Source organism: Rhinopithecus roxellana, chromosome 3 (assembly GCF_007565055.1).
Source record: "Rhinopithecus roxellana isolate Shanxi Qingling chromosome 3, ASM756505v1, whole genome shotgun sequence".
Lineage (NCBI taxonomy): Eukaryota > Metazoa > Chordata > Mammalia > Primates > Cercopithecidae > Rhinopithecus > Rhinopithecus roxellana.
The window spans coordinates 140,658,093-140,802,271 of record NC_044551.1 but is presented as its reverse complement, the minus strand read 5'-3'; the positions used below and the strand labels follow the sequence as shown (position 1 = coordinate 140,802,271).

The 144,179-nt window shown below is 34.5% G+C and overlaps 1 pseudogene; it reads right to left on the bottom strand.

Moving 5' to 3' along the window:
* Nucleotides 1-34,361: 34,361 nt before the first annotated feature.
* On the bottom strand, nt 34,362-121,831 carry LOC104663597 (annotated as a pseudogene).
* Between the last annotated feature and the right edge of the window lie 22,348 nt (nt 121,832-144,179).

Here is a 144,179-nt window from a genome sequence, read left to right as displayed (position 1 = left end):
GGGAGATGGAATGAGACTTTATCTAAAATAAATAAATAGATAAATAAATAAATAAATAAATAAATAAATAAATAAATAAAATAAAAATCCAAAACACTACTGTGTCTATTTGTTCTAACATGTCCAGAGGCAGAGACACTGATGATGGAAAGGTGCTCATCTCTGTTTCCCCCAACTTGACACTAACTGCCTGCAGAAAAGTAAGTGGTGGGCATTGTTCAAATAAAAGTAAGTTGATTGAAAAACCTGTAGCTCTCAGAGGCAAAAGATTACAGTTAAAGCATAAAATTATGTATATCAGGAGAGAATTTTCCTCATGAAATTAAAGCATTCAAAAGTGCCCACATATACTGGACTATTTAGAAAACTACATGCATGTTTACAGGCAAGAGACACATTCTGAAAAGGACTAAGAACATTTCTATCTGATCTCTAGACTCAGTGCTAGCAGGAAGTGAACAGTCAGTGAATGAAATATAAAATAATTACAGGGGTTTCACAGCAGATCTGAGCAGGCAGAGCAGAGAATCAGTAAACTCAAAGACAGCACAACTGCAATTAACTAGTCTAAGAAACAAGAAAAGAAATGAAGAAAAATGAACAGATACTAAGGAAAAACGACATTCTCACATATACAGAAGAGTCGTTTGTTAGCAACAGACCTAAGAAATGCTAAAGGAATCCCTTACACTTGAAATAAAAGGACATCAGGTAGAAGTGAAAATCATACAAAGGAATAAGAAAAGGTGAAGGTGACTATGCTGGTAAATACAAAGGCCACTATTTTTGTGATTTTAATTTGTAACTCCCCTTTTTATTTTCTACATGATTTAAAAAGCAAATGAACAAAAATAGTTATAAATCTATCCTGTCAAATAATGTATACAGAAGTAATTTGTGACATAAGAAAGATAAAGGGGAGAAGCAATTCTACAGGAATAGAAATTTGTATATCATTGAAGGTAAATTGGCTTTAGTGAAAACTAGATTGTTATACATTCAGTATGTTAATTTTAATTCCTGTTAGCCACTAAGAAAATATCTATTTATTATCTATCTTGCTATCTATCTAGCCATAGATACTTACATACATGTCTACAAATGTTACATATATATTATCTTCTCATTTCCTTTTTTGTGTGTATACTATACACATAACTGTATATAACATATTTTTTCTTTTGTGTTTATATAAGTACCTGTATAATGAAGAATGAATAAACATTGTGTGTGTGTGTATGTGTAATATGTATGGACAATTACATACACACAAAATGAAAGATGAAGGGACTCGAAAACAGTATACTACAAAAACAACAATATCAACTAAACATGAAAGAAAGCTGTAGTGGAATCACTGAGAAATGAAAAGGCAGAAGGCATTGAAAATAAGTAATAAAATATCTGAAGTAAATCCTTCCTTATAAGTTATTACTTTAAGTGTAAATAGCACAAACTCTCTACTAAAATTGCTGAGATTATCAAAATGGATTGGGCGCAGTGGCTCACACCTGTAATCCCAGCACTTTGGGAGGCCAAGATGGGTGGATCATGAGGTCAGAAGTTCAAGACCAGCTTGGTCAAGATGGTGAAACCCCATCTCTATTAAAAACTACAAAAATTAGCTGGGCGTGGTGGCAGGTGCCTGTAATCCCAGCTACTTGGAAGGCTGAGGCAGGAGAATCACTTGAACCTGGGCAACAGAGGTTGCAGTGAGCCTAGATCATGCCACTGCACTCCAGCCTGGGCGACAGAGTAAGACTCCATCTCAAAAAACAAACGGAAACAGTGATCCAATTTGTATATTCTTTACAGAGATTTACTTTAGATCTAGTGACACAAATAGGCTAAAAGTGAACGAATGGAAAAATATGTTTCATAATCAAGAAGAGTTGGGATGGCAAAAATAATAATGTACAACATAGAATTTAAGCCCAAATCCTTTACAAGAAACAAAGTAAATTAAAGGGCCAACTAATTAAAACAACGATTTTTCGTATATACACCAAATAACAGAGCCCCGAAATATGCAAAGCAAACACAATAACAGTCGGAGACTTCAATAACCCATTTTCAATAGAGACTACAACATTTAGACAGAAGGTCAATAAGAAAATAAAGAACTTAGCCGGGCGCGGTGGCTCAAGCCTGTAATCCCAGCACTTTGGGAGGCCGAGACGGGCGGATCACGAGGTCAGGAGATCGAGACCATCCTGGCTAACATGATGAAACCCCGTCTCTACTAAAAAATACAAAAAACTAGCCGGGCGAGGTGGCGGGCGCCTGTAGTCCCAGCTAGCTACTCGGAGGCTGAGGCAGGAGAATGGCGTAAACCCGGGAGGTGGAGCTTGCAGTGAGCTGAGATCCGGCCACTGCACTCCAGCCCGGGCGACAGAGCAAGACTCCGTCTCAAAAAAAAAAAAGAAAATAAAGAACTTGAGCAACAATACGAACTACCTAGATCTAACAGACATAAGGAGAATACTCTACCCAACCATAGCAGAAAACACATTCTTCCCAACTGTTCATGGAACATTATCTAAGACAGACTGTATGTTAGTCCACAAAACAAGACTTATTAAATTTAAAAATATTGAAATTATACAAAGTGTCTTCTCCAAGCACAATTGACTAAAGCTAGAAATTAATATTTGAAAACAGCAAAACTCACAAATGGGAGTAAAATAACACAGCACTAAAACAATGGGTTAAGGAAAAAATGTCAAAGGGAGTTAGAAAGCACTTTAAGCAAAATAGAAAGAAACCAACAAACCGAAAACACACCAAAACTTATTGATAGCAACAGGAGACAGACAAATTCCCAGGCAGACAGGGACAGGTCCCCAGTGAAACCCGACCTTAAAGCCAAAGACAGCTTGAAGCCTGAAAACCGATCTGCTAGTTCCCGGTAGAGTCCACGACCAGAGTGAGAACTTCCTCTATGCCTTTTAGCCAATTGAATGGTGCTTTCTTCGGGCCCGCCCCTGGACCTTTCAGCAAGTACTTCCCCATTCTGGACCTTAAAAACCCCAGACTCAGCCTCACAGATGGTTACTTGCTTTTGGGCCCCCTCTCACACAGAGGACTACCCACTCTCAGGTCCTTTGTTGGCTGAAAGCTTTCCTTCTGTTAATAAAATTCTTCTCCTTCCTAGTTACTCTCCACTGTACAACTACCTTATTCCTCTTGGTGGAGAAACAAGAACCCAGAACTTACCAAATGGCAAGTGCCAAAAGAGCTGTAACACACCCCAGTTCACTGAGCTGTGGGCAGCGAGAATGAGGTAGAGCTGCAACATTTCTTGAGGGCTCAGACCACAGAACTTCCCAGGAGGGAGCTGTACACCCCTTTGGGGCTCCGCAGTTGCTGGCATCTCCGAGTTTTCTGGCGCCACCACATTCCCCTCGCCCAGATGCCAGTGTCCAAGCATGCCTGGTCCAGCCACAGGCTGAGCGTGGATCCTACTGAAGGTGTGGGAGCCAGGCCAGGGCACAAACTGAGTGCAGCCTACTGGACCAAGCAGTGGAGTGAGCCCAGCAGTCCCGAGTGAGGCACAGACAGAGGTCACGGTGGCCGCAGAGATTTCCAGCTGGTGAAGCAGCACCGAAGAAATCCTGTAACACTGTAACCCCCCCTCCTACTCACTGAACAAAGCGGGATAAAAAAAGATGCTTGAGAAAAGAAGATCCCTCCTGCACACCAAACTACAAAAGCTACAAAATTACGAGATGCTTTGAAAGCAGTGTTAGGAAGTAATCGTAAATGCCTGCATTAAAAATGAGGAAAGATCTCAAATGAATAACCTAACTCTACAATTTAAGGAACTAGTGGGGGAAAAGTAACAGACTAAACCTAAAGGTAGCAGAAGGTAATAAAGTTTAGAGAAAGCTGACAAAATAGAGAACAGAAAAAAAAAAAAAATAGAATCAAGAAAAACAAAAGTTGTTTCCTTGAAAAGATCAACAAAATGTATAAGCCTTTAGCTAAACTGACAAAGAAAATAAAGAAAAAGAATTAAAATCTGAAATAAAGGTGGATATGTTACTACTGACCTTACAGTAATAAAAAATACTATAAAGGAACACTATGAAAAAAATGTATGCCATAAAATAGATATCCTAGATGAAATTAACAATTTTCTAGGAACACACAAACTATCAAAAGTGACTCAAGAAGAAATACAATATCTGAACAAATCTATAACATGTAAATAGATTAAATCAATTAAAAAATAGAAAGGAAAGTCCAGGATGGACCAGCAGGCTTAACTGGTGATTTCTAACAAATATCTAAAGAAAATTTAACCAAAATTTTAAAATAATTTCCAAAAAGAGGAGGGAACATTTTCTAGCTAATTCTTTGAGGCTAGATATCTAAGCTAACAATAGCAAAAGAAAATAAAATTACAGATCCATATCTCTTATAAACATAAATTCAAATGTCCTCAACAAAATACTAACAAATAAAATCAAAGAACATATTTAAAATATTATACAATATAACCAAGCAGGTAGTACCAGGAATGCAAGGGTGTTTCAACCTAAGAGAATCAAACTGTGTAATATAGGTGCACTAAGAGGACATAAGGGGAAAAACACGTGATCATATCAATTGAAGTGAAAAATTATTTGGCAGAACCTAACATCTTATCATGTAAAAAAGGCTCAGACAACAAGGAATAGAAGGAGGCTTTCTAAATATGAAGTACTTTCAATAAAAACCCCAGCTAACATCTTGCTCACTAGTGAATACTGAAAGCTTTCTTTTTAAGATCAGGAAAAGGACAAGGATGCCTACTAGTCAACATTTTACTGGAAGTTCTATCCAGAGAAATTAGACAATAAAGAGAAATTTAAAAACATCCAAATTAGATAGGATGATATAAAACCATCTCTCTTTGCAGGAGATATGATGCTGTTTGGGATGGTTAGTTTTACTGTGTACCAACTTGACTAGCCAATAGTACCCAATTATTTAATCAAACACTAGGTTTTGCTGTAAAGGTCTATTTCTTAATAATGGTGTATAATTTTTATTGCATTTTAATGATCCTCCAAAAGATAATATAAACAAAGTATATGCAATCAAATGTGGTTAATATCTATAACCATTTGATTTAGAGCCTGTGCACCCATATAGTCTGAATAACGAGGATTTAGATGACATCCATGGAAACCTGAAAAGGTTTTGAGAATTTTGTACCAGCAGAAACACTGCCAACTTGGGCTGACAGGAACCGAAATGGGACAAAATGAAGTTATAATGACTCTGAGGATAGAGACATGGATGCAAAGGCCAGAGGGCAAAGCAAGGATTCCAGAAGTCAGGGCTGAAGAATTCTGTGAGAGGCAAGGGCTGAGAAAGCCTATGCGTGCAAGATGCCAGGGCTGTCATCCAGGAGAACCAAAACAGCAGAGCCACCACCCTGGAAGACTGAGAGAGGCCACTATCCTGGGAGGATAAGAGGGCAGAACACTGAGCCACAGGGAATTCCCCTCAAATTTTAGAGGCTAATAGATATGGCCCTGTTGGGTTGTAAACTTGCTTTAGACCAGTAACACCTTTATTCCTTCCACTTTCTCCCCTTCAGAATGGAAATGTCTGTCCTGTGCCTGCCCCACTGTTGTACTTTAGAAGCATATAACTTGTTTTCTAGCATCACAAGTCTGTCAGTAGAGAGGAATTTTGTCCCAGGATGTACCATATTCAGAGTCTCAGCCACACTTGATGTAGATGATTTAAATGATGAAATATGGGGATTTTCCTGACTTGATATTTAGATATTTGGGTTTTAGAGTTGACCCTGGAGTTGTTTATACATTTTTGTCATGTTGGGATGGAGTGAATGCATTTTGTATATGGACTGGATGTGAATTTTGGGGGTCCAAAGGACAGACTCTACTAAACCAAATAGTGTCTTCCCCCAAGTTTGTGTTTACTCAGAATGTTAGAGTGTGATCTTATTTAGAAATATAACCTTTGAAGATGTAATTTGTTAATATAAGGTCATCCTGAATTAGCATGGCCTTAATCCAATGGCCATTATCCTTATAAGAATAAATGAATACAGAAGGGAATACAGGCATTCAAAGTTGGAAGCAGGGATTGGAATTATGCTGTCAAAAACTAAGACATACCAATAATGTCTAGCAACTACCAGAGGCAAGCAAGAGGCATGGGGAAATCCTTTCCAATGCCTTGAGAAGACATGGCCTTGTGGAGACTGGTTTTAGGCTTCTAGTCTCAAGAACTCTGATGCAATAATTTTGTTGCTTTAAGTCATTCAGTTTGTGGTGCTTTGTTATGACAGCCTTAGGAAAATAATATGTTACATATAGAAAATCCTAAACAATTCACAAAACTACTAGATTTAGGAAATTAATTCAGCAAAGTTACTGAGTATGTGATCAAGAAACAAAAATCAGTTGTGTTTGTATCATCATCAATGAACTATGTGAAAAGGAAAATAAGAAAACAATATCATTGACAATAATCAAAAGAATTTTTATTCAAAAAAATGAAATAACTAGGAATAAATATAACCAAAATGGTGAAAGACTTGTACAATGTAAATTACAAAATATTGCTGAAAGAAATAAATAGAAATATATTCTGTTTATGAAATAGAAGATGTAATATTTTTAAGATATCAATAGTATCCAAAATGATTTACAAATTCCATGCAATTTCTATAAAAACTCCTATGACCTTTTTGTAGAAATTGACACGTTAATCTTCAAAATCTTATGGAATTGCAAAGAGCTTTGAATAGCCAAAACAATCTTGGAAAAAAGAATGAAGTTAGAGTACTCCCACTTTTCAATTTCCAAACTTACTACAAAGTTCAGTGAATAAAATAATATGGTAATGAATGAGGATAGGCATATCCACTCAATATATTATATAATGAATTTTACTTTAACTTTATTTAATAATATTTCCTGTAAATATTTCAGCATACTATCATCAAAATAATATACTAACCTGATAATATAGTTTGCTCTATCTAGCTTTATTCTCTTTGTTTTAGTTTCACTCATTTATTTCATTAATTACCATCAACACAATTTCTAAGTATTGAATTTACTTGCCTTGTCTCACTAACGTAATAATTGATGTGATAGACTCCAGCACCAGGAAGGTTGAGCTAATACCATATTGCCCAAGTTATATGCTTGTTCAACCAACCTTATTTTGTTGTTATTGTTATTTTTGTTCTGCTTTGTTTTATTTTAGGCTTTTAGCAGACTGAAGCCATGATTTTTAGTTTCTGTCTCTAGTGATAAACAGAAAGAGACTTTACCAGAAACAAAAACTCAGAAACTTTTCTCTCACTGAGAGGGACACTCACAGAGGGACACCCCTCTGGCTTGGCCTAAAGCCCTGAGTAAACAAGCTCTTACCATGAAGGATGCTCCAAAGACTTACAGGTCAACTCCCAGGAGTTGAAAGCAAAGCTCAGATATATTTTGGGCAAGTTAATATTTTTAGTAACTTTTCCTGCACAGCCTTAGTGTCTTATGTAGAAGAAACATTCGGTAATGCCATTCATTGCTCAACTCTTTTCTAGTATCTGATTGTTTAGAAAAGTATTGCAAGCTCGGTGCAGTAGCTCTGAACTGTAATCCCAGCACTGTTGGAGGCTGAAGCAAGAGGACTGTGTAAGCCCAGAAATTTGAGGTTGCAATGAGCTATGTCCCTGCCACTGCATTCCAGCCTGAGTGACAGAGAGAGACCCTGTTTCCAAAAAAGAAAAGAAAAAGAAAAACTTTGTAAATTAAGCTATAGAATACTTCATGCAATTTATGAAAAGATTAACGTTTAAGACATTTATTACAACACAAATTATTTTTATATAAATGTACATAATTCAAATTATATATAAAGCAAATTAAAAGTTTTATATAATATATATGTATACTATAAACTTTTAATTATCAACCTAGGACATAATCTAAATTGTTGAGAGCTAGGTAGAAATTTGAATATCATGGGAAAGTTTTTTATCTCTCTAGACATTTTTCTTACTAATAAATGAGAGCTAGAAAAGATATAGTTTCATGCTTGTCTGCTTCCCACAGTGCAGTGCTCCTTATAACAGTAGCATTTTGTAGACAGTGGTTCAGCTTAGATTTCACTGGAGAAGGAAAATTAAGGACCTTGTCTAACTTGTGTATATTGGTGTATTGGAAAATGAAGAAATGTAGTTACAACTTCACACTACATTGCTCAATTGTTCAAGGACTGTGGAATTGGAAAAACAAAATTGACTTCCAGAAAATTTTACAAAAATAAGGATGATTAAAAGCAAACTTGGATATCTCTTTTCAAAATTCAAAAACTGTGTTATTTGTTACAGATTTCAGGTGTCATGCCTGCTATTGCTCTTTTAATGTAGGTAAAAATAGTGTTGCCTTTCAGTCTTATGGAAAAAATGTATTTAACAAAAAATAATGGGAACTATCCTCAGGCAAACAAAGTGCTGGTCTTTACATTTTCTTTCCAAATAGAAAAAATATTAAAATATGTTTTACTTGTCAAAATATCTTATAATAAAATATAAATAGCCTTGTACCTATGCTAGTTGTCCTTGATATAAGTCAACTCACAGGTGAGTATATCAGAATGTCTTTATTCGTCCAGAATGGAGATGCTGTCGGTATTGATGCAACCTGTTTGATGTGTCATAGAAGAGAAAAAAAAAAAAAAAAAAAAAAAAAAAACTTTCCATGACTGTTCTGTATCAGCAGTTAAGAGATCAGTCATTTCCTCTAAGGACAATTTTTGTCCTTAAATAAACATTTTAAAGCATCACTTTTAAAAAATCCATACTGCAGACAAACAAAATATTAAGCACTTAACAGTTTGTGTTACTATTTGTCTTAATAATTTAATAATTATTAAATAAATAATAAATAAGTGCAATTTGTTTCCTTTTGAGCTACAGAAATTTCATCAAATGGCTCCAAAGACTAATTTAAACAGAGGTTTTATTTTTTTTCTTCTAAATAGTATCTATTTTACACATAATATTTTATTTTTATTTATTAATTTAAGGGAAGTGTGTAAATTTAGCCACTACTTACCAATGAGTTAAATTTACTTAAAAACATTTAAAAAGTAATTCTCAATTTTTAAATTTCATTTATTTATTTTTACTTTTTGTATGTAGAAAAGCAATTTATTCCATTTTGAGCACTTACACATTTAGTCATGGAAAGTAACAGGCTTGCTGGTGAAACAGGTCACACCCAAAATGGAGATGGCATCGAACTAGTAGCCAAGGACTAGCTCCTAACAAAAAGCAGTTTTTATCAAGGATTAATTTAAAAACAAATACCAGTTATTGATTTACTCTTCCCAACCTGACAGTCTACCTGTGGTATAACTGTCAGGTAAAATCATACATCCCTACAAGTTCGTGTTCCTAAGTTGTTTTTAAAATAAACAAACAAACATCATTTCATAGAAAGGAAAAAAAAAAAACAGCTCAAGACAAACACTAACAAGCAAAAATGTATAGGGGAAGAGAAATGTGTAGTTTTGAATTAACAGAAGAAAACAAGAGGAAACTGGTCTGCATACGAAAATGTACATCCTGGAAATTCAGGTGTGAAGATTTCAGAGCAGGAATCTATTTGACTTGAATCTCCCCTATTTCCTTAATAGAAATGATAAATTGCAGTATTTATATTTCATGGCTCAGAGACCTATCTCCTTTGTCTCTATTCCTTACTCACTTGAGCCTTTACTAAAATCACTCTGAAAAACTTGAGGACAGTGCATAAGAAGAAAAGCAATCACACATAACATTCCCCTTTCTGCAACTGAAGTCGTTTCTTTGGTTTCCTTTATCCTTAACAGTTTTTCTTATCCTTTAGACCTAAATAAGTTTCTGAGTTCCTTTTATTTTCTTCTTGTGATCATGAGAAACAGAATATATTTTAAAATAGTCCCAAGGGTCATCTGTACCTTTTTAAGCTAAGTTTCCCTTTCTGTAACTTTATAGAAAGAGGAATTTTATGGGTTTGTTACTAGAAAATTACTGAAGAAAATTAAAATGTAAGTATGTGATTTTGGTGCATCAGGTGTCTCCTAGTTAATATATTTAGAACATACTCATTATTTGGGCTAATAGCATTTTTGGTGGTACCTGTTATACAGGGATAGTGTGTTTTTAAACCACTGTTAAATCAATCGCAGGGTTGAGCAAAAAATAAAGAGGAGCCTATAATCACAAGAAGTACAGACATATCTAGGACCCTTATTCTTCTGAATCTATGCTTCCTTCAAGGTCTTCATCACTATAAATGCTCTATACTATTTGCCACACTACTTGCAGGACATTGTCTTGTGATACACGACAAATCATCAAAGTTCATTGGGATTCCATGAGAAATCAGGTATCTTGGAAATGAAATGACCATGAATAAACAACAATTCTGGTAGCCCATTTTCTGAATCTTACGAGGATTATTCCTCCTCAATTATAGTTAAGTCTCAGGCATTCGGTCTGTAATCAGTACCACTGGAAGCCAACAGCGTCATATTCTGAGGCGACCACTGAACCTGGAATAGCGCAATCCTTTTGTGATTCAAAGGAATGCGACTTAAGTTTCTCAATTTACATGTAATTTCATTGTAAGGAAAATGAAGAAAAAATATTATTTAAAAACATTTAGACACTTCAGTGTTTGCCATGATATACACTTTAGAATTCAGCAGGGGTTCGAATTTTAATAGGAACATTGAAATAATTTTGAGACTCTGAGCATAGCCTCAGATCTATCCATATACATATTTACGACATGATTAAAAGGAAGATGAAGAGTTGAATCTTAGGGATCAATCAACTATTGCCAGGTTAAAAAATTATTTTCATTTTATTTTATTTTATTATTATTATACTTTAAGTTCTAGGGTACATGTGCATAATGTGCAGGTTTGTTACATATATATACTTGTGCCATGTTGGTGTGTTGCACCCATCAACTCGTCAGCACCCATCAACTCGTCATTTACATCAGGTAAAACTCCCAATGCAATCCCTCCCCCGTCCCCCCTCCCCATGATAGGCCCCGGTGTGTGATGTTCCCCTTCCCGAGTCCCAGTGATCTCATTGTTCAGTTCCCACCTATGAGTGAGAACATGCAGTGTTTGCTTTTCTGTTCTTGCGATAGTTTGCTGAGAATGATGGTTTCCAGCTTCATCCATGTCCCTACAAAGGACACGAACTCATCCTTTTTTATGGCTGCATAGTATTCCATGGTGTATATGTGCCAATTTTCTTAATCCAGTCTGTCACAGATGGACATTTGGGTTGATTCCAAGTCTTTGCTATTGTGAATAGTTCCGCAATAAACATACGTGTGCATGTGTCTTTATAGCAGCATGATTTATAATCCTTTGGCTATATACCCAGTAATGGGATGGCTGGGTCATATATATGGTACTTCTAGTTCTAGATCCTTGAGGAATCGCCATACTGTTTTCCATAATGGTTGAACTAGTTTACAATCCCACCAACAGTGTAAACGTGTTCCTATTTCTCCACATCTTCTCCAGCACCTGTTGTTTCCTTCTTAATGATTGCCATTCTAACTGGTGTGAGATGGTATCTCATTGTGGTTTTGATTTGCATTTATCTGATGGCCAGTGATGATGAGCATGAAGTCAATATAGTATCTCTCAGCTCAGAGATTTACCGACTGTGTAGAAAATGAAGACAGAAAATATGGGAGGTAGAAGGATTATAAACAATAATGATATAGTTAATGATGAGCTAATATGTATTAAAAGCTTTTGATTTTGCATGGCATTTAAACAGACACCACCCTCCTGTTTCTCCACAGTAAACTTCTTAGGTTTGTGTCTCATCAAACACACATTTTATGAGAAAATGTTTTAAATATTCATATTTTACTGATTTGTAGTGAGGATCAGAGATTAAATGACTATGTTAAGGTCAGAAGCAATGTACCAGGATTTAAACTTAAGTACTCATCTCAAAACTTGCCTTTTTTTATTAAACAAAACTGCCTTTATCATATTTCAGGGTCACCAAATCAATACCATTCCTCAAAAGAGAAAATTGAGACTAGCCTGCAGGTCTCCAACATTCATGCCAGGCAAATATTTATTTCAATATTATCCAGCTTATTACAACATATTATTTATCTTGAAAAATAAGCTGAAAATGAGCATAAAATGAGAATTTAACATACAAATGGTGTATTCTGTGAATTAGAACTTCCGACATTGAGGACATTTAAAATAAGTTATATACAACTGAAAATACTGAAACAGTTTTACTTATCCTTTAAACCTAAAAAAAAAACCTTTCTCAGTTTCTTTTAATTTCTTCTTGTGATCACGACAAACAGAATATATTTTTAAAATTGTATTAAGGGTCATTTGCACCTTTTTAAGCTAAGTGATGTTATTTTTATCTTTCTACGTGACAAAGCAAAATTAATCCTTCCTAATTTTTCAAGAAGCTGCCATGTGCCAGAGAATGTTCCTATTGTAATATCCATAACACTCGAAAAGACATTCAGAATGTTATTCATCAGCCAATTCAATGTTCTTGGATTCTAACATTCCATTTTAATTTAATATGAATGATGGTTTCTCAGCTTGGTCAGCAAGGACATTTTATATAATCAGTTAGCAACGTAGGAAAAGATATGACACTAGGTTATGCCTTCATTGTTACTGACTGCATAAGCACTTTAGGTATTTAACTAACAATTTCTCCACTTGATGTAGAACAACTATAAAGTTAACACGGTGGGAATATTTAGCAATCTGTTTAATTATTTTTTGAAACAAAATTAGAAATCTAATATAGATATAGAAATATCTTTCTGATATTTCTTTTTTTTTTTTTGAGACGGAGTCTGGCTCTGTCGCCCAGGCTGGAGTGCAGTGGCCAGATCTCAGCTCACTGCAAGCTCCGCCTCCCGGGTTCACGCCATTCTCCTGCCTCAGCCTCCCAAGTAGCTGGGACTATAGGCGCCTGCCACCACGCCCGGCTAGTTTTTTGTATTTTAGAAGAGACGGGGTTTCACCGTGTTGGCCAGGATGGTCTCGATCTACTGACCTCGTGATCCGCCCGTCTCGGCCTCCCAAAGTGCTGGGATTACAGGCGTGAGCCACCGCGTCCGGCCCTGATATTTCTTTAAAAACATACTCTCATATTTGAGTAATTTAATCTCTCATACAATTCTGACTTGCAAATTTCCACTTAACTTATTTGTAAAGTAATAAACAACAATTTGGCATGTAAGTTGTGATGACTGACAACCAAATGATCAAATTGATTCTAGGTGAAATTCCTAATGTGCCTATTTATGGTTCTGGGACTTGACTACTGGTCTAATGTCATCAAATTTGTAGCATGCTGGTCAGTGGAACTGGGAAGCTGAAAAACCATTCAGATATTCACTTCTTATATGAAACTATGTCTAAATAGTTTATCTAATCCTTATTTATTTTCTAATTCAAAGGACTACATTTATATATAAGATTTTCCCCACTTAGGTAATATAATGTGAGTTCATTACAATAACAACTGTTACCATGCTGAAGGTAATAAACTAAGACCTCAAAGGGACTAGGATTTTGTCTCTCTATGAAGTGATAAAGGAATCATAATACAGCAGCTTAATTCTAAGGTTCTATTATTGTTGAAAGTGTTTGATATTTTTAATTTCTTGAGGGAATTAGAAAAATACACCTAAATCCTACAGTTTTAAATTTGAAGACACTTGGATTTAACATTTACTGAACTCCTAATTTACAAAGAAATGCAATGTCCTATAAGACACTGTAGTGGATACATAACAATGTACCCATTGCACCTGTCCTGCCATAATAAATCTAGTGGACAAGATCGGATGGAAACAGTTCCTGAAACTCAAACACTAAGGAGTTAGTTCCATAGATGTGGATGTGGTAGATTGACAAATGGGCAGAATTACTTATTCCCTTCTATCCAGGTCCATTGACAATGTGATGTTTTTTAGCTTCTCTCGATAACAAGTAAAATTTATTTCTCCACCCCTCAAATGTGCATTGGCCTAGTGATAGCTTTGGCCAATAGAACGTGGCAGAAGCAAAGTCGTGTTATCCTTTCACTTTCTTTTTAAAACCTGGCAATGCAATCATGTGAACAAGACTAGGCCAGTTTTCTGAAAAATGAGCTACCACATAAAAGAAAATCAAAGCAGCCAATACCAAGTAGATTCTCAGAAGCAGACCCAATTAATTTATCATCAGCTTACAGTAAATACATGCAAGAGAAGGCCCAGGTATAAACAAAAAAATCAGACAACTGGAACACATTAAAAGCAATAACAAATGGTCATTGTTTTAAGCCACTAGGTTGTGGAGTGGCTTGTTAGGCAATGACAGCAAGCTATTGTAGAGATCAGTAAAATCTCCTTAAATGTGTCAGACTGTACATTTATAGGTAGATGCACAGAGGTGAAAAAGATGCATCAGAAGGAGAAGTTCACTTTTGATTAAATACTATGGAATATGTGTCTAGAAATAAAATAGCATGAACTTCATTTTGTATTATCTGTTGATGTTTTTAATAGACTATTTTTTAGGGTTTAGATTTACACTGAGAAAACAGTTCCGAGTTCCCATATATTCCACACCCATTTCCCTCATTTTAAAAATCTTATGTTAGTATGTTATAATTAATGAAACAATATTGATACATTATCATTAACTAAAGTTTATACTTTATTCACATTTTCTTAGTTTAGTCTTAAGTCCTTTTTCTGTCTCTCAATTACATCCAAGATACTACATTTTATTTGGTCATCTGGTCTCCTTAGGTTTGTCTTGGTTGTGGTAGTATTTCAGACTTCCTTGCTTGTGATGACTTTGACTGTGTCTAGGAATACTGGGTGTGTATTTTGCAGGGTATCTGTATTTTGGAATTTGTCAAAGATTTTGCATCATAGTTTACTGTGGTTATGGGTTTGGGGGCAGAATATCACAGAAGTGTCATTTCTTTATATTGTACCTACTTACAAGCATGATATCAGGGTATTGAAATAATTTTTCATGGTTGATATTGACCTTAGTCACCTGCATGAGGTAGTGTTTGTCAAGTTTTCCACTGCAAAGTATTTCTCTTCTCCCTTCCCAAACTGTCATTCTCAGAAAGAAATCACTAAGCATAGTCTACCCTGAAGGGGTGAAGGCTTATGCTCCCCAACTTTAGGGCAGGGCATATAAATATATTAGGGATTCTTCTTCATGAGATATTTGTCTCTTCTCCCATTATTTATTTATTCAGGCTTTTATTTATATCAGTATGAATTTGTGGATATTTATCTTATAATTCGGATTAAAAACCATAATATTTATTTTGTTACTCAAATGTTTTCTGCTTTGGCCATTGGGAGATCTTTCTCCTGGCTCCTATTTTCCTTTACTACCTCCTCATTAAGGTAACTTGGTTTTGTTGAGGGGGACTTCCTTATTTTCTTTCATAACAAGATGCTGAAGTCTCATCTTGCATATTTTCTTTTTTGCCTTAGTCTTGGCATCAGCCATTTTTCCAAGGAAACTTTTATTATAGAATGTTATTAGAAGCTGAGATCTGAGTGCTGAATATGCTTGTGGCTACTCGGATGCCCTTGCTTCTAGGTTTTCTTTACTACCAGAGCAAGAAAACATCATATAGACAGACAGATAGGATAGATAGATAGATAGATAGATAGATAGATAGATAGATAGATAGATAGACCAATAAATAGATGATAGACAGACCTATATTTATAGATGTATAAATAGTTCTATGAGTAACTGTCTGCACCTACATTTTATGAAACATGAGTCCACACTGATGTCTCCAGGTCTACTGCATTACCACATAGATCATTTTAGATCCTTCCCCCTGCTTACATGTAAACCCTAACTCCAACAGAAGTCTGTTGGCAAAAGCATACCATGCATATATTGGCTCATTTCCAGTAAACATGTATGGCAGATACAGAATCATTAACCTGTATTCCCATGGAATAAATTTATCAGTTAAAGCAGTGATTATTCTACATGACAGTAAGGGTCCTTCGCAGGAAATCCCTAAAGATGATGTATTTGTCCATTAATGCCCTGCTATAAAGAAATACTTGAGACTGGATAATTTTGAAGAAAATAAGTTTAATTGGCTGACAGCTCTGCAGGCTGTAAAGGAAGCATGGCTGGGGAGGCCTCAGGACACTTACAATCATGGTGGAAGATTAAGAGGAAGCAAGCACATCTTCACATGGTGAAAGGACAGAGAGCGAGTGAAGGGTGAAGTGTCACACCCTTTAAACCATCAGATCTCATGAGAACTCCTCACTATCAGGAGAACAGCAAGGGGGAATATCACCCCCAGTATCCAATCATCTACCACCAGGTACCTCCCCCAATATTGGAAATTACTATTCAACATGAAATTTCGGTGGGGACGCAGAGTGAAACCATATCATATGATTATGAAAATATCTTAATTCTAATATTATTTTAGGATTTATTAGGCATACTTTAGATCTATGATTTTTTACATTGAGTCACTAAAATATTATGCTTTTACAAAGTCTAATATCCTGAAATAAAATTGGAATAAGTTAAATAATTTATTTAATCTATGTTGCATATATATGCATATATATATACACCTATATATATATATACACCTATATATGCCTAGGTATTATATAATATATTATTATTATTATTATTATTTTTGAGATGGAGTCTTGTTCTGTCACCCAGACTGGAGTTCAGTGGTGCAATCTCGGCTCACCACAATCTCCACCTCTGGGTTTAAGCAATTCTCCTGCCTCAGCCTCCTGAGTAGCTGGGACTACAGGTGCGAGCTGCTGAGCCTAGCTAATTTTTGTATTTTTTTTTTTTTTTTTTTTTTTTTTGTAGAGATGGGGTTTCACCATGTTGGCCAGGCTGGTCTTGAACTCCTGGCCTCAGGTGATCTGCCTGCATCATCCTCCCAAAGTGCTGGGATTTCAGACGTGAGCCACCACACCCGACCTAAAATATATTATATAATAATAATAATAAATCATTATTATTATTTATTAGTCTAAGAATTATCAGTCTAAGAAATATATATATTATATATATATATAATATATATAAATATATAATTTAAGAAACTATGTCTCTGCTCTCACAGAAATCTTAAGTAGCAAATCCAATACTTTAGCTAACACTAAAGTTTACCAAGGTCTACTTCTGTCCAAAGACTTTTCAGATACGTTCCAGCATCTCCAAGGTCAGCACCTTTGTGCAAGCAATATATATATAGCCAAATTATACATCACATTCTCCCTGCCCCATCCTAGTACTCTGTAACAGGAACTAATATGAGTAGTTAACTAATCTTGGTCCATTTGAACCTCCTGGGAAAACTAAGCCTTGTTTTATACGGTTCAAAAGTCTTTAAATTTCAGTCACAATATGTTATCATTAACAATTATCTTAATTATATGCCTGATTTATGTAACATCTAAAAATCAGTGACCCCAATTTAAGAAGCTGTGTCTCTGCTCTCACAGAAATCTTAAGTAGCAAATCCAACACTTTAGCTAACACTAATGTTTACCAAAGTTTACCTCTGTTTAAAGACTTTCTAGGTTTGTTCCACCATCTCCAAGGCCAACGCCTTTGTGCAAGCAATCTTCTTTCCTCATTTGAACCAACTGCTACAATGGCCTCAAAACTGATTTTCCAATTCCCACTTTGATATTAGAAACTATTTTCCACACAGCAGAAAACATAGTTATTTAGAAACAATAGAAATTACATTTCTACCACATTAGGTACCTTTTGTTGTTTCTCATTATACTTAGAATAAAATTCAGACTTTCAGTCATCAGTTAAGAGGTACTACATCAACACATCCCAGCTGTTCTCCATGCCACAGTGAAGTTTCAAGAAAGAGTACTTCATTTTTGTTTCTTGAAAATATCCCCGGTTTTGTTTCTTGTTTTTCTCACTCTGTCGCCCAGGCTGGAGTGCAGTGGCCAGTTCTCCGCTCACTGCAAGCTCCGCCTCCCGGATTTACGCCATTCTCCTGCCTCAGCCTCCAGAGGAGCTGGGACTACAGGCGCCCGCCACCAAGTCCTGCTATTTTTTTGTACTTTTAGTAGAGGCGGGGTTTCACTGTGTTAGCAAGGATAGTCTCGATCTCCTGACCTTGCGATCTGTCCACCTCAGCCTCCCAAAGTGCTGGGATTACAGGCGTGAATCACCAGCAAGGCTCGAAAATACCTTTTTTATAGTTGTTCACTTGACTACTCCTTACTGTTCTTTAGCTCATGCCCTGACTCTTTGAGGTGAGTGCTATGATCCCTTCCTCTATGCAAACCTCTCTTCTCTGGTCCTCTCTATCAAATTTGAAAGTGTCTTGTTTGCTAAATAGTACATTCTAATTTTTTTTTTTTAATCCCCTTCTGGTAGATTGTAACCTGCATGAGAAGTTCAGGTCATCATTGTGCATGCCTAGATTAAATCTAGGTCAGTGACTATCGTACACCTGTCACAGATTTGCTATCAAAGATATATAACTGAACTACAAAATAAATACAATAACATTGTTCCAAAGCATTTAATTTGGGGCTAATATAAAGCACATTTGGGTCAATTTTCAACATTTTCTAGCTTTTTCTGCGAGTTTAAATATAGCTTTAAATATAGCTGAAATTAATAAAGGGTTACTATTGTTGAGCAAAGGATTAAAAATTGAAGTAACTTGGTGTAAAACACTTTAAATTTTGCCAAAGTGATTGTATAGTGAACTGAAGAAACTGACTGTAAAGTTATTTTTATTTGGGAAATAATTCAGCAACTTTAGTAAAATCATAAAGGCCTTTACTCTAAAGCAAAGAAAAAGTTACTTTTAAACAAAATTAACGATCCCCGATACAAGGATCCCAATTATTTATTTAATTACACCAAACTCTTAATAAATATAACACATAAGAAAATCACTTATTTAAATATCTGAAATGAAGTTTAATTTTTAAACTTGGTTTTATTTAATGAAAGTACACAGAGCAATTCTGTGTAATGCATGTTATAATAAATTATATTTGTATAGTTAATTCCACGTGTGATTTTTCTTGTTATAAATACTAGGAAAATGTTCCATAAAATTTTTATTTTTTAATGTATGACTTTCCTTGTTCATTTGTTTATGACGCGTTCTTTTTTGCTGTTGTCATTTATGTTTGTTACGTAGACAGATTTGAGACTTTTAAATTAAGTCAAATCTGCTATTTTTAGATGTACAGAGGTATTCAATAATATAATAACTACTACAATCACGATACTGAATATTTTCAAAACCTCAAAAAGTTGCCTAAAGTCCCTCTGTAGGTAATTTTCTCTCCTTACGTGCAGACCCTGTAAATCAGTAATCGTTTCTTTCTTTACAGTTTTTCCTTTCACAGAATGTCATGTATATAGAATTTTATTTTTAGCCTTTTCAACCTGGTTTTGTTCAAATTGCTTAATACTTTGAGATTCATTCACATTGTTGCATTTAACAGAAGTGTGTTCCTTCTACCGCTTAGTAGTATCCTATTGCATGGATACATTGCAGTTTGTGTAATTCAGTCACCAGTTGATGGATATTTGAGTGCTCTCTAGTTTTGGTGATTACGGATAATTCTGCTATATACATCAATGCAGAGGTCCTTTTGAGAACATATGCTATTTATTCAAGAGTAGAATTGCTAGTAAGAATATGTTTAACTTTGAAAGAAATTCTCAAACTGTTTTCCAAAGTGAAAGTATTCTTTTAACTTATCACCATCAATGTATAAGCTTTCCATTTGCTCTGCAGCCTTAAAAGCATTTAAAATAGAGTTTATGCAGTTGTTATCTTTACATTAGTAGGTGTGTGGTTGGCATTTATTGTAATTTAATTTGCATTTTCATAAGGACTAATAATGCTGAACAGTTTTTCATACGTTTTTTTGCCATTATTTCTCACCTTTGGTGCATTGTTCATTTTAATAAGTTGCCCAATTTAAAATATGGATGATGTGTCTTCTTATAATTAAATTATTAGGGTTCTTTAAATGATCCTCATAAAGATCCTTTACCAGACAAGTGTTTTGAAATATCTTTGAGGTTTGTAGTTATTGTTTCAATTTCTTAATCTTTTAAATAGCTGAACCTTTTAAAGTCCAATTTTATTTCTTTTTCGTATCTTTTTATGTACTGTATAAGACATCTTTGTCAAACTCAAGATTGTAAGAACGTTCTATTTACTTCCAGATGTTTCATTTTCTTAACTCTTACACTTACAGCTATGAACCATATCAAGGTAATTTTTTGTATATCGTCAAGTAAAGGTGGAGAATTTCTTTTTTATTGAAATACGGATGTCTAGTTGCTTCAACATCATTTATTTAAAAGACACATCTTTTTCCATTTAATTATCGTGATATGTATGTTAAAAATTACATAAATGTGGGTCAGCTTTTGTAATCTCTATTCTGATCCAATTGTCTGTAGGGCTCATGGTTCTCTTCTTTTTTATTGTTTTGGTTTTGATTCACCTTTTTATTTTTAAATTTGATGAATATATAATATTTTCATATACTTATGGAGTATACGTAATATTCTGATACAAAGAAACAATGTGTAGTGATCAAAACAGGATAATTGGGATATCCGTCACCTTAAGTATTTGTCATTTATTCGTGTTAGAAACATTCCAACTCTACCTCTCTAGTTATTTTGAAATATATAAATAAATTATTGTTATTTATAGTTATCCTAGTGTGCTATGAAACATGAGTTTTTATTTCTTCTACCTTACTGTATTTTTGTATGCATTAACCAATGCCTATTTATTATCCCCTCCTTCCTTATCTTTCCAGCCTCTGGTAGCCATCATTCTACTCTCTACCTCCGTGAGATCAATTTTTTAAGCTCCCACATATGAGTGAGAATATGTGATATTTGCATTTCTGTGCCTGGCTTATTTCACTTAACACAATTTCCTTCAGTTCAATCCATGTTGTTGCAAATGACAGCATTTCATTCTTGCTTATGACTGAATGACACTCCATTGTGTAGACATACCACATTTTCTTTCTTCATTCCTTGATGGACCCTTAGGCTGATTCTATATCTTGGCTGCTGTGACTCATGTTGCAATAAACATGGGAATCCAGACAGCTCTTCAATATACTGATTTCCTTTTTTGTTTTAATATACACAACAGTATGATTGCTGGATCATATGGTACTTTTATTTTTGGTTTCTTTAGGCACCTCTATATTTTCCAGAGGGGCTGTACTAATTTACATTCCCACTGACTGTGTATGAACATTCTCCTTTCTTCACATCCTTGCCAGTATCCATTGTTTTAAAGCAAAGTCATTTTAACTGAGGTAAGATGATATCTCATTGTGGTTTTGACCCTCACTTCTCTGATGATTAGTGATGTTGGCAATTTTCACATATACCTGTTGGTCTTTTGTCGTTTTTTGAGAAATGTCTGTTCAGGTCTTTTGAGAAATGTCTATTCAGGTCTTTTGTCCATTTTTAAATCAGATTTTTTAATTAAATTATTGAAATAGTAATAACACATTAATATGTATTCATACATTCTAGCCATTAATCCCTTGCCAGATGGGTAGTTTGCAAACATTTTCTCCCATTCTGTGGGATGTCTTTTAACTTCTTTGAGTATTTTCTTTGTTGTACAGCTTTTTAGCTTAATATGGTCCCATTTATTCATTTTTACTTTGGGCACCTGTGCTTTTGAAGTCTTACTTAAAAAATCTTTGCCCAGATCAATGCCCTGGAACATTTCCCCAATGTTTTCTTCTAGTAGTTTCAGAATTTCAGATTTTAGATTTAAGTATTTGATCTATTTAGATTTGATTTTTGTATTTGATGATAGGCAGGGGTCTAGTTTCATTCTTCTACATGAATATCCAGTTTCCCCAGTACCATATATTGAAAAGGCTGCTCTTCCCTCAGTGGATGTTCTTGGGGCCTTTGTTGAAAATGAGTCAACTGTAAATGTGTGGATTTGTTTATGGGTTCTCTGTTCGGTTCCATTGATCTATATGTCTATTTTTTTGCCAGCAATCTATAGATTAAATCCAATCCCTATCAAAATATGAATGACATTCTTTAAAGAAATAAAATGTATATAGGAGCACAAAAGACCCACAATAGCCAAAGCAATCTCAAGAAAAATGAACAAAACTGGTGGCATCACATACCTGACTTCAAATTATACTTCAAAATTATAGTGACCAAACTAGCATGGTACTAGCATAAAAAATTTATGTAGACCAATGAAATACAATGAAGATCCCAGAAATGAAATGTATCGTCTTCTTATGTCAGTAGCACACTCTCTTTACAAGTATTGTTTTATTTATGGTAAACTTTGAAATAAGGTAGTATGAATTCTCTCAAATTTTTACATTACTTTAGAAAATCTATATCTTTTGCTTTTCCATATATTTTTATTTTAACTAAGTTGCTAATTTCACAAAATATCTTGCTTCAAATTTTGTGTGTGAGTGATTTCACTGATTAATTTTTCAATTAGGGGAGAATTGATACATGAATAATATCGGGTCTTCTTATGGATTATGGATTATCTCTCCAATTACTTAGGTCTGTAATGATTTTTAATGATTATTTCATACTTTTCATTATCCAAATGCTGCACATATTTTATTAAATGTTATTAAATTTACCCTTGCTTTATTTAATACTTGTTGTTGCTCTTGTGTATGGTTCTGTTTTTAACCTCAATATATAATTGTTCATTGATATTATGTAGAAATATAGTCAATTTTATTTACTAATCTTTTGGTTTAATTTGCTCTTTTCTACTCTCATTAGGAAAAGGCTTAAATTATTAATTTTTTCAGTTCAAATGCAAACATTCAATATTATATATTTCCTTTTAAGCGGTATTTCATTTGCATCCCTCTGGTGCTGCTGTATTGTGTTTTACATTTTCTTCAATTCAAATACTTTCTATTTTCTCCTGCTAATTCTTTAATTCACGTATTATTTGGAAGTGTGTTGTTTAATTTCCAAATATTTAGTGATTTTTCAGGTATCATCCTGTTATCTATTTCCGGTTTCAGTCAGTTAACAACAACATTTTTGTTGTTAAGGTCAAATAACATTCTTTGTAGGATTTTAATTCTTTTAAACTTTTTGAGTTTTGTTTTATGGCACATATTGGGGTTATGTTGCCTAAATAGAATATATATCACTCTTATATTCTATAAAGCAATTAAGTTGGCTGTCATATTGTTCAAGTCATCTATACACTTTTTGATTTTTGTTGGTTTGTTTATGTGTTAGATCTACTATGGAGAACAAGTGTTGAATGTCCTATGATTTTAAATCTTTGTGTTGTTTCTTTTAGTGCTAAGATATTTGGAATTGTGTATTTTTCACATTTTTGCCATTATTCTCTCTAATATATAGAGAGTAAATCAGGTCATTTATTTTGAACTCCCTAAAAATCTTATTTTGATCTTTCTTTATCGGAAGTTTCATGTATGCATTCTTTTTACATTTGATTATGAGATTTGTTGAGTTCCTTAATTGGTATCTTCCGTAGTATCTTTCTTCATTTCTAAAATTGTTGGCTACTTTCTCTGCAGCCACTTGCCTCTGTCATTATATCTCCCTTTCCTCTCAAATTTCAATCAGGCATTCATTCTGTCTTTGGAAATTTTAATATCTTTAGTTGCTATCTTTCTGTTTCTTCTATAAATTACTTTGCTCTGGCTTTCTTACACTGTACTTCTATTTAAAAAAGTATTTTTTGACTGTGAGCTTATGTGTCTAATAATATTTTCCAGATTTGAGGTTCAGTTGTGATTGGGTCCTTCTAGAGGGGCTTTCAATTTGCTTCTGTGAGCCATCTGAATGACCGACTCTCCTTAAGTAGTTCAAGCTAAGTTCTAGGATTGAAATTGTTTAGGCATCCCAGACATATGAATTAATTTTAGGTAACCCTTTGAAGGCTAAATTATTCTTTCACAGTCTCAGAGATCTGCTTCATATTTTATTATTTAACTTAATCTATTGTTTAAAAATGGGCGATTTTCCTTGATGTCTCCTATGTTTGTTTCTATTTCATCTTTAATGTGATGGTATACATCTTTTGGTTTAAGTAAGGATATAATTTTCAAACTCTTCATGCTGAGTAAGACCTGAGTTTTTTTTTTTTTTTAACTTTTATTTTAGGTTTAGGGGCACATGTGCAGGTTTGTTATATAGGTAAATTGCATGTCATGGAGGTTGGTATACAGATTATTGCTTCACCCAGATAATGTATATACTAAACAATAGGTTGTTTTTGTTTATCTTCACCCTCCTCCCATCCCACACTCTCAGGTAGACTCTGGTGTCTGTTGTTCCCTATTTTGTGTCCATGTGTACTCAGTGTTTAACTCCTATGTGTAAGTGAGCACATTCGGTATTTGCTTTTCTGTTGCTGCATTAGTTTGCTTAGGATAATGACCTCCATCTGCATCTGTGTCGCTGCAAAGGACATAATCTCATTTTGTTTTATGTATCCAGTGTATTACCATTGATGCGCATTTAGGCTGATTCCATGTCTTTGCTATTGGGAATAGTGCTGTGATGACCATACATGCACATGTCTCCTTATGGTAGAATGATTTATGTTCCTTTGAGTGTATAACCAATTATGGGACCTCTGTTTTTAGGTCTTTGAGAAATCTACAAACTGCTTTCCACAATGACTGAACTAATTTACATTTCCACCAGCAGAGTATAAGCATTCCCTTTCTCTGCAACCTTCTCAGCATTTGTTACTTCCTGAGTTTTTAATAATAGTCATTCTGATTGGTGTAAGATGGTAACTCATTGTAGTTTTGATTTGCACATGTTTAATGATTAGTAATGAACATTTTTTATATGCTTGTTGACCGCAGGTATGCCTTTTAAAAAGTGTTCAAATCCTTTTTACATGTTTTAATGGAATATTTTTTTTTCTTGTATATTTGCTTAAGTTACAGATTCTAAATATTAGACCTTTGTCAGAAGCATAGTTTGCAAATATTTTCTCCCATTCTGTAGGTTGTCTCCTTATTCCGTTGATAGCTTCTTTCGCAGTGCAGAAGCTCGTTCGTTTAATTAGGCCTCAATTTTTGGTTTTGGTGAAATTGTTTTTGGCATTTTCAACATAAAATCTTTGCCAGAGCCTGTGTCCAGAATGGTATTTCATAGACTATCTTCCAGGGTTTTTATAGTTTTAGGTTTTACATTTAAGTATTTAATCCATCTTGAGTTGATTCTTATCTATGGTGTAAGGAAGGGGTACAGTTTCAGTCTTCTGCATATAGCTAGTCAATTATCTCAGTTCATTTATTGAATAGGGAGTTCTTTTCCCGTTGCTTGTTTTTGTTGGCTTTGTCGAAGATCATGTGGTTATAAGGGTGCAGCTTTATTTTGGGGTTCCCTAACTTGTTCTATTGGTCTATGTGTATGTTTTTGTACAAGTGCCATGCTATTTTGGTTCCTCTAGCCTTGTAGTATAGTTTGAGGTCAGCTAGTATGATGCCTCCACTTTTGATCATTTTGTTCAGGATTGCTTTGGCTATGTGGGCTCTTTTTTTTTTTTTTTTTTTTTTTGGTTTTATATGAATCTTAATATGTTTATTTCTAAATCTGTGAAGAATGTCATTGTTATTTTGGTAGGAATAGCAGCTTTGAATCTGTAAACCCCTTTGGGCAACATGGCCATTGTAACAATACTGATTCTTCCTATTTGTGGTCATGGAATTACTTTTGATTTGTTTGTGTTGTCTCTGATTTCTTTCCACATTGTTTTATAATTCTCATTGTAGAGATATTTTGCTTCCCTGGTTATCTGTATTCCTGGGTATTTTGTTATTTTTTGGCTACTGTGAGTGGGACTGTGTTCTTGATTTGGCACTCAGCTTGGATGTTGTTGGTGTATAGAAATGCTACTGATTTTTGTACACTGATTTTTGTATCCTGAAACTTTACTGAAGTTGTTTATCAGATTTTGGAGCTTTGGGGCAGAGACTATGGGATGTTACAAGTGTGGAATCACATAATCTGCAAACACAGATAGTTTGACCTTCTCTCCTCCTACTTAGATGGCTTAGTATTACGTTAAATAGGAGTGGTGAGAGAGGACATTCTTGTCTTATGCCAGTTTTCAAGGGAAGTGCTTCCAGCTTTCCCCTTGGGTTTGTTGTAGATTACTTTTATTATTTTGAGGTATTTTCCTTCAATGCCTAGATCATTGAAATTTTTAACATGAAAACAATGCTGACTGTTTTAATTTTTTTTTCTGCATTCAGGGATAGGCTGATTAATTTCCATGTAATTGTATGATTTTGATAGATTTTCTTAGTTTTCATTTCTGTTTTATTGCCCCATGGTCCAAAAGCACGGCAGGTACGATTTTGCCCTTTTTTGAATTTACTGAGTATTATTTTATGACTGATAGTATAGTCAATTGTAGAGTATGTGCCACCTGCAGATGAAAAGAATGTATATTCTGTTGTTGCTGGGTTGAGGTCAATTTGGTCAAGTGTCAAGTTCAAGTCCTAAACGCTTCATTAGTTTTATGCCTCAGTGATCTATCTAACACAGTCAGTGGGCTGTTGAAGTCTCCCTCTATTATTGTGTAATTATCTACGTCTATTTGCAGGTCTCTTAGAACTTGTTTTATGAATCTAGGTGCTACTGGGTTGCATGCATATATATTTAACAGAGTTAGGTTTTCTCTTTAGCATTATGTAATTACCTTATTTATCTTTTTTTTTTTTTTTTTTTATCATTGTTGGTTTAAAGTCTCTTTTGTCTGAAACTAGGATTGCAACTCCTGCTATTTTCTGTTTGTTTTCTTGGTAGATGTTTCTCCATCTTTTTACTTTGAGCCTATGGGTGTCATTGTATGTGATATGAGTCTCTTAAAGACAGCATACAGTTGCATCTTGCTTCTTTATCCAACTTGCCACTCTGTGCCTCTTATTTAGGGCATTTAGTCCATTTACATTCAAGGTTAATGTTAATATATGCAGACTTGATTCCATTATCATGTTGGTATCTGGTTATTATGCAGACATATTTGTGTGGTTGCTTTAAAATGTCAATGCTTTGTGTACTTAAATGTGTTTTGTGGTGACTAGTAATGGCTTTTCCTTTCTATATTTATAAAGGCCTCCCTTAAAGACCTTTGTAAGGCAGGTCTGGTGGTAACAAATTCCCTTAGCATTTGCTTGTCCTATTTCTCCTTCACTTAGGAAGCTTAGTTTTGGCTGGATATGAAATTTTAGATGGAATTTTTCTTCTCTAAGAATGTTGAATTTAGGCCCCCTGTCTTTTCTGCCTTGTAGGGTTTTTCCTGAAAGGTTCACTGTTAGCCTGATAGGGTTATCTTTGTAGGTGATCTGCCCCTTCTCTCTATCTGCCTGTAACATTTTTCATTCTGTCATTTTGACCTTAGACAATCTGATGGCTATGCGTGTTAGATATGACTGTCTTGTATATTATCTCACAAGGTTTTTCTGCATTTTTTGAATTTCAATGTTGGTCTCTCTAGTGAGGCTGGGGAAATTTTCTTAGATAATATCCTCAAATATGTTTTCCAAATTGGTGCTTTCTTCTTCTCTTTTTCAGGTGCACCAATGTGTTATGGATTTTGTCTCTTTACATAATCTCATATTTCGCAGAGGTTTTTGTTCGTTCTTCTTTATTGTTTTTTTCTTTATTTAAGCCTGACTGAGTTACTTCAGAGAACTGGTCACTGAGTTCTGAGAATTTTTCCTCAGCTTGGTCGATCCTTCTGTTAATGCTTGAGATTGTACTGTGAAATTCCTGAAATGAGTTTTTGAGCTCTATCAGATCAGTTTAATTATTTCTTAAAATGGCCATTTGATCTTTCAGCTGCTGTGTCACCTCACTTTATTCCTTAGATTCCTTGGATTAGGTTTTGACTTCCTCCAGAATCTCGATCTTTATTCATATCTATTTTCTGTATTCTGTTTCTGTCATATCAGCTATTTCAGCCTGGTGAAGAACCATTGCTAGAGAATCAGTGCAGTTGTTTGGATGCAAGAGGATACTCCAGCTATTTGAGTTGCCAGAGTTATTGCACTGGTTCTTTTTCATCTGTGTGACTGATGTTCCTTCAGCCTTCGAGGTTGCTGTCCTTTGGATGGAGTTTTTTTGCTTTCATCTTCTTTGATGCCCTTGGATGTTTGACTGTGGTATAAGGTAGGTTCCATTGGCTGGCTTAATTTCTGGAAGATTTTAGAAGCCCAAGGCTCAGCTCATCAGTGATGGGCTGCCTGTTTTAACTCTGGAGGACTAGTATCAGGCCCCTGTTTTAACTCTGGAGGACTAGTATCAGTTCTCTGGAACGTGCTGTGCTGGAGGAGCAAAGGTGTTCCTTGTTGCTGGCCACAATACTCCTGTGGGTGGTGCTGGCCAAAGTGCTAAGTCAGGATGATGGCAGTGGGATCTGTGCTCACTAGTGAGTGCCAATAGCCATGGCAGTGCAGCCAGGGCCATGCACATTGGCTGGGGCAAGGCAGCAGCAGGAGTAGAGCCATGGCATTCTTCCGAGTGCTCACACTGACAGCATCAGTGGCATCACAGTGAGGGTGGGGGCTAGCAGGGGCAGAATTGCTGATGTCTGTCCAGGTGTTCACATCGGGATGGTGACATGGCAGGATACCTATGTTTCAGAGGGGGATTGGGGGTACAGCATGGTGCATTTGTGCCAGCAGTACTGGCACAATGGGATGTGCACGTGCACAAATGCTGGTGAGACAGGTGAGGTGAAGTCAGCCTATGTGCACACTCTGGGAAAGCAGAGGGTTGGTGGCCATGGGCATATGTGTGCCAACAAAGCAGTGGAGACAGGCTATGGTGGGAGGACGGTGCAGGTGGGCTGGTGCATGTGTGCAGGGTCCGCTCTGTTGGAGCTCTCCAAGCGTCAGGTGTGGTCTGCCTCTGCCAGCCAAGAAGTTATGATGAGGGCCCCTGGGAAGCATCTTGGTGGGAATTCAAGACTGTGCTGAAAGTAGGTGCAGCCAGGCTGGGGCCCTGGGAGAGGCCAGTAGGGAAGATGGTGCTCAGAACAGACCAACTCCATCTCATGGGCAAGAAAACCCTGCTTTGCATAGATCTGACAGTCACCCTAAGGCTAAAGTCTCCTAGAGAAGCATGTCCAACCTTGGAGGACGAGTGTCCCTGGCCCTGTTCTACTGCAGATGTTCCCACCTCACACCCTCTGGCCTCCACACAGGCTGGAGTCCTGCCCCCTACCACCTCTCCAGGCAGCTGTCCCTGCCAGCTCAAGTACCTGTTGAGGTCATGGCATCTTCTGCTGTTAAGATTGCGGAGGTTCATGGTGAGAGCAGGCCACCCCTCCTGTGTTCAACTCACATCTTCCCCAGAAGCGACTGGGGGCCAGGAACAAGCCCCAGTGTTTGGTAGCCAAGGGCAGGGTTCCCTGCTTCCCCCTTCAGCCTAGAATCTGCATCCTCCTTCCATCCACTCTCAACGCCTTCCCTCCAAAGATCTGCTCAGTGTGTGACAGTCTTCCTGATGTCCTAGTCTTTTGATGGGAGATGGTCCTCCTGGCTGCGTCCAGTAAGCTATCTAGCTCTAAGTTTTATCTCCTAGTTTGTTCTCCACAGAAATCAAAGGTTACGTTGAGCAATTATGCTCAAAGCAAAAGCCATTTTCCATTTTCTGCTTATATCTGCTTCTAACCTTCATTTAGTTTTCAGCCTCTAAATAGTCCTCAGTAATTTGTCAACTTATTGTTTCACTTAAAATTATAATTTAAACTATTTTTTCAGTAACTTTAGTTGGTTTCAGAGGTAGCATCTATTAAGGAACCATATTTGTCTCAGAACGACAGAAACAAACGTCCTCTCTGGCTATTTGATCTGTCATTAGGGCCTCTTACTAGACATTTTACTTCTGTGTAAATCAGGAACCGAAAACGTGATTGTCTTGCTTAGTCATTATACATCAAGTTGATCTGTTTAAACTCTTCTTTGCTTTATTTAGTGGAAAACTACCTTTAAGTTCTTAAAAACTATCTTGCTAGGTTGAAATCCTAAACAGAATAAATAGGACATATTTTATAAATTAATATAGATCTACTATTTCTTATGACACTTATGTTTTTAAACTAATTAACTAATTAATTGGTAGCATGGGAGATTCTTCTCATTAAGTGGAGTTTACTTGGGTCATGGTAATTTCTTTACTGGAAAAGGTAGACATAATTATTTTTTCCCTATGCCTCCATCCTAAAGTGTAATATAACATATTCCTCTTTTCTTTTAGACTCACAGTAAAAGCTGGCCACCAGTGAGCAGTCACATACCTAAGAACATAGTCAAGTCATTTGGTAAATGGTTTCCTTAGTTCATTAACTGTATCTCTAAAGGCTGTGTTGGCATCCTTAACATAGCCAAGAATTCATTTATTTATAAAATTGAATATAGAAACAGTTAATTGGATATAGAAAACAAAACTTTAATTCACCTGGTGATTTAATTTGTTCTTTTATATAGGTAGGTAGTTCTAATTTTACATATATGTTTGTTTAATTCTTGTTTGAGATTTCAAGTGTATATATATTTCTCTTTTTTCTAAGAAGAGATAGTAGAGTGCTCTCCCTCTTGGGATACTGGTGCTTCAACAGGAACAGATTTTGCTTCTTGCATCAGTAAATATGCCAGGGAAATCAAATTAATAGGAATTTATCTACAACACAAGAATTTTCTTGTCATTCCATCTTTGCATAAAGAAATAACTCTAGAGGATATAAGACAGATGAATAGTGTGTGATTAATTTTGATATAGTTACAGACTCCATTTGCTATAAAATCAAAGAGAAAAGATAAATATTAACATGAATATATTACAGAACTGAGAGAGGACCTCTAGTCCAATTATTCTTTAACGTTTTTACTCTGACATAACAGAATTATCTTTCTTCAATACTAGATTTCTCTAAATAATTACATTTATACCATTTAATTAAAAACCTGGAATACAATTTCAATTCTTTGTAATACCATGAACCATTACACTCTACTTTCTAGCCTAATGACTCATCAGTATTTGAACATATCCTCCAGGTAAAGTTGGATTTAAAATTTTTGAATAAGCGATACTGTTTCTTAGTTTCATTAGTATGACATAACCTTAGTTTTATTCCCATTTTATAGCCATACAAATAATTTAAAGAAAAACTTTAAAGTCATCTCCGTTTTATTATTCCTCTTACCTAATTCTTTACTTTTTCCATTACAATTCATAACTCGTGGCTTGCAATTTCTTCATATGTTTCATTCACTTCTAGTAGAATTAGCTATTTGAATAATGTTTCCCACTATGCCAAAAGAAGCACAATATAGTTGAGGGCCACTCCTTGAGTCAATGAATGCTACGCAAATGGATTTCTATTAAAGGGAGTTATTTTTTAAAAAAATAATTCTATAGTCTAATTTGATGAATACATGCAATGAGGGAGGTGCTCTGATACACATGAGTAATTTAATGCTACTTTGACACAGTTCCTGAATGTAAGAGGTACACAATGCTGTCATACAAACACACACACGCACACAGAGCTAGAGTATAATACACTTAAAAATAGGGAGATGCACAGTATTCAATTGTTTAAAACATCTCACTATAGATGATTGACCAGGACCATGCAGAAAAGTAAAAGTGTGACTGAATGAGAAAAAGAATGCTAATTTCTGTCTGATTGTAGAAGCTGGACAAATAAGTTGACTAAGAAAGGGTGCAGGGAGAGAGTTAGCCACTTACTTCCTGAAATATAGACATTCAATGATGTAGTTCTTCCTTCTACTTTAACTCAGGGCTTCTTGTGCCTAGCAAAATAAATGAATTAAGTTTTATTACAAAAGAAGGACATGCAAATTAAGACTACAAAGATAAACGTTTCTATACCCACCATTAGCAGCAATAAAATGTCTAAGACATTGAGTGGAGGCAAGCGATTTTCAAATGGGTAATTCTTATTCATTAAAAACGATAGTGTAGATTGGTACAAATTATTTATAAATAATTTGGAGTTATCATGAAAAGGTGAGCATTTACAAACTTTTAAAATAGATACTATATTCTTAAGTACATGACTTAGAAAAATTTTCTGTACTTACCACTAGACATGTACAAAATATCTGATTGCACTTTTCACAATAGCTAAAAAATACATCAACCTGGAAGTAAGGCAAACATTCACTCACTTGGGGTGAGTTAGTGAATTTAATATTTGCACATAATGGAATACTTAAAGCAATGGAAATTAATGAACAACCTACTACAACAATAACTTGGATGAGTTGTAGAAACATAGTGTTGAGTGAAATAAATAATTGCAGAGTGTTACATGATGCCAGTTTTAAAAGCTCTAGACACAGAAAATGTATTTTTTAGGAAAACTAGATGTTTGAAAAAACATATACTTCAAATGCAAGTAAATCATGGACACAAAATTATAGATATATAGATATGTCTTGCTTTGAGAAAGCAAGACATAGTAATACAAATTAGGTTTAGGCTGCAAGAACCCTGAAATATTCTTATTCTTTTTATTATTCTGCTTCATATTTACATGCTTGTTGAATAATTTATATTAATGATGCAATTAGGTTAAAAGTGGATATCCAAAATATAAGGGAGTCTCTAAATAGAAATTTTAGATATATATAAATCAAAACCGCACAATAAAAGTTAAGATTTGTTCAAGAAAAAATAATAATACAATTTTTATGCTAGAATTGTGATGTCTAGAGACTCCTTGATAACAACAAAGAAAGAACAAGTATACTCAATATACTTTAAATAATAGAAGTATAAATTCTTCTAGATAACACCCACAACAACAAAACTGGGGGATTTATCTCCAGAAAACTTGCTCTAAAGAAATAAAAATTATTATGGCAAATTATTATTAAGAAGGAAACACAGACTTGTAAGAATAGATGAAGGGAAACAAAGACTGAAGTATGAGTTTAAAATTGAAATTTATGGCCGGGTGCTGCGGCTTACACCTGTAATCCAAGCATTTTGGGAGGCTGAGGCGGATGGATTATGAGGTCAGGAGATTGAGACTATCCTGACTATCACGGTGAAACCCTGTCTCTACTAAAAACACATAATTTAGCAGGGCATGGTGGTGTGCTCGTGTAGTCCCAGCTACTCAGGAGGCTGGAACCGGGGAATCACTTGAACTCGGGAGGCAGAGGTTACAGTGAGCTGAGGTCATACCACTGCACTCCAGACTGGCCACTGAGCGAGACCCCATCTCAAAAAAAAAAAAAAAAAAAAAAAAGAAATCTATGCAACATTGACAGTACCAGACAAATAAAAAACATCTAGGGAATTCTGAATATTAACTAAAATGTATGAATACAATGATGCAAGGTATAAAAATTAAATAGAATTTGTGTATAAGATTTTAGGACTGTGGGGAATGTTTGAAAGTAATAATTTTTATCAACTAAGTGAATAATCCATGTTGTAAATCTTGAACACTACTTAAAGCACAATAAAACATGCATGCATAAATAAGTAAATTGAGGAAAAACGGGCTGATAGTATTTTATTCATCTAAAAGAAGCCAGGATGGGGTAAAACAAATTGAAAACTGATATATCAACTGGGAAACAAATGATAAAATGACAGATATTGATGGATGGCAGAATATGTACCCCCAACTATGCCTTGTGGGTATAAGAATTATTTTGAGCTAAAGGTGCTTCCAAAGCAGCAAAGGTAAAAATGTCATTCTAATCTCTTTTCATACTGGAAAGAGGAGATAAAACTTCCCATGTGAGAGATGTACTCCCTGCACTAGAAGAAAAGAAATATCCTTGGCTGAACAGTCATGACCAAGATAATTCTGTACAGATTTTGTTAAAATAATTATTATTTTCTTATATTGAAATTTGTAATCAAATGTATTGAGAGATTGAGCTAATGTCTCCTCAGGACATGATACTTATGTATTACTATTTTCATTTTATTGAAAATGTCTGGTCTGAGGATCTAGCTAGCCATCAGCTGTTTTCTGTGTTACAGAGTTATGCACAAGCTTATCAAAACATACAAATAGCAGTGGATCAAGGGGGGAACAGAATAGTTAAATTAATACAAGACTATGAAAATCTATGTGGTGGCTTTCCCGGACAAATTAGATTTAAAAAAAAAAAGTCTTGAACATGTCAAAAAGAACCTTTATTTACTTTCATAACAGCCTCTTATGCAATATTGTCAAATGACTTTGGAGCAGGTGCTCTCGGAACTGGAGTTTTCTGACCCTTCTGAGCTTTTGGAAGAGGCACTGCCTTCTGGCCTGTGGCTTCCTGGGAAGGAGCCTTCTAGGCTGGAGCCTTCTTTCCTACAGTGGTCATGTTTTTTTGCTGGAACTTTAATAGCAGCTGCAGAAGCTGCAGCAGCACCTTTAGCAGCAGGTGTTTTTTCGGGAGAATTTTTCATGACAGCTGCCTCTTGAAGCTTCTTAATTTCATTCTTGATTATTCTGCTCCTCATTTTCTTTGCATTCATAACTTTAAAATTATCAAAATCTGTCATGTTGGCTTTCCTTTCTATGGCTTCAATCCTTTTGTTCCACCTTGTGGCTGTCCATTTTGTACTGACATTGGCCTTCTGCCAGGCTTCTCGGACACATTTCTGGAGGGTGCTGTGTAGGAACTTGGGGATGAAGTCAGTGAGCCACATGCATTTGAAAGGAGCGGCCTCTCTCCTTACCCTAGTGCAATGTCCATCAGCCAAAGTTCTGTTTTGATCAATAACATTCACAATCGGGACCAGCTTTCTGGCATGAGGTCCAAAGGAGACTTAGGCCACCTGGCCAACCTCTGACACACCTGAACACCTTATGTAGTTCGATCCCTACTCTACACTGCTTCTTCAAATGGTAGGCATATTAGTGTTGTTACTATTTCTACATTTGTTCTATAATGCTACACATAATGTAAGTATGCTGACAGATATGATCATTTTGCTTTAAGGAGTCCATGACCAGACACTGGAATTCGAATTTTTCATTGTGTTCTGGCATCACTTCTTAGCATTAAAAGAACAAACACCAGCTTGATTATTTTTATTTTTACCCTAAGGGATGATTTGCTTTGCTTGCCTAATGCCTGAAAGTTTATTTCTCTATCCTTGAAATTTAACAATTTAAATGAGTTACTTTTAAAAAAACAAAACAAACAATACATCTCTCTCAAATCAATATTCATCTCCCATGATTTCTTGTGCCATATCTTCAATAATTATGCATGTAAATATATTTCCTAATTGTTTTTGTTAATCCTTTAGAAGTGCATTGCCTCATATACAAGCTGTTATTTTGTTTTCTTTAAACTTACGTACTTACTTCTTATGTTTAGCGTAATGTTAATGTATTATAATTTTTTTTTCTTTGAAACAGAGTCTTCCTCTGTCACCCAGGTTGGAGTGCAGTGGCACGATCTCGGCTCACTGCAACCTCCATCTCCCAGGTTCAAGTGATTCTCCTGCCTCAGCCTCTCGAGTAGCTGGGACCACAGGCGCATGTGTCATGCTCAGCTAATGTTTGTAGTTTTAGTAGACATGGGGTTTCACCATGTTGGCCACGCTGGTCTCGAATTCCTGACCTCAGGTGATCCAACCAACTCAGCCTCTCAAATTGCTGGGATTACAGGCAAGAACCACTGCACCCAGCCTTAAATTTTTTTTAAGAATGATTTCCATCCTTTGAAATGTGATGAGGCTCTCTAGATGAATTAGCTTATGTTTATTGTGATGGTTAATATTGAGTGTCAACTTGATTGGATTGAAGGATACAAAGTATTGTTCCTGGGTGTGTCTGTGACGGTGTTGCCAAAGGAGATTAACATTTGTGTCAATTGACTGGGAAAGGCAGATCCACCCTCAGTCTGGGTGGGCACAGTCTAATCAGCTGCCATCACAGTCAGAATAAAAGCAGACAGAATAACATGGAAAGACTAGACTGGTTTAGTCTTCGGGCCTACATCTTTCTCCCATGCTGGATGCTTCCTGCCCTTGAACTTCAGACCCTACATTCTTCAGCTTTGGGACTAGGACTGGCTTCCTTGCTCCTCAGCTTGCAGATGGTCTATTGTGGGACCTCACCTTGTGATCATGTGAGTCAATACACCTTAATAAACTCCCCTCTATATATCCTATTAGCGCTGTCCCTCTAGAGAACTCTGACTAATACTGTTGTTTTTGTGACATTTCCTCGTGCACTTGAAAGGAATAAATCCCCAGCCATTATTTTTTCCATTGTTCTACATATCAGTAGGTCAAGTTGGCTAAATGGATTTTTTAGCTGTTATCTTTCTTTTGTTTTGTAAGTACTTGCTCTAATACAAAGATCTGTATTAAAGTCTTCTACTATGACCGTGGATTTATACACTTCCCTTTTTAATTCTGTATAATTTTTTGTAAAATGTGTTTTAGAATTATGTAAAATGTGTTTTAGAATTATGTTTTTTGATATACACATAATTAGCATTACAACTTTTTTCTTTTGGACTGAACCTTTTCTTATTATTAAACATCCCTTTTATTTTTCAAAAAGCTTGTTATTAAAAGTATATAGATAGTCTTATAATAATTCAGCTATACCAGTTATCTTTTTGTTGGTGTTTGCATGATAATTTTTTTCTTTTCTTTCACTTTCAACCTTTATGTATGTATGTATGTATGTATGCGTGTGTGTATGAGTTTTATTTGTTTGTTTTTTTCTATCAAAAATAGACAAACTGACCAAGGAAATAAAAAAAAGAAGAAGAAGAAGGGGTGGAGGAGTCCAGCAGTGGAGTCACTCATATACATTGATCTGACTTAAGCTTAAAGCACTATACTAGGGTGTTAAAATGTTTTATTAAAATAAATGGTTCTATGTTGATTGGATACAAATATAGGAAAATGATTTTTAATATATTATTGACAACATAGACAAAAAATTTCCCTTACATATTACAGTCCTAAATCTGAAAGGTTAAACAAGTGAGTATTTAGGAAAAAAAAAAAAAAAAACAGAAAAACATCTTATGATATTGGTGTAAGCAAATATTTATTACACAGGACACAAAAAAATCAATAATGTTATACTCAGAAGATTAAAAAAATTAAGAATCAAAAAAATTAGACAACCAAAAGAAAAATAAACACAGGTATAGACAGTTACTCTAAAAGTAAGCTAACTAAATAGACAATAAATAAATTTAAAACATGCTTGATGTTATCTGAGAAAAGCAACTCAATGTCCCAAAGCTATACAATAGATCAAAGAGCTTTATGAGTGAAACAAAAATAGAAAAAAAAACCCAGATAATTTCAAGTTTTAGTGAGAAGATGAAGTAAAACAGATCTCCTAAACTTAACACTTTAGCAAACTATTTGACATCTATTAACCCCCGATAAACATATCCCATATTTCTTATAGACATATAGATAGTTCTAGTAATATGCGCAAAATAAATTTCTATATGTATTCACTAATGGACAAGTAAAATAATGTTTATAGCAGCTTTTTATTCTTACAAGCCTTGGTACAGTAAAATCTTAAATACGTATGAACAGAATTATGGATAAATAAATTGTGGTATATTCATTCAATGTACTACTATTAACACATGTATAGCAAAAAGAATGATTGAACCAAAACCATATTCAAAAACATGAGTGAATCTTCCACACCTAATATTAAACCAAAGAAGCCAAAAACACAAAATTGTTCATTCTGCATAATTTATTTGTATACTGTTTTAAAAATGGCTGGAATATATATATATATATATATATATATATATACACACACACACATACACACACACATATATATCCCACATATATATATATTCCACATATATATGTGTGTATATATGTATATATATTCCTAGAAGTCAGAATAGCGATTACCCTTGTCATGTAGTGTAACAGCTACAGGATGACTGGTATATATTCAACTTGCTTTGACATAGGTGCTGATTACATAAGTATGTTCACTTTGTGAACTATTATTGAGCTGAACACATACACTTTAGCAACTACTATTTGCTTATTGTGCAACAATAAAATATGTAAAATGAAAAAATGCTATAGGTTTGCTATGACCCCATATATTAATATTATAAAACATACCAAAAAGTCAACTGATAAAGAACTTTTAATAATAATGACCTAGACTGTTGTTGCTTCTATATTTACTAACTCAGTTGTGTCATATCTACCACCAGAATGTGGGTTCATTATTTAACTAAGAAAATAAACATTTAAAAAAAAGCTAAGCCAATGTGAATATATCTAATTTCAAAGGACAAGTGTGTATGGGGAAGTGTGAATATCCCCAGGCATAATCTGTTTTTACTCAAAATAGTTCAGAAACATTAATAGGATGCATATATAATTTACATATACAGCTATGAAAAGAGGCATAATAACATTACTTGGCTTTATTTTTTTTATTTTACTTATAAACATACAGACTTAAACAGTTCTTGGGTTTTGCTGTTTTTCATTATTTTCTATTGAATAGCAATAGTTAGGGTCATTAAAATGAGAAAGAGTTGGACTAAGTTGGACGAAGTTCAAGATTTCAGAGGAGACAGTTGCAAGATCACTGTTAAGAGTAAAGTTAACTTTGATTGTCTTGTTTTTAACTGGCTTCACAGCTGTAGACCACAACATTATCCCCCAGTTTAAATATTGCTGAAATGATTCTTACTAGCTCTAGTAAGAGATCATATACTCTCTAAACTGGGAATTTCAAACAAATTTCTGCTTGACACATGAGTTGGGTGTAAGCTTTGAATAAATTATTTGGTATCTCAGGAAGTTTTTTTTTTTTTTTTTTTTTTTTTTTTCCAGTCTAGTGGATGTTTCAGAGATTGATTTTTTACTGCTGACTTCTAGTAGACAGTTTATGAACTGTTTACTTAGTTCCAGATAGTATAAGCTTTGCCAGCAACAAAGTTTCCTGTAGAATGTCTCCTCCAGGAAAAATGCATCAGGATCTTAACTATGAGTGCTGAACAAGATTTAGTTTTCATACAAGCTGTAGATTTTGAGACTATATTACAGAAGTAATACTTGGGTTTCTTTGTTTTTATTTTGCTAAAATGAAAGTGGTTACTACATATCATGACTACTGAAGAATATAGAGTTTTCTGATACTATTATTAGCTCATTTTTAATGTCAAATTTGTTACTTTACAGTCATTCTACATGGTTCCTCAAGTTTGAATGTGATAGAAATGTTTCCAAATATATTTTCCACAATTAAATACAGTATTTCAGCAAAACATTTATTAAGATATATACTAAACACTTCATTGTGTCCTTACCTTTGTGGTAGACACTGGATGGTAGAAATATACCAATATATAACACAAATTTTAAAACCTAGAGAAATGTCTTCTTTAGATGAAAATAATTATGTATGTAAAACAATGTACACATATATTCATATTCAATAGTATATACTCATATTCTATTGGTTCTGTTTATAAATATATATTTATATATAATATATTATGTGTAAATATATACTTATATATTATGTATGTAATATATATGTATAATAGATATTATATATGTAAATATAAACTTATTTACATATAAAATATAAATATATAGATACATAAGTATATATAGTACAAAATTTGTAAATCTATCTAATATATTATATATAACATATATTATTTATATGTTATATAATATTTATATAAATATAGGTAAATATATACAATATGATTATACCAGCCTATGGTATAATGTATTACAAAATAAGTGCTATATATATCACAAAGTCTAAAGGAATAAAATACAAATTAAACTGTTTGTTTTCATCATATTTCATGTAACTAGAACTCTTTCACAAAAGGGTGTGCCATATAGAAGAATATTTGAAAGTAAGTCTGTAAAATTCATTTCCTTTCATTTTAACTCAATAAAATGGCTTCCTAATGTAAAACATTGCTAGGCATTTTGTGCACTTTCAGCTGATATGTCAAAATGGAAAATTCTAAATGCTTTTTAAAAGTGAGAGATTTTAACGTGCATTTTGAAACATTTTGTCTTTGATATCTGAAAATAAATTGTTATAAAAGTTGCCAAGATCTATGTTTCTTATTACTGAGTTAAATTTTGAAGGATTTCAGAAAGTTATCATGCAGCTTGATAATTCTCGGTATTAATCAGTATGATTACAGTAAAGGGCAATTAATTAACCTTTTTGGTAGAAGTATGGCTAAAGGAATTGTCAGGAGGAGGACAGAGGAGAGTTACATATCTTGGCTACTCTGATTTAGCAATCATTGTTCATGTCTAATCGCATTACTTACATCAACCGTATTACATAATTGTCACTTATATGTACATGGATAGTGATATTTTCCACTTCAATTGTAACTTTAAAGATTAAGAAGTAATTTGCTTGACTCAAATGAACACTCCATGATCAGTGAGCCACTTAATGCTATTACTATGAGTATTCTATTCAAAAAATATCCAGTTTTCTAAACCTCTTCACAACAAGGTCTGCTCGAAGGTTTTAGGCCACAAAGATCTTCATGTATACATCCTGTCACTAAATAAATAATGTAGGTTGTGCTACCCAAACCATGAGAGATGTTATTAAGATTCACTTGAGAACTTGTTTAAGCAAAAAATTGTCTTGTGAAAACAAAAATAACAAACTGGGGGTTATTGAGTATTCTGAGGCAAAAAGACCCTCCTCTTATAGCTTGAAACAGTAGTCAGAATATGCTTCTAAATAAGAAAAACAAATGGACTTCTTTTTCCTGAGTCTGTATATTCAAGTTAATTATTCTCATGTAGGACACCATGATACTGCTAGGCAAACACAATTTCTTTGCCAGTCTCCAGAGCTTGAGAGAAGTAAACAAGGATAAAATGCAGATGCATGCTTAATTATATAAAATGATATTTTTATATCTACACAACTGTTTACATGTAAAATAATGTCTGTAGGTAGGAGCACACTTTTTTGGTAACAAGAAATTTGGATTTTAAGAAATAATCTTCTCTTTCTTCATTTTTGCTTATATAATGATTACTATAACAACTTTGTTAAATGAGTTCAGTTACTTTTCTGGGCCATGTGTAGAGGTAATGAAAAATTAGGACTTGGAAGGTATGTCTACGATTATTTAACAAACAGAGAATCTGCTGCCCCTCCTGTTTATCTGACGTTCATCTGGCATAAGCAAAGACAGTGCTCTCTTGCTATTCCACTAACTTATTTGTGCTCAAAAGTGCTTAAAATTGCAACTATATAATGAAACCAATGTGGGATACTATAGACAGAATATAAAAATATTAGAATACATGTTTATAAAATAATAGTTGTTTATAACAAACATTTTTGTCTATTATTATTATTATTGAATAACCTGTGGCAAGGGATGTACAGAGTAAAATTAATTCAAATGGGAGAGATTTCTTTGATATTAAAACATTAGTGGAGTTGTGTAGGTGATTGTGCATTTGGCCTAGAAAAGGGTGTAGAATTTGGACATGTTCCTCTATTTTGAGGGAAAAGAGCCAAAGTGTACCAGTAAAAACTAAGAAATATATATATATATGAAAACTTTTTATAGAGTAGCATAAGCATATAGGAAGTAAAATAGGAAAACTTACCTACACCTATATTAAAGGGCTTTTAACCTGTGACCTATGATTTAAAACTGTTTTCTGTGATATATCAGTGCAAAGTTGTCAAAGAGTCTGTTGGAATTGGCAAAGTTTCATAAATTCCAATGTTAAGTAACTATACATGGAAACATTTGACAGAGGAGTTAACCAATTTATGTGAATTGGATATAATTTATATAGAAGGAAGCCTAAAAGAAAACAAGAAAAGAGGCTAAAGAATAGATTTGAGGCATGACATAAGAAAGAGAAAGAGGTAAGAAAGAAATTAGAAGGAAGAATTACAAGATATTGAATTATACCTAGGAAAAAATGATGTCATGGAAACCAAAGAAGCAGAGAAATTCTTGCTAAGTCTGGCAACCATATCAAAATATACAGAGATGTGGACTGCAAACAAACAAACAAAAAAAAACAGGATTCAATATTTGTTTTGATTATCCTTATATAACAGTACAAAACCAGTGAGATGTATGTAAAGAAACTAAGATAAACAATAAACTAGGAAAGTAAAACTAAAATATTCAGATGAGAAGTATTGACATGGGAAATCATTACTTGCCCAATCAATGGAATCCACTCACAAAGGAAAAGAATGCAAATGATAGTATCTGGACTATGAAAACAAGTAAAATATGAGATGTACAAGATTTCAATGACTTAAATGTATTAAAGGAAATAGGAAAGAACATAAGGCAAGGCAGCCGATTTTCAGAATTGAAATCCTTTCATTTGTAGAATTCTTAGTAATGAGAAAATTTAATTATGTTTATATCCATAGACAGGAAAGACATTAAGCACTAGAATTTGGAAGGATGTAAAAATGTGAGGCTAGCAACCTTTTACCAATCAACTCTAAACATGTTAAAATCTTTCAAAGTGGCAACAGGAATAATGTTTGTAGAAAATTGCTCATCACGGATGCTAGAATCACTGAGGGACGGTTAGAAAAAATTCTGGAATTAGGAGGTAACAGTAATGGTGCAGATGTTCATGCATGTCTACAACTAACTCATGTACAACCCAGTGGAAATAACTACTTTGCTGTACAGTTTTTTTTTTTTTTTTTCAATTTGTGTTTTTTACAGAAACTCTGGGAAAAGCAGGAGGTTTGATATTGACAGGAGCAGAGGTCAATAATATTGTAGTACATTCCACCTGAGATAATTTGAAAAATATTCAACATTGTGAAATGTTTGCCTTGAAATGACAAACTTCTGAAAAAGCTATAAAAATAATAAATAATAGCAACAATAGTAATAATGATCCTGCTGAATATATCATCTCTGGCATCCTGGACCCCTACGAATAGCTTCAAGTGTGGGAATTTGAAGCTACAATTGTTGGTTCAAACTGCATTAAACAATTTACTCAAATAGAGACAGATGTAACCTTAAGGGCTGATATAGCTGGAAATAAACGGAGATATTTTTGTTTAGTTCATAATGCAATTATCAAATTAAGATACCTGAAAAATTAGTATTTTTAACAACAAAGAAAACTACACTCACAATTTATTGATGTTGCCTTAGTAAGACTTGCAATTTGCCATGCTAATAATTTTCTATTCTGACGTAAGGTATGGATAATTTTCAGTCAACATTTCACTCTTCTGTAGAATTTGGATTTTGTTGTTTGCTTCATTTTCATCCTAACCACAAACTCAAGGGACAGTTTCTCTAATAAAAGAAAATAAATACAAATGTATGTGTTCTCATCCTCTGTATGTTAGACATATTTAAAATCAAAATTCAAAATTAAAATATATACTGTCCACCTGTCCAGTTTTCCAAATTAAAAAAGAGAAAATGTTATATTTACATGTGAAATCAAACTAATGAACTCTGAAATCTATTATAGAAAAGTGTATGTGTGTGTGTGCGTGTGTGTATACACAGAGATATATAAAATCTTGTCTCCATTTTCATGCCCTTTCACACATTTTACTTTGCTGCATGCTATGTGGACAAATCCAGACTGGCTTGCTGAAGAATAAAAGAACACTTGGAGCCTGGACACCCATGCCAGATGAGAAAATTTAGTCCAGTCAGCACTTGGCAAGATTGGCAGGTCACTACAGAAGCACTGGGTGAGCCCTGCCACCAGATAAGCCTGGTCCAGCCCAGCAAAACCAATTATCTTAGAGCAGCCCAAATTGCCAACCCATAGAATGTAAGCTAAATAAAGTGTTCGTATTTTAATCCACTGGATTTAGGATACCTTATTGCATAGTAAAGCTAACTGAATACCAATGCATTGAAAAAATTCAAGGTAATTAAAAATCCTATAAAATTTAATTTTAAATATACCTTACAATAATTTCAAATTATCTAGGGATTGTTTGGGAAAAAGTTTATTCCGTGGTATCCGTATGAGAGCACAAAATACATGTTTTTATTCTAAAATTTATATTTTCTCATAATTACTTTATTTCACCTCATCAGATTAGCTGATATAAATAAAAACAAATGAAGGCCCTAAGGGACTGGGAGAAAGAACTAGAAATATGGAAATTTACAGAAATAGTACATATGGTAACCATATATTTTGGTGTATTTGGAACAGGCATGGTTTATGTCAGTATTTCCAATGTCCTATCTGTCTTAGCATTTCTCCTAACCTTTTCTCTCCCAAGTGTTTCACAAATGGGACATAACATTTTATATGATTACTCTAGTACCTGGGAATATGGTAGCATGAATATAATAAATTCAAAGCAAAACTGTTATCTAGTTATTTTTTCCCTAAGTTGGTACCATTTAAAAGTTAGAATTCAGGCATGAATAGTGACAACTCTCCTGAACAACATACAACCATTAGTAACTTTGTGAAATTATCATATTTTATATTTCAAATAAATAATCTACAGGTATAATTTCATTGTAAAGATTTATTTAAAATTATTAATGATATGTTGATAAGGTTTTATCTATTTTCTGTCAAATGGTGCTGATAAACATTATTGGTTGCTTTGGTTGAATGCTATCCAATATTCAAACTTTAGAAAAGATAACAGGTTTTCACAAGTCATTATCTGTATGGAATTAGAAATAACCATTTCATTGTTCTTTTATTATTTTTGCTAAAATTTTAATTGAACTAAAATGTTAAACTTTGAAAAATAATATTGTTTGAAGAAAGTTTTCAGAAAAATTCCTCAAAATTTTAAGATAAGAAGAGTAATAAGGTGATCTATAAAAACCTTATAAGAAATCTGCCTGTACAGGTGACAAACATCTTGCTCTACCACTTTTGAACTGGTTTCTGATAGAAGAAAAAATGAAAAAGGGAGATTTTATAAGCTTTAAATTATTTGAAGGCACAAACAATTTATTTATATATATATACACATATATATATGTGTATATATATTATGTCCCTGTCACCTTTGTGGCTATACCAGTGCATGCAAACCACATTATACAGAACTATTTAAAAATGTTTTGACGTTCTCATGAAAATAGGAATACACACATACATTACACCTTGGTTCAGTACTATTTAATAAAAGTGCTAATAAATAAAAATGTTTCTGAATTCAGCATGTTTCTTAAAATTGGAAAGCCAGTTTACAGTTATTATTTTTATTTGATCAACTTCACTTAGATTTGAGGTAACAAAGACATATTTAACTTTAATATGAAGTATAATTAGACTATGGAAACAATTTTAAATGCCAACTTTTTTTCTTTATCACACAATCCAGTGTTGAGTCTCTGTTTCATAGCCATTATTATCCAAGCACATTATCAATATCATCCCTTCACATTTCCTAGCTATAAGATTGGAAATGACCACATATGCTTTGAACTTCTCCTTTGCCATTCTTACTGCTCACTTTCCAAATCTCCAAATTTGTTGTTTCTGTTTTTAATACTGCCTTCTAAATATCTAGTGACAGGCCGGGCGCGGTGGCTCAAGCCTGTAATCCCAGCACTTTGGGAGGCCGAGACGGGCGGATCACGAGGTCAGGAGATCGAGACCATCCTGGCTAACACTGTGAAACCCCGTCTCTACTAAAAAATACAAAAACCTAGCTGGGGGAGGTGGCGGGCGCCTGTAGTCCCAGCTACTCGGGAGGCTGAGGCAGGAGAATGGCGTAAACCCGGGAGGCGGAACTTGCAGTGAGCTGAGATCCGGCCACTGCACTCCAGCCCCGCCGACAGAGTAAGACTCCGTCTCAAAAAAAAAAAAAAAAAAAAAAAAAGAAAAAAAAATATCTAGTGACATACCATCTGCATTTGTTTTATTTTGACATAGACTACTTTAACAGTTTAATTTATTTATTTATTTTTATTTATTTGTGTTTTGAGACCGAGTTCTGCTCTTGTCGCCCAGGCTGGAGTGCAGTGGCCCCCACCTGGCTCGCTGCAACCTCTGCCTCCAGGGTCCAAGTGATTCTCCTACCTCAGCCTCCTGAGTAGCTGGGATTATAGGTGCATACCACCACCCCCAGCTAATTTTTTGTTGCATGTTTTAGTAGACCTGGGGTTTCACCATGTTGGCCAGGCTGATCTCGAACTCCTGACCTCAGGTGATCCGCCCACGTTGGCCTCCCAAAATGCTGGGATTACAGGTATGAGCCGGTTTTCTATCTTAGTTTAAATTTCTCCAGTATTCCCCCACCCGAGTTCATCTTTTATACTGCCTAAACTTTCTGATATGTAAATCAACTTTCAAGTATTACGAGTATTGATTTAGAGATAACAAATACATTTTAGTAAGTATGCGAATCCACAAATTTCGAATTCATGAATAATGAGAAGAGAGTGTATCATTATTAAATTTTAGTATTTATTTGTCCCTGACTCCACTATCCATTTTCTTTCTATTCCAAGGGTGAATTCATCATATTGTTCCTGAATCACTCTAAATACTGAAAACAAGGATAATTTGGGGATTTTGAAATCCAGGATATAGAAATATGATGGGATGTTAAAGATTGAAGTTAGTACATATGTACTTATATGTAAAAATGCTAATATAGCATTTAAAAGCTATAGTGAATCATTTTCACCTTGTATTATCAGAGTTAATGTTTAAAAATAATTGATACAGTTATTGATATTTTTGTATATAGCAAAAATAATTGAAGCGAATAAGTGATGTGTTTTATTCAGTGTTGCTATAACAAGTAAGTGGTACAGACAGAACCCAGATTCATAGGTATCTTCTGTCATGATATACATGTCTGTTTCCAATAATCTATGCATCATACTTTCAATAGATCATAGGTGTAATTCATCCAGAAGTTATTAATTGTATTTATCAAGACTTTAAAGTGAAATAGCAGCTTAAATTTGAATGCATTTCTTATAAGAACAAATAACTAAGGAATTGATATATTCTCAAACAATTTAAATATTACAACCTAAAAAGAGATGCTCAAAAATGTTGTGTACACTTACCATTAAGGAGAAAGTAATAATTAAAGCAGACCTTGTTCAGGTATTGCAGTTCTCTGGAATTGCAGTTCTCACATACATGTGTTCTGTACCACTGAATTCTGCACACCTGACTTCTAATGCCTTTATGTGACACTATTTGAGAAACTCCTAGCATTATGATGTTGCTCATGGCATCTTGGGCAATTATTGTATACAGCACTTACTAAAATTCAACATTCCAATAAAACTGAATTTTGATTTTACTTGTTTTAACCTAAATTTGAAGAGTGAAAACAAAAAGTAGGAAATGAGTTTTCACATTCAGTAGAAACAGAATCTGTTCATAGTATCGTCAACATCGATCAAAATTTTTAGTACTTTTGGTGTTTATGCAAAGCAGAACCTAGCAATTTGGGATTTTATTCATATTAAACATATGTACGATAAATATGTGTTTAATAATTTCCATTAATTTGCAGAATAAATTAGCCATTTTAAAATCTTCATGTTCTTGGTTATAAAACTTCTATTTCTTTCTTAATATTATGCTGAAATGTGTTAGAGATAATATACTTTTAGGACTATTATATTTATAGAAACATACATTGGATCAAGAGGGAAAATGTGTTGGCAACGTGAAATTGTCTGTGATAAAACAGTGTTTATATATGGTGAACCAATATTTTTTGAGATTGTACAATTTGGGCACCTGCACGATATGGATAACAATGTTACATTTCTAGAATACCGTTGTATGTTTAATGTGACTGTTATAGAGCATGTTCAATTGCCAAGTTTTACATGCCTGGGTGTACAATACTCATGAGCTTCAAAATTGTATTTTAGCTCAGAGTACTAATCCCATGGAATGAAGTTTTGACATCTTGTGTTCAGCTGTCAGAAGAGTGATTTAGCCTAAATGTTCAGATTTTTATGATAAAACTGTACATATATAAGCACTTTAACGGTCTTTAACATACCAATAATCATATGCTATCAGTAGAGATGGTCTCCTACTCTATGTAATTTTCATTTCCTCTTGATGAGTTATGTGCTTTTACAACAAAGTCTTTTCATTACTTTACAAGTACATGTAGCTGAATTTCCATAATCTTCTCACAGAATTAAAAAATGAAAGTGTGTTTTCAATGAGTGAAAAATTAAAATTTATCCATTCCAACTAAAAATTATCTACTTCAACCCTAATTTATAGATGAAGATATTTGAAATCAGTTGAAACTCACCTAAAATAACTCAGATCTATAAGATTAGAGCTGGGAATAGACCCATTTTCTCGTGGTGCTTTAATTATTCTTTTCTCTAATCCATTCTTCAATAATTAAAAAAGAAACAAATTTTAAAACAAGTTTGTAGAGAAAGCATTATCCTCTTTTGATAGGTAAATGTCCCTACCAAAATAAATAAAATGATAGCATTTCAGTTTTTCAAGTGTGGCATTTGAATCAATTTGAACACATCTCACCTTCAGTTTGCAAGGGCTAGTATATACTGCTCATCTACTATTTCCTCTATTGAGCTATAATTCACAGAACGTGCACCAATTTAAAGTATACAACTCAATGTATTTTAACAGCTATACAGTGTTATTCAACCACCAGAATGTAATTTTAAAATATTTTTGTTTTCTTCTTTTTTTAGCTTTTTTTGAGGTATAACTGACAAATAAAAATTCAAACTCTACAATCAGATTAATACTTGTATAGATTGTGAAATGATTACCACACTCAAGCTAAATAACATATCCATTACATTACAAAGCTACCATTTTTCCTTCCAGAAGCTATATTAATTAAATATGAATGAGGTGATAGAAATAAAATTAGTTATCAGGTAATTACAAAAAACTACATTGTGAAAAACTATTTAACCGCAATTGATGGAAATCCAGTACACCTACACACTGCTACTTCATTGGAAGTAATTCCTCACATTTAAAAATTACACTATTGTTATGAAAAGGATTTCAAAATACAGTTGATGAAATTGAAACTTCGATAAGAAAAATTTAATAGTCATTTCAACTCAATTTCTGTTTATAATCAACAGATATTTGTTCTGATATTGTCTATCTATCTCTTAGAAAATTGTTGTACTTCTTATTTTTGGTAGGTTTGCCTTTCATTTTCATACTGAAGATTTGAGTATTTTATACACCACAATCACAGGCTCAGATTATTTTGTATTTCTTTGTGTGCTTACTTTAATCAGCAAGTTTTATACCTAGAGATGATTTCCTGTTGCTTGCCAGCAGTCTTTTCTTTCAGACTAAAGAATTTCCATTAGCATTTGTTGTAACACAGGTCTGGTGTTAATGAATTCCCTCATCTTTTGTTTGTCTAAGGAAATATTTATTATTTATTTCTTTTTAACCTTTGTTTGTTTATTTATTTATTTATTTATTTATTTATTTATTTATTTATTTATTATACTTTAAGTTCTAGGGTACATGCGCATAACGTGCAGGTTTGTTACATATGTATACTTGTACCATGTTGGTGTGCTGTACCCATCAACTCATCAGCACCCATCAACTCGTCATTTACATCAGGTATAACTCCCAATGCAATCCCTCCCCCTTACCAGCTCCCCGTGATAGGCCCTGGTGTGCCATGTTCCCCTTCCTGAGTCCAAGTGATCTCATTGCTCAGTTCCCACCTATGAGTGAGAACATGTGGTGTTTGGTTTTCTGTGCTTGCGATAGTTTGCTGAGAATGATGGTTTCCAGCTGCATCCATGTCCCTACAAAGGACACGAACTCATCCTTTTTTATGGCTGCATAGTATTTCATGGTGTATATGTGCCACATTTTCTTAATCCAGTCTGTCACAGATGGACATTTGGGTTGATTCCAAGTCTTTGCCTATTGTGAATAGTGCCGCAATAAACATATGTGTGCATGCGTCTTTATAGCAGCATGATTTATAATCCTTTGGGTATATACCCAGTAGTGGGATGGCTGGGTCATATGGTACTTCTAGTTCTAGATCCTTGAGGAATTGCCATACTGTTTTCCATAATGGTTGAACTAGTTTACAATCCCACCAAGAGTGTAAAAGTGTTCCTGTTTCTCCACAGCCTCTCCAGCACCTGTTGTTTCCTGACTTTTTAATGATTGCTATTCTAACTGGTATGAGATGGTATCTGATTGTGGTTTTGATTTGCATTTCTCTGATGGCCACTGATGACGAGCATTTTTTCATGTGTCTGTTGGCTGTATGAATGTCTTCTTTTGAGAAATGTCTGTTCATATCCTTTGCCCACTTTTTGATGGGGTTGTTTGTTTTTTTCTTGTAAATTTGTTTGAGTTCTTTGTAGGTTCTGGATATTAGCCCTTTGTCAGATGAGTAGATTGCAAAAATTTTCTCCCATTCTGTAGATTGCCTGTTCACTCTGCTGGTAGTTTCTTTTGCTGTGCAGAAGCTCTTTAGTTTAATTAGATCCCATTTGTCAATTTTGGCTTTTGTTGTCGTTGCTTTTGGTGTTTTAGACATGAAGTGCTTGCCCACGCCTATGTCCTGAATGGTATTCCCTAGGTTTTCTTCTAGGGTTTTTATGGTATTAGGTCTAATATTTAAGTCTCTAATCCATCTTGAATTAATTTTTATATAAGGAGTAAGGAAAGGATCCAGTTTCAGCTTTCTACTTATGGCTAGCCAATTTTCCCAGCACCATTTCCCAATTTCTTGTTTTTCTCATGTTTATCAAAGATCAGATGGCTGTAGATGTGTGGTATTATTTCTGAGGACTCTGTTCTCTTCCATTGGTCTATATCTCTGTTTTGGTACCAGTACTATGCTGTTTTGGTTACTGTAGCCTTGTAGTATAGTTTGAAGTCAGGTATTGTGATGCCTCCAGCTTTGTTCTTTTGACTTAGGATTGTTTTGGAAATGCGGGCTCTTTTTTGGTTCCATATGAACTTTAAAGCAGTTTTTTCCAATTCTGTGAAGAAACTCATTGGTAGTTTGATGCGGATGGCATTGAATCTATAAATTACCTTGGGCAGTATGGCCATTTTCAAGATATTGATTCTTCCTATCCATGAGCATGGTATGTTCTTCCATTTGTTTGTGTCCTCTTTTATTTCACTGAGCAGTGGTTTGTAGTTCTCCTTGAAGAGGTCCTTGACATCCCTTGTAAGTTGGATTCCTAGGTATTTGATTCTCTTTGAAGCAATTGTGAATGGAAGTTCATTCATGATTTGGCTCTCTGTTTGTCTGTTACTGGTGTATAAGAATGCTTGTGATTTTTGCACATTAATTTTGTATCCTGAGAATTTGCTGAAGTTCCTTATCAGCTTAAGGAGATTTGGGGCTGAGATGATGAGGTTTTCTAAATATACAATCATGTCATCTGCAAACAGGGACAATTTGACTTCTTCTGTTCCTAACTGAATACCCTTGATTTCTTTCTCTTGCCTGATTGCCCTAGCCAGAACTTCCAACACTATATTGAATAGGAGTGGTGAGAGAGGGCATCCCTGTCTTGTGCCAGTTTTCAAAGGGAATGCTTCCAGTTTTTGCCCATTCAGTATGATATTGGCTGTAGGTTTGTCATAAATAGCTCTTATTATTTTGAGATACGTTCCATCAATACCGAATTTATTGAGAGTTTTTAGCATGAAGGGCTGTTGAATTTTGTCAAAGGCCTTTTCTGCATCTATTGAGATAATCATGTGGTTCTTGACCTTGGTTCTGTTTATATGCTGGATTACGTTTATTGATTTGCGTATGTTGAACCAGCCTTGCATCCCAGGGATGAAGCCCACTTGATCATGGTGGATAAGCTTTTTGATGTGCTGCTGGATCCGATTTGCCAGTATTTTATTGAGGAATTTTGCATCAATGTTCATCAGGGATATTGGTCTAAAATTCTCTTTTTTTGTAATGTCTCCGCCAGGCTTTGGTATCAGGATGATGTTGGCCTCATAAAATGAGTTAGGGAGGATTTGCTCTTTTTCTATTGATTGGAATAGTTTCAGAAGGAATGGTACCAGCTCCTCCTTGTACCTCTGGTAGAATTCAGCTGTGAATCCATCTGGTCCTGGACTTGTTTTGGTTGGTAGACTATTAATTATTGCCTCAATTTCAGAGCCTGCTATTGGTCTATTCAGGGATTCAGCTTCTTCCTGGTTTAGTCTTGGAAGAGTGTAAGTGTCCAGGAAATGATCCATTTCTTCTAGATTTTCTAGTTGATTTGCGTAGAGGTGTTTAAAGTATTCTCTGATGGTAGTTTGTATTTCCATGTGGTCAGTGATGATATCCCCTTTATCATTTTTTATTGCGTCTATTGATTCTTCTCTCTTTTCTTCTTTATTAGTCTTCCTAGTGGTCTATCAATTTTGTTGATCTTTTCAGAAAACCAACTCCTGGATTCATTGATTTTTTGGAGGGTTTTTTGTGTCTCCATCTCCTTCAGTTCTGCTCTGATCTTAGTTATTTCTTGCCTTCTGCTAGCTTTTGAATGTGTTTGCTCTTGCCTCTCTAGTTCTTTTAATTGTGATGTTAGAGTGTCCATTTTAGATCTTTCCTGCTTCCTCTTGTGGGCATTTAGTGCTATAAATTTCCCTCTACACACTGCTTTAAATGTGTCCCAGAGATTCTGGTATGTTGTATCTTTGTTCTCATTGGTTTCAAAGAACATCTTTATTTCTGCCTTCATTTCATTATGTACCCAGTAGTCATTCAGGAGTAGGTTGTTCAGTTTCCATGTAGTTGAGCGGTTTTGATTGAGTTTCTTAGTACTGAGTTCTAGTTTGATTGTACTGTGGTGTGAGAGACAGTTTGTTATAATTTCTGTTCTTGTACATTTGCTGAGGAGTGCTTTACTTCCAATTATGTGGTCAATTTTGGAATAAGTGTGATGTGGTGCTGAGAAGAATGTATATTCTGTTGATTTGGGGTGGAGATTTCTATAGATGTCTATTAGGTCCGCTTGGTGCAGAGATGAGTTCAATTCCTGGATATCCTTGTTAACTTTCTGTCTCATTGATCTGTCTAATATTGACAGTGGGGTGTTGAAGTCTCCCATTATTATTGTATGGGAGTCTAAGTCTCTTTGTAAGTCTCTAAGGACTTGCTTTATGAATCTGGGTGCTCCTGTATTGGGTGCATATATATTTAGGAGAGTTAGCTCTTCCTGTTGAATTGATCCCTTTACCATTATATAATGGCCTTCTTTGTCTCTTTTGATCTTTGATGGTTTAAAGTCTGTTTTATCAGAGACTAGCATTGCAACCCCTGCTTTTTTTTTTTCTCCATTTGCTTGGTAGATCTTCCTCCATCCCTTTATTTTGAGCCTATGTATGTCTCTGCATGTGAGATGGGTCTCCTGAATACAGCAGACTGATGGGTCTTGACTCTTTATCCAGTTCGCCATTCTGTGTCTTGTAATTGGACCATTTAATCCTTTTACATTTAAGGTTAATATTGTTATGTGTGAACTTGATCCTGCCATTATGATATTAACTGGTTATTTTGCTCATTAGATGATGCCGTTTCTTCCTAGCCTCAATGGTCTTTACATTTTGGCATATTTTTGCAATGGCTGATACCAGTTTTTCCTTTCCATGTTTAGTGCTTCCTTCAGGGTCTCTTGTAAGGCAGGCCTGGTGGTGACAAAATCTCTAAGCATTTGCTTATCTGTAAAGGATTTTATTTCTCCTTCACTTAAAAACTTAGTTTGGCTGGATATGAAATTCTAGGTTTAAAATTCTTTTCTTTAAGAATATTGAATATTGGCCCCCACTCTCTTCTGGCTTGCAGAGTTTCTGCCAGGACATCTGCTGTTAGTCTGACAGGCTTCCCTTTGTGGGTAACCTGACCTTTCTCTCTGGCTGCCCTTAAGATTTTTTCCTTCATTTCAACTTTGGTGAATCTGGCAATTATGTGTCTTGGAGTTGCTCTTCTCGAGGAATATTTTTGTGGTGTTCTTTGTATTTCCTGAATTTGAATGTTGTCCTGCCCTACTAGGTTGGGGAAGTTCTCCTGGATGATATCCTAAAGAGTGTTTTCCAACTTGGTTCCATTTTCTCCCTTACTTTCAGGCACCCCAATCAGATGTAGATTTGGTCTTTTTATATAATCCCATACTTCTTGCAGGCTTTGCTCATTTCTTTTTCTTCTTTTTTCTTTAGACTTCTCTTCTCACTTCATTTCATTCATTTGATCCTCAATCGCTGATACTCTTTCTTCCAGTTGATCGAGTCGGTTACTGAAGCCTGTGCATTTGTCACATATTTCTTGTGTCAAGGTTTTCATCTCTGTCAGTTCGTTTATGGCCTTCTCTGCATTAATTATTCTGGTTATCAATTCTTCCACTCTTTTTTCATGATTTTTAGTTTCTTTGAGCTGGGTACGTAATTCCTCCTTTAACTCTGAGAAGTTTCATGGTCTGAAGCCTTCTTCTCTCATCTCGTCAAAGTCATTCTCCGTCCAGCTTTGATCCATTGATGGTGATGAGCTGCGCTCCTTTGCATGGGGAGATGCACTCTTATTTTTTGAATTTCCAGCTTTTCTGCCCTGCTTTTTCCCCATCTTTGTGGTTTTATCTGCCTCTTGTTGATGATGGTGATGTACTGATGGAGTTTTTGTGTATGTGTCCTTCCTGTTTGTTAGTTTTCCTTCTAACAGTCAGGACCCTCAGCTGTAGGTCTGTTGGAGATTGCTTGAGGTCCACTCCAGACCCTGTTTGCCTGGGTGTCAGCAGCAGAGGCTGCAGAAGATAGAATACTGCTGAACAGCATGTGTACCTGTCTGATTCTTGCTTTGGAAGCTTCCTCTCAGGGGTGTACTCCACCATGTGAAGTGTGGAGTGTCAGTCTGCCCCTAGTGGAGGATGTCTTCCAGTTAGGCTACTCAGGGGTCAGGGACCCACTTGAGCAGGCAGTCTGTCCCTTCTCAGATCTCAACCTCCATGTTGGGAGATCCACTGCTCTCTTCAAAGCTGTCAGACAGAGTCGTTTGTGTCTGCAGCAGTTTCTGCTGCTTTTGTTGTTGTTGTTGTTGTTGATTAGCTGTGCCCTGTCCCCAGAGGTGGAGTCTACAGAGACTGGCAGGCCTCCTTGAGCTGCTGTGAGCTCCACCCAGTTTGATCTTCCCAGGGCTTTGTTTACCTACTTAAGCCTCAGCAATGGCAGATGCCCCTCCCCCAGCCTCGCTGCTGCCTTGCAGTTAGATTGCAGACTGCTGTGCTAGCAATGAGGAAGGCTCCGTGGGTGTGGGACCCTCCCAGCCAGGTGTGGGATATAATCTCCTGGTGTGCCCGTTTGCTTAAAGCACAGTATTGGGGTGGGAGTTACCCGATTTTCCAGGTGTTGTGTGTCTCAGTTCTCCTGGCTAGGAAAAGGGATTCCCTTCCCCCTTGTGCTTCCTAGGTGAGGCGATGCCTCGCCCTGCTTCAGCTCTCGCTGGTCGGGCTGCAACAGCTGACCAGCACCGATTGTCCAGCACTCCCTAGTGAGATAAACCCAGTACCTCAGTTGAAAATGCAGAAATCACCTGTCTTCTGTGTTCGCTGGTGCTGGGAGCTGGAGACTGGAGCTGTTCCTATTAGGCCATCTTGCTCCGCCCCCTCTCTTTTTAACCTTTGAAGCATAACTTTGCTGAATGTAATATTCTGCGTTAGAAGGTTTCTCCCCCTGCCCTCCCCCCACTTCAGTACTTTGCATATGTCATCCAATCCCTCCTGGGTTATGAGGTATCTACTGAGAAGCCTCCTGTCAGATGTTTCAGAGCTCTTTTAGATGCTATTGGCTTTTTCATCCCTCTTGCTGCTTTTGGGATCCTTTTATAATTCTCAACTTTTGAGAGTCTGATTATTTATATGCCTTGAGGTAGTTTTATTTGGGATTGAGCCTACTTGGTGTTCTTTTGCCTTCTTGAACCAGACACTTTCGTCTTTATCTGTGTTTGTAAAGTTCTGTTACTACTTTTCTGAATAAAAGTTTCACCCTATTATATTTCTCTACATCTTCTTTAAGGCCATTCTTCAATAACTCATATTTGCCTTTTGACACTATTTTCTAGATCTTATATTCATTTCCTTGTTATAATAATAATTATTATGTCTCCTCTAATTATGTATTTTCATGTAAACTATATTTGAGTTCACTAATTCTTTCTTTTGCTTGATCAATTTCGCTGCTAGGAGACTCGCATTTTTTCAGTTTGTCAATTGAATTTTCAGCTCCAAAATTTCCACTTAAGTTTTAAATTATATCAAACTTTTGTTAAAAGTCTCAGACAGAATTTTGACTTCTCTTTTTCTGTTACCTTGAATTTCATCGAGCTTCCTTGAGACAACTATTCTAAATTTTCTGCCTGAGAAGTCACATATCTCCATCACTCCAGGACTGGTCACTGGATTCTTATTTAATCTATTTGGAAAGGTCATGATTTCCTGGATGTTATTGATCTTGCCTATGTTCACTGATGTCTGAGCACTGAAGAGAGAAGCAATTATTCCAATTTTCCCAGTATGAGCTTGTTTGTGTACATCCTTCTTGAAAGGGCTTTTCACATAGAACTTAAAAGTATAATTTTAAAAAAACAACAAATAAAAATAAATACATAGATAAAATAAAAGGGCTTTTCAAAAATCCAAAGGGAATTGAGTTTTGTTGGCTAAGCCTGTGGTCACTGTAGCTACTTCAGAGCTAGTGGACACCTTAAGTCCAGGAACACTGCAATTCTTGAAACTCCTATATATGCAGTGATGGGGGACTTGGGAAAGTTAAGGGAGAATTTCCTGGGTATTCAGGCAAAGTTTCTCACTCTTTCCCTCAAGCTGAAGGAGTCTCTTTCAGCATTATGGTGCTTTGAGTTGGGGAAGGAGTGACATGGACACTCCTGTGGCCACCACATCTGGCACCATAATGGGTTGCATGTAAAGCCTATGGTCTCCCAGACCAGCTTATCTGGGGCTTGCCTAAGGATGTGGCCTTTACTGTCTGGCTGTTGCTGATGTTTATTCACAGTTTAAGGCCACTTTAGTAAGCAGGTGGTGAATCCTGCTGGACTGAGTCTGTTCCACTAGGTCAGAGGATTTCCTTCTGGCTAGGGGTAGGGTCTGGAAATGCTATCTAAGAGCAAAAGTCTGAAATCAGAGCTTCAGTATTTTGCCTGATGCTGTCTTCTATTGTTGCTGAGCTAGTATCCAAGTTGCAAGAAAAAGTTCACTGTGTTCCTTCCCTCTCTTTTCCCCAAGGTTAAAGGGTCTCTCCTGACACTGCACTGCCTAGAGTTGGGGGAAGACCCACAAAGGCATGTATGTGGCCACTGCAGCTGGTGTTGTACGGGGCTGCATCACAATTCCGCTGACAGTGAGACCATCACATCACTAGGTCTTGCCCAAAGACTGCCATCATCACGATGACCTGATTACAACTGAAATGTATTCAGGGTTCCACTTTAATCAGCCTGTACTGAAGCTAACCAGGACTTGAGTTCCTTCTCCTGAGGCAGGGGATTCCCCTATGCTCCAGGGCTAGTTGAAATATGTCTTCCTTGAATACCAAAATGTTCTGCCTAGTGTTTTTTTCCATTGTATTAGGATGGCACTGAATCCCACCTTCACTTCAGTCTCCTTTTCACAAGCACAGAGATTCTCTCTGCACTACTCTGCCTGGGGCTGACGGATGGTGGTGTAAAAAGTCCAAGAGTTCTCTTGTTTTTCTGTCTTCTTCAATGTCTCATTTATTGTTATTATATTAAAACCAAGTACTGGGATCATTCATTTGATTTTTTGTGTTTTTATGAAGATGCTTCTTGCATGGCTAGTTGTTCTAGCTGTTCAGTGTGGTGTTTCTATAGAGAGATCATCACTGGAGGGTTCTATTTGGCCATAATGCGCCATCTCAGACCGACTAGATTTTCTTTTTTTTTCCTTCAATTTTTACGTTCAAGAGTACATGTGCAGGATGTGCAGGTTTATTACATAGGTAAATGTGTGCCATGGTGGTTTGCTACACAGATCATCCCATCATCTAGGTATTAAGGCCAGCAACCAGTAGCTATTCTTCCTGATTATCTCCATTACCCGGTCCCATCCTACAGGCGCCAGTGTGTGTTGTTCCCCTCCCCGTTCTTGTCAGTCAGCTCCCACTTATAGGTGAGAATGTGCTGTGTTTGGTTTTATATTCCTGCATTAGTTTCCTGAAAACAATGGCTTCCAATTCCGTCTATGTCCCTGCAAAGGGCATGACCTAATTCCTTTTTATGGTGGACCTCATTTCTTGTATTCCATGGTGTATGTGTACCACGTTTTTTTAATCCAGTCTATCACTGATGAGCATTTGGGTTGTTTCCATGTCTTTGCTGTTGTGAATAGTAAGTGCTACAATGAACATATGTGTGCATCTGTCTTTATAAGAGAATGATTTCTATTCCTTTGGGTATATACCCAATGATGGGATAGCTGGGTCAAACGGTATTTCTGTTGCTAGGTCTTTGAGGAATCACTACATTGTTTTCCACAGGTTGAACTAATCTACCTCTCACCAACAGTGAAAAAGCATTCCTTTTTTTGTTTTTTCTTTTTCAACTTTTCCAGCATCTGTTGTTTCTTGACTTTTTAATACTCGTAATTTTGACTGGCATGAGATGGTGTTCTCATTGTGCTTTTGATTTGCATTTCTTTAATGATCAGTGATGTTGATCTTTTTTTTTTCCCCATATGTTCGTTGGCCACATGAATGTTTTCTTTTGATAAGTGTCTGTTTATGTCCTTTGCCTACTTTGTAATGGGGTTGTTTGTTCTTTTCTTGTAAATGTGTTTAAGTTCCTTATAGATTCTGGATATGAGTCCTTTGTCAGATGGATAGATTGAAAAATTTTCTCCCTGAAATAATTTCTTCCATTCTGTAGGCTGTCTGCTCACTAAAATGATTGTTTGTTTTGTTGTGCAGAATCTATTTAGTTTAATTAGACCTATTTGTCAATTTTGGCTTTTGTTGCACTTACTTTTAGTGTTTTTGTCATGAAATCTTGGCCCATGACTATGTCCTGAATGCTATTGCCTAGATTTTATTTGAGGGTTTTTATAGTCCTGTGTTTTAAATTTAAGTATTTAACCCATCTTCAGATAATTTTTGTATATGATGTAAAAAAGGGATCCAGTTTCCATTTTCTGCATATGATTAGCCAGCATTCCCAGCACCATTTATTAAAAAGTGAATCATTTCTCCATTGCTTGTTTTTGCCAAGTTTGTTGAAGATCAAATGGTTGTAAGTGTGTAGCTTTGTTTCTGAGTTCTCTGTTTTGTTCCATTGGTCTGTGTGTTTGTTTTTATGCCAGTACCATGCTGTTTTGGTTACTGCATCCTTGTAGTGTAGTTTGAAGTCAGATAGTGTGATGCCTCCGTTTTCTTTTTTTTTTTTTTTTTTTGCTTAGGATTGTCGGCTATTTGGGGTCATTTTTTAGTTCCCTATGAATTTTAAAATAGTTTTTTTCTAATTCTGTGAAGCATGTGAATGGTAGTCTAATGGGAATAGTATTGAATTTGTAAATTACTGAGGGCAGTACGACCATTTTCACAATATTTATTCTTCCTATCCATGAGCAAAGAATGTTTCTCCATTTGTTTGTGTCTTCTCTGATTTCTTTCAACAGTGGTTTGTAGTTCTTCTTGAAGAAGGCTATCACTTTCTTTGTTAGCTGTATTCTTGAATACTTTATAATTTTGGTAGCAATTGTGAATGGGAGTTCATTCATGATTTGCCTCTTTTCTTATATGTTGTTGGTGTATAGAAATGCTGGTGATTTTTGCACATTGATTTTATGTCCTTAGACTCTGCTGAAATTGTTTATCAGCTTAAGAAAGTTTTGGGGCTGAGACCTTGGGGTTTTCTAAACATAGGATCATGTCATCTGCAAAGCGGGGGAGTTTGACTTCCTCTCTTCCTATTTGAATATCCTTTATTTTTTCCTCTTGCCTGATTGCCATGGCCAGAACTTTCAATATTATGCTGAATAAGAGTGGTGAGGGGGGTATCTTTGTCTTGTGCCAGTTTTTAAGGGGAATGCTTCCAGATTTTGTCCATTCAGTATGATATTGATTGTGGGTTTGTCATATATGGCTATTATTGTTTTTAGATGTATTTCTTCAATACCTAGTTAATGAGAGTTTTAATCATGAAGGAATAATAAATTTTATCGAAGGCCTTTTCAGCATCTATTTAGATAATCATGTGGTTTTCGTGTTTAGTTTTTTTTTATGTGATGAATCACATTTATTGATTTGCATATGTTAAACCAAACTTACATGCCAGGGATGAAGCCAACTTAATTGTGGTGGATAAGCTTCTTGATGTACTGCTGGATTTGGTTTGCCAGTATTTTATTGAGAATTTTTGCATCAGTGTTCATCAGTGATATTGGTCTGAAGATTTCTTTTTCTTTTTTTGTTGTATCCCTGCCAGGTTTTTGTATGAGGATAATAATGGCCTCATAGAATGAGTTAGGGAGGAGTACCTCCTTTTCAATTTTTTGGAATTGTTTCAGTAAAAATTATACCAGTTCTTTGTTGTGCCTTTTGTAGAATGCAGCTATGAATCCATCTGTTTCTTGGCTTTTTTTAGTTGGTAGGCTATTTATTATGGCCTCAGTTTCAGAACTCATTATTAGTCTACTCAGAGATTCAATTTCTTCCTGTTTTAGTCTTGGGAGGGTGTGTCCAGGAATTTATCCATTTCTTATAGACTTTCCAGTTTATGTTCATATAGGTTTTTTATAGTATTCTCTGATGGTTGTTTGTATTTCTGTGGGGTCCATTGTTATATTCCCCTTATCATTTCTGATTATGATTGTTTGATTATTCTTTCTATTTTTCTTTATTAATGCAACCAGCAGTCTATTTTATTAATTTTTTCAAAAAGCAGCTCCTTGAGTCATTGATTTTTTTGAAGGGTTTTTTCATGTCTTTATCTCCTTCCATTCAGCTCTGATCTTGGGTATTTCTCGTCTTCTGTTAGCTCCATTTGTTCATTGATGAGCATTTAGGTTGATTTCATCTCTTGGCCATTGTGAATAGTGCTGCAATAACTATGGAAGGTCAGCTCTCTCTTCAACATACTGATTTCATTTCCTGTGAATATGTACCCAATAGTGTAATTGCTGGATTATATGATAATTTCATTTTTAATTTGTTGAGAAAACCCCATACTACCTTCCATAACAGCTGTACTAATTTAAATTTCCACCAACAGTGTATAAAAAGTATACTCTTCTTTTAATTCTCACCAGCATCTGTTTTGTTGTTTTTGTCGTTGTTTCTGTTTCTTGATGAAAGCCATTTTAACTGGGGTTAGGTAATATCTCTTCTTTCTTTTTATTTGTATTTTTCTGATGACTAGTGATATGCTTCTGTCAAATAACTGCTGGCCCTTTATATGTCTTCTTTTGAGAACACTTCTTTTGAGACCAGTTCAAATCTTTGCTCATTTCTAATTGGATAATTTGAGTTTTTTGTTTGTTTGCTTACTGAATTGTTCTGGTTACTTATATAGTTTGCATGTTAACCCTATATTTGATGCATAGTATGCAAATACTATTACCCATTCTGGAGGTTGTGTCGTTGCTCAATTAGTTGTTTTATTTGCTGTGCAGAAGCATTTTAGTTTGATGTAGTCATATTTGTCTATTTTTTCATGTCTTGCCTGTTCTTTTGAGGTGCTACCAAAAAAAAAAAAATCTTAATATGGGTACATTATTGGAGATTTACAGGTTTCTTTTGGTGATGCCATTTTCCTATTTATTTATTTATTTATTTATACAATTCTTGTATCTTTATGCTGATGCCCATGCATTTGAGGAGAGGGCCACCACTTACAGCTTTTGCAAGTGTACTTTGGTGATGTTATATATTTATTATTTAATAATAGAACTCAATCACTGACCTGCAATTATTTCCAATTGTGGGGAGGAAATATTATTAGCATTGGAACTTACATAGTACTATGAAACTAAATTGTTGCCCCACCATTGTTTCCCAGCTTGGTGAAGACTTATTGAGAGAACCAGAATTGAAGACTCCACTGATATTTAATCACAGATATACAGTGATTTCTGGGCTTGAGGCAAACTTAAGTGATGTTGGAAATTAATCACCAAACTTTTAGTGTTTTCTAGGTCAGGGTAAGGCTCCATACCAGCACCTGGTGTTGCTGTGGTGTTGGAAATCTGTTCAATCTCTTCATCATGGTGTCTCTGCTGATCAGAACCCAGATAAATTACCACAATTTGGGTGTCAGTTACTGTGTTCAGTGCTCCGACTCTTTGTCTCCAATATATCCTATGTGTTTCAGCCCCTGTGGGACTCCCATTGCTTCTCGTGGAATAGGACCAAAGTGGGCTTCCCACAAAAATCCCAGACTACTGAAGAGATTAATGTACACTTTCAAATTCCTCCTCCTATCATGGAAAAAGTAGGTCTAGAAAAAGTATCTGTGACTGGCATTGCACCTCCTTGGGAAAGGGGCTAGTACAGTCTAAAACAGTTATTTTTTGTGGCCACACATTTTCTTATTTCTTCAGATCGAGGGGTTGGTTTCTTCCCCCTAAAGTTCTGGTAAATATAGAGTAATATTCTTGTCTTTGATTAGTTGCTAGTGGTACTTTCATTGTGGTAGTGGGTGTGATGATGCTGGAGAATACTTTAGTTTACTACCTTGCTGATATCACTCCAGTTACCCTTTGTGTGTGTGTGCTTAGATTACTTAAGAGCCACTCTCTTATAAAATTTCAAGCATACAATATATCATTTTAACTTTAGTCACTATGCTTTAACTTAAATCTCTAGAACTTAGTTACATTATAACTACAAATGTTTACCCTTTCACCAACATCTCTTAACTACCAATCTCCCTGGCCCTTAACCCCTAGTTATTACCCTTCTTCTCTCTGTTTATATGATTTTGACATTTTTAGATTTCACCTATGAGGAGACTTCAAAAACTTCATGGAAAGTAGAATTCTAATAAAGTAGAATTAATAGATAAAAATGATAATATAAACTTTATTTCTCAATCTAAGCTCCATTAAATTTATGACACTTTTATAAGTGATTATTGCTACCATTTAGTTCATCCTTAAAGGACTGAGAGTCCTGGGAATTTAACTATGTTAATGCAATCATTTTACATTGCCAACTGAAGAAAAATAAGTGCTCTTTGAAGACCTGTTAAGATTAGGCAACAAAAAAGTCAAATAGAGACCACTGAGGAGTATAAGGCAGAAGTATAATAATTTCCCATTGAAACTCTTACAAAATTGCTCTTGTTTGATGAGAGGAATGAATGGGAGCCTTGTTGTGGTAGAGAAGAACTATCTGGTACAGCTTTTTTCTGCTGAAATTTTGGCCAATTTTCTCAAAACACTCATATAATAAGCAGATGATATTATTATTTGGCCTTCCAAAAAGTCAACCAGCAAAATGTTTTGAACATTGCCAAAAAATGTTGTGATGACTTTTACTCTTGACTAGTCTGCTTTTGCTTTGGTTGGACCACTTTTACCTCTTGATAGCCTTGCTTTGATTGTGCTTTGTCTTCAGGATTATAGTGGCAAGGCTATGTTTTATCAGCTCTTACAATTCTTCAAAAAATGCTTCAGGATTTTGATCCCACTTGCATAAAATTTTCATTGTAAGCTATGCTTTTGTCTTCAGCTGACCTGGGTGCAATTTTTTTTTAGCACACATTGACTGGAAAGTTTTGCTCAACTCAAATTTTTCAATCAGTGTGTAATCTGAATCAGTTGAGATGTCTATCATGTTCGCTATTGTTTCTGATGATCATTGTTGGTCCTCTTTAACTAGGGCACAAACAGATGATTTTTTTTTTTTCTCTAAAAGTGAGATGAATGGTCTGCCACTGCAGGTTTCATCTTCAACATCACCTCATCCCTTCTTAAAATGAATTGTTCATTAGTAAACTGCTGATTTACTTGGGGAATTGTCTCCATAAATTTTTCATAAAACATTAATTATTTCACCATTTTAAAACTCAGTCTTCATCATATATTTGATGTTTGCTCATGCTGAAATTTTAACAAAATTTATGTTTTTCTGATAATCTCTTCATAAATGGATACTTAATTATTCTTAATGCCTTAAATTAGACCTATTCAGAAATATTAGCAAGCTTATATGGGTTTATTTTGGTGCAAAATTTGGTTTTGAAATTGATGCATAGTCTTGTCATAATACACATTTTCCATGAAGTCTTTGGTTACCCTTTGTATAATTGAGATCATGGCATTGATCCAAAAAGACATATAAATGGCCAACAGTTACAGAAAAAGGTCTTCAATATCATTGATTATTAAGGAAATGAAAATCCCAACCATAATGGTATATCACATCACACTTGTTGGGAAGACTATTTTTTAAAAAACAAAAGATAACAAGTGTTGGAGAGGACATGCATGAAGAAAAGAGAAATTTTATACATGTTGACTTGAATGTCATTTGGTATGGCCATTATGGAAAGCAGTATGGAGGTTCCGCAAAACAAAGCAAAACAAAACAACAAAAACAAAACAAAAAAACAACTGTAATATCCATATGATCCAGCAATCTCATTTCTGGATATATATTATAAGAAAATAAAATCACTATTTTGAAGAAATATCTGCCCTCCAAATTCACTTCAGCATTATGCACAATAGCCAAGATCTGAAGGCAATCTAAATGTCTGTGGACAGATAAATAAACAATAAAAATGTGGCATATATGTATACAATGTTATATTATTTAGCCTTAAAAATGATAAAAATCCTGCTTTCTGCAACAACATGAATAAAACTGGAGGAGGTTATGTTAAATGAAATAAACCAGGTAAAGATCATCTACTTTTTAATATGTAAATATATGAATGTTTGAGTGACTTACTAAAATTTCTTATTTAAATAATGAACACTGGATAGATTAAAATGAAATTATATTTTACTTGGGAAAACACATTGACAAACTATAATGATAATATATAATATTAATGGAGATTTACTACGTGCCAGGTACACTGATGTATTCTTTTGCATAATATTGTGGAATCCTTAGAAATAGCTACATTATTAAGTCAAACTGACAGATTAGGACCTGAGACTTAGAAACAATAGGTAATTTGACCGATACCATAGAGATGTCAAGTGTAAGAGATAGTATTTTACTCTAGCATCTCTCTTGAGAACCCACACTATCAAGCACCATGATACATTATTTCATATAGCACCTCAGGAGACTGTTAAAAATGAGTTATTGAAATAAAAAGGTTTCAGACTTTCTATCCCACCATAAGAAGTACCAGTGTAAAACAATTTTCTGTGTAAATTATTTACCTATACCGTGACAACAAGCAACAAAATAGTTTCCCTCCCTTTGCTTCACATTAGAAATTAAAATTCAAATATCTTGCACTCCTCCATTTCTTATTGTGCTCAGGTAAGGTACAGCAGTAGGCACATTGAGTGAAGTCTCTGGATTTTGTTTGTAATTACATCTTAACCTTTGTGTGTCTTATTTTAAAATTTAAAGTTTCACGCTTCTTGATTTTGCAAAATTGCAAATGATAAAAATGATCCCAGAAATTATTGACCTCTCTGTTCCTGAGAACACAAAGAATAATTGAACTTTTATTAATCAAAGTAACTTAAAATCTAAATTTCAAACCTCTTGTATTATAAGGTTTCCCCTGCCACACTAGTATTTCTGAAACCCAGTTATTTGTGCAATCTAACTTGCTATTGACAAATATAGAATACAGTTACTAGTTAGTGCTGTCCTGGGAAAAAAGTTAGACAGCAAAGTACAAGAGAATGTGAAAGGCTTTCTTAATAAACCTGAGTCATCTTCAAACCATATATTTTGAGACAATTAATGCTGACTCTAAGTATTGTGCTAGTTCTGCTCATATAGTAGCCCCTTTTTGGATAGCCTTATTAATTTCTCATTCTCCGTGGATACAACAGGGAGTAGATTCATGTAATTTTCTTCTCTTATAACTTGATTAGCTTAAGAAAGCACATTTTATCTAGGTTGAGACAGAAAGAATAATTAATTTCAGGTTGCGCAAACTAATGTGTACAATTTTACCAAATTACATCATGAAAATATAAAAGCTAAGGCAGATTTATTTTTTCAGATAGAGAGAATTAATCAATTTGGGACACACAAAACCATCTAACAGCAAGTTATAAACACTTTTTAATGCCTGGTTGAGTCTATATGGGCTCTGCATTTATTAAGAAGACTCTGAGCCTTAGTAAATATTTTTTCCTGTATGATTACGTGAGGTTAGTGTTATTTCTCTAACTTGTAACCAAAGAAACATAGTGGAAAGAGCTACTTATCTTCCTGACTACCAGGAAAGCCCCTAACTTGCAAATCTCAGGTTCATCATAACCCTTATTTTCTTCGTTATTGTGAGATTAAACCAGAAATTTAGTGCATATTTCCAAGCATAATACCTGATCAAAGGTAAGACTGAGATATGCTATCTGTTATCAATCACCAAAACAAACACACAAAAATCCTCCCTAATCACATTTATCTTGGTCTTTAGAGCATATTTAATAAATAGGGCAGGGTTTTCTGCTCTGTGTTAGGGACTTTTCACATTTAACTTCAAATTACCAAAGGAGAAAAATATTTGAAAAGACTATTACTATTTGTTACCATTTGTTTACTCAAAATAAAATAACAACATGCTGTAAATGTCCCCTACTTACAATTAATTGTGTAAATATTTCTTATTTAGAAATGAAAGTGATATTCAAATTGAGAAACACCATATTCCCATAATAATTTCTAAATTTTACAAAGGGAATATATTTTGAATTATATGGTATGTGTCAGCATTGTCATTTTGCATGTTTGATACTATAAGGGAAAAAAGGACATGACATATTATATTCTGATTATAATTTAACCATTTTAGTTCTATGAAATTTATTATAACATTCCATATATTGCCCCAATGTGGAAATATAACTTTAAAAATTCTACAGAGAATTGCTTTATAATAAGTATAATCATGTAATTATAAAGATATTCCTTCCCCCAGCCAAGCTCCCTAAAGGATTATAAATGATTCTACTATAAAGACACATGCACACATATGTTTATTGCAGCACTGTTCACAATAGCAAAGTCTTGGTAGGAACCCAAATGCCCATCAATGATAGACTGGATAAAGAAAATGTGGCACATATACACCACAGAATACTATGTAGCCACAAAAAGGGATGAGTTCTTGTCCTTTGGAGGAACATGTATGAAACTGGAAACCATCATTCTCAGCAAAGTAACATAAGAAGAGAAAACCAGACACCGCATGTTCTCACTCATAAGTGGGCATTGAACAATAAGAACACATGGGCACAGGGAGGGGAACATCACACACCGGGCCCTGTCAGGCGGTGGGGGGCTGGGGGAGGGATAGCTTTAGGAGAAATACCTAATGTAAATGTAAATACCTAATGTAAAGTAAAAATAGTAACAATTAAATAAATAAATAAAATTTAAAAAAAACACAAAAGGTATTCCTTTGGACCAATAGGGTATTGTTTTGTTTAGGATGGTTATATTTTAGTGCTTTTCTTTCATAAACAAATCTCTAAACATGTCAAGGTGTCATTATGTAAGAATAAAATAAATAGGTTAAAGGTATAATAGGATCCAATGTATCTGAGATACTTTCAATGCCTGGAGTATAGAAAATTCAAAATTATACAAGATCACCTACATTTACAATAATAGTAACCATTCTATTATTTTCTAAATCTATGAGTCACTTCAATAGAGTTTAATAGAAAGATGTGGCAGTTGACATTTTTATAAATATTTTGGAACTTAGTCACAGGTCAGTTACATTCCATAGAAGGAATTTCACTGAAACTGCTGCAAAATGAGCACTTTAAAAAATCTCTTGTTGATTGCTCTACTTATTTTCTCACCTTCAGAAAAGAAGTTTGTGTTAAGTCCTTTTCTTGGATTCAAAAAGCAGACTATTGCTGACAATTGTGTGTGTGTGTGTGTGTGTGTGTGTGTGTGTGTGTGCGCGCGCACGCGCACACATGTGTTTACCACACAAAATATGACTTACGTTTCTTGTGTCAGGGGCAGTAGAAGGTGGAGGTAATATCATCAGTGTCAATATCAAAATGTACATTTCAGCAATGTTGAAAATCACAAGTGTAGAGCACTGGAAAAAAAAAAAATGTTGTGGCTCTTCCCCTTGGGCTGCTGTTTGTCCTTCCCATTTTTCTTTTGGCAGACAATGAGTGTGAGGGTTGCTGTGTTAATGGGAGAGGAAAACCAAGTCTTCTTTGAGCTCAAGGCATAATTTAAGTCACTGCTCCCTCCCTTCCAAGAGGTTCTCAAATCATGAGAAATTGAGTGATCACTATTGAAGGTACAAAACCATAAGTTACAGACTTAGTTTTGGCTTCTGAAGAGACAGAAGTACATTTTTATATGAAAATATTGTGCTGATTTACATTATTTTAAAACTTAACTAAATTTTAAAGGAAAAGCTAAAGGAATATTAGGGAGTAGTTTAAGTAGAATTTTGGTTTTGTGCACTGATGGTGGAGCATAATGCCTCTTCCTCAAGTTGCCCTAGGAAGACATATTCTCCCTTCTTGATTTAAAAGACGAAAGTAAGAATATATACTACAAGGACCTCTTCATTTGTGTATTTTGTTCTCAATTAGGCTTGTGAATAGAGTTATACTGAGAATGAGAAATAAGTACAAGAGGGATGATGCTTGGCCAATAATGGTGAAGGGGTGTTCGGTGAGCTATCCTTCAATCCGTGTAAGTGTAAGAAGGTATGCTACTAGAATTCAAAATGGATATTGACTTTATAGATGGAATATTATGCTTCATTATTTGGATAAATAGATTATTGGCACATTGGTTAAGAGAAGACCAGGATGAATACTCCTAGTTAGTTAGGGATGGATCATAGGGTTGCATAAGCAAACAGAAAATATCACTCTAGTTTAATATGGGGTGGTGTATTAAGGTGATATGCTGGGGTATAATTTTCTGGGTCTCCTAAGAGGTCGGGTGAAAACTGAACTAATATGAAGGAAAGTAATAAGATAAAAAATAATTATGTTTTATAGATACTAGGCACTACACATATACATATATATGGTGTATAATTATAAACATATGCATTTTAACCTATTTTTCATAAGTAACAAAATATGTACATGAAATTTTCACTGCTACATTTGAAAGTTGCTTAAATTTAATTAGGTAAAAAATTTCAACCACCACTTTTTAATCCTCTCTCGGAACATGCTATAGACTAAATTGTATTCCCTCAAATTCATATCCTAACTCCTGATGTCACTGTATTTGGGGACAGGGTCTTCAGGAGGTAAATAATGTTAAATGAAGTTGTAGGGTGAAGTCCTGATCAGTTTAACATCCTTTTAAGAAGAGACACCAGAGAGCCTATTCTCTCTCTCTCTCTCTCTCTCTCTCTCTCTCTCTCTCTCTCTGTCATCTCTCTATCACTGTGTGCCCTCACCTAGAAAGATGTCATGTAAAGTCACAGTGAGAGGGTAGCTGCTTGCAAGCCAGGCAGTAGATCTTCGTCAGGAATTGCATGAGCTAGCAAGTTGTACTGGAACTTTTGCCCTCTAGAGCTGCGTGAAATTAAGTTTTGATGTTTAAGCCACCCAGTGTATGAAAGTCTGCAATATTTTGTTATGGCAGCCCAGGCTGGTTAATACCACACATAAGCAGAAAATCATAATCCAGAAGGTGATACAGACAGAAGATATTCTATTCACTATTCTCATATAAGAATGCAAAAACCTGCAAAAAGAAATGAGGTGGGAATACTTATATTTGGAGAATATTTCTGTTACTGTTATTTCACCTACTTTGTTTTTCACTTCTAATCAAAAACTGCAAATCCCAATCTAAGTTTTATGTTTGCTTGTTTTTCTTCTTTAAAATTATGTCATCTAATTACTCAATTCAGCATTTTCCATGTACTTTTTAAATATCTTCTCCTTTCAATTAAAAAAGATTAAGACTAAAGAGATTTTACACACTCTACCATTCTAACATTGTGTACACTGTAAAACATGCAAATATTGATTTAAAAGGGTAAGTTAAAACTAGAACAGGAATTACAGTGATTTCTCACATCATCCCAGTGATTAACCTGGTCATCATCTAGGCACCACAACATACTCTTAGACACCACTACGCTAAACTGTAAATCATTAAAGCTTAAGAAAAAGTCATGTTTTATATTATATATCTTGGTCTCCAAATAGTTAAATGATTTTTTAACTGTATAAAGTAATGAAGATATAAGGATTGATACTCAATATCATCCCTTTCTCTTTACTTCTAAGTATTTTCTCCCCAACACTCATTATTCTCAGAATTCCTGAAAGTTCACATCTTTTTACTTTTATAATTGAATACTCTCAATCCAGGACAACTTTGTACATAATGATATATACAGTTAGAAGATTCAAAGCTATCTTGAGCACTTTTCTCCAAAAGCAGTTAATGTAGCCTGCTAGGTTATCACAGAGACACAAGTCTTCATTGAGTCTTTAGTCACTATGATAAAAGAGCAATAAAATTTATGTGTATGTGGCATCTAAATAGTATTATAGAAAACAACTACAAAATTAATAATAAATCTCACATTTTAAGTTTTAGAAATAAAACAAGAATAAATATTTGCAGTGAAACACCACAGGGCCTGTTATTTCATTCCTGAGGACAGTTTTCCCACTGAATCAAATTATGTGACTTTAAGTATTTCAGACTTTTAAAAAACTTAAAGAGGAGTCAAACTATCATACCAGTTTCTTTGAAATTAAACATGCTACCTTGTGCTGTGTGTTTAAACTCCAGTGCTCAATGTTTTGTGCTGAATCAGATGATAAATCAGAATGCCCCCCTATTGCCTTTATGAATTTTATGGCAATGAATGATGTTATGAAGAATTTATGAGGGCAAAATCTTCGCTAACGAATAGTTACTGCCTTTTCCACAGGAATAAATCCTATCTATCCGAGACCAGCAGTATAAAGTTCTTGACACTATAGGGTTCATAACTGACAGGCACAGTTCCAGGTTCTTAATCATGGAGGGATGTTTTCCTGTTGTAAATGTAAAAATGAGCCAGAATAAGAATATTAATAGAGCTCCTCAAGTAATCAGTCCAAATCCCCTTTGACTGTATGTGCACCACTGTGGGAGTAGACTTGGACTTTTTCCTTATTGAATAAACAATGGCATTTGAACTTCTTACATACTATCTTTTATTTAGAAGTTTGAATATGCGTTTAGTTGCAATCGACAAGATAGTCGCATTAAGCCCCGTAAAATCATATAATTGTGTTAAAATATCTGAAGTTTACACACACACGCACACACACACAAGCACATTCATTCATTCAATCAATTCAATCGTTTATTGAATGATTGAACTCAGGAGGAGGGTAGTTTTCTTACTTTGTTATTCAGCCAGAGTGGGCAAATTCAGTGAATCATAGGATCATGGAATTTTATGTTCAATTTTTCTTAAAATCTTGTGAGTACACAGTAGTTCAGATAAAGGTCTTGCTATACAAACAGAGTCTATAGTTGCCCACTCTGAGCAAGCATGATTTATTCAGCTGAATTAATACATGCTGAGAGTGATGTAACTTTTTATGTATAGTTATTGAATAAGTCAATTTTGTTATTTAGCCACATGCTGAAAAGATTACCAATAATATTCTTCCATCCCAACTTCTGAATGTCTTAAATGTTGATTTAATGCAAACATTGGCTTCATTATTTACACTGTGCAATAATAATCTTGGACATGATTATGTTGACACTATTGAGAACGTGTTTTAAAATATTTTCAAACTTAGTGTTAAAGAGGAAATATATGCACACGCAGTGAATTGTAAATCACCTTTCCACCACATCTCAGCCACTCGGAATGCCCTTTCCACTGATATTAGATTTGGGTGTAATTTGTTTACCAATTTCCATAGATGACCCATTTATATCCTAAGATAGGTGTAAGGGTAATACATTTTTATTCAAATGATAACGGCATTTGTATACAAATGTTAATATACTATATACACTATTCTAAATCTCATCTTTTACATTTACAGTCTTGATTTTATCTTGGAGATTATTTCCTAACAAAACATGTAGTTGGCACATTTTAATGATTACTGACATTATGTTTAATAATGCTCTATTTTTTTACTAAGGTCACTTGATATTTTGCCTTTAGATTATTACCAGTGTTTTGAAAGTATTATCAGTGTTACCATTTACATGCTCAGTTCATAAATGTACACTCATTTCTAGCAATAGGTCATAAAGAATGTCATATTCTTAACTTAGATAGATATTGCCAATTGTGTCCCATACTCTGACTCAATTCATAGACCGTCTCCTCAATTGTATGGATGAGTGGCAATTTTCCACACTTTCTCCACTACTAATCATCAACTTGTTTCAGTTCTGTTAATTGAGTGTTGAATTATTTCAGATCATGTATCAGTTTTCCATACCACTATGGCTCTAGATGATAGAAATATATAGTGATTTTTAAGTCAGTCCTTCTTAGACCAACCATCTGACTATCGTTATTTTAGTGCTCAATTTTCTATTTACTTATTTATTCAAAATGGAGCCTCGCTTTGTCACCCAGGTTGGAGTGCAGTGGCCCGATCTTGGCTCACCACAATTTCAGCCTCCCAGGTTTAGTTGATTCTTCCACCTCAACCTCCCAAGTAGCTGGAATTACAGGCGCCCACCACCACACTCAACTAATTTTTCTATTTTTAGTAGAAACGGGGTTTCACCATGTTGGGCAGGCTGCTCTCAAACTCCTAACCTCAGTGATCTGCTCACCTAGGCCTCCTAAAGTGCTGGGTGAGCCACCGTGTCTGGCCAAGTGCTCATTTCATATTATATTTTAGGCCTCTTTACATATCTTTTGAACAGTGTGGTGTAGGGGTCCAGTACTTACAAAGGGATAGTTTATTAGCTTGGTGAAAAAAAGTAATTGTGTTTTTTGCCATTGAAAGTAATGGCAAAAACTGCAATTACTTTTGCACCAAATTAATATATTTACATCTTCAAAACTAAACATGTTAAAAAAATAGAAGTGAAAGTTCTTTATTTACATTCCAAATTCAATGGACTGAATATCAAAATCAGAATCAAATGTGTAGTTGTTTGAAATGTGTAACAGGTGTGAACACTGATGGCAAGCAGTCTTGGTTACTGCTAATGCTAAGAGAAACTTCACAGAGTTAGAGTTAATTTGAATCATTCTCCTCCATTGTTAGATTGTTCCAAGCATCTTTACATAAAATATTTTATATCTGGTTTTTGTATTTGCCTAATTTTACAATAAATCCTATCTCAGTGGAACATTTTTAAAGAGATTTGTGACAAGTGCAAAAGACAGAGAAAGGTAATACAAGAAAAGATATTGTTATGCAAGCAAACAATTTGTTCATTAATAATTATATCAACTGTTTAGTGATTGGCAAATAATGTTTAAAGCGGTTTATAAACTAATATGATTGCAGTTTATTGCTTATTTGCGCATAGTTTATTGTGTTTTAGTTTGGGAATTTGAGTTTTGAATGTACTCATTCTAGTTGGGAAGAACTTGTGAATTTTTAGGAATATATTATTGTCTTCAAGTAAATGAAGATCCCCATAAATCTTCACATAACATACAAGCAGTTACCACTTTGATAGCCAAACTCAGAGACAAGGGCCAGTGGTTCTACCCCGTTGAAATAATTGCTCTCAGATACTCAGACCAAATAATTGTGGTCTAAATAAATGTGGCCTGAAGACATATTGGAAATACAGTATTATCAAGACACCCCTAAGTTTTACTACAACTCACGTGTATAGTGTTTGCATTAATATCATATCCAAAATCAATCTCTGTAATTTCAAACAAAACAACTATATGATTGGTGAAAAATATCCAACAGACACATGTAAAAGTATATACTTTCTTCAATGAAACACGACACAGTCTTATGAAGAGAGTTATACAATTCAGAATAGACGAACTTGTCACCAAAGAGTTGTAGAGTTGACGATACCCTCATCTGAGGAACAGCAACTACCACTCTTAACCATTCTCATGGGAGTTCCGGTCCATCCTGCCGTGCTCCTTACTCTCACACCCATTTCACAAGTGCGTACATGTGAGTGTGCGTGAGTGTGGAGACACTGCTTATATATCCATCTGGCAAATAACTGGAGCAAAGCATTCTCAGTATATTATTATTTACTGTAAGACTGACTAAATTCAATTCATTAAGAAATCTAAGCTGCAATAGTCAAATATATACAGTTTTTAAAAGCAGCAGCATAAATACCTTTTCGTGTATTGGATGAAGAATGCCAAACTAATTGGTTATTATTTTAATATGATGAGATAGTGTATTTGAATTACTAATAATTTTTTTTTTATTTTTTTAACACATGACTCAACATTCCTATTAAGAGGCATATAATGCACTTTCTGCTCATTGCCTTGAGTAAGAGATAACAAAACAAAACACAGTAGCCAGGTAGTTGCTCCTATTCCACTTCTGAGTTACAAACTTATAAACTTTGAACTAAGAAACTGAAATATCTTGTGTTCAGATAGAAATATAAATATTTGGATCAATGGAGATGGTAAAGAGCAATGCTTATGTCTCCTGAGGTTTGAAAAGGTTTCCTGCACTAAGGAAGTGGGCATGTCAGAAGAGAAGCAAAGAATACTATTAATGGCTCTGTATTAGTCAGGGTTATCTAGAGGGACAGAACTAATAAGTTACATATTTATATATATATATATGTGTGTGTATATATATGTGTATATGGATAGATTAGATAGATAGATAGATAGATAGATAGATAGATAGATAGATAGATCAGAAGGGGAGTTTATTAAGTATTAACTCACATGATTACAAGGTCTCACAATAGGCCATCTGCAAGCTGAGGACAAAGGAGAAACAGTCCAACTCCCAAAACTGAAGAACTTGGAATCTGATGTTCAAGGGTATGAAGCATCCAGCATGGGAGAAAGATATAGGCTGAGAGGCTAGGCCAGTCTCTCTTTTCATGTTCTTTCTGCCTGCTTTATATTTCAGCTGCCCTGGCCACTGATTAGATGGTGCCTGCCCTGGCCACTGATTAGATGGCCACAGATTAAGGGTGGGTCACTTTCCCGGGCCACTGACGGAAATATAAATCTCCTTTGGCAACACCCTCACGGACACACCCAGAATCAACACTTTGCATCCTTAAATTCAATCAAGCTGACAGTATTAACCATCACAAGTCTACCCCTTGTCAACTTGAATCCATCCATATCTCCTAAGATCATACATAATCTTCATAAAAGACAATAATGAGGTCATAATTACACCTAACATAATACACCTATCCTTTATACAATTGTAATACAACAATCCCCAATCCAAATACTATTACATAAAGTTAATGATACTTAAATACTGATAGGAAGTCAATAAGTCTTATGTAACATGATAAAGGAAAAAGGAAATAAAATGAAGATGTTCTTTAGTACAAGTGTATACATGCATGCTTTTCACAATAAAATGCATACATACATGTTTTTAACAAAAGAAGAAGGAAACACTCATGACAATTACAGTCCTTGTTTCTGTAGCCGGTCATTTGGTTGTAGCTAGTATTGATGACTATCTTCCTCTACTACCCATTCTCTATTCCCTTTGCTTTCATCAAGCGCATGAGCAGGTGGTGTTTTTTTTTTTTTTTTTTTTTCTGGTGGAGTGACCCCAAACACTCATTCCTGAAGGGTCTGGGCCATTTGTAGTCCTGCCTGGATGGAGCTGTTGTAGTTTCCCAGTGACCTTAATCACAGAGCATGGTAATACTAAGAGACACCCTAATGGATCTCCTGTATTCAATACATACTCTTCCTTACCTCCATTGTGGAGTGGTAGATCGATTTCAATTTGATAGTCTGGGTCAATCACCCCAGCCAACCTGTAACTCCCTACTTAGTCTATTGACTTAAAGGTAGAAGCCCAAAGTGTCCAGGTGGCAATCTTAACTTCCAGTTTAATGGAATGGTTCTTGTGTCTCCTGGAGACAGCTTTCCTTCCTCTGGAACAAAGACTTCTAGCTAGGCTAGCAGAATGTAATGTTGCAGGAACAGGAAACAAAAATTTTGCTATTGGAATACTAGGGGTGATGGTGAGTGGTGCCACTTCCGTTTCCACTCCTCGATTCCTGGACCTATGAATCTTGGCTATGGGAGAAACTGTACCATATATTGGATGCTGATTCAGAGCATACACGGCCTTCTGGAGAGCTTTGCCCCAGCTCTGCAAAGAATTATCACCTAGTTGGCATGGTAATTGTGACTTCAAAAGGTCATTCCATCATTCTATCAATGCAGCTGCTTCAGGATGATGGGGAACAAGGTAAGATCAGTGAATTCCATGAGCTCGAGCCCACTGCTGCACTTCTTTAGCTGTAAAGTGAGCGTCTTGGTCAGAGGCAATTCTATGTGGAATACCATGACAGGGTATAAAGCATTCCATGAGTCCATGGATGGTAGTCTTGGCAGAAGCAATATGTGCAGGATAGGCAAACCCATTTCCACAGTAAGTGTCTATTTCAGTGAGGACAAATCTCTGCTCTTTCCATGGCAGAAGAAGTCCAATATAATCAACCTGGTGGTAGCTGGCTGATCACCCTCAGGAATGGTGCCATACTAAGGGCTCAGTGTTGGTCTCTGCTGCTGGCAAATTGGGCACTCAGCAGTGGCCATAGCCAGTTCAACCTTGGTGAGTGGAAGTCCATGGTACCTAGCCCATGCATATCCTCCATCCCTGCTACCACTGTTACTTTGTTCATGGGCCCATTGGGCGATGGCAGAGGTGGCTGCAGAAAGAGGCCGAGTGGTGTCCACAGAACGGATCATCCTATCACTTGATTATTAAAACTCTCATCTGCTGAGGTTACCCATTGGTGAGCATTCACAGGGGATACAAATATCTTCACAGTTTTTGACCACTCAGAGAAGTCCATCCACATATCTCTTCACTAAATTTCTTTGTCACCAATTTTCCAATCATGCTTTTTACAAGTCCATGACCATCCAGCAAAACCATTAGCTACAGCACATGAGTCAGTATATAATCACACATCTGGACATTTCTCCTTCCATGTAAAGTGCACAATCAGATGTACTGCTCGAAGTTCTGCCCCCTGGGAAGATTTCCCTTCCCTGCTGTCCTTTAAGGATATCCGAGAAAGGGGCTGTACTGCTGCAGCTGTCCACTTTTGGATAGTGCCTGCATATCATACAGAACCATCTGTGAGCCAGGTCTTAATTTTCTCTTCCTCTGTCAACTGGTTATAGGGAATTCCTCATGAGGCCATGAATGCAGGCCAGAGGAGAGAAGGCATGGTGGCAGGAGTGGAGACCATGTGCATTTGAGCCAGTTCCTCATGTAACTTACTTGTGCTCTCAGAACCTGCTCAAGCCTTATAAGGTATATACCACTTCCATTTGACGATGGAATGCTGCTATGGATGCCCCACTTTATGGCTAAATGGGTTAGAAAAGCACCCAGTTCATGATGTGCAGTTCAGGTCGCATGGTGACTTGATGACTCATAGTCAAATGTTCAATTTTCACCAAAGCCAGTAATAGGCCAAGAGCTGTCTCTTAAAAGGAGAGTAGTTATCTGCAAAAGATGGCAGGACCTTTCTCCAAAATCCTAGAGGTCTCCACTGTGATTCACCTATGAGGGCCTGCCAAAGGCTACAAATGGCATCCCTATCTGCCACTGACTCAATCACTTTTGGATCTGCTGCATCATATGGCCCAAGTGGCAAAGCAGCTTGCACAGCAGCCTGGACCTGTTGCAGAGCCTTCTCCTGTTCTGGACCCCACTGAAAACTGGCAGCCTTTCAGGTCACTTGATAAATGGGCAGGAGTAACACACCCAAATGAGGAATGTGTTGTCTCCAAAATCCAAATAGGTCCACTAGGTGTTGTGCCTCTTTCTTGGTTGTAGGGGGATGGCGGCAAATACAGCAACTTATCCTTCACCTTAGAAGGAATTTCTTGACAGGCCCCACACTACTGGACCCCTAGAAATTTTACTTAGGTACAAGGTCCCTGAATTTTACTAGGATTTATTTACCATTTTCTAGCATGCAAATGTCTCACAAATAAGTTCAGTGTGTTTGCTACTTTTCAGTCACTGGGTCTAATTAGCATAATGTCATCAATGTAATGGACCAGTGTGATATCTTGTGAAACAAAAAGTGATCAAGGTCTCTCTGAATAAGAGTACTTGACACAAAGTTGAAGAGTTGATATACTCCTGAGGTAAGAGTAAAGGTATATTATTGGCCTTGCCAGCTGAAGGCAAATTGCTTCTGGTGCACCTTATGGAGAGGAATGGAGAAAAAGGCATTTGCCAAGTCAATGGCTGCATACCAGGTACCAGGAGATGTGTTAATGTGCTCAATCAATGAAAGCACATCTGGTATAGCAGCTGCAAGTGGAGTCACCACTTGGTTAAGCTTATGACAATCCACTGTCAGTCTCTAAGATCCAACTATCTTCTGCACAGGTCAAATGGGAAAGTTGACTTGGGATGTGGTAGGAAACATCACCCTCGTGTCTTTTCGTTCCTTGATGGTGGCACTAATCTTCACGATCCCTTCAGGGATGCGATATTGTCTTTGATTTACTGTTTTCCTCAGCAGAGGCAGCTCTAATGGCTTCCATTTGGCCTTTTCCACCACAATAGCCCTCACATTACCAGTTAGGGAGCCAATGTGGGGGTCCTGCCAGCTGCCAAGTATGTCTATGCCAATTACACATTCCAGTGCTAAGGAAATGACCACAGAATGAGTCCGGGGACCCACTGGACCCACTGTTAGTCAAACTGTAGCTAAAACTCCATTAATTACCTGACCTCCATAAGTCGCTACTTTGATGGAGGACCAGAATGACATTTTGGGTTCCCTGGAATCAACATCAGCTCAGAGCCAGTGTCCAGTAGTCCCTAAAATGTCTGATTATTTCTCTTTCCCCAGTAAACAGTTACCCTGGTAAAAGGCCAGAGATCTCCTTGGGGAAAGATGGGAGAAATATTAATAGCATAAATTGTCAGCAGTATAGTGGGGTCTTTCATCAAGGGGACCCGTCCTCTCCTTCATTCAAGGGGTTCTGGGTCTATAAACAGGGTCAAGTCTGGAAATTGACTGAGGGGTCATGATTCTCTATTTATAATTCAAATTCATTTTTTTGTCCATTTGACTTAGAAATTTTCTGCTTATATAAATTAAGTAGGATTGCAGTAGGCTTCCTATTAATTTCACTTCTAGGAACACCATGGTTAATTGGCCAATGCCAGAGCTCTACATGAGTCACACTATTCTGATCTCTGCTTTGCTTCTGCTGTACCTTATGGTAGCTATGCCCACCTTGCCTTTGACAGTTGAGTGGCACCACTTGACCCCTGCCACCTCAGGATCCAATTATTCTCATTTTATTTAAATGCTATGGTTGAGTGACTGTGGTTTCCACTGTTAGATCTCACAAACAAGAAGAGCAATTACAAGGCTCTTCAAAGATGAGGTGCTGCTCTCACAGATGGATTTCACAAGGCATTGATCAAGGGCATATTTTCTGGACACTCCTAGCTAGGATGAGTTGGTCTAAAGTAACTAATCTACTCCACCATCGCAATCTCCCTAAACCTTTGGATCCTTTCCTCTACATTAAACCAAGGGAGATCAGGCATTTCCAGTTCACTCACAGTGAGCCATCTTTTAATCCTTATCTCAGGTAACCAAGCAAATAAACCATTAGAATCTTTTTTAACTCCCAAGCTGCAATGTTAAATACAGAGTCCCTACTTAGTGGGTCCAAATCAATAAATTCAGCCTGATGCAACTCTATATTTCTTCCACCATTATCCCACACCTGTAATATCCATTCCCATGCCTGTTCTCTAGATTTCTGCTTGTAAAATTAGAAAACTCAAGCAGTTCTTTTTGAGTGTAACGTACTTCCTTATGGTTCACATTCTCAACCTCACCTCAAGAGGCCGGACAGGACTTTAGTCTGGTTAAAGGTCTGGAAGCAAACAGAGGTGTTGAGGTTGGCTCCTGAGGAGAATCAACATTATCTTGCCTGGCAACTATTTCAGGGGAGCCCATCACTATTGCCTCTGGCGGGTTTATCTTCCAACAAAGGTGGAAAGGCTGATGGCAACATGGGTCGGGGAAGGAATGTTGCCACTACTGGGGATAGGGAAACTGTTTCTTCTGGTAAAAAAAGGTTCATAGGCGTTTACAAACTCAGTGTCCCCAGCTTCATCAGGGTCCTCCCACACATCCCCATTCCACGTTTCAGGGTCCCATTCTTTTCCAATCAATGCTCTCACTTTAACAGTAGACACCTGGTAAGGCTGTGCATGTATCTTTCATTGCAGGTCAGCCATTTGCATGGTAAGAGCTTGTATCAGTTTTTCCACAATTTCAGCTCTTTCTATACAGGAGATAAGACTCTCACTCAGGGCAATCTTAGCGGATTTGAAGATCAGTATCTGCTTCTGAAGCCAGGAGTTAGAATCCCAGAGTTCAACATTTTATTTTATCATTTTATCCACTGAACTTAGAGCAACCAACTAGTTTCATTATGTTCCTTTGTTCTCCACATATGGTCAAAGGTATTATGTATAGAGTTACCAAACTCCTTGCCTCTCACAAGCAGTGAATTGGGAGTGTCAAATGCATTTATTTTGCATAACTCTAAACAGTTCACACCAAAGTCTATCAGTGTTCTCCATACTATTAGCAGTAGAGTCCTTAGCATTTTGGGGTCAATCATATTAGGCAGTCAACTCCAGAAAGCACAAAACTCAATGAAATAATTTCATTCTTAATATTCTGTTCCTCTAGAACCACTCTTGGTACCAAAATCTGTATTAGTCAGGGTTCGCTAGAGAGACAGATAGGGAGTTCATTAAATATTAACTCTCACGATCACAAGGTCCTACAATAGGGCATCTGCAAGCTGATGAGGAAGGGGAGACAATCTGAGTCCCAACACTGAGGACAGGAAGTATCCAGCATGGGAGAAATATGTAGGCTGGGATGCTAGGCCAATCTACTCACGTTTTTCTGCTCGCTTTGTATTCCAGCCATGCTGGCAGCGGATTAAATGGTGTTCACCCAGATTAAGGGCGTGTCTGCCTTCCCAGCTCAAAAGTTAACGTCTTTTGACTCAAATGTTAATCTCCTTTGGCAACACCCTCACAGACACACCAAGGATCAATACTTTGCATCTTTCAATCCAATCAAGTTGACACTCAGTATTAACCATCACAGGGTCCCTGAGAAAAAGATAGGCAGATAGAATGCTGTGTCTTGTAGCTTCTCTCTCATATATTTGTTTGCTGTAGGGAACTAAAAATTTCCAAAAGGTTTTTTTAAACCTGAGAGCAGAGAGGCTAGTACCTTTCTTTACAGTTTACTCTAGGGAGGAGACAAAATCCTTTGTGTTGGCTAACATTAATTACTACTTAGTGGAGGAGTCTAGGAAAAAATTTTGAGTTTAGTTATACAGAATTGGATCAAATAAACATTTCTTGCATATCTGAATTTGTGGATTTAAATTGGCAACTGTAAATAAGAAAGGATTTTGAAGCACATAAAAAATAGCTAGATTAACAACCTACTTTACATTTTATAAGAGAAATAATAGTTGCCAACAAAAAATATTCTTCATTTGGATGTACTATGAAAGACAATGGCTCTTGAAGAATTAGTTTTTTCTGCAGCTACAGTAATCAAGATTATTTGTATCAGAAGTAAGACCAGTGATATGTGTCTTTGTTTGCTCATACATTAACTTGTTTACCATGCATCTATGGAGGATGTATTGTAGGAAATGAACTGTGATATGTGTTTGGAAGGTTATAAATCAGAAACACAGTTTCTCTTTTTAAATAATGTGTCTGTGTATGCATTTGAAAAAAAAAAAAAAACAACAACAGCCTTTCAACATAATTTAATGAATTCTAACAAGGTGAAATGAGATAAGGAATCACCACATCTACTTTACACCAAAATTCTCATTAACTCATTGTAATTTTAAAGGAATGCTTTATCTCCCTCAAAAGCAAATACATGACTAAAATACACTGTCAGGGAATTCTAACAACCTCAATAATCAAAAATAATTTTGTTATATTTCTCTGTCATGGTATTAAAATAAAGCAAGATGTGCATATCTGATTAATGTATTTTAAAATATTACAGTTTTTGAAATCTTTAAATGACCACATAAAATATGCATTCAAAAAAATACATTCTCTTGAGTTCAAAAGTTAAAAATTAATGTTCAGGCATTTGGACTTATCATAAGCAACATTTGTATTAAAATATTGGCTGAAACAATTAGTAATATTTATGACATTCATGCTTGTCTTTATTTGTATTTTGTCCTCAATTCTTTAAAGAAGTCTTATAAGATGGATTACAAACTGTTATTTAAAAGGTAAATAATGACCTATGTAAAGATAATTAGGGATGAATAAATATTCTGTTGGACAATATAAATGTTACAGAATTGAAGGACATGTAAACTTCTGATTTATAGATGGCAGGATATTACTGTGTAGTTTTCTACCATTTTGTATATAATATGCTTCAAATTGCAGAGCTGTAAGGAGCAAGTACAGCATAGGTCAATGCTATATTACCAGAAATTAAATCATTTCTAACTGAAATATGGTATATAATGTGAATGAAATTTTCATGGTGCCACAGTTCATGAACTGTGTACTTGCCTTATGTCTACATGTGAGAAGAAACTATTTTTTTTTTCTAAGACTTTGCCTAAAGGAAAAGCACAAATTTTTAACACCTCATTTCAGCAAAACATCAATGACATTTTATTCTAAAGGACAGATTTGTTTTCACCTAGATAAAGACCCCTTAGCACATGATTTTTTTCATGTGTTAACTATAAGTAGTATTCTAAATAACTCCCATCTTATAAATTAGTAAGTACATTCTGAGGATATTAAATAAACATCTGCTTTAAATATATCTTTATATTTATTATTAATTAACACTTTTTGAAGAAAAAAATTATGTTTACACAAAAGTTTGGATTAGATGGTTTTGTTTCTCTTTTGCAGACTTTCAGTCTTTTTGGAGAAACATATTTACAATTACGGAACCTAAAATATGAGCTTTTTATACATTATTAAAGGCTTTAAGTAAAAAACGTTTACATCAGTCATTGATAAGAACAAAGGACTGACATAATACATGCCTATGTCTTTGAACTGTAATGAAAGTCGTCACAAGAGGAAATTGTTTGTTTGAGTCAGCAATATAAATTCTAAATTTTCTCTTATATGTGGAAAGAAAACATGCTTAGTAATGTGAAAAGTTGCATCTTAAAACAATGAGTTCTTATGCCAAAATTTCCCTAGAAAATACATTTCTAGAGCATGTTTTAGAATCTTTAAGCCAATAACATAAAATGGATTTCTAAAATTTATTGACCTATGTGAACTTTATTTAAATAATACATTTCACTATACAAAGCCTTAATAGTTACATCATGTAATAAAAATTAAAACTATAGCAAATTCAGAGCTTAAGAAACTTAAATTTGGACCAATTTAAGCAAGTGCAAATTATGTTCCTTTTGAAATTTAACTTACAAAAGCCAAACATTTACATCACATTAATTTTGTAGTTTTTGAATATAAACAGGAGAATATTTTTTTCATACCTGCTCACTGAAAATAGTTGTCTGCATGTTGTATTTTAAGGGGACATATATGGTAAGATCCAAACAAGAAATAAGAAATTGGATTGAAATTATTTACCATGTTAGCATTATGGTTAATAATTATTTTGATTCAGAATATAGAATATCATTTAGTAACTGAACTTTTGAGAGTATTTCAGCTCAGAAAAGTGAGTAACTTCAAGATATACACCTACAATGGCCAACTTATATATCCATATTGAAATATAAGCGTCTTCTAATTTAATCTAACATTTCTACTTTTAGCAATAAAATGAGGGCTCAGGCATTTTTTTAATCACCAATTGTAGGAGGAGACAGTATAGCAAACCACCTTAAAAGTGTTAACTTTTCAGATATTTCTCATAAAATTCCAACCCAATTATACATATTTATTGATTTTCCTAAAAACTGATGATACATTAAAAATCAACTTATAGTTCTGAATTGCATTATTTTAAGTTAAGATATTGTTATGGAAAGTTATTAGATGTTACATTTCCTAGAGGAAACACAAAAATTGTACATTTAAAAAGTATTTCTTTAACAAATAAATAACAAATAAATTTGAAATATACACCTCAACTCCCAAAACAAAGGCCTCATATTTCTCTGTGTGACTCTTCTTTTTATGGCATGGGAGTAAAAATAAATGAGTTTAAAGAAAATATTGTTTTTGCTTTTTTTTTTTATACTTTAAGTTCTATGTTACATGTGCACAACGTGCATTTGTTACATATGTACACATGTGCCATGTTGGTGTGCTGCACCCATTAACTCATCATTTACATTAGGTATATCTCCTAATGCTATCCTTCCCCCCTCCCCCCTCCAGGTTTACTTTACACTTTACTGTACATTAACTAAAACAGTTGACAGTGTTGCCCAGGTTATAATCATGACCCCATGTGGTTCAATTTATGCTATGATTTGCACTGAAGGAGGCATCATTTAACCTCAAATAGTAATTTAAAAGGAGTACAACCTTTACTTATTTTCCTCAAAGAACATTAATGAGCCTCAACTCAATGCTCCAAGCAATACCTTCAGAGTCTCCTTTGCTACTTCATAAAATTGAAACTGATAAAATACTAATCCACTCACATAGCAAGTCTCCATGCTCTGTCTGGTATTTTGACATACTATTTATGTATGTTGGGTTTGACTTAGGTGCTCTCATTTCTTCCTTCCTTTCTTTTTTTTTTTTTTTCACTGTGGTTGGACAAAGACTCTCCTTTTGTGGTCAGTAGAGGACAGGCTTACAGAAAGGCAGATACACTTACATATTAACTAATCTTTTGAATTTTCCAAAAGATTACAAATTACAAATTTTAAATTTCTAAAGAACAATATATAATTCCACTGACCATTTCAATGTTCTTGGGGCTCCTAAAATTTGAAATGTGATCCAAATGTCTATGTTTATACTATGATATTTGCAATCTTGTGCCCTCGTGTCTTCTCTCACTACATTCCTTCCCACATCAATACCAACATTGTTCCTACAGAAATTTACAATGTTGCAGAGCCCTTTATGACAACTAGACATTACACAAATTAAGTATAAACCTCAGGAGGATTTGCATATTAATGGGAGATAATGTCTTAATAAAACAAAGCAATATAGAACATTAACATTTCAGATACTAAGGCAAGTTATTATGGTAGACATTTTTCAGCAAGAAGTTTTTAATCTGGTTGATTTTGTAGAAGTAAACATGGCTTAATTGTACATAAGTATCTGTGAAAAAATGGTGAGCTGTTAATAAAAATGCATAGAAATGCTTTAAAAATACTGGAAGCATTTGTAGATTTACTACGCATTTACAGCTCTATTATGCTTGTACAGACTACCAAAGTAATGATTTAGCCTAGTAACTGATGTGATCTTTTGTATACAATTATTTCTTCCAAAACCTCTAGTCTTTAGCACATTTGGCACTAACTGCTACAACTAATTTTTACTACCTGAATTATTTTCTTTACAGATGTACTAGAAAATAAAATTCAGTGTTTTGTATTTTTTTTTTTTCGGTCTCACTTCACAATTTTTTTTTTGTAGTGGGAATTAACCTCCTCTCCCTCCCTCTTTTGTTTGATCAAGTGGCAAATGGTACAGAACAAGGAATGCAAAACTCTATGTGCCACCGTTGCATTTCATCAGAAATACACCAAACAATGATAATTCAGTCTACTATTTTTATTCCCTGTGAACATAACCTCAGAAATCTTCCCAACCCAGTGGTTTTGCACCATCTAAAACCCAACTGGAAGTGACATAACAGTTGAACCTCTCTCATCCCGGTTGCCTGGTAACATTTCACAAATTATTTAACACTTCTATTCTTGATTTCCCAATAAATATAACAGAAAACAGTGCATTATTCAAATGGTTTCACTGAGGTAGGAACACCTATTAATCCCTTCTGCTTTAAGAAAATTTCTTTTTTTTTTTTTTTTTTTTGAGAAGGAGTCTCACTCTGTCCCCCAGGCTGGAGTGCAGTGGCCGGATCTCAGCTCACTGCAAGCTCCGCCTCCCGGGTTCACGCCATTCTCCTGCCTCAGCCTCCCAAGTAGCTGGGACTACAGGCGCCCGCCACCTCGCCCGGCTAGTTTTTTGTATTTTTTAGTAGAGACGGGGTTTCACCGGGTTAGCCAGGATGGTCTTGATCTCCTGACCTCGTGATCCACCCCTCTCGGCCTCCCAAAGTGCTGGGATTACAGGCGTGAGCCACCGCGCCTGGCCTAAGAAAATTTCTATTACTTCCTGAGAACAGAGAAGTGTGGACAAAAATAATTGCGATTTTATCTTTAAAAGATTTCCATTTAAGGTGACAGAGTAATTTGAATTTTTTGGACACATGCCTTCATGTCGAAAGACATTGCAATGATAAATAAAATATTAAAGGGAAAATCAACATAGAAAGCATAGGTAAGGAAAATCCCAAGCTCCACAGGTCACAAAAGGAAAATTACAAAGGAACATTTTGAACGTGGGTGAAACAGTTTATGCTAGCTTCAGGTCCCAAAGTAAGCAGTGATAGACATGAATTTGTTGTCTGAAGTGTAATGGGTAAGTGGAACTAGCATTTCTGCCTGTCACCAGGGGTTAGGCAGCATCTCTTTCATTTTAAAAAGTAGGCTAAAGATGTATTATTATCCTTCCTTTGATTATGACTTTGAGTCAAGGATGTGTGCAGACAAAGACCAACCATTTATTTATTTCTCTTCCCATTTCCGGCCAAGTAACTGACTCAGCAAAATCATCAGCATCTTAATAGGCATCTCACCCTACTGTTACAAAATGTGATTGTAATCTGGATACATAAGTAGAAGAAAGCACAAAGCAGAAAAGGTTACACATGAAAATAAAAAGATATATTCAAATAAGTGAAAATAAATTTAAAATTATAAAATAAAAACTGAGAAAACATAATCCAAGAAAACAAAGCAGGTAAAAACAATACTAGAAATTCTGTAAATGTTAAAATATGGTGTGGCATTTTGTCTCTTCAAAGACAGTTGCAACAATAATGCTTATCTCACCTATTCTATTCCCATCAAGAGTTGGGGGTATATTTTTCCAACCCTTGTATTTGGGGATGAGCCTATGACTACATTGATCAATAGAAGATGGCAGAAGAGGCTTATGCCAGACGTTATATTAGTTCTGGGCAGCTTCTAAATCCTGCTTTCTGGAATTCTGAAGCCCTAAGAAGTGCAGTCTAATCTGAGGGGAAGTGGGGGAATGAGAAGAAATACTGAGACACTAGATATGTAAATGAATAAGCCATCATGAACATCTAGCCGGGCTAGGTATTAGATAACCTCAAAGCCCCATCTTCAAGCTGACTGCAAATGTGTGAGCAACACCAAGTAAGTATTGTCTAAGTCCAATCAAAGCAAAGAACCATGAGCAAAATAATAAGATTTTGAGGTGATTTGCTATGCTGCCATAGATAGCAAGATCATACAGTAACTAAAATGAAAATAGACAGCATATGAAGTAAGTAGAAACTGATCATACTTAAAGTGAGAACTTAATGAATTGGAATTTAAGACTAAGAAATTAACAAGAGTTTATTAACATAAACAAGTTGTTAAGAAAAACAGGAAATATAATAGAAAAGTTTAAAATTGTACCTTATGGAGGCTTCAGATACGCAAAATTGAAGCAATGACAAAGAAGAGATAAATAAATGTAAAATAGTTAAACAACTTCCTAGAATTAAAGAAAGGCATAGTCCTCAAAATCAAGCAAAATTTTTTATAATAAGTAATATGTGAAAAAATCATAGCTAGATGCATTTTTTTATTATACTTTAAGTTCTAGGGTACATGTGCACAACATGCAGGTTTGTTACACACGTATACATGTGCCAAGTTGGTGTGCAGCACCCATTAACTTGTCATTTACATTCGGTATTTCTCCTAACGCTATCCCTCCCACCTCCTCCCACCCCACGCTAGATGCATTATAAAGGCTGAATTGTATACTCCATAACCCACAGGTGGAAACTCTAACCCCTAGGACCACAGAAAGTGACTATATCTGAATATAGAGGCTTTAAAGGCATTATTAAATTAGAAGTCATTAAGACTGGCCCTAGTCCAATTTGATTGTTGTCTTTATAAAAAGAGGAAATTTAGACACACACAGACAAACCAAGAATCAGGAAAGATCACGTAAGGACACAATGAGAAGGTGGCCATCCGCATGCCAAGGGGAGAGGCCTCAGAAGAAATCAAATTGCTCAATATCTTGATATTAGACTTCAATGTAAACCAGTAAGCAGCTTATTAAAATGTTTCAAATATGCACAGCAATAACTAAAATGGCTACAAGAGAAAATTGGGAAAATTGTAATCATTGTTGGAAACTTAGGAGACTAACAACAGCAGTTTTAAGCTGACAGACATTAGAAAAATATAAAAATCCTGAACAACAAGGTTAAATAAATTAATATGGATGTGGTTGGCTATAAGTAAAATATAGACAGTAGATACTGAGGTAGCCGTAACAATCAAGAAACAAAATTTATAAAGTTATGCTTAAGAATATGTGGATGGCTCACACCTGTAATCCCAGCACTTTGAGAGGCCAAGGTGGGTGGATCACGAGGTCAGGAGACAGAGACCACCCTGGCTGACACAGTGAAACCTCATCTCTACTAAAAATGTAAAAAATTAGCCGGGCTTGGTGGAGGGCACCTGTAGTCCCAGCTACTTGGGAGGCTGAGGCAGGAGAATGGTGTGAACCCGTGAGGCAGAGCTTGCAGTGAGCGGAGATTGCACCACTGCACTCCAGTCTGGGTGACAGAGCAAGACTCCGTCTCAAAAAAAAAAAAAAAAAAAAAAGTAAGTATGTGGAATATTTTCAAAAGTCTACTATTTATAATATCACAAAGGATGACTCAATGAAGTATGTTTTGATGTAATTTAGAACAGTTTCTTGACACAGAAAATACTAGAAATTAAAATTAAGTTACAAAAATAAATTAGAAGTCAGAAATAAAATAGAGTAATACAAGACTACTATACTGGGAAAATTTTTAAAAGTTAACTAGCAATACATGAGTCTAGGAGAAATCATGATAAAAATGTTATGTTTTGTATTTGAACAAGAATAAAGAAGTATATATTGAATAGTATGGGTTTCAGCTGAATCATTACTTGGAGATTAATTGGTAATCTAAAGTGCATATATTTGAAAAATGATTGGAAAGAAATGCTAAGCCAGAGTACACTTTCTGTGTACTCTTCTCTTTCTCTGTAAATGTTATGGTTCTTTCCATACCCTCAGGGCAAGACTGCACAAACAAGGCAACAAAGGTCTTGGCTGTGGCAGAAGTCTTCCAATATCTGATTAAACTATTCAGTCAACTCAAGTTTACTGTAGAAAGAAAAGATATTGATTCATAAAAGTTCTAGTGCTTCGCATTGGTATGATTTCCAGATGTTTTAATTACATATCGCAATGCATCTCTTAACAATGAATGCACTAAACTGAACAGAAAAGTTACAGCCAGGTGGTTCTCTGTCAGGTTAAATAAGTTACGTTCCTTGTTTCCAGCTATTTACTTTTATCGCTCTCAGGCCTCAGTAACTCCAAGATTAGGAAGGATAGTCAATATTATACTTCAGGGTACACCTCATAGATTTATGCAAATTATATCATTCTACTAACTTGCTTTTTGATGACTAATACATTCATTTTAATAGTAATATCTTCTCAATATTCTTGTTGTTTAGAAGTAACTTATGTCACATAATAGTGAACCTGTGTAGTTGCAAAATCACATTTTAATGCTTTTATGTTTCTTCAGTATTCTTGCTTTTCTTTTCACTTCCTTTTCGTTTGCTATTATTTCTAAGGCATGAAGATTCCCCACTTTCCTCAAAATATTACTATCTTTACATTACACACAGGCTAATATTCTGCCCAACAATTTTCCTCCTTTTCTGTGTTTAAAAATGTTCATAAAAACACAGCATATAGGCTGGGTGTGGTGGCTCACGCCTGTAATACCAGCACTTTGGGAGGCCGAGGCGGGTGGATCACAAGGTCAGAAGATTCAGACCATTCTGACTAACACAGTGAAACCTCGTCTCTACTAAAAATACAAAAAATTAGCTGGACATGGTGGCGGGAGCCTGTAGTCCCAGCTACTCGGGAGGCTGAGGCAGGAGAATGGCATGAACCAGGAGGCTGAGCTTGCAGTGAGCAGAGATCGCGCCACTGCACTCCAGCCTGGGCAACAGAGCGAGACTCCATCTCAAAAAAAAAAAAAAAAAAAAAAAAAAAAAAAACAGCATATACATCTAATTCCATGTTACAAATTTCAGGTATCTCTATAAACAGTCCTGAAAATCAAAAGAGTAGAGGATGCCTTGATTAACTTTAAAGTAATGTCAGAGAGAAACCCAAAGATGAGTAAGGCCTGGTCTCTACTGTTAAGGAGCTTCTTAAATCTTAATATTCAACTAAACAGAAAATAATGAACGATCATTTTTTTTTCAATTTTTAAATAAAATAATTTTGATAGCTTAGAACCAATAAGTAGAGGGCACAAAGTAATAACTAAGGATCAATTATTTCGCTCTGTAAGCCAGCTGGAGGAGAAAAAGAGAAAATTGTGGGTACTTGTATTTTCATGTACCTGTGCAAAATCACTGGGAGTTCTCCAAGTCGCTTTATAGATACTAAGAGGAGGAAAAAGCTATAGTTTTTATAATTTGTCAAATATATACAGTTGAGAAACGTTGTTTAGTTAGTGGTCTTCTGATATTATTCTTTCCCTAGACTGCTATAATATGAAGATAATAATTTAGTGATAAACATAAAACATATTGGCCCATTGTTTTTTCTCTTTTGATTTTTGATTTTCTTTTGTTTTCCCTTATGAATTTATGCTCAAATGATAAATTCTCTTCTGTTTCTTGTGATAGCTGTAGAATTGAACCTTATATAAAAGTCATTTTACATGTTGATGCTTTATTATCAGTTTATATTTATTTCCATAGTATTCTTGTTTTCAAATAATGTTTGATACATAAACTCATATGAAGGTTGTGACTTGAACATTTTTCCTTATTATTGCTGTAACAGTTACTATCAATATATTTTCTGGATATTATATTATTTAAGACTCAAGATATAAGTAATCTATATCCCAGATAGTTGTTCTCCAGTGAAAGAATCAACTTCCCACTCATTAATAATAACTTTCATGTTTATGACATTGAAAATATTTTTTGTTTAAAATTTTTCAAAAGCTTGATGCCACTTCAGTAAGAATATTTTATCCTTTGAATAAATGAACTTTTAATTTGCATATATAATACAAATGTAGTTCATTAAACTACATGAAATTCTTTAGAGAGCCTGCAATTATGTTTGATCAAAGAAATTTCCAGTTAATACAAAATTAAATGTCAAATGCTTTGCACATAAAGTAAAGGAATTAAGTTCAACATAATTGAAGTTTACCTCCATTCATAAATACATATGTGACGTGACTTGTTAATATAACTATTTTTATTGAATTAACTTATCTAATAATAATTCAACTTTTACTTTTATAGTTTTGAGTACATTAGTAATTAAATAGACTTTAAGGCAAAAGCAGTTATTTGAAAAATTACAACAAATTTGATTGTGGGTATTAATTACAACATATAGGTTGTGGTAAGATAGATGAAGGAGAATGACACAATCACACAAAGAAATACGAGGAGGAAGGTTACAGATCACTTAGCCTCTGTGAGAGGCATTCATGCTTAGGCTATAGCAAGCTGGGTGTCTCATGGTTTTACTGCATGGGAATCCACTTTCCCCTTGTTCTTCTTCTAGTGAATACAGTAAAATTGACTGAGGACTTAATAATGGGTACAAAGTAGTGTGTGTGGGGATGCCAAAATGTCTGAGGTTAGATGTAATCTATTTTAGAGGATCTGAGTAAAGGCAGCTGTGCAACATCTGGGATCTCGAGGTCATAAGAGAATTTGGAATCCCTTTGGCTTTGCAGGGAATGCTGTTGGTTCTCTTGGGAATATGAATTTGAGTGAAGACCTTTCCAGGGGTTCCACACAAAAATTTCATTCCCAGAAGCTAACTGTCAGACAAAACCAGAAGGAGCATTTGGAGTATGTTAGCAATCTTGCTTATCCCTGCAAAGATGAAGAGTAACATACAAAGATCACAGTAAATAAAAATGTGAATTTAGTAGCAAATTCTAAGTGCAAATATGACCAATTGTGTTTCATGATTTATTAGATGTGATTCATTTTAAAGTGCCTGTTGAATTAAATTATAGACTGTTTTCTTGCTTTTATTTGAAGTATGTCCTATACATGGAAAGCATTACAATTTCAATGTGTTGCTCTAAGTATTTTAATGTTTAAGTAGAGTCAACTTTGACATTTTAAAAATATTTAAAATGAATTTTCCTCCTTAATAATTTCAGCAAAGTAAATTCTCTATAATAATTTGGCATGAAACTAAAAAAGTAGATGTAACATTTAAGTCTCTAACCCATCTTGAATTAATTTTCATATAAGGAGTAAAGAAAGGATCCAGTTTCAGCTTTCTACTTATGGCTAGCCAATTTTCCCAGCACCATTTATTGAATAGGGGATCCTTTCCCCATTTCTTGTTTTTTTTCAGGTTTGTCAAAGATCAGATGGCTGTAGATGTGTGGTATTATTTCTGAGGGCTCTGTTATGTTTCATTGGTCTATATCTCTGTTTTGGTACCAGTACCATGTGGTTTTGGTTACTGTAGCCTTGTAGTATAGTTTGAAGTCAGGTAGCATGATGCCTCCAGTGTTGTTCTTTTGGCTTAGGATTGTCTTGGCAATGCGGGGTCTTTTTTAGTTCCATATGAACTTTAAGGCAGTTTTTCCAATTCTGTGAAGAAAGTCATTGGTAGCTTAATGGGGATGGCATTGAATCTATAAATTACCTTGGGCAGTAATACCATTCAGGACATAGGCATGGGCAAGGACTTCATGTCTAAAATGCCAAGAGCAATGGCAACAAAAGCCAAAATTGACAAGTGGGATCTAATTAGACTAAAGAGCTTCTGCACAGAAAAAGAAACTACCATCAGAGTGAACAGGCAACCTATAGAATGGGAGAAAATTTTTGCAATCTACTCATCTGACAAAGGGCTAATATCCAGTACCTATAAAGAACTCAATCAAATTTACAAGAAAAAATCAAACAACCCCATCAAAAAGTGGGCAAAGGATATGAACAGACACTTCTCAAAAGAAGACATTCATACAGCCAACAGACACATGAAAAAATACTCATCGTATCTTGCCATCAGAGAAATGTGAATCAAAACCACAATGAGATACCATCACACACCAGTTAGAATGGTAATCATTAAAAAATCAGGAAAAAATAGGTGCTGGAGAGGATGTGGAGAAATAGGAACACTTTTACACTGTTGGTGGGACTGTAAACTAGTTCAACCATTGTGGAAAAGAGTGTGGCAATTCCTCAAGGATCTAGAACTAGAAATACCATTTGACCTAGCCATCCTATTACTGGGGATACACCCAAAGGATTATAAGTCATGTTGCTGTAAAGACACATGTACACGTATGTTTATTGTGGCACTATTCACAATAGCAAAGACTTGGAATCAACCCAAATGTCCATCTGTGACAGACTGGATTAAGACAATGTGGCACATATACACCATGGAATACTATGCAGCCATAAAAAAGGATGAGTTTGCATCCTTTGTAGGGACATGGATGCAGCTGGAAACCATCATTCTCAGCAAACTATTTCAAGAACAGGAAACCAAATACCGCATGTTCTCACTCATAGGTGAGAATTGAATAATGAGATCACTGGGACACAGGAAGGGGAACATCACACACTGGGTCCTATTGTGGGGAGCGGGGAGAGGGAGGGATAGAATTAGGAGATATGCCTAATGTAAATGAATAGTTAATGGGTACAGCACACCAGCATGGCACATGTGTACATATGTAACAAACCTGCACGTTGTGCACACGTACCCTAAAACTTAAAGTATAAAAAAAAACCAGGTAGATGTAAATGGAACAAAGAACAGGTTCTTTTATGTTCCCTTGTATGAGTTTAATGATCAATTATTTTATCATTAATTATTTTAGAAGCAATAGAGGTATTTTAATTTTTTTATTTGTTTCAAAAATTTCTAGCTCTTCTGTATTATTTTATAAACATATTTAATCATAAAATTTTCCATTTATATAGATTAGTTTTTATTTGCGTGGATAATCTCTTCGTAGATGTGTTCTGAATATGAAAAATGCTATCTTTTTAATTGTTTTGCATCTCAAAGGATTTATCTTTGCTGTTAACAGCTTTCTTTTAATTTACTTGAAATTTTTTTTAAACGTTTTATCTAACTTTCATGATTAGAGCGAAAACCTGTGGAAGTTTTTGGTTAAAAAGAGAAATACAAATAAATATTTAAATACACTTAAGAAAGATGTACTAAGAAATTTTGTGCTGGGCGCAGTGGCTCACGCCTGTAATCCCAGCACTTTGAGAGGCCGAGGCAGGCAGATCACCGGAAGTCAGAGTTTGGAGATCAGCCTGACCAACATGGGGAAACCGGTCTCCACTAAAAGTACGCAAATTAGCTGGGCGTGGTGGTGTGTGCCTGTAGTCCTAGCTACTCAGGAGGCTGAGGCAGGAGAATTGCTTGAACCTGGGAGGCGAGGGGTGCAATGAGCTGAGATCAGGCCACTGCACTCCAGCCTGGGCGACAAGAGCCAGATTCCGCCTCAAAAAATAAAAACAAAAACAAAAAGTTAGCTTTATTTGCACTATTTGCTTCATTTGCATTTATTTGCATTATTTAACGAAGAATATTTTTACATTCTCATTATCATTATATAAGGTGCTACAAATTATCACAATGCATGAGAAGAAATGCATAAAATATTGATTTCAAAAAGTAACCAACATTCAGGATTCGATCAGCTAGCTCTCTGGCATTAAGTAAATGAACACTTACAGTCAAATTTTCAACGTATACTTAAGGCAAGTTTCCTTTTCCCAACAACACTACCTTGTTAGTATCAACATAGTTGAGATGTACACGTGTAATTTTTCATAGGATTTCATCATGCCCAAAAACGTTAAGCCTGACTAAGTAGAAACAGATAAATGTCAACCACATTTGAATTAGGTTTGATTTTTCATGTGATATTCTTCAAAGGCAATTTAATTGCAAACATAAAATAGTAACCACTCTCACATGCTGTGAACTTTTTTGGTTTATAGTGAACAAACAGGTAAAGGAGAAGCTATTACTTTTTTCATAAGCATAATAATTCTCAAGGAAATGTTTGCAAATGTGGAAATGTCAGATAACACATTCTATATTATCTATCTATCTATCTATCTATCTATCTATCTATCTACCTATCTACTCTTAGGTTATTTATCTATCCATCCCTATGAATCAGGGATGTTCACAGGGATGGATAGATAAATAACCTAAGAGATGATAGATACATATTCTTAAATTTGTTACCCTCATTTCTATGCTCCTCCATCCTGAGGAAAACGTCTTTGATAAATGCTTGAAACATAAATGATTAGGTATCCAGAGTTTGGGTATACTGGCAAAAATACAGCTATATTTATATTTGTATTAATACAGGATATAAATGAGAGGTCTGCAATTTGGAAAATAGGAAGGGAGAGGAAGAAGGACGAGCTGATGATTGTAAATGGAGACGTTTAAAATTGCCTGTTGGTTTGTTAAAAAAAAAAAAATGCAGTGAGGTGGCTGACATTTGTGAATTCACATGGGGTAAAATAGCACACATGCATTAAGATCTTGAGAATGTAAAAATAAACTAAGGAATATTAGACTTACTGAAGAGACTTGGGATTGTTTTCAGTTGGTCATTCAATACAGATTTTTGCCTAGGTTTCTAGGCAAAGAAATCCCAAGTGGTAACTTTTGTATACCTATTTTTGTATCCTTCTCATCCACAAAATACCCTGAAACAAAAAAAGTATTAGAAAATAAATACCACTGAATCACTGACTATACCATGGTTTGGCAAGCTATAGCCCTCGGGCTACATTCAGCCCTCTGTTTGTTTTAGTAAATAAAGTTTTACTGGAACACAGCAATATCCATTTGACTACTATTTTTTAAATATTGTTTTTAAACCACAGAGACCATCTGACCCACAAAGCCTACAATATTTACTATCTAGATCTTTACAAAAAAGAAAATTTCTGACTCCCAACCTACACTAACACAACTTGTGCTTCATCAAATTTACTTTGTAAATTGGTGAAATTATTTTTTAATTGCCATGTTACAGCAAATAATTTTGTCTATTTCCAACTTAATATAATTTTCATCATTTGAAAGCCATAACTTCTAAAATCTTGAAGTTCCTTCAAATGAGATTAACCTAATGCTTACCAAAAGTTTACCAAGCACAAATAGGCTTTCTGTATGCAGTTTACTTATTTGTTTATTTATTTATTTTTGGATACAAGTGTAGTCAGAAAAGAATGTAAATTAAATTTCCATCATTTTTTGTGTTCTTCATAATCTTCTAACTCATGTATTAACTCCACAATTTCCCAGTGCCCTTTTAAATTCATAAAACAAATTTTTTACTTTATTCATTTTTATCAAAAATTAATTCTGATTTTTGTAAATTGATTTTTTGTCAGAAGTCTGTTAATTTTCATTTTACTTTTTGAGACACACTTCTTTTGAATTTGTTTTTTGCTTATACTAGCTTGAAAAGATTATTTGTTTCACTTTTATCGATGTTTTTTCTTCCTTCTGTACTTTTTAAATTTCTGAAATTAAAGGTTTATTTCTTAACTTATTTATATTGTTAAATTTATTTAAGTATTTTTTAAAAATGGCTTTTTTGATGACTTGCTTATTCTTGTTTAGGTTCTCAATAATCTTTGTATTTTGTAGTTCTTTTACCTCATTAAATTGTCTAATAGCATATTTTAAATTGTTTCTACTTTAGATTTTTGCCATTTCTTTTCCTTAACAGTAAGTTTTATTTGAAGATTTTATGGGTATTTCACATATATTTTTCTTATATATTTTTATTACATATTCTATTCTTAACTGTTCGTGATTTTTCATTACTTATCTCTGATTCCACTGTAATCACAAATTTGGTAATTCTGTCTTTGTTACCACCTAATTTTTACAGATATAAAATTTGTATATTTATAATTGCATATTACAATTCAAAACCTTACATCAGTCTCTAATTTGGTTATATACAGAAATTCATTATTTTCTGTATAATATAATCCTTATATTAATCATTTCACATCTATTTTTCTGGTCCTCCAATTTTACAGAAATTTAAAAGGTGATATATAAATTCCATGCTCAAATTTTGCAGAGAAAAACAGTCAAGTTTATGTCAAAGGAAGAAGCACAATTCAAGCTCCCAGTTCTTGATTTAGAGTTCCTGGAAAATAAAGGGAAAGTGAAGAAACCAATCAGAGCAAAGACAAGGTGTTATGTGAACTGCAGTGGAAGGGAATGAATTGCCAGTCAAGAAGCCATTTAATCTTTAGTGTACCCAGAACACCAGAACAAAATCAACTCTTCTTGTTGTTAGCTTCTGCCTTATGAAGGTGGGAAGCTTCCATTTTAAAGCAAGGATGCAAACTTTGCTGGTTCATACTGTAAAAAGAAATAAGGTTGAGATCTTTCCTGATATCTCTCAATGCCTCCAGACCTAGTTTGGACTGTGGCAATGGGATCTGCAAAAGTGTAATTTTAGTTGGCCTTGCTTCTTCCTCTTGGATGGGAAGGTCATAGAGAGCAGACATATAGGTATCCTTTCTGTCTTATTTTTATTTTTCAAAAAAGTAACTTCCTTTCAATAATGAAACATTCCTTAAATATTTTTAATATGGAAAAGTACTATTTTCAATGTTGCTATTACTCTTTATTTATTTATATGTCATGGTGGATATGGTGGAATTTGATAATGCAGAGCCTTGCTGTTCAAGCCACATTTCCATGGTTTGTTTTTCCATTTTCAGAAATTGGTAAGGGCGGATTTTATTAGAAACTAATTAGTTTGGTAGCAAAATAATCACCAGATGAATACAAGTTACTTTATCCATAAAGTCAACAAGCTAAACAAACCCCATTCAGCGTCTCTGAATATCCAAACAGAAGTGAGGACGGACACGGTAAGTTATTTTATTTTTCCTTATGAAAATATTGTTTTTTTTTTTCTATTACAAATCATATCCTTGGCAGATCAATGCTCTGTTTAATGAATGTCTACAGAATTGAACATATTTGTCTATGAATATAGTGTGGTTTCTTTTGTTTGTTTTTTGGAACAGAGTCTTGCTCTGTCACCCAGGCTGGAGTGCAGTGGCACGAACTTGGCTCAATGCAACCTCCACCCCCCGAGTTCAAACAGTTCTGCCTCAGTCTCTGGAGTAGCTTGGGATTACCGGCGCCCACCACCACGCCTGGCTAATTTTTGTAGTTTTAGTAGAGATGGGGTTTTGCCATGTTGGCCAGGCTGGTCTCGATGTCCTGACCTCAGGTGATCTGCCTGCCTCGGCCTCCCAAAGTGCTGGGATTGCAGGTGTGAGCCACCGACCCAGCCAATATAGTGTTTGTTGGGTGTTCAGTTTATTTTAAATGGTATCCTTTGAGAGGCCGAGGCGGGCGAATCACTGGAGGTCAGGACTTTGAGACCAGCCTGAACAACATGCTGAAATCTCGTCTCTACTGAAAATAGAAAAATTAACCAGGCATGGTGGCACATACCTGTAATCCCAGCTACTCAGGAGACTGAGGCAGGAGAATCGCTTGAATCCGGGGATCAGAGGTTGCAATGAGCTGAAATGGCGCCACTGCACTCCAGTCTGGGAGACAGAGTAAGACTCTGTCTCCAAAAAAAAAAAAAAAAAAAAAAAAGATATCAAATATTACCACTGTTACTTTTTAAAAAATATTTTGCCTCAAACTCTACCAAGTGGCCAAGTGTGTAGTGGATAGCACACATGGTTCATTTAAATTGGCTTCAGTCAACTCAACTTACCCTCTTACATTCAGCAACATAAGATTTGAGCACACATTAAATTATCTGATTTTCATTTTAATTTAATAGAGTTATCAGAATTAACTAAACCAACATCTAATATGATGGGTATCTATTATACTTCTTGGTATTTTACTAAATATAACTATCTTTCTCTTTACCTGTCTTGGGTTGAATTATTTTCCACAATATGTAACTGAGCCTTGAAAACTAAAAAGAAAGATGCAGTTCAATACTTTAAAAAATGTACACCATCAATTTATGCTCTTTATTTTCCATATTTTTTAAATTTTTATGTCTGTTGAGATTTCTTTGGGAAAAAGTTTGTATCCAGTACATTTTACTAATATCCATTTGAATTTATCCTAAATCTCACCATATTTTTAGATTTTGCTTTGGGAAATAATACTTTTCTTTTTACAATAATATTTTTAAAATAAAAATTCTAGAAAATTATTTGTAATAATTTAATAAGCACTTAAACCCGGAAACATGACAATTTTCATTAACCTATTGCCCAGTTTACACTATTACACTTATTTATAAAAATTTTATATTGAAAACCTGCAAAGTCATATGCAGTATCACCCAACTATGCACCTATAACGTGATTCCAAGGCAGCATGTATGTGCGCTACAACAACATGTGTAATTGTTCATAAGATTCCAATGATACCATTACAATTTTTATAATATATAATATAAGAACCATCTAACTAGAGCAAGGACTTTTCAGTATCTCTGATTTTCATTTAGAAAAGTAAAAGTATCCATTATGCTAAATCTTTATTATTTTCTATTCCTTCTCCAAATCCATTAGCTAGTTTGAGTTTGTCAGTTTATTGTTTGTTTCTGAGTTTTGTTGTTTTTGTTTGTTGTGGGGGGAATTAAAAGATCAATGTGTAGTAAGATTTACTCAGAAACACAAAATATTAATGAAAAGGAGAGGAGTGGTATTACAATAGTGAGCTTTTTTTTTTTTAAGATGTCTTTGTTTCAGAAAATCAGAGCTGATTTTGTGGATGTTATTATTAATGGGGATTATTATAATAATTTTAAAGTTCATATGCAGAAAAAACTGCATAAAATATTAATAGTATTCTCTTTGGAGCATACTTCAAATACACTATACAAAGCACTTGTTCTGAGGTCTAATGATGTTAGTTATTAGCTGGGACAAATTGGAAGTCAGCTTGTCAGTGTTTGCGGATACCCTCTGTAACATAAGGACAGGAGAGGATCAGTTTAGTCAAGTGTGACAGTGGCATCATTAAAAGTGTCAAGCTGTGTCACAGAGGGATCGCTGAAGCAGGGTTCTCTAGCAAGTCCATGAAATAGCTAAAACAAAACTTAGAATTCTGAAGAAAAAAAAACTTCATTGAAATTGACAGCAATAAATATTAAAATTAAGGCCTAAGGGTAGCCTGAAGAAGAAAGTAGACAAAAATTAAAGGAAGAAGAAAAATGAATAAAAGGCAACATCGAATAAAATAAGATGCCTATGCATAGAAATAAATTCATTTGTTTATTAATTTCACAAAGTTGCATCTATAGAGAATCTATACAGGAAAAAAAGCTGGTGTATTTTTAAGAGGAAGGTCAAAAACTGTCACATGAGTGTAGGTTACATTGATACCATGCTCAGTTATGACATATTTTTCAAAGTTCCATAAAGATGGCTCATGGTGAATTACTCTAATCAAGAACTACAAAATGAGAATATTAAAACAAATTGAGACTCATTCTGTCATATGCATATAAAGAAAAGAAAAAAATATAGTCTGACTATTGTATACCTATAAATATAGAAGGAAATTGTGGCCCCCCCAATTAAGTGACATGTTACTCTGAAATTTCTGAAAGTATAGGTCTGCTCATTTCAAATATATTCAAGAGTGACTCAGCATAAATAACATTCTGGGGAAAATGATCTGGGACACAATAAACAATGCAAATAAAATTCTTTCCTGAGTCCATATTAAAATATGTAATGTGAGTTGATAAAATAAAATATAGCCCCCTTGTTCAATCTAGCTATAAAGTCGAGGTTACCATATGTAATACATTTAGGTAACAAGGCACATTTTCCCATCTTTTTTTTTATCAAACTACAACTTAGATGTGAATAGAAAACACATTTTCCCCCCATAACTACTTTTTCTTTCTTCCTGAGCACACAATCACTAGTTATTAGGAAAGTAGGGGTAATAAAAAACTAAGTTTCTGAATCTATTTAAAGATTATCATACTGTATGTATTTTATAATATATTACATAGTACAATGTATGTGTAATACATGTGTAGTGTAGGCATCACATATACGTTATATATATACACATACATACATTGTATATATATACACACACACACACTATATTGCCTCTCATCTCCAAATCTACCGTTCATTGTCTTCTTTATGCAAATGATGCTAGACCCTGTAAAGAGATCTTCCCCAGATGACATAATGTTAAGCTTTGACAATAGAGGGCACTGCATGGACTCTAGAGAAGTAAAGCGCTTCTCTTCCTTGGTTTGAGTGTGCCCCTCCTGCCAGGCTTCTGCAGTACACACCATGGCTACTGTAGAAGAAGTTGGCTCTTTCAGCATGGGTGACTTCCCCAGGAACAAACTTTTGCAATGCCTACAACTTCTGCTGCATGTACAGCTTTTCCAGCACCTGGCTCTTAGAGCAGGAGCACATTTCTAGCAAGTTCTGTCTAATGCACATTTGCAGCTTTTCCACATCCAGTAAACCACAGCTTTGTCCTCTCTAATGAGAGATCTCAGTCCTGAAGGAGAGATTCTCTACTGGATGGGGATGCCCATTTTTATAACAACGACATGAATCTCTTTCCACCCTTTTGCCATTTGCTCATAACTGGAGTCACATCTCAACATTCACCAGAGATAGTAGTATACACTATGACCCAGGGGGAAAAAAACTTCTGCAGCAAAATAATCACAAGGCTTTGCTTACATATATCAGCAGAAAGCTGGAAAACCTGTGTGAGAGTGGATTCTAAGGATCAAACAGGACAGGATATAACACTAAATTGGGTTTTATTCATTTTTATGGGTGTATCTAATTTAGCTCTTACAGCTGGAGATGACTGGAACAGCTAGAAATAGCTCTGTAATTGGCAGATCAAATGAAACTTGACTTAGTGGTGACCTATATTTAATGAGGCTGAGATCCCAGAGTTCCACAGCATAATATGGAACAAAGAATTAGAAAGCTTTGGGATATAGGGAAGTTTTTTTGGATTTATCATGTGTGCCTTGTATACCCAGACCCCAGGTGAATTCCATGTAGCCCAGATATGACCACAGGGAATGCTGTCATTGAGATGTACTTCCTGATTTCAGTGGAGATTATGGGATCTTAAGATATTGGAGGTCAAATGGCAACACTTAACATCAAAGGCAATGTGGGCACATCTACTGTAAAGAGAATCAGGGATATGTCAGATATCAGGAACATTCCCAAACTGTTTCAGATGAACTAGATTTGTTAAAAGTGTTCTAAATGGTAGACGACAAAGTACATCAATGTTTTTCCAAAACTTATTGTTATCTATGTGTGTGAGTGCATGTGTGCATGTGTGTGTATATGTGTGTGTGTGTGCTGCACAAATGTTAGGTCAAAAAGGAATCTCAGCCTTGCAGAAATAGAGGGTGTAAACATTTGGGAAGCTGACAATAAAAGCTGCTAAAAATTGTTTTCACACGTATTTGGGAGGAGGGAAAACCTTACATGGGATTATCTCATGGTTTTGTGACAACCTGCTCTATCTCTTATAAGTCTTTCCATGTCTATTGTTTAAATTGCAACAAGATGATCAAGAAAGACAGTATTTTCCCATTCATATCTAGGACAGTATATCACTAGAGCTCCTGATGCCATATTATCTTAACTCATATTTTAATACAGAGTTTGAGGATTTTCTATCTCCAAAAAAATAGGGAAAAATATTTAATATAGGAGGCATAAGGCTAAATTTAATAAAACTAATATTTGTGGTTAATAGAAGATAAAAGAAAGAAAGAGAAATACAAAGACAAAGACAAAGAGATAGAGGAGATGTAATTCTCATTATGCCACACAACCCCAGGCAAGTTCTCTTTTTTCTTTAAGAATTATAGGTGAATGAAAAACTGTAGTGAAAATAGTAACACTTTCCTCCAGCAATGTATAGCTGTAGCGTAAGTGTGTGAAGTGCATCATAAAATCCAACTCTACTTGTCACAATACAGATACAGAGATTCGAGGAGCACCATCTCTTCTGGTAGATAGTAATAGGTCTCTCTATCTATACATTTTTTCTTTTATTGTAACAGAAAAAGTTTTACTGTTGCACATCTGAAAATGCAGTATCATATATTTCATCATTATTATAGCTTTGGGACATTAGCTGGTGTCAAAGAAAAATCAGAGGCACAATAAAATATTAAAGAGTTTGAGTAAGAAGCAACCAATATAGTGTTCCAATGACAAAATGTCAGAGGCAATATTTATTGGAAGAATGCAAAAGCACACTAAGTAAATTATTGGAATGGTTTGCAATTACAGAATTACTTCTTTTTAGTCCACCTTGGTGGAAAGTCTCTAATCACATAATCATATGTTAATTGGCTGCTTATGGTTGGTTGAGGTTAAATTTTAGTTCTGTCTAACATAAGCATTTATCGGCAATGACACAAGTTAAGTTTTACTTATGTTTGCTATTAAGCAAGATTAAGGCTATCTTTAAGGCCTTTTTTTTTTTTTTTTTTTCTTGAAATGGAGTCTTGCTCATTCTCCCAGGCTGGAGTGCAGTGGCGCGATCTCGGCTCACTGCAAGCTCTGCCTCCCGGGTTTCACACCATTCTCCTGCCTCAGCCTCCCGAGTAGCTGGGACCATAGGCGCCCACCGCCACGCCCAGCTAATTTCTTTTGTATTTTTAGTAGAGACGGGGTTTCACCTTGTTAGCCAGGATGCTCTCCATCTCCTGACCTCATGATCCGCCCGCCTTGGCCTCCCAAAGTGCTGGGATTACAGACGTGAGCCACCGCCCCTGGCCCCAGGCCTTTGGTTTTGTTTGCTCACATTTTTCAGGACTGTTATCCATTTTATTTTTACTTTACATTAGTTAACTTTAAATTTGGGTGAGGAGAAACACACGGTGCCTCCAGCCCCTGCCTCTCCTCCTTTTCTCCTGATACACACTAGTAGAGAAATATTTCATGGAGGATCATCCTTATTGAGTATAAATACAAGAGCTAAAATTTATCTATACCTACACCCAAAACACACACAAACACACACTCTTCTCACACACCATTTTGACTCGAGGAAGATGCATTTTTCTGGGTTACTCCAGAATGTGATTTTTAGACGGTATACTCTTCTTTTGTGTGAAACTTCTCTATTCTACATTCCACTTTTTATTTATTAATGAATAAAACATACATTAGTTCCCTAACTCCCTGCTTCTATGTTCTTGAAACTTTCTTTTAAAAATATTCTACTTCATTCATTCTACTTACCTCTTCTTCATTCTGTCTCTTCTGTCACTCCTCGGTGTCCATTTCTATAATAAATCGGTCACTGCATATTTGGGATAAGCTATATTCTTGTTCTTGGCATATTAGAATGCCCATTCATTATCCAATTATGCTGTTTGCTCAAGGCAGACTCTTACAGTGGAATAAAGAGAGCTCCTTCCTACCTTTTTAATTTACTCTTTTCAGGGGAAACTCATGACAGAAATACTTAAGTGGATATATTTCCCTCAGCAAATCTAGCTATGACACATTAGAAAGTTGAGGATGAATATTTAAAAATTACCCCTGGAAGAGGTTTCACTCAGTGATGAACACGTACTCTGCACACCTCTTCCTCCCGGAATTATCAATCTATGAATACCAATTAAAAATCTGTTTTTAAAACTCATATTCATAACTCTATTAATACAAGAATATTACTAATTAATCAAGTAAAAACAAAACCATAGAAACATCAATTTCTGTGATATTTAGTTCAGGGATGTTTTGACCCATATGGAAATAGCTACCTCCCAGTAGATCAATATGCTTCATAATCTTATATGAAAAATGTACAAATAATTTAATATATTTTTAAATTTTTGTTCAAGAAAAAAATGATACGCTTAGAAGATCATTTTCATCATGCAAAATCATAATTTTTAGGCCTATCCAGAAGGTTGGACCTTCCAAACATTAATATCAACCATGCTGCAATGGTTCAGTTGACATTCAGTCTGGCAACTGGCTAGTTCTCTTGAGCCAAGCAATGCATTCAGTAAGGCCTAAACTTATAGCACCAAATTTAATTTTACCAACAGGAGAATTTCCTGGTATTGCTATCGGGAGAAAAATCTTTTTCCCTCATAACAGGTCAAAGACAGAAAAGCAACAATCATTTTGCTTTATTTGTCTTGAGAAATTAATTCTCAAGTTGACTCAGCTCCCATACGCAAATACAAACAGAGTGAGATTTTGGCACAGGGAAGAGTTTTTCTTATGTTTACTCTTTTCTTTTTCCTGCCTCGAATTCTTTATCAAGGCTTCATTTCTGAAACTCTCAACTCTACGAAGTTTAAATCATGCAACTTTTAATGTCAATGTACAACTTACTTATTGGGTCTTATCATCATTTCACTCCAATTTTACAGGTCATCCATAATCTCCATTTCCTAGGTGGTGGAGAAACCACACAATCAAGTGTTTTCTCTTAAACAGCTTAGATGAGATTTTCTGTTTCATTTACATTCTCTGTGGATATTTTGTGTGACCTCAGTATTATCCTTCTTGTTGTATAAATGAGTCGTTTTATTAAACCTATCTATCTTATCCATAATCTCCTATACTCACTCTTTCTTATTTATATATAACTACGTATAGTCATACTTTATAGACAGAATCAACTGCATACAAGCATGTGATATCCGTACTCGACTTAAGGCTTTTAAAATGTTTACATACATTGTTAAATTTTATCATAAATCTTCAATTATTCTGAGAATAAACTGCTGACCATTGACAATCCTTAGCCATGATAAGCAATCTTTATGTTTCCTTTTTCATTTTTTAGTAGAACTGACTGAAAGTGAGTTATAAAATTTTATTCCTTATCCTGTTTGGCTTTTATGACCTACCATTCTTTCATTTTCTTTAGGTGTTTCTCTATATAAAGTATATTTTAGAAGTAACTCCAACTAAGTGACAAGCACAATGTTCTTGATATTACAGTTATCAAACTGTCCATAATATTGGTGAACTTTTGAGCTGCTATAAAACTAGTGGAACCTCTTCTTACTGCATAAAATCACAGAATTACTTCTGAATGTATCAGAGTCACTGATTCATAGTATGAATATTTCACAAATTTTCTTTTAAGATAATATTTTTAATTTTTTGTTAATTACCTATGGAAATTGTCAATATCAATTGTCCATTATTCAGATAACAATAATCTTATTTGAGACTCTTTCTCACAACAAAATCATAATAATTCTCTCATTCTCACTTGATGACAAGTTGCTGCAAATGCTTAACAAGGTTTTATCTGTAGTTGATCTTTCCACTTAAATACATTCTTCATTTGGTTTCCAGTATTCCTAAAACTACATTTTCATCTGCTTTGTAATGGTCTAGAAGTTTATTCACTGGTTACTCAATCAACTTAAACTCTTCCCTTTACTTTTCCAGTGCTCTATAATTTGACGTCTCTGTCACACTAAACTCAGTACTCCATAGCTAGATCTTCTATATTTAATCAACTTCTTGATTATCTTTAACCTTCTATGCTAAATCCCATCCTTGTAAATGTTTATGTTACTCCCCTACTCATAATGCACTTTACTCCTCAAAAGCATAATTTTGAAATTTGATCCTGCTACCATAATGAATTGTATGTCTCTTTATCTTCATGGGTCTGTCTTTACTTATGTGTAAAGCACCAAAATAACAATACTTACCTTACTAATTTTGAAGGGGATTGAAATAATATATGAAAAGGTCATAGCATTGCAAAAGTACCTGATATGCCATAACTGCTCAGTATAAGCGAGTTACTGTATTTTCTTCTAAAGTCCAAATTATAGTTATCTATGCCAAGAAAGTGTTGCTACTTATTGCTCTGGGGAATATTTTTACTTCTTCATATAGACTATAAGAGCTAGTCTTTAAAAGGAAAGAAATCTAAGTTGTGTTGGAAAGAATTCAAATACTGAATACAGAATTTACTGTTTCTGTTGAATTCTTTGCTTGAACATTTTACGAAAAGACACTACCTTCTTAGATGGAGCTGAATGCTCCAAATAGTTCTGTTGGCTTGATATATTTATCTTCTTCTTCAGGACAAATGTGCCTTTCTGCAATATATATTCACTAGTCCACCTACTATTTGTTGAAATTACAAGAGGAAATAAACAATAACAGATAGTTTCTATGTACTTTCGTGTTTTTGTTCTCTGAGATAAGAATTCTAAGTCATAAAAGTACTGTTCATATTTTTATAGATGCTAATGAATAGTTCTGCCAGTGTATCTTAATAAACTCATGGAAAGTTAAATCTGCATTATGTTTTTTATGTTTATCTGATTTGATTTCCATTGTATTACACATGGTGATTTGGGCCAGGAAAGAAACTGTTTTTGGTTGTTCAAATACCAATGTTATCATTTATGAATTTAAGGTAAGAATTTAATTATAAATCTTCTTTTGGTTTCTACCTTTTAATAGCTGATCATATAGGATAAATTATTATTTATCCTACAGAAGATATAATTATCTTAAATTTTTCCTTATTATTTTGTAATAAGAAAAAATAAGATTATTTTCTGTAGGATAAAATAAGATTATCCTTCATGCTCATGTGTATGATAAACAATTGCTGGGTGGGGAGTTTGAATCACAATAGGAATAATTATATTAATTGCAGTGGCAATAATAAAAACATGCTAATTATAAAAGGAAAAGGAGAGGTAGAACAGAAAGTATGAAAAATAGATAATTACTAACGTTTATAAAAGATTTACTATGTGCCAGGAACCATACATGATATTTGTTGATTTTAATGAATTCTCAAGATAACATACAGATAAATATAATTGACATTCCAATTTGAAAAAAAAAATGGAATCTAGGTTTTAAAGAGTTTAAATGATTCATTCACTGAAATTTGTCTAGTAACATGATTGAATTTGGAAACTCACATGGGGATAAACAAAAAAAAAATTGTAAAGGCATGTATTTTGAGTACTTTCTTAGTGAAGTTAAAATTTTATTTGGCACATAATTATCTCTCAGTGACTAAGATAATATTGTCAATATGGACCCTCACCTTGTCATTTACTAATAAATGTTAATGATTTTCTGATAGTCTCTCTATCAAATCTTCTTAACACATATACAACATACATATAATAGAATATATGCACACAACATATTCAAATGTAAGACTGGGATAGTTCCTTTCTGTCAAACAGATAATATAAACATAATATATCCACATATATATGATTTTTTCTGGAATAAGTGGAAAATATTCTTTATAATCTACGGGAACTTTCTGTTTAATGACATTGTTTCAAATTTAGCACCAAAGGAAATATGAATAATGGTTGGTTTCAGAATGTTTGTTTGTTGTTATTATTATTTTTTTAATTGAGACACGGTCTTGTTCTGTCCCTCAGGTTGGAGTGTAGTGGTATAATCACAGCTCTACCTCCTGGGCTCAAGCGATCCTCCTATCTTAGTCTCCTGAGTAGCTGGGATGACAGGCACATGTCACCATGTCTGGCTGGTTTCAGAAACTTTCACAACTAGTTGATATCTTCTGTGTAATTTGAATATAGGTTCACTTCAAGCTCCTTAAAAGTAAAACGGTATACCTCCAAAAATTGTTGTATTCCTTAACAAGACATAACATAAATTACATTACTTTGTCATTTAAACTTTAGATTATGTTGTAGAGTCTACTGGAAAGAAGAAAAACAAGAACATGAAGGAAGTTTTTTTGTGAGAGTAATGTAGCATTCTAAAAATTACTTTTATCTTCCTTAAATTTATATTGTAACATATCCATTGTAAAATTAAAAGTATATTCACTAACTTAGCAAGTTGATAATCTACATTATGAGTTTAGCCAGATGACTACAATGTTATATCAGAATATCTTGAGATAGTATAAAATGAAAAAAAATGACAAATGTAAAATAGCAAGTCACGTACTACATTTTCTAAAAATGGGCAATTTATTTTTCCTTCACCAGAAACTAAACTATATACTAGAGATGATGATCAAATAACTAGCTTTTTTCAATAGTATTTTTAGAGAGGAATTTAGTGTTGTTTATTTCTACAATAATCCTACTGTACTATTTCGCAGAATATATACTATATATTTTTATTAGCTGAACAAATTGATTTGAGATGTAGTTTTAGCTATTTTATCATTTTTTGCTTTGACTTCATAAATGCAGTTCTCATGCTCAGCCGATTAGGGCAAGAAAGGCATCTTCCATATGAGCAGAATAGAAATGTTAATGAACATGAGTTCATGAAGATGGAGCCTCAACCTAAACCTGACAATTTAACTATTTAACTACAATTTAACTCTTTCTCATGTAACAAGAATATTGTTAAGTTTATTTAATATTCTTATTGCTAAATAAGCTTATCAATATTCTTGTTACATGAGAAAAACATGCATGTATGAGTTTTCTTATGCATCTCTTAGGTGGTCAATGTGTGTAACCAGGCCGAATGTCAATCAATACAGAACTGTACATAGTTATGCTTATACAAAAAAATAAATAAATAAGTGAACTGCCTCCCAGTTTTAAAAACACTGCTATGGGTTGAATGTGTCCCCCAGACAAGCATGTGTTGGAAACAATCCCCAATGTAACAGTACTGGAACGTGGGGCCTGATGATTAGGTGATTAGGCTTTGAATGTGGAGAGAATGGATTAAGGCCATTAGAGTGGGAGTAGATTTGCTATCTCAGCAGTGGGTTCATAATGAAAGGGGCAGTTTGAGCCCCCTGTCTCTCGATCTGTCCCTCTCTTTTTCCTTTCACCATGTGATGAACTTCTGCCATGCTGTGTTGCAGCAAGATGGCCAATGCCAGATGCTGTCAGCTTAATCTTGGACTTCCCAGCCTCAAGAACTGTGGGAAATAAATTTCTGTTCATTATAAATTACTCAGTCTATGCTATTCTGTAAAACAGTTTAAGAAAAAAAAAATCAAAAGAATAAAAGGCCAGGAGACATTTGTTATTTAAATTATATACATTTATAAATGTGAAAGATATTTTACATGTGAGTCAGTCATAAGGTTATGATTTGAAGCTACGTATTTGTTTCCTGTTTGGTAAAAATCCGATTGAAATTATCAAGGAAAAATAAATGTGAAGGAAGAGAAAAAGCCGAAAATCTTCAGATGTCACACACACTTAAAATCTTGAAAATGCAAAATAAAATTACGGAAGCAAACCTACTCTGTTTCACATTTTTGAGAAATAAAAATATTTGAGCAGTGGCCTATACAATTTATTTAACTAATTTATTTGGAAAATGCCAGTTTCTCTATTTTTTTTTTTTAAAAAAAAAGAAATAAGAGCCACATAAAAGGCACACAACATCGAAAGGATTAGCTCATTCTAAGAAACCAGAAATAATATTCATCAAGAGAACAAACATAGTATGACATAAAACAGTATGTAAAATATTTAACTTAGATTTTCAATGATAACCAAGCTGATATTGCATAGTAGAAAACTTCCAAATACCAACCAAGACTATATTCAGAAAAAAGAATTATTAATAACAAAATATAACGGATACAGTAAAACACAGATTACATGAACATAAAATTGAATTAGTAATTCAGTATTCAGCTTCAGAGTGCTTCCAAAAACACAGAAGAGACTAAATTAATAGTGATTCATTTCCCAATAGCCATGTTATTATCCCTTTTGCATCCTCCTAGACATTTCTCAGAGCCTTTACATGTAGATGGGGCCATTTACCTAACACCTGCTATTAACATGTGGCCAAGGTATGTCTTCCCTATGCATTGAATTTTCTTGTCTACCATTACATGTAGAAGTCCAATAATAAAGGGGCCAATTTTACAAAAAATATAAAAATCCTAAATGTGTATGCAGTTGACAACAAAGCATAAAATCACACAGTTGCATAGATACTAAACAGCCTGCTTCTGAATGACTATTGGGTATAGAATAAAATTAAGGCAGAAATTAACAAATTCTTGGAAACTAATGAAAAAGATACAATATGCCAGAATCTTGGGACACAGCTAAACCAATGGTAAGAGGAAAGTTTATAGCACTAAATGCCTACAGCAAAAAGTTAGAAAGATCTCAAATTAACAACCTAATATCACACTTATAGGAAATACAAAACCCAGAATAAGCTAACACCAAACATAGCAAAAGATAATAAATAACCAAAATCAGAGCTGAACAGAACAAAACTGAGATGTGAAGATGCCTATAAAAGATCAATGAAATCAAAAGCTGCTTATTTGAAAGAATAAGTAAGATTGTTAGGCTACTAAGTAGGCTAATTTTAAAAAGGGAGAAGCTCCAAATAAACACAGTCTGAAACGACATTACTGCCAATCCCACAGAAATACAAAAAAAAAAAAAAAAAAAAAAAAAATCAGAGGCAATTATGAACACCTCTATTTACACAAACAATATAAGCCAAAAAAATGGATAAATTACTAGAAACACATAACCTATGAAGATTGAATCAGGAAGAAATGGAATACCTGGACGGACCAATAATGAGTTCTGGAATTATATCAATACCAAAAAGCCTACCAACCGGAAAAAGCCCTGAGCCAGATAGATTCACAGCTGAATTCTACCAGCTGTATAAAGAAAAGCTGATACCAATCTTACTGATACTATTGCAGAAAATCAAAGAGAAGGGACTCTTTCCTAACTCATTCTATGAGCCCAGCATCATTCTTATACTAAAACCTGGCAGAGACACTAAGAAAAGGAAAAATTTCATATCCTTGATGAACACATATGCAAAAATCATCACCAAAATACTAGTGAATAGAATTCAGAAGCACATCAAAAAGCTAATGCACCATGATTATGTAGGCTTTAATTCCTGGGATGCAAAATTAGTTCAACATACACAAGTAAATAAATGTGATTGATGTCATACACAATTAAAAACAGAAATCACATGATCATCTCGATAGACTCAGAAAAGGCTTTCAACAAAATTCAGTATCATTTCATGTTTAAAAAACCAGCAAATTAGTCATCAAGGGAACACCTCAAAATAAGAGTCATCTGTGGCAAAGCCACAGTCATCATCATACTGAACAGGTAAAGGTTGAAAGCACTCCGCAGGGGGCCTGAAACAAGACAAAGATGCCCACTCTCACCATTCGTATTCAGTGTACTACTGGAAGTCCTAGCCAGAGCAATCACACAAGAGAGAAAAGTAAAAGGCACCCAAACAGGAAGAGAGAAAGTCAAACTGCATCTCTTTACAGATGACATGATTCTACACCTAGAAAACCCCATAGTCTCTGCCCAAAGGCTCCTAGACCTAATAAACAACTTCAGTAAAGTTTTAGGATACAAAGTTAATGTTCAAAAATCAGTAGCATTTCTATTCACCAATAATGTTGAAGTTGAGAACCAAATCAAGAATCTCATTTACAATAGCCACAGAAAGAATAAAATACCTAGAAATATAGCTAACCGGAGAGGTGGAAGAACCTGACAATGAGAATTACAAATCACTACTGACAAAAATGAGAGATTACACAATAATAATAAAAAAAAAAATCCATGATCCTGAATAGGAAAAATCAATATGATTAAAATGGCCATACTGCCAAAAACAATTTACAGGTTCAATTGTGAACTTGCATCTAACTGTGAATGTCATTTTTTCACAGAATTAAAATAAACTATTCATAGGGAACCAATAAAGAACGTGAATATCCAAAGCAATCCTAAGTGAGAAGAATGAAGACAGAGAAATCATACTACCCAACACCAATCTATACTGCAGAGCTACGGTAACCAAAACAGCATGATACTGGTATGAAAAACAGACACGTAGACTAACTGAACAGGTTAGAGAACTCAGAAACAAAGTCCCATAACTTCAACCATCTGACCGTGAACAATTACAAACACAGGGGAAAGGACTCCCTATTTAACAAATGTTGCTGGGATAACTGGCTAGCCATATGAAGAAGACTGAAATTAATCCCATTATTTACACCATATAAGAAAATCAATTCAACATTTATTAAAGACTTAAAAGTAAAATCTAAATGTGTAAAAACCCTAGAAGAAAATCTAGGAAATACTATTCTAGGCATATGCCTTGGCATAGATTTCACCATGGAGATTCCAAAAGCATCTGCAGCAAAAACAAAAATAGACGAGTAGGATCTAATTAAACTGAAAAGCTTCTGCACAGCAAAATAAACTAACAACAGAGTAAACAGAAAATTTACAGAAAGGGAGAAAAAATTTGCAAACTATGCATTCAACAAAGGTCTAATATCCATAATCCATAAGGAACGTAAACAAATCAACAAACAAAAAACAACTTTATAAAAAAATTTGCAAAGGACATGAACAGACAAATTTTCAAAAGAAGACATACATGTGGCCAAAAAGCATATGAAAAAATGCTCGGCGAGGCATGGTGGATCACACCTGTAATCCCAGCACATTGGGAGGCCAAGGTGGGTGGATCACCCGAGGTCAGGAGTTCGAGACCAGCCTGAGCAGTAAGATGAAACCCCATTTCTACTAAAGATACAAAATTAGCTGGGCACAGTGGTGTGTGCTTGTAATCCCAGCTGCCTGGGAGGCTGAGGCAGGAGAATTACTTGAGCCTGGGAGGTGGAGGTTGCAGTGAGCTGAGATTGTGCCATTACACTCCAGCTTGAGCAACAGAGTACGACTCCATTTAAAATAAATAGATAACTGGATCCTTTCCTTACCCCTTATACGAAGATTAATTCAAGATGGATTAGAGACTTAAATGTTAGACCTAATACCATGAAAACCCTAGAAGAAAATCTAGGTAGTACCATTCAGGACATAGGCATGGGCAAGGACTTCATGTCTAAAACACCAAAAGCAACGGCAGCAAAAGCAAAAATTGACAAATGGGATCTAATTAAACTAAAGAGCTTTTGCACAGCAAAAGAAACTACCATCAGAGTGAACAGGCAACCTACAGAATGGGAGAAAATTTTTGCAACCTACTCATCTGACAAAGGGCTAATATCCAGAATCTACAAAGAACTCAAACAAATATACGAGAAAAAAACAAACAACCCCATCAAAAAGTGGGGAAAGGATATGAACAGACATTTCTCAAAAGAAGATATTCATACAGCCAACAGACACATGAAAAAATGCTCATCATCACTCGCCATCAGAGAAATGCAAATCAAAACCACAATGAGATACCATCTCACACCAGTTAGAATGGCAATCATTAAGAAGTCAGGAAACAACAGGTGTTGGAGAGGATGTGGAGAAATAGGAACACTTTTACACTGTTGGTGGGATTGTAAACTAGTTCAACCATTATGGAAAACAGTATGGCAATTCCTCAAGGATCTAGAACTAGATGTACCATATGACCCAGCCATCCCACTACTGGGTATATACCCAAAGGATTATAAATTATTCTACTACAAAGACACATGTACACGTATGTTTATTGCGGCACTATTCACAATAGCAAAGACTTGGAATCAACCCAAATGTCCATCTGTGACAGACTGGATTAAGAAAATGTGGCACATATACACCATGGAATACTATGCAGCCATAAAAAAGGATGAGTTTGCGTCCTTTGTAGGGACATGGATGCAGCTGGAAACCATCATTCTTAGCAAACTATCACAAGAACAGAAAACCAAACACCGCATGTTCTCACTCATAGGTGGGAACTGAACAATGAGATCACTTGGACTCGGGAAGGGGAACATCACGCACTGGGGCCTATCATGGGGAGGGGGGAGGGGGGAGGAGGGAGGGCTTGCATTGGGGAGTTATACAAGATATAAATGATGAATTGATGGGTGCTGACGAGTTGATGGGTGCAGCACACCAACATGGCATAAGTATACATATGTAACAAACCTGCACGTTATGCACATGTACCCTAGAACTTAAAGTATAATAATAATAAAAAAAAATAAAATAAAATAAAATAAATAGATAAAAACAAAAATAAACAAATGAATAAAAAATTAAATAAATAAATAAAGGTAAATGCCTAACATTACTAATCATTAGGAAAATGCAAATGCAAATCAAAAGCACAGTGAGACACCATCTCACATCAGTTCGGATGTGTTTTTTAAACAGTCAAAAAATAAACAGATGTTGGTAAGGTTGCACAGGAAAGGGAATGCTTATACATTAATGGTAGGAATGTAAATTAATTCAGCCACCTTAGATAGCATTTTGAAGATTTCTCAGAAAACTTAAAACAGAGTTACCATTTGACCCAGCAATGCCATCTCTGGGCATATAGCCAAAATAATATAAATTATTTTATGATAAATACATGTGCATGCCTATGTTCACTGCAGTGAGAGGTGAAGCCAGTTGGACTTCAGGGGTCAACTGGGGACTTGGAGAACCTTTCTGTCTAGCTAAAAGGTTTGAAAAGCACCAATCAGCACTCTGTTAAAACACACCAATCAGTGCTCTACGTCTAGCTAAAGTATTGCAAATGAATCAATCAGGGCTCTGTAAAAACGCACCAATCAGCTCTCCGTATCTAGCTAAAGAATTGTAAATGCAATAATCAGCACTTTGTAAAATGAACCAATCAGCTCTCTGTAAAATGGACCAAGCAGCAGGATGTGGGCAGGGTCAAATAAGGGAAGAAAAGCTGGTCACCGGAGCCAGCAGTGGTAACCCCCTCCGGGCCCCTTCCACGCTGTGGAAGCTTTGTTCTTTTGCTCTTCACAATAAATCTTGCTGCTGCTCACTCTTTGGGTCCGCAGTACCTTTAGGAGCTGTAACACTCACCACAAGGGTCTGCGGCTTCATTCCTGAAGTGAGGGAGACCACAAACCTACCAGAAGGAAGAAACTCTGGACACATCTGAACCTGTGACGGAACAAACTCCGGACACACCATCTTTAAGAACTGTAACACTCACCATGAGGGTCCGCAGCTTCATTCTTGAAGTTAGTGAGACCAAGAACCCACCAGAAGGAAGCAGTTCCAGACACAGCAGCACTTTTCACAATAGCAAAGACATGGAATCAATCTAGATGTCCATTAATGAGGTATATATACACCATAGACTACTATGCAGCCGTAAAAGAATGAAATTGTGTCCTTTGCAGAAACATGAATGCAGCTGGGGGCCATTATCTTCCGTAAATTAACACAGGAAATGAAAACATGTTCACTGTGAAGTGGGAGCTAAACATTGAGAATGCGTGGACCCAGTTAGGGTAACAATAGATATCAGGGCTTACTTGAGGTTAGAGGGTGGGAGGAGGGTGATGATAAAAAAAACTACCTATCAGCTGGGCACAGTGGCTCATGCTTGTAATCCCAGCACTTTGGGAGGCTGAGGTGGGCGGATCATGAAGTCAGGAGTTCAAGACCAGCCTGGCCAACATGATGAAACCCAGTCTCTACTAAAGATACAAAAAATCAGCTGGATGTGGTGGTGTCTGGCTGTAATCTCAGCTACTCGGGAGGCTGAGGCGGTAGAATCGCTTGAACCCAGGAGGTGGAGGTTGCAGTGAGCCAAGACCGCACCATTGCACTCCAGCCTGGGTGATAGAATGCGACTGCATCTTGAAACAAAACAAAACAACACAAAACACAAAACAAACAAACAAAAATACCTATCAAGTACTATGTTCACTACCTGGGTGTCAAAATCATTTGTACACATAACCCCAGAAACACACTATTTACCCATGTAACGAACCTGCACATGTACCCACCCCAACCTAAAATAAACGTTCCAAGAAAAAAAAAGATCCTTAACACTACCAAAGTCCAAGTCTGACTGTTTTAAAAAAGATAATTAACATTGTTAAACATACACCCAGGCTAACAAAAGAACAAGTGGGAGAGAGAGAGAGAGAGAGAGAGAGAGAGAGAGAGAGAGAGAGAAGAGAGAGGAGAAAAGACACAAGTCCTGCATATCAGAAATAAAAGAGAGGTCATTACTATTACTCCCAATGTTATCATTTCAAGAATAAAAAAAGAAATACTATGAACACTCTATATCAAAAAATTTAAAATCAAATGAAATGGACCAACTCCTTGAGAGACACAACCTACAAAAATTACAAAAATGAAGAGCTCTACATCTATTAAACATACTAAACCAATAATTAAATCTTTCCAAAAATATAAAGCACCACTTCTGATTTTCAGTATGGCATATAGGAAAGTTAAAAGTTTTCACTGCATTCTAACAACAAATTAAAAGCTGAACAAAAAGAAAAACCAACAACTTTTCTTCAGAATAGTTTTCAGAAAAGTGAGGTCACAGGGCAAACAGCTGTTCCAAAAATTAGAGAGATAGACATGTGGATAAAGAGAATCACAGATTAACAGAGCAGAAATTCATTAGCAGAAACAGTTGCAGAAACCAATGCTGGGGCACAAAAACCTGAAACCGTAGTTGATGATTTGCTGAAGGTGCAGTTTGGACAAGCTAAGACATAAAAGCTCCCAGGGGACTCAGTCATAGGTGGCCTGACACTCCTGGTTTATCATCAGGAGCTCTTCCAGGTCATCATAGTAGATAGTGGAAAAACATTAACCACAAACACAAACAAATAAACAACAACAACAAAAACTAAAGTGCAGAAAATTTCCAAATAATTTTCTGCTCTCAAGCAGTATGGACTGCACATACTTCCTTCTAAAGACTGCAGTATGGTAAAACGGGGAAAAGGGTAATTTTACAGTAGAGAAATCTGACAAACATTACTGCAGCCATGCCATCAACAGTGATTAGTCATATGAATGGTAAGCGCTCTTAATATGATGTGCTGAAACTGGCATATACCTATGTGATCATTCTCCAGTAAATCCACTTGAATCATGAGAAGACCTTTGAACAAATCCTAATTTAGGGGCATTCTGCAAAATACTTGTACAATACTCCTCAAGGTTATCAAAGTCATTACACGAAGAAAAATCTGATGAACTTTCAGAGTCAAGAGGAGTCAAAGGAGACGTGACAAGTAAATGTAATCATGGGATAGAGACAGAACATGAAGTAAAAACTAAGAAAATCCGAGTATAGTCTTAAATTAATAATAATTATAACAAATGAACCACACTTATATGAATATGTTAATAATATAGGAAACTAGGTTTATGTTTATAAAAACTTTCTTATCTTCTCACAGTTCTCTATAAATCTAAAACTGTTTTAAAATTAAAAGTTCATTAAGATAAAGAAAGTGCCACAGGAAAATACAGAAGTAGCAATGTAGGTGACTATTTCCAATATAATTGCATAATTAAGAAATTGTGTAATCATCCAATAATAATAAATTATGTTTTTTAAGAATAATGTAAAATAAAATATAGTATTTTATTTTTATTTTAAAAATAAGTATTAAGTTGCTAGGACATACATGTTTATTAAACTGTTTGAACCCAAATACTTAAAAGGAAACTGTTGGCATATTACTTTTTTCTTGTCACAGTTTAAAAAATGATTAAGACAGTAAGGGAACCACAAACCTAGATGGTTTGGAAACATCTTCCCTAATTGGAATACATGGCCCTAGAACAGTGGTTCTCAAAGTGTCCTCCAGGCACCTCTGGGAATCCCCAGCACTCTTTCACTACCCTGAATGGGTAAGCTATTGTAAAATCAATACTGAGATGTTAAAATCTTGCTTTTACCTTTCAAAATTATTTTAAATATATTTAATTTTAGGTAATACTCAAGTATTTTTAAACTCGTTCTCTGAAAATGTACAGCACAGTGTTCCAAATGCTACATGACATGAGATACTGAAAATTACTGAATGCAGAGGCAGATATCTGAATGTGGCTGTTGTCTGCTAAGCTAGACACTAAAGAGACTTGCCACAATGTGTTCACTTCTCACCAATTTTCTTTGCTGAAAACGATAGTTTTAAAATATTAATTACGCTAATACATAATGAATTTATTACTGTTTTTAAATAGAGTAAATAAACCTCTCTAAAATTGAATCTGTTTACATTTTTACTATAGTAAATACATCAATTCATATAACTTATTTAAATGAAAGACCTTGGGATTCTTAATAATTCTCAGAAATGTAAAGGCTCCTGAGACTAAAATCTTTGAGGACTTCACTGTAGATGACTGCAGAGTCATTAGATCAAAGATACAGGAGTTCGTGGGTAACAGCATGTAGCAGAAATGCACTTACTGCTATGCAACATTACCTGAGCAAATTTGTCTTCAAATTTGGATCTACAAAGGTATCAGAGGAACAATGTAACTGCTCTTCAGTATTCCAAAAGCAGTTTCTGAATTTCCATCTCCATTCTAACTATTATTACTTCTAAGGGAGTTCAGCACCTCTCGTGGAACTGAATGAAAAAGACGTTAACAGTAGGTGTGACGTTAAAAACTTAAGCTTACATTTCAAGGCCTATCAATTTAATTTATTTTCTTCAGGTTCTAATAAATGAATCTGTATGTCTGCAAACAACTATTAGCTTATAATAAGTCTCATTATACTGACAGACCGATCTGCAAAGTACAGTATTCACGATATCCTTTGCTGATGCATTTTTTTTTTTTTCAAACTTAGTCTGTGTCCTGCTATTTTGTTTGGAAATCATATATATGGACCTGACATGCTACTTCCAAAATAATTTCTTGCATGTTCCATATATTGTCTGTCATTAAAAAACAAGGAAAAAAACCTCTTTTATATTTGGAGATACATATTTATATTTTGCTTTCTAAACACATATATAAATAGTATTACAAAATATCTTAGGCTTGTCATTCTTAAATCATGCATAATTTGTATTTTGATATCACATGTTTGAATATGAGATTTTCTGAGACTGTACCTCATGTTGAAATTTCCTTGAAGTACTTACAAAATTAAATTGGTATCACAACATGAGTCACCCTTAATAACATAAAAAATAATAATCAGAGATTATACAACCATATTCTATGAAAACACAAACCCCCCAGAAACCCTTTACTGTCTATATTTTTATGAACCTAACACTCCCCTAATCTATGAGAGTAAGAATGTAATGAACATGTTGTTCTGGAAGTACATATAGGCTAATGGACCTAATAGGAGAATGAGCTAGATAAGAAATTGTATTTCAAAATTAGTTGTTTCTTGATAAACTAAGCTTTCTCCACCTTGTTTTTTGTAAGTATGAGGCAGTTTAGAAAAAACGAAAAAGAAAAAAAAGGATCACGCCTTGGCACACTGGCATTAAAATGTTTCATGATCTCTTAAGTTAAATATGACAAAAATTTCACTTATTTAGAATGTTAGCGTGTAGAATTAAAAGTATTCCTCAAGTATAGGAGGAGAAACAGGCACCTAGATGTTACTTACAAATGAGAAACAGAGTTGTGTGTGTTTGTTTCTCTTTTGAAATGGAGATTTACTCCTCTTGCCCAGGCTAGAATGCAATGGTGCAAGCTCAGCTCACTGCAACCTCTGCCTCCCAGGTTCAAGCCATTCTTCTGCCTCAGCCTCCTGAGTAACTGGGATTACAGGAGTGCACCACCACGTCCGGCTAATTTTGTATTTTTAGTAGAAATGGGGTTTCAACGTGCTGATCAGGCTGGTCTGGAATTCCTGACCTCAAGTGATCCACCCCACTCAGCCTTCCAAAGTGCTGGGATTACATGTGTGAGCCACCGTGCCTGGTCGAGAAACAGAATTTTTGAGACATGTCTTGATATTTGACTGTTCAGGAACTGAACTTTTATCTATTCTTAGGAAATTTCAGTCCTATCATTGTGAAAGTCAAACACTCAAATACCATATTCGCTTTGAACCTGTCTGCAGTCCAGGACATGGACCCGTGGACTTTGGCTTGCCCGTCTGACATATCATTCTCGAGCTTTGAATCTGCACTACTGATGCAATGAAGAATGGGGAGAGCAGCATTCGAGGGCCAAGTGAGATGCCAGCAACCTTCAAATTTCAGAGACAAGAGCTGCTATCAATGAACAGCCTGATGTCCAATTTTAGTGGCAGTAAGAACACAAATACCTAGTATTCAATAATTATGGCAACATGACTAAATGATGCCATGATCACACCTGTAATCACTCTGCTTAGATTCCCTTTCTTTCTGCTCATTTTATGACATTGTCTTCAGCTTCTTATCAGTTCCATAAGCTAAGAAAATTTACTCATTATTTCTTTCTGTGCAATTAGTCCAAAGAGGTTCTGTATTTTATAACTAGGATACTTACATGCTATAAAGAAATTGATTGCACCAGAATTTTAGAATTACTTTCTTAGATGTGAATTTTTCATATTAATTTTGTCTAGAAATCTGCATATGCCTTACTGTATTAACGTTGGATCATGTTTTCTTATACTATGGCTGAGACTTTCATATTCCACAATGTATTTTATAAGTTCTGTGAATTGGGACATCTTTTCTTCCCCCATTTTCATATTTCTCATTGTACCAAAGTAAAAGAAAATTATATGATATTCATTGAACATCTAATGTGAGCAAGGTATTGTGCTGGATGATACAATTCTATAAGATGATATAATTTATTTTGGATGACACAATTCTATAAAATATGTCCTGACTTTCAAGGGGCTTTTATATACTGTTGAGATAACTGTACAACAGGATAGTATAACACTAGACATGTCACCAAACCAGGTTAGTGTTGCAAATAATTTTGATACCTATTCTATTGTAATCTACAAAGTCAAATAAATTAGAATATTTTATGACCACCCTGTCAAATTACAATCACTAAAAGTTATATAAAATGCACACATGTGGCCGGGTGCTGTGGCTCACATCTGTAATCCCAACAATTTGAGAGGCCGAGGCAGGTGGATCACCTGAGGTCGTGAGTTCAAAACCAACCTGACCAACATGGAGGAAGCCTCGTCTCTACTAAAACTATAAAATTAGCTGGGCATGGTGGCACACGCCTGTAGTCCCAGCTACTGGGGAGGCTGAGGGAGGAAAACCGCTTGAACCTGGAAGGCGGAGGTTGCATTGAGCCGAAATGGCGCCATTGTACTCCAGGCTGGGAAAAAAGAGTGGAACTACATCTCAAAAAAAAAAAAAAAAAAAAAAAAAAAAAAAAAAGCACGCATGCACACACATATAATACAGATAATATAAACGGATAAAAAAGGCACTGGCCCCATAATTGTGAGTTTCCTATTTTTCTCCTTTCCTCTGAATGGAAAACTTTTACTTTTTTTTTTTGGAATAAAATTGCATGGAATAAACTATTTTCTGCATGCTTCCACACTTGTAGAGAATTTCTACCTAGCCACAGTTTTGTCATAGGCAACTACTCTAACACTAATACATCTGCCAGGAAAAATTTCAAGACTAAAAAAAAAAAAATTGTATGAAAATTTACAGCAAATAACCATGGGTAGATGCATCTGTACATTTAACATTTGACACATTTTCTCATCTGAGGCTAATATACACAAAAAAATTACATTATAAATGAGAAATCAGAAATATACCAAGTATTTTAATGTTAACATTAAATCACAAACAAATATAATCATATGGTTCTACAATAGTACACATATGTTTATCTGTATAGTCTTAATAGTAAAATGTGAAATTTAATTTATTCTAATAGGTTTTAAATAGGGTGTTGAGCTCCTGGAAAGGTGTAAATAGCCTTCATTAATTTATCTCAATAGATAATAGATTGCTATAGAAAAGAGACTACTCTAGATTATTGTAGCAATAGATTATAATAATGATAGATCATTATAAAAATTATTATAATAGAACTTATATGTTTACCTAAGAAAAACTGTATCTTTTGATTTGGAGACAATAAACAGGTTAATAGATTCTATTTCCTTATAATTTACATAATAAAGCAGAACTTTGAATTTTCTTAAGCTCTTATTAGAATTCTTTTGTAGAAATAAACGTCAGATGCAATTTATTAAATTATTTATGTAATTTATGTAAATCAGTAATTTTGAAGTGTATTGTCAAACATAGAAAATATGGAACTCAGTTCATGGATGATAATAACAAAAATATAGCTGCAATCCTCACTATTAAAATTATACTTCTATCATTAGACTTTGTAACTAATTTCTAGAAAGACAAAACAGACTATCTTAACAACAACCCACTGGGCTTAAAGGAATGGACACTTGTTAAACCATCTCTGCTAGTCACTTTTCCATATTGGACAGAATGTAGACATAACGAAATACCCCATTGGATGAGTGATGACAATTTTAATGTTTTTAGTTGGTTCATCTTGGTGAAAGTTAATTATTTAGATAGACAACAATTCCTCGATTCTTATTCCAGTATATAACAAAAAAACTCTAGGCTTTGGGAAGTTTGGCTAGGTGAGCCCTAAGAGTACCATGTTTGTAAAAATGTATATTAATTAATGATTATATATTGAATATACTGTGAAGCAAAAAGGCTAATAGTAGTTGTATTAAGTAGGTTTTTCATATCAAATAGGCTGAAAAACATGACAACTAATTTCAATCTACTATGAAGCTTGAATAAAATTGGTCATAACAGATGAAGATGAGGAGCATTTTTTATTAGGTACCTGAACTTAAAAGTATTGTTAAAAAGGAGGACAGGAATGGCCAGTCACATTAAATAAATCTATGAACTTCTTATGCTGTGATTTCTTTATTTCTTCATTATTCTATTAGTGTTTTATTATTAGTTTTTAAAGTAAAAATGCTGTCCCATAACTTTACCATTATATTTTATCTTGTTTTAATAACTATTGCTTTACAACCTTGGAAAATATTTGTCAAGTTTAAAAATCACCGACCTAAACCCTATAGAAGGAATAGTTTTGCCAATATTTCTTGAGCAAACTTTCTGAGAAGAAATACAAATATACCTACCAGACATTTTATTTGCTCTTATTCACAGTTGAATTCCAGACCATGGAGGCAATTAAATAGTAGCAGGACAAAAAAAAAAAAAAAAAATTGAATATGGAGTTAGGATAGAAAATATTTTCATTGTACTTTTGACTACTTTGAAGTTATGTAGGCAAAATATCACTACTATTTCTTAGTTTTGGTGAAATATGCTTTTTATGGTAATGTTTATTTTAATAAGACTCTACCTGTGTTTCAGTTCCACAAACTAATTGTCAAGTCAAGCATTTTAGTGAGACTTTCTTTCTTTTCTTTTGAGGTAATAAAGTGAATATCGCAAGATTATGACTTCATTATGTTTTAAATTTAGGGGTTGTATTTATCTCATGTAACTCTTCTACCCAAAGAGGGAGAAAATAGTGTGGGCTATATCACAAACTCTGTAAGTCCATACTTGCATTGCTATAAACACTTGAGACTGAGTAATTTATAAAAAGAAAACAACAACAAAAAAAGGTTTATAGCTGAGAGTCGTGGCCCACACCTGTAGTCCCAGGTACTCAGGAAGCTGAGGCATTATAATTGCTTGAACTTGGGATGCAGTTTGCAGTGAGCTCAGATCACTCTACTGTATTCCCGCCTGGGAAACAGAGTAAGACTCTGTCTCAAAAAAAAAAAAAAAAAAAAAAAAGAGAGAGAGAGAGAGAGAGGGAGCAAGCAAATAAATAATAGCAATTAGAGAGTTAAATGAAAAATTCAGAGAGTTTAATTAAGATGAGGAGTATAGAAGTAATTAATAGAACCCAGAGTATCCCACTGTTCTTATAGATACGTTGCATTCCTATCTTACCAGAGATCAGAAGCTGGGCAAATATATGGAAATACCTAACTAGACGTAAATGTTTTTTCAGTGATGAACTGTAACTGTTTTCAACAATTTGGTATTGAATTACTACTCTTGAATTATATCAGCTCTACCTTATATTCGGTACAATGGAATCAGGTCATGTGCAAATTTAGCCTGTTTAATTGTAACAGTATAACTGAGAAAGATGATACTAAAATGAAGATAGAGATAGAGATTGAAAGGAAGAGAGAGAGAAGCAAAGAGTTAAAAAAAAAAAGTGAGGGATAGAATATTTCCTCATTCTAACAAAAACTTGACCTCCATTACTTCCAGAGGAGAAAAAAAAATGAATAAAATGCATATTATTTTAAGAATCTGAGGTTCTAGGTTTTGAAATTGAAGGATTATTTGTGAGATTATCAAGGCTAATTTTGGCTATATGTGATTTTTCTACAGGCAGTGTGACTTTACAATGTAATCCAAGAGTAAGAGGGAACCAATTTTATACAAATTATTAAAAAGGGACTGCCAAGAGTAATCTGTGTTTGAAAAAAAAAAAAAAAAGCCATTGGAGAAAAGGGCATATGCCCAATTCCCTGTCATATCTCTCAGGGTAGATTAAAGTTCATCCTACAGATTTATTCTGATTATATTTGCATTTATGGGCTCTTCCCTCATCACTGTCCATTTTTCCTAATCGGCAAGCATTTTTCTCAAGTATCAGACAGTTCCTTCTTAAGTTCAAAAGGCTATAAGGTCCAGAAAGGATTTACCAAAAGTAGCATGAGATTCCACTCTAAATGTGATTAGAAATGATCTCTAAATGTCGACTTGACTGAATATAATCAGCTTATACCACTGAAAAATGTGTGTCTGTTCTGTCATCCTTCTTATGTCTGACAGGGTCAATAATACCAAAGCTGCAGAGTCAAGATAGCTTTTTTTTTCTTTTTTTTTTTTTTTTTGTCTGAACTATATACAGGACCACTAGGGGATATAAGGCAAAATGTGATTTGGAAAAAATGAATAAAACCTATTTTAGCATTAAATTTAAAACCTTTCCAAAACCTGAAATGTTTATAACAAATACATAATAATGAAAGAAAAAATCATATATATACATTATATATTATACATACATATATACATTATATATATATGAAGTATCTTGGCTATGATAGCTTTGCCTTGTCTCTAATAATGCTATATATGTTACACTTTTAACTATTTAAATCTTTAGTTGCCAGGTTTCCCAATGTTTTAGCTTCTCTGTCATATATGTCAATTCTGACTTATGCTTTGTGGTGTTCTTCTATACTTACATAAAACATAACAAAAAAAAAGGATCATACTATCATGTTATGGACAAATATAATATAAAAAAATGACTCAAGTCACATTTTTACTGTTTATCAATGTTTTCCTACATGACTAGGATCACAAAATACCCACCTGGCTTAATATCAATCATTGATTTTTATGTCAGCTTGTAATTTATCCACTGTAGCTGAAAAATAAGATTGCATAGTTCTATGATTCAGAAAGAAAGTGATCATGAACACTTAATTATCTTTTTATTTCTGCATTTTACTGGAGGCTGCAAAAATAACAAGGTATATCAAAAATCAGCAAAGAGAGAGCTGGAGAATGTAATGAATAGTAGGCTGGTGACTGAGTGCCAATTCCCATAATAAAACAAATTGCATATTAACTTTCAAAAAGTGTTGAGGGAGAAAAAAGAAAAAAAAAAAGGAAAAAAGACCTCTTTTAGAATGTAGATAGGCAAGTGGAAAGCCACAATACTCTTATGGTAATAGCAGTAGCCAATATGGGTGTATTGACATTTAACCAAAGCCATCACTCAATCACTTACAGTGATTAAGTGATACTGGACATTCTTGTCCTATAGGGGTATATCACTCAATACAGGAAACTTCCACTCAGAATCTCATTAAAAAAATAGAATATATGTCAAATTCATCCAGATAGGTATCTGCATAATAAATGTTAAGTCCACAGGGGAGTATAAGCACAGTTGTCAAAATTAGGTTCAATTTAAGATAAATAATTTAAAAAGAGATATATAAATGTCTGAGCAAATTAAAAGTTGGGATTCTAAAATCTAACTGAGCCATCCTATATGAAAACTTATTTTCTTTGGATATTGCACCCGTTATCCTAACTCTGGACTTTTTAAGGTGTTTCTGCATAGGATAATCTTTCTCCTTTTACCTCTGCTGGACCAACTTATCCTTCAGATAGTATATTCATTGTCACTTTGCCAAGCCATTCTTAGATAAGGTCAGTTCTTATTGCTACATGAAATATCCACAGAATTAATTCTGATTTCATCTTAAAATAGATCTCTTTTTTTAGACATCCCCTGTATCTATCTATTTTTGTCATTAGAAGTTTTAGGAGAATTTTTGTGCACTGAAAGTATATCAATAGTTTGTTTGTTTGTTTTTTGTTTTTATGATGGAGTCTCTCTCTGTCTCCAGACTGGAGTGCTGGAGTGCAGTGGCACAACCGTGGCTCACTGAAACCTCCGACTCCTGGAATTAAGCGATTATCCTGCCTCAGGCTCCTGAGTAGCTGGGACTCCAGGTGTGTGCCACCACACCCAGCTAATTTTTGTATTTTTAGTAGAGATGGGGTTTCAGTTTCACCATGTTGGCAAAGATGGTCTCAATCCCCTGACCTCGTGATACACCCACCTCAGCCTCCCAAAGTGTTGGGATTATAGGCGTAAGCCACTGTGCCTTGCCTATCGATAGATATTTTTTATAGGTGTCAGTCATGTATTTGACTAAGAGAGGGAAACACTTCCTAAGGTTTTGTCAGCTAAACTATAATATTGCCATGTATTTTTCAACATCCTCCAAAGTACTATCTCCTCTATTCTCCTTGGCAACTCATATAACAAAAAGATAGGAAACAGGACTCTGATCCTATTTAAGTCAAAAGTTTTTGCACATATTTTGCTGTTTCAGAATATATAGTTGCATCAATAATTATTATGCATGAATTAGTATTATGCTTTGAAGATTCGTGGTTAACTATAGTTTATATAACTCGGATAATTATAGAACTAGGCATTAAACATTGTGAACATTATAAAAATGATAAGAAATTTGTATGTATGGAATATATACATATGCATAAATACATGTATGTATATATATACATATATGTCATATGTATAACATACATATAAATTTGTATGTATGGAATAACAGCATGTACGTACAGGCTGCTATTCCATACCAGATAGCAGAAGTGAGAACAAACTTCAGTTCTTCTCACTCTAAAGGTACACTGAAATTCTGTTTTAAAATTAATCCTCTATGACTATTTTTACTTTCAATATTAACTTTAAAATATCCTCTTAGACCTGTACGAGGAGAAACTCCTGTACTAAGCTTATATGCTTTAGAAGGCTCTGCTAAACTTAATGATTAATTCGAGTACAAACTAAATACAAGAATAGAATGTGTGAGCTAAACCAGGTCCTCCTGTCGAATGGATGTGAATCTGAGAGTTCATGAGTGTGTGAGTGAGTGTATTTGTGTGAGTGTGTTGATGGCTGTAGAAAATTTGGCTGCTTTTGTTTCAAGCTGGCCATCCAAATCAGTTAAAATGTGTAATCAAACACATTGCTGGGTTTTCTGTCTTCCCTTGATTTAGGTGGTCTTAATTTGAAAGACCTTACCTGCCTGGAAATCCAGAACAGGTAAGTTTATTTCAAGGGAGAGAGAAACAACCTGCTCAGCTCTCTGAAGAGTGTGACCAGGTCAGTTTCCATCCTGGTTCAGGAGTCCTTGACTCAGTTCCAGCTTTGCTCTCTCAACCCATTATAAATATGTTCAGGTTCCAACCACCAGACCTGCCGTAAGGTGAAATATGACTCCTGGAGAGCCTGTGGGTTGTACAGTTAAGGTGTAAAGGGAACTAAAAGTGGGATCCACGGCTAGGAAAAGGGATGGGTGATAGTTATATCTTGGGTTAAAACTTTAAATATTTAGACCTTAGTATATGTAACTCCATTTATGGCTCCTGTTATGGGTGGGTCAGTAACATGCATTATACTTTGTTACTTTCTAGCAATTAGACAAGAAAAATTTACTAATATAAATCTGGAACACAGTACATAATTAATAAGTATTTGAAAATGAATTTATGTATAATAACATGACCAATTAAATTCAATAAGCAAGCAAATCAGACATAAAAACTTGTCATAGGCTAGATTTTTAAACTGGCTTTAAATTAGGATGCCTTAACAGATGAGAGCAGATTTTTAAAAAGGTGTATATATGCATGTGTTGTTTATATAGTGTATGTATATTATAGTGGTATACATAAACATGTAAATATAACTAGAGAAGTTTTATATATGTATGTATATAAATGCAATAAAACATTATGAGGAATAAAGATTGTTTCAAAGAGTTTGTGTTAATATCAGAATACTCTTAAAATTATTGGTGGATAAAGGCATAATGCATATTTATACACAAATATATGGATGGCTGAGTTATGAATAATTAATTGACTTTTCCTTAGGTTTTTCTATAATTTATTATCCAGGAGGCATTGGAACCAAAATTTTAAATTTAATGTAAAAATTTTTTCAAATATGTAAAAGTGTCTATTTGTTCATTTAAAATTTTTAAATAAAAAAGTTGGTGGCATATTACTTAAAGTTTGAAAATCTTCTTTTAATACTGAAGATTAACAAATATTATACAGATTCTAATGATATATGTAGTGTGACTTCTAAATTAATTTGTATTTCTTCCCCTTCACTCGGTCAGCCAAGCCAGGATGGTGTTATTAGAAGAAAAATATGCCATTTAACATTTGACATTCTTCTCAATACTCAAAAATAACTCAGCATTTTGACTAAATTATATCATTTATTTTATGACAAGTATTAGTAGTTTCTGAAACTTCAAACAAATTTAATAAAGTCAATTGAAAAACATATTTGTTAACTCTCCAGTATGTGGGCATGTAGAAGAAAAGCTTGAATTTCTTATTTGACATTAACTACTTAAAGATCACAAAATAATGAATATGTGTGAAAAATCTAGTAATGCACTGCTAAATGTTGACCCTTTCTTTAGAAAGATGACATTTGTGAAGATTGTCAATTATGTTTAAAGTTAAGAAAATAAACAAAAATATGGACCAAGTCTCAATGTAAAAATGTAATTAAATGTTACAGTAAAGTATTATTCTATTAAGTTTTACATTTTAAATTACTAAACCATCCCAGTGCCTCAGATACAGTATCAAGCTTGAGCTCAGATGAAAAAGTAATAGATTAGCAATAATGGAATTACAAAAACAAATGAACTCTTACTGCTTTGCATTTAATTCTTTATTCTTGGTGGGCATTCTTCAGTAACTGAATTCACTTTCTGAGTCACCACTTTTATGACAACAACACACTTCTAAAAGAAAAGAAAATGGACTTAATTGGTGCTGCAAATTCATTCTGTTTTATAGCCCATTTCTCCAATTAAAAATTCAGAGAAAAATGCATGCTCAGGATGACTTTGCAAAGGATAGCACTGACTTTGATATTTTTCTGAAGAATCATCCCGTCTATCCACATCTGTTTCACATCAATTATATCTGATGTATATCCAGTTTTCATGAAAGAGAGAAAGTTAATATCTCTAGTACACATGATAAATATTTAATCTGAAGTGTCCCATGCTATTTCAATTTTGAGATTTCCATAGTTGCTGTAGTATCTGTCTAATCTAAAAGTGTATTGTATCTGTTACCATAAGAAATTTAGAAGTTGAATTGAAAAATTATTACATTTTGCAAGAAAGTTATAATCTCATTTTTGCACTTCTGCCCTATTTTCCTGATGAACTGTTTGTAATTACACAGTACATTATTTTAGTGAAATCATTTATTAAGCATCCAGTATGAAAAAGAGGCCTGACAAATATTTGAGAACTACAACAATTAATAATGATTTAGTACCTGGTACTAATAGTATGATTTAACAGAAAAACCAAGAAAGCTGAGTATGCTCGACTAACAAAGAGCTAATATTTGATTCAGTATGTATTGTATAAGTGCTGAAAGATTTTGCTGAAAAAACAGTTTGATGAACTTCAATGCCAAGCATGCCAAACTGCACTGTTTAGTCAATATTCACCAAAAGAAGAGATAACCTGAAGGCCCTTGAGGAGAAAAAAAAAAAAAAAAAAAAAGCGAAAAGCATGATCAGAAATGTAGTTTAAGAGGAGTAATTCACCCTTAAGTGAATTTAGCCTTTTGGAAAGTGGGCAGGAAGAAGGAGTGGAAAGTAGAGAGAATAATAATGAAGAAGAAATCATTAAAAAAGTAAATTCAACTGACTATAAAAATTAACATTTATATATATTAATCTTAAATGATCAATTGTTGTCTCCTTCTTTTCTACTATGCCACTTTTACTAGACTATTAGCTTCTCTTCCAAGCAATAATATCCTTTTTATGTTTTCATTTCCTATAAATAGACAAAATCTGGCGAAGAGTAAATGCCTATAAAATGCTTGTAAAGTGAACCAAGGGAGGAGAATGGAAATAATGTGTTTGAAATTTTAACTTTAAATGAACATAAAAGTGCAAATAATGTAAATAGTCTTCGATAACAAAAGGTAGAGCAAGAAATGATCATTTGAAATCAAATAGTGCTTATTCAGATCCTGGGGATGCTTTGTAACTCTGGTGTATTGTGTCTATCTTAATATTATGGGCAATGATTTTTGTGAGCCAAATGTGTTAATACATGTGAACTACATAGGCGTGCAATGAGTATATTTTTCCTAGTCGTGAATATGAAGTCAAGATGAAATGATCTGTAGAAAATTTGATTGATTGATTGATTATTTTTCTAATTCTCCCAGTAGCCTTTTTATTAATTTTTAATTTTCAATTTTTGTGGGTACATAGTAGGTGTATGTATTTATAGGGTACATGAGATATTTTGACACATGCATGCAATGTGTGATAGTCACATCATGGTAAACTGAGTATCCATCCCTTCAAGCATTTATCCTTTGTGTTACAATCCAATTATAGTCTTTTAGTTATTTTAAAATGTACAATTAAATTATGATTGACTGTAGTCACCCTGTTATGCTATCAAATGCTAGGTCATATTCATTCTTTCTAATTACTTTTTGTACCTATTAACCAAGTCATTCTCCTCCCACACCTCCCCTTAACCTTCCTAGGCTCTAGTAACCATCATTCTACTCTCTATCTCCATGAGTTCCATTGTTCTAATTTTTAGCTATCACCAGTAAGTGAGAACATATGAAGCTTGCTTTTTTTGTAGAAAATTTTAGAACAAAAATATTCTTAGCAGTCAGGACAGATCTTTATCACTGCCAACTGTCCTCTAATACCACTGCAATAGTTACTCAATAAATATTAGATGATCAAATTTTTCTGTAAGAACTAAAATTTAACAAGAAACAATAAATAACACCAATTTATTGAAATAAAGTTCCTTTTATTTTTCTTTGTAATGGAATTTTAAGCCACATTAAGAAAATGGACTAACTTTCACCATGAAGTTTAATGATTTTTTACAAAGTAAATACTCTCATGAAATTACTACTCAGGTGATGAAATGAAATCAATGCAATCAGTGATGAAATTAAAAACTCCTTCCTAAAGTTAATTTTCTTTTAGATGTTTAACTATCTAAGTTTTGCCCATACTTTGAAATGTATTAAAATAGAATCATATAGTCTGTGCTTTTATTTCTTTTCTTTGAAGTGTGGGTCTCTGGCTCAATGTTATGGTTTTGAGATTGAATTCATATTTTTGTATATCTGTAATTAATACATTTTCTTTATTGCTCTATGGCATCGTGTAAATGTAATGCTAATAGAAGTTTAAGATCTTTCAAATTTAAGGCCATTGTGAATTATGCTGCTGTGAAAATATATAGTTTTTGGTACAAAGGCACACTCATTTTGTTGGTAATTTAAACCTAGATATTAAAATGTTGGATTTCATAATATGTTTATGTTGAATGTTAGAAGATTATACTAACCAGTTTTCTAAAGTAGTTTTATGAATTTGTATTCCCAGTAACAACTAGAAAGTTCTTATTGCTCCATATTCTCACCAACGTATGTTATTGTCATTGGGTATATGATACTCCGTTATTGTAGATTTAATTTGCATTTTCTTGAAGACTGGTGATATTGAAATTGTTCATAAATATATTTGGCATTGCATATTCTTTTTAAAAAAGTTTTGCCCAAATAATTTTGTTGTCTGTATTTTAATGAGTGATGTGTATGGGGGTCTTTAAAATTAGCCCTTTGCTTTTTTAGGGGAACATAATGAAAATATTTTCTTTCAATGTAGGTCATATACTTTTACTCTCTCGAAAGTGTCTTTTGATGAATATTGAAATAAAAGCCAGTGTAGTGGAGTTTTCATTGTACTACATCCTTTTTGCTTTGTTTAATAATAAATTTTTGTTTATTTCAATATCAGAAAATAGTTTGCTAGTTTCTAGAAGATGCATAGTCTTGTTTCTCCCATTTAGATATACATCTCTCTATAAATATTTTTGTATATACAAGTGGTGAGAGAAATTAATCAAATGTATTTGTTTTGAGTGCAAAATTACCAGAGCCATTTATTGAAGACTCTTCTTTCTACAATGCTATGCAGTAGCACTTTTTTGTCACAACTTGTATTTATATATGAGAGTCTGTACCTTGCTGTTCTTTCTTATTTGATTAATTATTCCTACAAGAAATATGTAGTCTTACTTAGTAGAGTTTCTTGCTAACTTTTCATATCTAATAGAGTAATATAGCCAAGTTTTCAGAATTGTCTTGTACATTGTTTTCCCTTTGCAGCATTATTCAATTTTGGTTTTTCTTTCTTGAGTCAGAAAATTCTGACTCAAAAGTAGGTAACTTTTTCTCCTATTTCTAGATTTATCACGTGATATTTTTATGCTATACAATTGATTTTTATGCATTTACTTTGTCACCAGCACTTTTATAAGCATAATTTCTAATTCTAATAACGTACCTGATTATGTTTTGGAGTTGCTCTGTACATAATTGTGTTACCCCAAAAAGAATATTACAATCAACCTATTCATCAATTTGCACAAAGGAAAAGGCCCTGAGGGTATTTGGACTGGAAATTGCATGAAAACAATAGATCAGTTAGCAGAGTAAATGTTATATAATAACATTCTTAAAAACATTAACATTGTACATTTCCATTTTAAGGTCTTAATTTTTTCAGAATGTTTTGTAATTTTGAATGTAGTGGTCACACATGTGTGTAATTAAATTCATTCTTAAGTCTGTGATGCTTGTTTACATTATTGTAAATTATATTTTTTCTTAATTTCATTTTTCAATATGTCTGTTCCTGACATGTACATATATAATTGATTTTGGTGAATTTATCTTGTTTTCCATGACCTTGCTAGATTTAGGTGCTAGTTTTAGTAGTAGTTTTTTTTTTCTTGGGATTTTCTAAGTATAGTATCATGATATTTGAAAATAAGTATAATTTTACTCCTTTTTCCTTAATTCTTATATTTCAAATATATTTTTCTTATATTATTGTACTGAGTAGGATCTTTGGTACAATATTGATTAGAAGTGGTAAGAGTAGGTAAGTTTGCCCTTGCCCCTAATTTTAGGGGATTAAACTTGATATTTCACTCTTAAGTGTGATAGTAGCTGTAAGTTTTTCATGAATACATTTTTTCATATTGAGAAAGTTTCTTTGTGTTTATCATTTGTTGAGAATTTTGCCATGAATAATTGTTGAATAACATCAAATGCTTTCTCTATATCTACTTAAGTGATCAAATAAATATTTTAACTCTTATAATAAGATGAATTATCTATTTCTTGATGTTTGAATGTTAAGCAATCCTTGTATTTCTGGGATAAATCCCACATAATCATGATGGATTATCTTTTGTTATTAATGCCAGATATAATTGACTAGTATTTCTTGAAGGATGGTCGCATCTATGTTTATGAGGATTGCTGCTCTGTAGTCTTGTCAAAATGTCCTTATCAGTGTTTGATTACTGGTACATATTGGCTTCATCAAATTAGTTACATATATTCTCTTTCCCTTTATTCTATGAAAAAGTATTGAAAATTGGTACTGCTTCTTTCTTAAGTATATTGTGGAACACACCAGTGACTGCTTTACTATTGAAACACTCATTGTAGTAAGATTTTAGATTATAAATTTAACTGCATTATTTAATACAGTATTAATCACATTTATCTTTCATTTTATAGCAGTTTTTGTAATTTTTGATATCACAGAATTTGTCTATACACATGAAGTTGTTCAAGTTATCAACATAAAGTTGCTCTCTATATATCTTTAAAACGCTTATATTGTAAATAGTCCTCTTACAAGATTGTGTTTTATTTCTAGAGCTAAAAAGCTGAGGATTTTTAAGCAATAATGTGTAAGTTTATAAATTTAAGGAATGTTTTTAAAGAAATATCATTTAAATTAGTTGGCTTTTTCTAACATCTTTCTCTATTTTTATTGTTTTATATATCTCTTTCTTTCCCGTCGCTAGCTTTAATGTTTCCTTTCTTCCTTATGCTTTAGTGCTAAAAGCTTAGTGACTTAATTTTTTAACGTGTTTTAACATTACCAAATTCTGCACGTTTGTCTGTATTATGATTTAGTTAAAATATTTCCTAATATGATTGTTATTTCTCTTGTAGTCCATGATTTATTAACAGGCATGCTGATTAATTTCCAAATATTTGGGCATTTTCTATCTATGCTTTCATTTATTTATAATTCAGTATTTTATGGTCAGAAGTATACACTGTAATTTTTACCATTTGCAATTTATTAACAACTGTTGAATGAAACAGAATGTGATCCAATTTCATGTGTATTTGAGAGAGGTGGATTCTGCACTTTTGTATAGTGTTTTTAAATAATCATTTTGGTCCAGTTCATTAAAAGAGCTATTTCAATCTTCCGTATCCTTACTAAGTTTCATTTTATTTTGTTTTGTGTATGTAATCTTTCAAGATCTAATAGAAGTGTCTAAAGTCTTTAAATATGATTTAAATACTTTTGTATCCATATATTTTTATTAGATCTTTCAATTATTTTTAAGTTGTACATTTTAAAGCTATATTACGAGGTTTCATGCATTAATGAGCTTATGTCTTTCTGATTTCGTTATAGTTTTATCATCATAAAAAATGCTGTCTTTAGTGGCAGTAATAATCCATGTATTTAAGTTTACTTTGATAATGCTAAAAATATTATTACTTTTTTATGATTACAATTTGCATGCTTCAAAATCTTTTAATTTTAAAACTGGGTCTTTATATCTAAAACATTGCTTAAAGTTAGCCTACAATTGGAAAGTTGTTGATTTGTTTTTATGTAGTCTGAAAAAAATTTCTGTTAAACTGACTGTTTAGACTATTTGCCTTACTAATATACTTAAAATGGTTGGGTTTAACTTTGCTATCCTGATACTTGTTTTATTTTTTCCTCGCTTGTTCCCTTTTATTTTGTTTTACTTTTTTTGCCTTCATTTGGGTTATTTGAGCATATTTTAGAATTTAATTTTATTTTTTATTGGATTTTTATTTTAGTGTTTGATCTAGGGTTTAGAATATATGTTATTAAATTATATATTAAATTGTTATTTCATCACCACATGTATGAGGAAACTTAACATAGCATATACCACTTATCCACCACCATCTGACTGTGTTAGCGTGGTCATTTGCTTTACTCATGTGTGTGTTACGAACCTCACCATAAATTATGTCTTTTTTGACTTAAAGATAACATGATTATATAAATGAATGCCTAATAATAATCTTGAATATTTAATAATATATTTATTATATTTGGTGTTCTTTATTTTTAAGTGTCAAATTCCCATTGGAATATTATTTACTTTCAGTCTGAAAACTTCCTTTAATATTTCCACTAGGACTGAAAACAAACTATCTCAACTTTAAGTTGTCTATGATAGTCATTTTTTCACCTAATTTTTTGATGAAATTTTAGGCTGGATATAGAAATATACATCATTGACAGAGCTTTTCTGTTTAATACTTTGAAGATGACATTTCTTTGTCTTCTAGAGTTTATCACTTCTATGATTTGTAAATCTTGTTATTTTCCTAATGTAAGGAGTATTTTCATCTTTAGCTTGCTAAAATGTTATTATGAGGTGTTATATTTCATCTTCTTTGTAAATATTTTGTCAGTGATTTGCTTTGGTTCTTGGATCTTTGAGTGCCTGTTATCCATCAGATTTGGAAAAATTGGGAAAATATTAGTCTTTGTCTCTTCAAATAATTATGCTGCTTGTTATTTTTGTCTTATTTTCTTGTGAAAAAATGTGATATACTAAAATCTTAAATTTTTCCCATATATCTCTAAAAGTTTGAGTTGAATTCCTCCAAGAAATTATGCAACATATATGTGTACATTCATTCACATTTTATGTTTTATATATGTGTATGTATATTAGTTCACTTATCAAGTTTTTGTTCTCTCCTTATATTTACCTATACATGTATTTTATTGATCTTATGATTTTTTATACTTACAAAAAAGACCTCATTTCTAAATCTGATTCAACTGATTTTTTTCTATTGCTATATTTTTCACTTTCCTGTTTCTTCACATGTTAATTGGATTTATTTTTAAAATTATACTAAATTGTGTAGAGACTGTAGATTCTTTTATCTTTTTTTTTTTTTTTTTCATAGGGCCTCTCTCTATCTCCTAAGCTAGAGTGCTCCTGGCTCACTGCAACCTTTGCCTCCTGGATTCAAGCGATTCTTCTACCTCAGCCTTCCCAGTAGCTGGGATTATAGATGTGCACCGCCACATCCAGCTAATTTTTATATTTTTAGTAGAAACGGGGCTTCACCACGTTGGACAGGCTGCTCTAGAACTGACCTCAGGTGATTGATCCATCTGCTTTGGCCTCCCAAAATTTTATCTTCTTTTTTTTTGTTGTTGTTGTTGTTTTGTTTGTTTGTTTTTTGTTTTCAGTATCATTTAATTCTGTAATACTTTGGGGACATTTCTTTTTCCTTTAACAAAAAGAACAGAAGTGATACTATATACTTCTGGCAGAAAATTAAGAGCTTTTCTATAAAATCCTATGAAATTAAAATTAAATCAAGTCTTATTTTTAAAAATGCAAAAGAAGCCAGACAATAGACTGAACAACCATGAAGCAGACCCAGTTCCCTCTGAATCAAGGATGTCCTATGCTTTCTAGATATCCCTTCAGAAAAGCCTTCTCTAAATTAACTGAAAAAATCAGAATACCAAGAAGTAGGTAGAGAGCAGGAATGTGAGCAGATCAGCGAATATATGTTTTTTCTCTGTGGTGGCCAAAATTAAGTCCATAGGAGCAGGTGAGGAAGAAAATAACACAATCTCCTGATGCGCATCTGTCACGGACCCAGAGCAGTCTGCTGCTGTGACTCTCTGCCTGTGATCTGAGGGTCGGTTGCTTCATTAGATGCAATGGAAATAAAACTGAACGGGATCTGAAGAGAAAATTTTAAATGGAATGTACACCTCAACAGTTTTTACTTTTGGTGAAGTCACGTGGTTTCCACCATTGAGCAAACTGCAGTGCTTTTTTTCTCTGATCCTCAAAGCTTTCTCAGATGCCTTTCTTCCAAAGTCTTGGTTCTATATCCAGCATCCCACCTATGATTTCCTTTCCAAAGTAGTGAGGGAATTTGTGCTTTTAAAGAGTCTTAAATTCTGTTGAGACAGTTAAATTACCAGATTACTCTTCTTCTTGTGTTCTCCAGGCTGGAGTGCAGTGGCACAATTACAGTTCACTGCAACCTCCAACTCCTGAACTTAAGTGATTCTCCCATCTCAGTCTCCTGAGTAGCTAGGACTACAAGTGTGAGCCAACACAAAACATAAATTTTTTTTTTTTACTTTTATTTTTTTGTAGAGAGAGGGTCTTGTTATGAGGCCCAGGCTCCATCTTGCTTCAGTAAATGCTTCGATTTAGTCTGAGTTGGCCTCATTACTCCTAAGACATGGAGTTTTTGTAGTCTGAATTTGGGTGTTAACTGAATATCCAGGATATTCAACAAAATTTCTATACTCTGGATTAGTCAGTACTTCAACTTTTTTTTACACTCAGTAATATTGAGATTCTAAGACCTGGCTCTGCAAGTTTTGACCTTCTGCATCATTCTAAAGTTAAATTTATTTTTCTCTACCCAATGGGGGCTGCCAATCTCTATTTGGGCTCCATTTACACACAGAATTGTGGAAATCTTGTCAAGCTAAATGCCGGGAAACTGAAGCTTGGCTCATGAGTTTCCTCGTTCTCAAGAATCACCTCTCTGTGCTGAAAATACTTCTTTCTAATATTTTGCACAATTTTTCATTTCTTTACAGCAGAAGAGTAAGTCTAATCCCAACTACTAAGTCTAATCCCACAATGACTGATATCAAAAATTATTATAAATTTATTTTATATCACCTTAAAAATACATAAGAAGCCATTATTTTTGAGAAAATGTATCAATCATTGCAATTTAAAATCATCAAATTACTTTCTAAAATCTTCTATATTATCAAAAACATAATAATAGGCTTAATTCTTACACTCTGGGAAAAAAAAACAACCCTAGATGATATATCTCTTTACACATATTTTCAAGATCAAAGAAAAAAGTATGTGATCTCTACTAATGGTATAAAATAATAATTAATGCATCCAATACTCCACAGTCATTTTTCTCCTTTTCTAATCTCCAGACACTATAATCTATTGAACTGCATATGTATATACCCATGAAATGCATAAAGTTATACATCTCTGCCACTTTAATATGCTTAATATATTCTCCTGCATATGTATATATCCTTGAAGAGCATAAAATGTTACTTATAAATATTAAAAACCTGCAATTAATCTTTCCAGTACTCACCTTTATATTACCAAACTGATACTCTTATCTTAAAAAGATGCTGACAATTAATCGTTAGCATCACTGTCTTGTTTAGAATTTTCATGTTATTTATATGAAAAAATATTTTCACAACTGAAAAATAAATAAAACAAATTATATCAGTAGTCATAATTTTATTTATGTTCATAATATTAACACAAAATCATATGATTTCTTCATATATGCCAAGCTAACCAATTTACTTTGTCATATAGAAACTTGATGACAGAGTCAGGATACAAATCAAGTTGGTCTGACTCTACATGTATTTTAATTCTATAGAGATATAGGTGGACTATTTCTTTTCCTTTCAGATTCTTTTAAAAATAAATACATATTTTTAAATGATATCCTACATTTTACTTGGAAATCTGAATTTGAGTTTAGGCACTTAAATATATTCATTTTTATGTAATCAAATATTTTGAGTTTTTGTAGTAGCTACATTAAGGATTCACAGAAGTGACCTGCAAGATGACTTTATAATTGATATCCTTTGTATTCTAGTGAGAAATATGATTCCTTCCTTCCACGTACACCAAAAGTGATGAACCATGTCATCACTTAAAAATATATATTTTCTTATCTCCCTGACTGTATTGTTCCAGTTGCATTACACAATATCAGATTATGGTGACAGAGCAACATTAAGACAGTATTAAACACCAAACATCAAATATGCCTATCTTGAATGTGGTACCATATTTCTGCTTCAAAGTATGACTATTATTGATAATAACAGAATTATGTGTTTACAGTGATATGTAATAAAGTTGTAACTCCGTTGAGAAATACCTGTCTTATCATAAGCTATAAATCATATAAAAGCTAAAAAGTAAAGAAGGAAAACAAGTTGGTACCAAGAATAGAGTAACATTTATTTTTAAAATATAGACAAAAATAGTCTTATTCCTTTCCATTTATTCCTTCTATCCCTGTCTTGGTGGTCTTACCTACTTATTTTATAGCATTTAAAAGTATGCTAGTCAAAGGGTTTTCATTTAACCTCAAAATATTAACACTTAATGAAGCTTCACAAATTGTATTAATATGGATAAATAGTAAAAACAGGTTTTGACATCATAAATACAAGAACAGATAATTTAGTAGTTCAGAAAACGGGCAAATGGGTAACAGTGCAAAAGAATGAGGGATAAGAAATTACTATAACCAAAGTGAATTATGGCAGAATAAATGCGTGACTTGAAATTAATTTTAACACAAATAATTCACAAGATGAAAATGCCCACGGTGTAACACACACTTTGTTTATGAACACAAATATATAATGTCACTTCATGGACTTCGTGACTGAAGTCAGGAGTCTTTTTTTTTTTTTTTTTTTTTTTTTTTTTTAGGCGGAGTCTCGCTCTGTCGCCCGGACTGGAGTGCAGTGGCCGGATCTCAGCTCACTGCAAGCTCCGCCTCCCGGGTTTACGCCATTCTCCTGCCTCAGCCTCCCGAGTAGCTGGGACTACAGGCGCCCGCCACCTCGCCCAGCTAGTTTTTGTATTTTTAGTAGAGACGGGGTTTCATCGTGTTAGCCAGGATGGTCTCGATCTCCTGACCTCGTGATCCGCCCGTCTCGGCCTCCCAAAGTGCTGGGATTACAGGCTTGAGCCACCGCGCCCGGCCTGAAGTCAGGAGTCTTACAATTTATTTCTATCATCACATCTTCCCATAACGGGGCACATTTTCATTTTCACATTCTATTCCATTTCACTGACATATTATTTCTATTGTGCCTCTCTTCCAAAAATGCAGACATTCCAACTTTTCTTCAAACTTTTGGAACCAGATTAAATACAAATTGGATCCTAATTGGACCCATTAGGTTGCTTCAGACTTATGTTATTATTGAGTGTAAGCTTATTAGAAATAAAGTATTTTAAAGAAAAATATATTTTCCATTATTTTTAAATAACAAAAGTATTTGCATTTGAAATAAGGATATTTTCCCAGCCATAATTCCTTTTACTTTCCATTTGTGCAATTATTGATTATTTCTTGAGGCTGTTTATGATGCTCGTAGTGCACTTGTATATCAAAGGGCTTCCCCTTTCTGGTCTTTAATCTCTTTTTTCCCCGCCATCCCCAAAGCTGCTTTATGCTACTAAATTTTCCATTTTATCACCAAGTCTTTAATATCACTTGGGCATTATCTGTCAGTGATAATAGATTATAAATATTCTTATAACATAACATTGATAGCAAGAGGAGTGGCCAGAGTACACCACATAATACCAAATATACGTATTCCACACAGAATGGTGGAATTCAGCTCTCAGTTGAGTGAGCTGTAGCATATGCTCAGAGGCCTGCTGCCTGAGAATATCTAGTAATGCATTGCATTTTCACTTGCTGAGACTTTAAATCAGCTGTCACAGAATTGCAAAATCTATGTACAAAAAAGATGCTCTAACAGCACATATTTTGAAAACAGTATTTTAAAGAAAGCAGTTCTATAACTAACTGGCTCTGGATAGTAACATATGTAATTTTATATGTTAAATAGGTTTGGTATATTTATACCCTGCCAATAATTAATGGATATCTTCATAATTTTGAGTTTTACCTAAGAAACCCTCTAGAAAGAGTACATTAGTATACCTACTAAGAACATAGAGAATATTCAGTGAAAATATAGATTTAGGATCTGAAAGTCTGAATCCTTCACTCCTATGCTGTGACACCTTGGGAAAGTTACTGAATTTTTCTGCGATTTATTTTCTTTTATGTAAAACAAGCTGGGTGGGGGTAAGTGCTCTTAGTTTTATGCACTTCACATAATTATTTGAAGATTAAATATTTGTTAAGTGTTTGAAATAGCACCTGGCATATACTAAGCACTCTGTTCATGTTTGCCATCACAGAAGAGTAAGTTTTGTGTCATTATTTATTTTAAGAAATATAATATAAAAGTGAGAAAGCATTTGCTATCATTTGTGACATGTCCAAATTTGGCATGTCAGTGGCACATAGCCATGGCTTGACAACACTCAAATTCCTGTTTTTAATGGCATGTTCACAAGTTCATTAGCAATCATGATGTATGGATTTTTTTTTCTTCAGTGTGTTTTATTGAAAATTTTATATGGAATAGATTGGAAGTACTAGGAGACACAAATTCCCAATCTGATCATCAACTTACTTAACAAATCTAACTCATTTATTATAAACACAGAGATGGAAACTCTTACAAAAATGACAAAGAAGGATATTATGTACTGCCACTTATTTCAAGCTTCTAGGCTAAATGGGCTACAATTCTGATTGATGCTAGAAACTTCAAGAGAACAGTCTCTGAAGATGAAAAATATGCCAAAAGCTTTTCTCACTTATGACATGTCATCGAGAGGATAAACAGTCCATGGTGTATTAATTTTTGATGGTTGTAACATAGGTGTTTGTTAGCCAACCTGGGATTTAATGTCCATTAGAGGTGATAAATTAATGGTTCTGAAACATCACATC